Genomic DNA, 140,176 nt, shown 5'->3' with positions numbered 1-140,176 from the left:
CATGGCTCAAATGTTCTTCCTGATGACGTTCGCAGGATCCGAATGCGCCCTTTTGGCTGTTATGGCCTTTGACCGCTACGCCGCCATTTGCCAACCCCTGCACTACAACACTTTGATGAGCAGCCAGGTGTGTGTTCCTCTGGCCGCCGCTTCTTGGATCTGGGGCTTCCTTGATTCATCACTCCACACCACCCTGGCCACCAATTTGGACTTCTGTGGGGCCCACCACATCGACCACATCTTCTGTGACGTCCCACCCCTCCTGAAAATCGCCTGCAGCGACACCTACGTCAACGAGCTCAGTCTTCACTTGGCCAGCATCTTCATGGGCTTGAGTCCTTTCCTCTTCATTCTCTTCTCTTACATGTATATCGTCTCAGCCATCCTGAAGATCCGCTCTAATACTGGCAGGAGCAAAGCTTTCTCCACCTGCGCTGCCCACTTGGTTGTGGTCACTATCTACTTTGGCATGGCCAACGTCAACTACAACCGTCCCAGTGCGGGCTACTCCTTAGGGGTGGACACCTTAATCTCCACCCTCTATTGTATCCTCACCCCTATGCTGAACCCCTTAATCTACAGCCTCCGAAATCAGGAGGTCAAGGACGCCCTGCAGAAGCTTCTGAGTGACCTGAAGACCTATTACACCTCTAACCCCTTCAAATGGCTAGGGTGAATTTGATAGGACAGCTTCTCTGTCTTCTGTCCTTGCCAGGAAGAGAATGCAGAAGCCCAGGGGGGCTCCCAGGACGTCTACTCAGTGAGAGCTTTCCAACTGCTCCTCCAACAACATCAAGAGCGGCCAACTTAGGGCAACAACGGAAGGAGGGAGAAAGAGGAGGGGAAAGAAGAAAGGGTAAAGCAGAGGAAGAAAGGGAGGGGAAGTAAAAGTAGGAGAGAGGAGAAGAAGAGGAGAGGGGGAGAGGGGGGAAGAAGAAAAGAGGAAAGAGAGGAGGAAAGAAGAAGGTAGAGAAGGGAGGGTGGGTAGAAAGAAGGAGTAGGGATGTTGCAAAATAAGATGGATATAAGGGGTAAAAAAGAAAAAAAACCAATAGTGCTTTTTATATATTTAAACATTGCGATAAATGCTAGAAGATAACAGATAAATATTAAGAGTACTCGTGAAAATCCATATTTGTGAATGCATATGGAAAGAAAAAAAATAAAATGTTTTATAAAAAAAAAAGTTCCATCTTCTGACAAATGAGCTCAGGAATCCCCCAGGTGGTTTTTCCAAAAGACAACTCGGCTTTCTGGGTGTTTTTCCCTTGAAAACGTTTCATTTATCCTCCAAGAAATTTCTCCTCTGCTGTTCTTTAGAACTGAAGACCCTTCCTCTGGGAAGTCGGGGGGTGGGGGAAGGGAGGGGGGGTCTTAGGGGGGAGGGGGGAGGGGGGATATATAGCATGTGCTAGATTTTAAAGCAACACGATTGCACTTGTATACTGTTGCTCTTTAATTCCACTGTAAAAATAGGACAAGCTGAATATATTAATAGTAGAAATACACCGAAGGGAGGAGTAGAGGGATAGAAGAAAGAGGGGTAGAGAGGGTGGGAGAGAGGATTGGAGGGAGGGTGAGAAGGAAGGGAGGGAGTGTATTGGGAGAGAGGTGTGGTAGAGGGGGAGGGGAAGTAGGGTAGAGGGGAATGTTGGAGGGAAGACGGAAAGTTGGAGGGGGGCGAAAGAAAGGGTGTATGGAGGGTTGAAGAGGTACATTGGGTTTCTATTTTGGGGGGTATTATTGACAAGAGGAATGGCTGTGTTTATTGTTTAATGTTATATGGCCCCGGTTCTGTACAGTATATGGGTGACTGTACGAAAATGAAAATGGAAAATAAAAACACATTTACTCTAAAAGAACTGAAGACCCTTCTTGGATGAGAAGAGAAATGCTTTCAAGGGGACCCCCCCCCCCAAAAAAAAATCCAGTTGTCTTTTGGAAAAGCCCCTTTGGGACAACCATGACACTGGATGATGGAGACTCCCCGTAGACGTTGAGCTCAGGGATTTATGTTCAGAAAGAAGCTCAGAGAAAAAAATGTCGAGCAGAGCTGAGCCTGGTTAAAAAAAAACAACAACCTTGTGGTGGTGGAATGTAGCCTGGAGGGTCTCTTTCCCAGAGGGCAAGAAGACACGGGAGCCTGGAATGTCTGGTGGGCAGGAAGAGAGCAAGTCGGACCCTCCCTGGCAGTTCACAGGCTATTTCTATAGTTATGGCAGGTATTCACTTTAGCCTGGCAAGAGTCTGTCTACAGGGAAATCACAGCAAAAGAACGGCCGTATTTTTCGGAGTATAAGATGCACTCCCCACCCCTAAAAGAGCGTGGAAATGTTGGTGTGTCTTATATACCAAATACAGACATTTTTGGCCTCCTAAAGTCCCATCCCCACATCCCATTTTTGTGAAAAATGGGCAAAAACCAGGCCATTTTTCACAAAAAACAGAGGCATTTTTGCATTCCCCCAGCCCCCAGAAGCACTCTGGACTGGGGGAAGGCAAAAACACCTCAATTTTTTGTTAAAAACAGCCCATTTCCAGTTTATTTTTCACAAAAAACAGGGGGAGGGGTGTTTGCCTCCCCCCCCCAAGCCCTGCTGAAGCCTGCAGAGTGTTCCTGGGGGCCGGGGAGGACAAAAACTTTTTTTCTTACTTACCTCTTCAAAATCTTGGTGTATCTTATATGCCGGTGCATCCTATAGTCTGCAAAATATGGTACTCACTAGTAATGCCATGTGTTTTTGATTCTTTGGGCCCACACTTTTATTCCAATGAAACCCTAACCTTAACTTTGACCACAAGGATTGGGAAGAGGAAGGAAAGTATTGGGGGCCTTCCAGGAAAAGTCCTCCTTGTCCAACGTGGGTTAAGAAATAGCAAGTCTCTGAAATTTAAAATTGGCTGCAGGACTTTCAATAGCAACAGCAATAGCAGTTAGACTTATATACCGCTTCATAGGGCTTTCAGCCCTCTCTAAGCGGTTTACAGAGTCAGCATATCGCCCCCAACAACAATCCGGGTCCTCATTTCACCCAACTCAGAAGGATGGAAGGCTGAGTCAACCCTGAGCTGGTGAGATTTGAACAGCCGAACTGCAGAACTGCAGTCAGCTGAAGTAGCCTGCAGTGCTGCATTTAACCACTGCGCCACCTCGGCTCTTTCAAGTATTCCTAAAACACGGGCACCAGGATGAACGATAGGGTGGGACATAGGGGGGAGAGCAAAGTAGAACTTTCTGGTTGTAAAACCAAAAAGAGAGATTCCTTAAGAAAAAAGGGTTCATGTGGAATTTGGTCCCCACCACCCAAAAGGCCTGGGGAGAACTGGAGAAAAGTAACGAGTAGAGGAAAAAGTAGAACGATGGGTACCTTCGTTTCTGTTCAGTGCTGACTGGTCTGTTTCCGGATGAATTTGTATCTACTCGGATTCTCTGCATTTTAGCTCGGAGCCTTTCCTGATTCCTGAGTGCTGCAGATCATGGCTCAACACGGCCTCTTGTGAAGGTTAAAGGAGGCTCCCAATCCCTTTCCTGGTTGTGCTGTGAAAATAAAAACCCTTTTAAAAGCAAATCTCTACAGTGTCGGCTTTGCAATCTACAACACCCTCCAGAACTCCATAAATCAGACAGAGCCTGGTGGAAAAGGTCAAAGCAAACTTATTTGTCCGTCCATACGTCCGTCCATACGTCCGTCTGTCTGTCTGTCTGTATCTATCTATCTATCATCTGTTTATAATCTTATAATGTATCTATCTATATCCTTCTCTATCATTTAGCTCTGTCTATTTTATCTGTCTGTCTGTCTATCTATCTATCATTACATCTATATCTATATCTATATCTATATCTATATCTATATCTATATCTATATCTATATCTATATCTATATCTATATCTATATCTATATCTATATCTATATCTATATCTATATCTATATCTATATCTATATCTATATCCATATCTATCTATCTATCTATATCTATATATCTCTATATCTATATCTATCTATCATCTCTATCTCTATCTCTATCTCTATCTCTATCTCTATCTCTATCTCTATCTCTATCTCTATCTCTATCTCTATCTCTATCTCTATCTCTATCTCTATCTCTATCTCTATCTCTATCTATCTCTATCTATCTCTATCTCTATCTCTATCTCTATCTCTATCTCTATCTCTATCTCTATCTCTATATCTATATATCCACATCCACATCCACATCCACATCCACATCCACATCCACATATACATATACATATACATATACATATACATATACATATACATATACACATCCACATCCACATCCACATCCACATCCACATCCACATCCACATCCACATCCACATCCACATCCACATCCACATCCACATCCACATATACATATACATATACATATACATATACATATACATATACATATACATATACATATACATATACATACATACATACATACATACATACATACATACATACATACATACATACATACATATATATATATATATATATATATATATATATATATATATGTCAGTGTTCCAAATATCATCCAGAATTAAATCAGAGTTCAAGGCAGAGCTTTCATCAAAGTTCCAATTTAATAAGAGAGCCATTTTGGCACGTCTGGGAAAACCCGAATCTGAAAACTTCCTGGGTTTTCCACCCAGTTGAAAGTTCAAGATCTTTCCCCCACACCCACAAGTCCATCCCATGGTCCAATCTCCCCCTGCCATGCTGGCATCTCCACCCATCCAATTCCAGTCAGGTGCAGACGTGCAGAGACAAAGGATGACCTTGGGCTTCTAGAAAGAAATGTTTTATTTTGACAACAGCACATTCCACTCCTTACTATTTTCCCTCCCAATTACCCCACTAATGAAACAGCATAGTAAAATAAGAGAGTGTGTGGCAGGCCAAAGATATATATATATATCTGCCTGTCTGTCTGTCTATCTCTCATATATTCTATATATGTTCTTCATATATTTTAGCCTCCAGTCCCCTAATCATCTTTGTTGCTCCTTTCTGCACTCTTTGTAGAATCCCAGAATAAGTCCTTCTGACAGTGGCCCCTCTGGCCTCTTGCTTTGACACTGGCCAGGAACCAGTTTTGTGGTCTTTGAAGGCCCCGGTTGAGGTCACCTGAAAAGAGAAGGAACGGGAGTGGGTTTGGGGGACATGTCAACCTTGGCTAAAATGGGCACATTGTGGACCAGGCTACCATGGAAAGCAAATCAGGCTCCACCTGCCAACTTTGGTCTTCACACGGTCTCTTAGTGGGACAGAACACGGTATCTTAACACAACATCATTACTTTATGCTTGTGGGTTTAAGGATTGCACGTTCCCTCTGGAGTAATTGTCCCCAGTTACTTTTGTCTCCCTCATGCACAACCACAGCCTTCTCCCTCCCTCCGCCTGGCTCTCTCCATAAAGAATCCCACTCTTGGGCCAAAGCAGTTGGGTGATGCCTTAAAGACACTGGAGAACAAACGCCTTCCATTCATTTGTCCTCTGTGCAGGAGATGCTGGAGAAGACTCAAGTGAAGCCAGTACTTCTTCCCTCCCCTCAAAAAAAGTGGACAGAGAGCAATGCAGAGGTGAGCTTCATCACCACATCTGGAGCAAGACACCAGCATCCCACCCACCCCCAGGTCAGTAGCTTCTCAGTATGCCTCCCCCAAAATATTCATGTTAGACTTGTCCCCTCACCTTCCTTCAGGTAATATCCTATCTCCCAAGCTGTAAAGGGACAGCCTTACTATGCGTCTCCCTAAATAAAGAAGGCAGACCATTAATTATTCCTTTGTTTACTTTTTTTTTAGTCTAGCACTCTATTTATTTATTTTTATTTATTTAGTTTGTCACTCACGTACAAGATAACAGGAATCAGAATAAACAGGAATAAGAACACAGGAAATGGGTACAAATAGATAGGGACAGTACGACAGGGATGGAAGGCATGTTGATGCGCTGATGCATGCCCCCCTTGACCTCTTAGGAATGGGGTGAGGTCAACAGGTTACTTCCAGGTAAAAGACAAACATTTCTTCAACCAGCTGTCTCAAGGGCTCACGTGTCTGATGTGAGTTCGGACAACCCTCTTTTAAAAAGATGCAAGTTAGATGCCTTCACCCTGATTTGTGGCTAAGCTTGGGCTGTGTGAAGAAATATTTTCTTTGGTGTCTTCTAAATCTCTTTCCAAGGCTGGGATTTGAGCTCATTTACCATTTCACTTGTCCTCTCGTGTTCTTTTTCCATTTCTGAGATGCCATGTTTTAAATGTGGAGGCCATAATGTCATTCTGAGCATGGATTTATCATAGTTTTCTAGGAAGACATTAGCATTCATAACTTTATTCTTCCTCCTACCATATTATTTTCTTTATTTGTGTCAGAAGGTAACTTCTAACTCACCTTCCAGGGCAGTTTGTTGTTACGAGGGGATGGAGATTTTGAGGAAGCTGTTCTCAAGTCTCGATCTAAAATGTTCTAATATGGAACCTGTTTCCCAGATCAACCTCTCTACCAAGTTCTCTGGTACATTGTTCTGCCTTAGCCTTCTGCTGAGATCATCCTTGACTTTCTTTGGAATGTCCAAGGTTGCTCCATGCTAATCTAGCCATACATTCTGAAATTGTCCAAGGTCACTTGAATCCTACCCTGTTAAGATTCAAGTCAGTCCCCAACTGCAGATGGAAACCATGGCTTAAATTCTTCATTTTTCTCCATATCAGAAAGAGGTTCTCCTTAGTTGTTCTCCAGAAGTTGTGAATGCCCCAACACTGGAAGTCTTTAAGAAGATGCTGTATAGCCATTTGTCTGAAACGGTATAAGGTTTCCTGCCTAGGCAGGGGGGTTGGACTAGAACAGTGTTTCTCAACCTTGGCAACTTGAAGATGTCTGGACTTCAACTTCCAGAATTCCCCAGCCAGCATTCGCTGGCTGGGGAATTCTGGGAGTTGAAGTCCAGACATCTTCAAGTTGCCAAGGTTGAGAAACACTGGACTAGAAGACCTCCAAGGTCCCTTCTAAATCTGCTATTGTATTATTGCATTGTATAGTTGGCTGGATGAAGATGGTGCTTTCAGGAAGAGCAGGACGAGAAAAACTCCACTGAAGACATTGAATGAACATGTTGAGAAGAAGTCCCTGAGATGAACAAAAAAAGAGAAATTAATCAATAGAAGTACAATATGACACCGTGAAATGTAAGCAATCCAGTAAACTAGAGTAATATGGACATGAAGTGTTCTAGAGTAGAGAAACTCTTCGAGTGACACTGCAAGACAATTGAAGCAGATTCTTGAGCCCTCCTGCGTAGAAAGCCATGTTTGCAGTCTCTTCAGTTGCATAGTTATGACTGGTCATCATTATCTGAGATCTGAAAGGTTCTTCATTTACTCCTCATCAACCAAGACTTGAGTGTGGAATTATCACATGTTCTCTACACCCAAGAAGGGTCTTTGAGATTTAAAGGGCTGGGAGAATGACTTGCCTCCAGAAGTCGTAGGTGCTCTGATACTGGAGGTTCTTAAGAAGAGATTAGACAGCCTTTTGTCCACAATGGTCTAGAGTCTCCTGCTTGAGGAGGGGGTTGGACCCCAAGGCCCCTTCCAATTTTGTTATTCTGTTTGATGGTCCTTGTAGAGTTGACAATGGATAATCTAGTAGCAAAGGTGGGTATGGTTTGATCTTTCCTGAAGGACTGTGAGATGCTTTCCTAAACACTGACATTAATGTTGTTGTGTTTCCTTCCTTCCTATTTGATGACAGGACTTCAACTTTTTGTTGTTGTGACTTTTTTTTAATTATTCAGAAGGGTCAGTCAGTCCAAAATTGAAAAGTTCCAAAGTTGGAACTTAAAACAAGTGTCCACTCTGAGCCAGAACAACAATAGATTCCTTGAAAGATTTCAATTGATAGGAGCAAAAAATTAATATCTTAGTATCTCTGTCAGCTTTGGTTAACTGCACGATTTCCATTTTGTATACTGTTTAATCCACTACAAAACCTGAGGAGACAAGTCAAAATATTTGCTTTATAAAATTGGAGTTATAAAATTTATAACTCATTCAGTTATCTTTTTGCTCTCCTTCAGGACCTTCACTACCCAGGATTCCTGACTTCCCATGGATTTCAGCAACCATACTCTTGTTAATGAATTTACTTTTCTGGGTTTCTCCAACATCACAGATGGCCAGGTCTATCTCATCCTGCTGTTCCTCACCATCTATTTGATCACCATTCTGGGTAACTTCATGATCATCACTCTCATCCTGGTGGACTCCCACCTTCACAGTCCCATGTATTTTTTCCTCAGCCACTTATCCTGCTTGGATGTCTGCTACTCAACAGTCACAGTCCCCAAGATCCTAGCAAACCTCCTTCTCCAAAGGCACACCATATCCTACAACCATTGCTTTGCTCAGATGTTCTTCCTGATGGCCTTCTCTGGCTCAGAATGCTGGTTGCTGGCCATCATGGCTTACGACCGCTACGCTGCCATCTGTCAGCCTCTGCGCTACTCACACCTCATGAGTTCACATGTTTGCATGCAAGCAGCTGTGATCATCTGGATCTGGGGCTTCCTGGATTCAGCAGTTCACACAGCCTTGGCTTCCAAGTTACATTTCTGTGGACATAATCAGATTCACCACATCTTCTGTGACCCCCCACCACTGCTGAAGATTGCCTGTGGTGACATACACCTGAGCCAGATGACCCAACACATAGCCACTATATTTGCAGGAATGACCCCTTTCTTTTTGGTGGTCATCTCCTACTTCTACATCCTTGCATCCATCCTGCGTATCCGTTCCAACACAGGTAGACAGAAAGCGTTTTCCACCTGCTCTTCTCACTTGCTGGTGGTCATCCTTTATTTTGGGAATGGATTGATAAACTACAACCAGCCCAGCGCTGGCTACTCCCTGGAGACCGATACCCTGATTTCTACCATGTATTGCATTGTCACCCCCATGCTGAATCCCCTGATCTACAGCCTACGCAACAAGGAGGTGAAGGGGGCCCTGAGGAAGATCCTGGAAAGGAGAATATAGGATTCTTCTCAGATGTTGGAAAGACAACTTTGAAGACCTTCCTGTCACATCAAGAGGTCAGCTCTTGTTTTTCCTGAGTTTGGTCAGGGCAGAGAAGGCACATGAAAGACTTGGCCAGGGCTGTTGCTCTGCCACATTAGCTCTGCTTCGTCAAATGCCAGTCTTCCCTATCCAATTTTGGGGGTGGTTGGGAGCTATGGGGTGGCAAAGGGGTGGCTTGGATAAGGGGCATCAAAACTACTCTTTGTACTGTCTCATGAGAGCTGCCGGCCACTCCAAGGTCCTACAACACCCTCTAGCCCCACAACCAGGAGCAACTACCACAATAATCGATTTGAATGTTACCAGACAATAAAAGATAATCAAGGGGGAAGGAGGGAAAGGGGAAAAGTTAACCCAATGCTTTCGGCATGAAAGTTCAGATCCGGCTTTGCTCTACTGCAACCACTTGGCTTTACTAAAGTCTACTTTCTTTAATAATGGATTCAAGAATCTTTCTTTCCTGATGGACCAAGTTGGGCTGGCTGGCAGACACTAAATGTTTGGTTGATTCCCATAATCTGTAACTTTCACCTTCCTCAAGGTCTTCACCAGGGAGAAATGAAGTGTCCTCTGCAACATGCTTATCCAGTTAAAAGTTAGCAGAAATATGGAACATACGTAGCTCCTGAAACAACACAGGAGAATTAGGATGTTTCTTAGACATGCAGCTTTGGAAATACGTTCTGACACTCAAAGAGAGTGGTTCTTGCTCTGTCTGGTGAAGCTCTGGAGAAAAGTGGCACATGGTTTCTGGGTGGACGTGAGAGAGGATGACTGCCTTTCTTTTTTCAAATATTAATTTTATTTCTTTAAAAAACACACACACACAAATATTTCATCATTCGTCAATCATTAAGACATTGAAGTACAATTTTTTGTGTGTGCCCCTCCCTCCACCCCCCCAACCCCCCTCCTACTTCCCCCCCCCGACTTCCCAGAACCTGTACACGGTATGGATTTTTAACTAACCCAGTCTAAAATCTATTGAGAAAAAAGAAATAAAGAAATTAATGACATTCTACATTGACCTTAGCTTCTTCTTACTGAACTAACTTTAAACAGTTTAAATCATTTCTGATCTTAAGCATAGGCTAACTGGAATTTCTTGGTCCCGTATTTATTTTGTATATAGTCAATCCATTTTTTCCAGTCTCGTTTATATCTCTCATTTGAGTGATCTTTAAGGTATGCCGATATTTTAGCCATCTCGGCTAAGTTTGTGACTTTCAATGTCCATTCTTGGTTTGTAGGCAAGTCTTCCTTCTTCCAATATTGCGCCACCAACAGTCTTGCTGCAGTTATTAGGTGCAGAATCAAATTAGTCTCTACCACTGTAAAGTCAGTACATATACCTAGTAAAAATAACTGAGGAATAAACTTCCCAGGAAGTCCTCGATGACTGCCTTTCTTAAAGGCTTTCTCCAGAAAGAGGTTGCTTTCTTACAATATGTTGTTGAGAAAGATATTATAGAAAGGGATGGATGGATGGATGGATGGATGGATGGATGGATTAAATGTCATCTTATTAGGTGAGCCTGGAGTGCTGGGTGGTTTAACAGAATATTGTCATGGAAGGAAGCCGGGCAATGTTATACAGCCTCTTTTTCTCCGGTGCATGATAGCTAGAACTTTGAAGGGAATATTTATTTGCCATATGTATTTTCGTTCATATTGCTACATTATTTAGCAAATTTATCTGGAACACTTTGAGGGGATTTTCCTATTTCCTTTCCCCTTCCAATGTTTTGTTTATAATTTTGTCATTTAAATTGCAAAATTCATAAATTTTTGTTTATGGGATTTATTCTTCTCTGAATATAATAAATTAAGAATTGCAAGCTTGGCCTGTTTTCTTTCCAAACATTGGTTATCTATTCTAGCCATTGCACCCACTTGGCCAAACACCTGAATTTTGTTCCTGTGACTGTGACTGGCTGGGACTTCAGGGACAGGTTGTAAATCCCAACACCATAATAGTTTCAAAGGGTCACTAAAATAATCATTGTAACTTGAAGACCACCTCCCAGAAGAGGGAGTCAGACAGTAAGCAGCAATAGCCCTTAGACTTATATTCCGCTTCACAGAGATTTCACAGCCCTCTCTAAGCAGTTTACAGAGTCAGCCTCTCTCCCCACCCCAACAATCTGGTCCTCGTTTGATCCAACTCAGAAGGACAGAAGGCTGAGTCAACTTTGAGCCAGTGAGAATCGAACTGCTGACAGCCGGCAGAATTAGCCTGCAATACTGCATTCTAACCACTGTGGCACCAGGAGGGAGGGAGGGAGGGCAATAGCAATAGCCCTTAGACTTATATACCGCTTCACAGAGCTTTCACAGGCCTCTCTAAGCAGTCATCCTCTTGCCCCCCAACCATCTGGGTCCTCATAGGATGCAACTTGAAAGGACGGAAGGCTGAGTTAACCTTGAGTCAACCTTGAGCCAGTCAGGATTGAACTCCTGGCTGTGGGCAGAGTCAGCCTGCCATGCTGCATTCTAACCACTTTGCCACCACAGCTCTTGGATTTATTTCTAGATCACCAGCTGAAAGCAAATGAGAAAACTGATTTCAGGTTCAAATCTGGAAATGATTCTTCTACATTTCCTCCCTGTTTCTCACCATCCCCTTAATCCTTCACAAGAAAACTCTCCTGGGCCTGCTAAGAAGTCCCAGAGAAGTCAACTTTGCCCCCAAGGATCTCTGCTGTCTGCCCCCCCCTCAGCTCTACTCCCTGCAGGGTCCCAGGCAGGAATGCTGCCAGGCCCTCATGCCAAGGGACAATTTCCCCCATGAGCACCACTTGCCATGGATAATGTAAACAACTAGGAGACTTGTTCTGTTGTAAGGATGAACTTCAAACACCTCCTTTCCTGCTCTCTTGTGGAGTGTTGACTCTCCATTCATTGCAGTGGAGTCCAACTCTGGGAGAACCTGGGGAGAAGATGATTCTGCTTCAACCGCAGCCAGTCTTCTGCAGGTGGGATAACCAGCAAAGGTGAGTTGCTTTGTGGTCCATCAAGGATTCTCCTTCCATTTGGGATGGGGTGGCTTTGTAAGGAGATTTGAGGCTTTATGAAGGAGGGATCAGGAATGGAAGATTCAACCCTGGAATCTCCTTTTAGGGAATCTCAGAGGTGGCCAAGTTCTTCTGCTTGAGACTCACAATAGACCACAATTTGTAATCAACACCAATCCAGCATCTGCCTTCCTTCTTAGCTTTATCTGCTGCTCCAAATATGGACTTTGATTTGACAAAACAGCTTCTTGGTTGAAAGTTAGGAGCCAGAAACTTACAGGTAGACATTCCAGCTTCTTTTGTTATGGGCAGACAAGGAAACTACTGAGGAGGCTCCAGATTCAAGATAGTCAACCCACATAGTCTGCAGGCAATCTAAGTCAACGAATGATTACATATTGATATTCATTGTAGCAAGGTGGAACCTCAATGTTCAGAGGTAATGTAGATTAAGACCACCTGAAGAGGAAGGGGTTGCTTTTGAGTTTGGAAGCAGTATCTTCAAAGAGGTGCCTTCACCCCAAGATGTCCCTCTACTTGGAAAGCATGGTCTCCTGAACGACTTCTACAAAACAAAGCACCACCACATTGCCTTTCTGATTTTGAAGTCTCCTGGTCCATTTCCCACATATTAATCATTTCCAGGAAGAAAAGAGGAAAGTGTTATATTGCTAAATCTGTTCCTAGGAAAATCACTTTCTTTGATAATCTCTGCAAAGATCATATCTTGACATGGTTCAGAATTCAAATAGACCTTTATTTACAGGAGATAGATTAGTGTTCTACCAAGACCTTGAGGTCTGGCGAGAACAAGAGAGGGCAGTCTTCTTCTCCATTTAAGCTAAGAGTAATACAAGCATTTTGGAGGAGGAGATTCAGAGAATATTCAAAGGTGTAAGTTGGGTGGGGTTGAACCCTGAATTAGTGAGAGAATTGAAGGTCCTTACTGAAGGGCAAAGATAGAATAACAGAATAAGTTGAAAGAGGGACCTTGGAGGTCTTCTAGTCCAACCCTCTGCTCAAGCAGGAGACCTCATACCATTCCAGAAAATGGCTGTCCAGTCACTTCTTAAAAACCTGCAGTGTTGGAGCACCTACAACTTCTGGTGGCAAGCTGTTCCACTGGTTGACAGGTCCTCACTGTTAGGAAATTTCTCCTTAATCCCAGGCTGCTTCTCTCTTTGGTCAGTTTCCATCCATTGTTTCTTGTCCTGCCTCCCAGTGCTTTGGAAAATAGATTGAGCTCCCCATTTTTTGTGGCAGCCTCTCTAATATCCTGTTACCCCAGAGTCCTTCTTTTCACAGGTACGTCTAATCTGTGAATGGTCACAGATTAGACGTACCCAATTCCTGCGACCATTCTTCATACGTTTTAGCCTCTAGTCCTCTAATCCTCTTTGTTGCTCCTTTCTGCACTCTTTCCGGAGTCTCAACATCCTTTCTATAATGTAGTGACCAAAATGGGATGCAGTATTCCAAGTGTGGCCTTACCAGGGTGTTATAAAGCAGTGCTAACACTTTATGTGATTTTGATTCCGTCCGTCTATAAATGCAACCTAGAACTGTGTTGACTTTTTTGGCAGCTGCAGCCCACAGCTGGCTCATGTTTAAGTGACTGTCCACTAATATCCCTCTCACAGTTACTACTATTGGGCCAGGTACCACCTATACCATACCTGTGCATTTGGGGTTTTTGTTTTTGTCTAAATATAAAAACCTTATTTTTCTCACCACTGAATTTCATTTTGTTAGATGAGGATCTTCATGGATTCACTCAACCAAACACAGAGGACAGAATTTATCTTCCTGCCATTCTCCAGCCTTCGGAGCCACCAGGTCCACCTTTTCTTGGTGTTCCTTGCTGCCTATTTGGTCACCCTGCTGGGCAACGTCATGATCATAATCTTGATTCTCCTGGATTCCCGTCTCCACACCCCCATGTACTTCTTCCTCAGCCAGCTCTCCTGCTTGGACATCTGCCTTTCTTCTGTGGTGGTACCAAAGATCCTGGTGAACTTCCTACGCCAGCAATACACCATCTCCTACAACCAGTGCCTGGCACAAGCTTTCTTCCTGATTGGCTTTGCGGGATGTGAGCCGGCACTGCTGGCCATCATGGCCTATGACCGCTATGCCGCCATCTGCCAACCTTTACACTATGCCCACCTGATGAGGGACAAGGTCTGTGTGCAGATGTCTGTGGCCATCTGGCTCTGGGGCTTCCTGGACTCAGCCATCCACATTGCTCTGGCCTCCAGGTTGGAGTTTTGTGGAAACAACAATGTTCCTCACATCTTTTGTGATGTTCCCCCATTACTGAAAATCACCTGCAGTGATACCTGGGCCAACGAATTGGCCAATCACATCACCAGCATCTTTGTAGGCCTCGGTCCCTTCCTCTTCATCATCCTGTCCTATTTTTTAATTTTGGTCTCTATTTTGAAGATTCGTTCTAGCACCGGCAGGCACAAAGCCTTCTCCACTTGTGCATCACACATTGTTGTGGTAACCCTCTGCGTTGGAAATGGATACTTGAACTACAACCAGCCCAGTGCTGGCTACTCCATAGAAACTGACACTCTGATCTCCACATCATTTTGCATCGTCACCCCCATGCTGAACCCCTTAATCTACAGCCTTCGCAACAAGGAGGTGAAGGGGGCCCTGAGGAAGCTTCTCAGCTGCTGGAAGACAGCATGGCATTGATTTTTAAGAGGGAAGAGCAGAGGAGGATTGCTCCTCATTTGACCCGGTTCAGCCAAACTGGTAGTGGTGGCGGTGGGATGCTTTTGCTCATGAGCGCACAACCACGAGCGAACCAGTAGTAAACTGGTTAGCAAACCACCACTGGGGCAGAGAAGATGCTAAACTTCATGTCTCTGACTTTAGGAAGGATAAAAGAGAAAAATAGAAAGAAGAAGGGGATGGAGACTAGGAAGGAAGGAAGTAGAGAAGGAAGGGAGGGAGAAAGGAAAGAGAAAACAAGGTGTTGTCTTAGCAGGTGCGAAGGATGGTAAACAAAGCATTCTAAACTATACCTTATAACCTTCCAAATGGGATAATAACAATATAAGAATGGCAAAGAAAAAGAATAATTATGTGAATGTATATCTATAATCTGTATGTAAGAGAACAAATGATAGTAAAAATATTTAGCATAATATAGGTAAATAGGTAGAAGCTTGAACATTAAATGTTGCTTTTAAAAATTATTTATTTATACACTTTCTCTTTACATACGTAAGTGCTTTGTGAACAGCCTGTTGTCTGGGTTAATTTGCTTATAAAATATTATTTTCCAGGTCCTAGTTTCTACCTCTGTTGCCTAACCATTTGAATTGAATTGAATTGAATTTATTATATTTCTATGCCACCCTATTCCCAGAAGGGACTTGTAAAACAAGTCCCATCTTCTAAAATAGGCAGTCTTTTTTTTCTTTTTATCTTCAATGTCAGTTTGCCTATCCCTGCACTCTGATATTTTTTGGATTATTGCTTCTTCTGTAGGCGTTTCCTCATTTTTCCAGTGCTGTGCAAATGAACATTAAATGTTTGAAATGCAATGTAACACACGATCCATTGCACCTGGCATTAATCTAGATGACCAAATTGGCACCAGTTAATGGTCAGTGGAATTCAAGGCAGTTGGACTGGGAACCTTTGTGGCAACATAATGACTCTAAGCTGATGACACGCTTAACCCCACCCTTAGTTCTGCCTCCTCTTCTACTACAATACATTGTTTTATCTTTTGATAAAGACCATGCGAGGGCTGGAACTTACAAGCAATAAATCCATTCATTCAGCACCGTGGTAACTTCAGGCGGTTACTGAATAAATGTAATACGAGGACAGAAGTGCCATTCAGCAGGTTCTGACCAGTTCTGGAGAACCGGTAGTGAAAATTTTGAGTATTTCGGAGAACTGGCAAATACCACCTCTGGCTGGCCCCGCCCCTATCTCTGCCTCCCGAGTCTCAGCTGATTCAGAGGAAACGGGGATTTTGCAGTATCCTTCCCTTGCCATGGCCACCAAGCCATGCCCACAGAACCAGTAGTAAAAATTTTTGAATCCCACCATTCTGAGGACTACAATCTCCTAGGAGAGGGTGGGGGATTTTAAAAAGCCTTGCTTTTTGTTTTTTAAATGCTTTTGGAATCAGTTTATGTTTATGGTTATTTAATTTGTATGCTGCCCCACTCCCGAGGGACTCGGGGCGGCTCACAACCAAAAAGGGGAAATGGGTACAAAATAGGACAAGACAAACAAACTAAAAGAACAACAATCGTAACATTTCAAATGGGGCTGGAAATTCATCAGCCCCAGGCCTGCCAGAAAAAACAGGTCTTCGTGGCTTTGCAGAAAGCCTGGAGGGTGATGAGGGTCCGGATCTCCATGGGGAGATCATTCCAGAGGGCTGTAGCAGCCACAGAGAAGGCCTTCCTCCGGGGATTTGCCAGCCGGCACTGGCTGGCGGATGGAATTCGGAAGAGGCCCACTCTGTGGGATCTAATCGGTCATAGGGAGGTAATTGGCAGGAGGCGGTCTCTCAAGTACCCAGGTCTGATACCATGCAGGGCTTTAAAAGTATCAACTAGCACCTTGAAGTGTGTCTGGAGACTGATAGGCAGCCAATACAGCTCGCGGAGGATAGGTGTAACGTGGGTGTACCGAGGTGCACCCACAATCACTCGCACGGCTGCATTCTGGACAAGTTGAAGTCTCCGAATACTCTTCAAGGGCAGCCCCATGTAGAGCGCATTACAGTAGTCCAGTCTTGAGGTCACAAGGGCGTGAGAGACCATTTGGAGGGCCTCCCTGTCCAGGTAGGGTCGCAATCGGTGCACCAGACGAACCTGGGCAAATGCCCCCCTGGTCACAGCCAACTGATGGTGTTCTAAAGTCAGCTGTGGGTCCAGGAGGACTCCCAAATTGCGAAGTTCTAGATCACCAGCTGAAAGCAAATTAGAAAACTGATTTCAGGTTCAAATCTGGAAATGATTCTTCTACTTTTTCCTCCCTGTTTCTCGCCATCCCCTGAATCTTGCACAAGAAAACTCTCCTGGGCCTGCTAAGAAGTCCCAGAGAAGTCAACTTTGCCCCCAAGGATCTCTGCTGTCTGCCCTCCCAGCTCTACTCCCTGCAGGGTCCCAGGCAGGAAATCTGCCAGGCTGTTCTGTTCTAAGGATGAACGTCCAAACGCCTCCCTCCCTGCTCTCTTGGCAGATCGTTGGCTGCCAGTTCATTGCATCCAAGCCCAACTCTGGGAGAACTTGGGGAGAAGATGATTCTGCTTCATCCACAGCCGGTCTTTGCAGGTGGGATAAACAGCAAAGGTGAGCTGCTTGGTGATCCATCAAGGATTCTCCTTCCGTTCATGATGGGGTGGCTTTGCAAGGAGATTTGGAGCTTTAGAGGGGAGATATCAGGAATGGAATATTCAACCCTGGGATCTCCTTTTAGGGAATCTCAGAGGTGGCCAAGTCCTTCTGCATTTTTTTTTGCATAATTTTTATTTATTTTTGTTGCTACTTCAAAGCCTCTTTACAAACAGATTGTTGACATCTGTTTGACTCTTTCCATTTCCTTTTATACATAGTTAATTTTACATCATATCATTTCTAATTTCGCCCCCACATTTTCTTTCCAAGTTGCCATCTTATATTTTAATTTTTTTTAACAAATAAACATAAACATTTTTCACCCTTCCATCAATAATAGATCAACTTTGTCATTTCATTTTACAGTTGTTGTTTCTAGTTTTATATGTAGCCTATATCATCAAATTTCATTTTAATATAACAAGCATTTCACTTAATTGGTTGTCCACACTTAACTAAGTTCTTCTGCTTGAGACTCACAATAGACCACAATTTGTAATCAACACCAATCCAGCATCTGCCCTCTTTCTTAACTTTATCTGCTGCTGCAAACATGGACTTCAATTTGACAAAACAGCTTCTTGGTTGAAAGTTAGGAGCCAGAAACTTACAGGTAGACATTCCAGCTTCTTTTGATATGGGCAGACAAGGAAACTACTGAGAAGGTTCCAGATTCAAGATAGTCAACCCACATAATCTGCATGCAATCTAAGTCAACTGATGGTTGGATATTGTTATTGCAGGCAAAGGGAAATATTTGTTTGCTCAGGGTTGAAATGAAAGGTTCTCAATGATCTTGAGCTTCGTTGTTTCTTGCAGATGTTTTATGACGCAAATGATATTAGCTAGTTTGGGTTCAAGCAAGCCATGAAAGACCAGAAGATGTGGAGAGACCTGGCCCATAGAATGCCCAAAAGTCAGACACAACTGAGTGAATAACATCAACACCAGTTTGGGTAATGAAACATCTCCAAGAAAACAAACAAGCTCACAGGAAAAGTAGCAGGCTTGAAAATAAACAAAGACAAAACAAAGATTTTGACAAAGAACATACCAGCAAGACAAAAGGAAGAGTTGTCAGAAGCTTTGCAGATTCAAATCACAAGTAAGGTTAAATATTTGGGGATATATTTATCACCTAGATGCATCTATACATGAGTACCAATTCATTTCTATTCCTTCTTGTTTCAACTCTTGGATGGATTTGAGTTCACCCACTATCCTTAATATATAATAAACTCAACTTAAGGAGGATAACTATACTAGACTAAAACAACAAATTGCGACTGATTTGATGAAATGGGAAAAACCTACAACTATTAATGATAGGCAGAATCTCTAGAATTAAAATGAATATCTTATCTAGAATTTTATACCTGTTCCAGACAATCCCAATCAGATAGTAAGGACTTTTTTCAAGATCTAAATAAAATAGTCTTGAAGTTTATTTGGCAAGGGAAAAAAGCTAGAATAAAACTCAAATTGTTACAAGATGCTAGAACTAGAGGAGAATTGGGCTTACCTGATTGGGAGTTATATTACCAAGCAACAAACTTGATGTGGATTAAGGAGTGGATAACACGAAAAAAAACTCTAGATTATTGAATGTAGAAGGTCATGATTTACTGTTAGGATGACATGCTTTTTATGGTGCTAGGGAACTAAAGCACATGGTTATTTTAGAAGACATTATATAAGGGAGGCCTTGTTATTAAATTGGGAAAAGATTAAAAGATTACACTACTTAAAAATTCCAGTCTGGATATCAATGATTGAAGCATTTTCACATCCAATAATATATTAAAAAGGAACAAACAGTTAGATATGTTGAAATATTGAATGCAGAGGGTGAACTCAAATCTATCCAAGAGTTGAAACAAGAAGGGATAGAAATGAATTGGTACTCATATGTACAGATACAATCTAGATATAATGAAGATAGAAAATCAAAAGATTTTTAGAACAAAATGACTGAGTTAGATAAAATTCTAACAGGTACTGATGAAAAAGTAATTAAAAAATTATATGGATATTTATTAGAGGTTAAATTACAAGAAGAACAAGTTAAAGAAACCATGATAGCTGGGGGGGGGGAACTTTAGGTATGGGATTGATTTAGAGAAATGGCAGAAATTGTGGTCTCAAAATTATGAAATGACAATGTCTACTGTGTATAGAGAAAATTTGTATAAGATGTTTTACAAGTGGCATTTACCCCCAACGAGAATTACAAGAATGTCCAAGAATAAATCAGAAAAGTGCTGGAAATGTCATCAGATACCGGGCTCATATTACCACATGTGGTGGACTTGTATTGAAGCCAAAAGATACTGGACTAAAATCCACATGTGGTTGGAGAAAATGATACACAAACACATAGATCTTAAACCAGAGATTTTTTTATTGGGAATTATACCAGAAATCTATAACAAAGGCTTAAAATATCTGATTGTAAACGTGTTAACAGCAGCCAGAATCGTATTTGCAAAAAAACTGGAAAAATGAAACAATACCAAAACAGGAAGAAGTTATTCGAAAAATAATGGAGTGTGCTGAAATGAGTAAATTGACATTTGAAATTAGAGAACAAGAAGATGAGCAATTTTATAAGATATGGGACTAGTTTTATCAGTGGCTGGGGGGGAAAAACTGGAAATGAAAAATGTTTACTTATGTTTTAATTGAAGGAGTTAAGTGATAATATAATTATGCTGTGAAGTAGATTAACAACGATATAATGAAAGGCTGATATATATATGAATTGAATACTTTAGAACTTTTTGTTTTAAAATGTATAAGGATAACAATGAATTTATGTATACTTGATATAGGATTGGTGATATAATGTATAACTCTAAGTATATATTATAAAGATATCTTGTTTATAAATAATTTTAATAAGGAAGTAATTAAAAATTGGTATATATATGAAGTGATTATTTAGAATACCTTGTTGAAAAATGAAGGAATAACATCTTTGTTCGAATATATGATGTACAAGGACAATAATGAACGTAAGCATACCCGATAGATGATTGGTGGGATTATACATAATTGAAAACAAAACCAAATATAAATGGTTGGTAAACTTTTTTATATCGGGATATGTGGTTATATAAAAGTATATTGTTATTAAACAGACAATCAAGAATGTAAGGGAATTAGGTTTATTGAAAAGGAAAAAAAAATAATCGTAATGGAATATACGTTGTACAATGAAAGTGAGGCATTTAGTTAGATGAAAAATCTGTGGTTGTAAATGTAATTGAGAATATGGATGCAAAAACACTTGTAACCAAACGACATGCTGTATGTAATGGATGAGAATTTTTTTTATGTTGTTTTTTATGTTTAAAAATAAAAAAATTGTAAAAAAAAACAAGCTCAGGGAGCACAAATAGCAATAGCAATAGCAATAGCAGTTAGACTTATATACCGCTTCATAGGGCTTTTTTCAGCCCTCTCTAAGCGGTTTACAGAGTCAGCATATCGCCCCCACAGTCTGGGTCCTCATTTTACCCACCTCGGAAGGATGGAAGGCTGAGTCAACCCTGAGCTGGTGAGATTTGAACCGCCGAACTGCAGAACTGCAGTCAGCTGAAGTAGCCTGCAGTGCTGCATTTAACCATTGCGCCACCTCGGCTCTCAAAGGACCCTTCATGTTGATATTAGTTATCGTAACAAGATGGAATCTCCATATCCAGACAATTATTATTTATCAACCTAATATTTGATGAGGAACGTGAAAAGGAAGGCTTTGCTTTTGAGTTTGCAAGAGATAGTCTCTTCGAAGGCATCTCCATCTACAGTACTTGGAAAGCTCTCCTGAAGCACTTCTAGAAACCAAAGGCACCGCGTTGTCTTCCTGATCCCAAAATCTCTTGGTCTCTTTTCCATGTATCAATCATCTTCTGGAATGCAGGGAAAGGATCAGGTTCCACGTCTCAAATCTATTTCGTTATTTTCTTTTTTTTTCCAAATATATACAGCTTCCCAACTGACAGAATATATTAAAAATGCAATGTTAAAATTCACAGTTTAAATCACCACCCCAATGATGACCGAATCCAGAAAGCCACTTGATGGTCATTGAGTTGGAACCCCAGGCCCAATGGCAAAACCATTGTCTTCAAGATCTTCTGAAACCGTAATACGTTGAGAGTCAATCAGACCTTTGGGGAAATGAAATTCTGAAGGGTCATGATTTAACACATCTTACTCGGCTGTTAATTCTAATGTCTTCCTTTGCCCAATTTTATCTTCTCAGCTAACACTTCTTCTCCTCTCGTGGATTCCCACAACCAAACACAGAGGACAGAATTTATCTTCCTGGCATTCTCCAGACTTCAGGGGCACCAGGTCCAACTTTTCTTGGTGTTCCTGGCTGCCTATTTGGCCACGCTGATGGGCAACCTCATGTTCATAACCCTGGTTCTCCTGGATTCTCGTCTTCACACCCCCATGTACTTCTTCCTCAGCCAGCTCTCCTGCTTGGACATCTGCCTTTCTTCTGTGGTGGTACCAAAGATCTTGGTGAACTTCCTACGCCAGCAGCACACCATCTCCTACAACCAGTGCCTGGCACAAGCCTTCTTCCTGATTGGCTTTGCCGGATGTGAGCCAACTTTGCTGGCCGTCATGGCCTATGACCGCTATGCCGCCATCTGCCAACCTTTGTACTATGCCCATCTGATGAGGGGCAAGTTGTGTGTCCAGCTATCTGTGGCCATCTGGCTCTGGGGCTTCCTGGACTCAGCCATCCACATTGCTCTGGCCTCTAGGTTAGAGTTTTGTGGAAACAACAATGTTCCTCACATCTTTTGTGATGTTCCCCCATTACTGAAAATCACCTGCACTGATACCTGGGCCAACGAATTGGCCAATCACATCACCAGCCTCTTTGTAGGCCTCGGTCCCTTCCTCTTCATCATCCTGTCCTATTTTTTAATTTTGGTCTCTATTCTGAAGATTCGTTCTAACACGGGCAGACACAAAGCCTTCTCCACTTGTGCATCACACCTTGCTGTTGTTTTGGTCTCTCTTGGAAACGCCTTTGTGAACTACAACCAGCCCAGTGCTGGCTACTCTCTAAAGGTGGACACCTTGATCTCCACATCATTTTGCATCGTCACCCCCATGCTGAACCCCTTGATCTACAGCCTCCGCAACAAGGAGGTGAAGGGGGCCCTGAGGAAGGTTCTCAGCTCCTGGAAGATTGCATAGCATTCGTTTGAGGGGGGGTATTGCTGAACCCCATGTGTTTTTGGCTTCAATAATTATAAATATTGTGCATGAACTGTGGGGTAGAAGGGCTTTCTCAAAAGGCACCTGCGATGCATTTCCATACGTAAAAAACTTTGGCAGTTGTTGTAAGAACATGAGAAATTGGACTTTGCAATTTAATGAAAATTCTGGGCCTCCAGCATTTTGTGTCCTATGCAGCCAATGCAGTTTGTCAAGCAACCTGCAATTAAATGCAACACCTCCTACCTAGCCTACATTCTCCTGCCCCAGAGTAAAGACGGGCTCTAAAATAGCATTCAGACGAAGACTAAGACATTTGGATAGTCAAAGGGCCAATGTGGGAAATAAAATATGGACATGGTAGAAGCCAAGAATAACAGAACCCTAAACCTTAGGTGTGAACAGAACAGGATAGCAGAGTTGGAAGGGGCCTTTGAGGTCTTCCAATCCAACCCTCTTCTCAGGCAGGAAATCCCCTCCCATCCCAGACAAATGGTTGTCCGATCTCTTCTTTAAAAACATCCAATGTTGGAGCATTCATAACTTCTGGAGGCAACTTCTGTTCCACTGATTAATTGCTGTAACTGTCAGGAAATTCCTCCTCAGCTCTAAATTTCTTCTCTCCTTGATTAGTATCCATCCATTGCTTCTTGCCCGTCTTCAAATGCCTTGGAGAATAGGTTGGTCCCCGCCCCCATTCTTTGTAGCAGCCCCTCAAATATTGGAAGACTACTATCATGTCACCTTCTTTTCATTAAACCAGACATACCAAATTCCGGGAAGCATTCTTCATATGTTTTTAACCTGTTCATATGTTTGAGAATGTGTATATATTCTACCCGGCTGGCTCATATTTAAGGGATTGTCCACCAGGAGTCCAAGATCACTCTCACAGTTACTACAGTTTTCCCTTAATCCAGTGTTTCTCAACCTTGGCGACTTTAAGTCCTGTAGATTTCAACTCCCAGAATCCCCCAGCCAGCTATGCTGGCTGGGGGATTCTGGGAGTTGAAGTCCACAGGACTTAAAGTCGCCAAGGTTGAGAAACACTGCCCTAATCTGTATCCGCACATCTGGTTTTTCTTGCTTTAAGTAGAAACTTTAGTTTTCTCTAAAACGAATTTCATTTTATAGAGCTTGGAAGCCCTGGATTTCTCTCCAAGCTCCAGGTCCCTGAGATGTTCAATCTTCCATAATGCTTTGAAGACATTTTCCCAGAAGAGCTGAGACAAAATTGGATAATTGAGCATCAGATGTTTGACCGGGCACCAAGTCTTGTTGCCTTTACATTTTTAATGTGTTTAGTTTTATAGTTTTAATGCAGTTTAGTGTATTTTTCAAACTTTTGATTGGCAGCTGTCCAGAGTTGGTTAGAAGATGGGGGGGGGGTTATGTAAATGTTTCAAATAAATAATAAGACATAAATAGTGTACAAGTATGCCTGTAATATTGAAATCCCCGTGTGATGATTTCCTGTGTTCCCTTCACAATCTTTGCTCAGCCTGAAGACTTCCCAGGGGCTGCACGAGGTCTCCATGCTGGGTAGAAGAAGAGGAATCTTCCCAGGAAATGCATTTCACAAAACTCGCCTTATTCTTGGGTACATGAATAAGCAGACATGAAGTCTGGTTATCACACAGCTCCACCTAGGCATCATTAAATCTCATCATAATAGCAATAGCGCTTAGATTCATATACCGCTTCACAGTGCTTTGCAGCCCTCTCCAAATAGTTTACAGAGTCAGCATCTTGTCCACAATAATCTGGGTCCTCATTTTACTGACCTCGGAAGGATGGAAGACTTAATCAACCTTGAGCCATTCAGGATCGAACTGCTGGCAGTTGGCAGAGCCAGCCTGCAATGCTGCATTCTAACCTACGGAGTCCTACGGGATTGGGCGGCATATAAATGTTATTAAACTCTATTAAACTCTAACCACTGTGCCATCACGACTTCCTTCCTTCCTTCCTTCCTTCCTTCCTTCCTTCCTTCCTTCCTTCCTTCCTTCCTTCCTTCCTTCCTTCCTTCTATTCCCACTTAGCAATAGCACTTAGATTTATATACTGCTTCACAGTGCTTTGCAGCCCTCTCCAAGTAGTTTACAGAGTCAGCATCTTGTCCTCAATAATCTGGGACCTCGGAAGGATGGAGCCAGGTGGGGGATTCTGGGAGTTGAAGTCCACAGGATTTCAAGTCTCCAAGGTTGAGAAACACTGAGCTAGAGTCTTGGTAGAAACAAAATGTCTTAAGAGATTCTTTTTGTGTCTAACCTTGTGGGATGGTTGACAGTCTGTCTGCAAGGGAGATGGGCAGTTCTCAAATATAATCAATCAATCAATCAATCAGCACCACTGTCAGATTCGGGTGAGTGTCAGGGTTCCAAATAGCATCCAAAAGTAAATCAGAATCCAAGGCAAAGTATTGCTCAAAGTTCCAATTGATGAAGAAAGCCACGTTGGCACATCTGGGAAACCCCGAATCTGAAGGCTTCCCGGATTTCCCCACCCAGTTGAAAGTTCAAGATCTCCCCCCCCAACACACACAACCCCACCCCATGGTCCAATCTCCCACTGCCATGCTGGCAGTTCCACCCATCCAGTTCCGGTCAGGTGCAGAGACAAAGGATGACCTTGGCTTTCTAGAAAGAATTTTGTTATGGCTTCTTATTACCAAACTCCGTATAATCCCCCCTCCCCTTTTCCCACAATGGAAAATGCATAGTGGAATAATAAAAAGTGTGGCAGGCCAAAGATCCAAAATAAAAAAACTGGCTGCAGGCCTGACAGCCGCTGTAACTTCAAAGACTGACTGAACAAATAATTATCATACTTGAGAGGGAGGAAGACTTTAAAATGCCTTGCCTAAAAAAAATATATCTTCTGAAGTCATTTCTAGAGCACCAGCTAAAAGCAAATGAGACAATTGATTTCAATTCAGATCTGGAAATGTTTCTTCTGCCTTTTTTCATCTCCGTTTCTCCCCATCTCTTGAATCTGACACAAGAAAACTGAGCTGCATCCTCTAACACAGTGTTTCTCAACCTTGGCAACTTGAAGATGACTGGACTTCAACTCCCAGAATTCCCCAGCCAGCATTCGCTGGCTGGGGAATTCTGGGAGTTGAAGTCCAGTCATCTTCAAGTTGCCAAGGTTGAGAAACACTGCTCTAACAAGTCCCAGAGAAGTCAGCTCTGCCCCAGAGGGGCGTCTGCTGTCTTCCCTCCCAGGTCTACTCCCTGCAGGATCCCAGGCAGGAATATTTGGAGATCCATATGCCAAGACGTAATTTCCCCCAAGAGCATCACATGCCATGGATAATGCAAGGAAGTACCAGACTAGCTCTGTTCTAAGGATGAACTTCCAAACATCTTCCTTCCTGCTCTCTGGGCAGAGTGTTGGCTCTCACTTCATTGCATTGGAGCCCAACTCTGGGAGAACCTGGGGAGAGGATGCACCTGTTTCAGCTCCATGTGGTCTTCTGCAGGTGGGATAACCAGCAAAGGTGAGCTGCTTTGTGGTCCATGAAGGATTCTCCTTCAAATGTATGGTGGGGTGGCATTGTAAGGAGATTTTGACCCTTAAGAGGGAGGAAGCAGGAATATTCATCTATGGGATTGTAGAGGTGGCCAAGTCCTTCTGCTTAAGACTCACGTTTGACCACAGTTTGGAATTGCTACCAATCCAGCCACTCCCATCCTTCGTAGGTTGAATTGCTGCTCCAAATGTGGACAATGAGTGAACAAAACAGCTCCCTGGGTAAGAGCTAGGAACTCTCCTTTTGTTATAGGAGAGGCAAGGGAACTTGAGGGGTTCTAGATTCGAGATAATTAAACCAACATCTTCATGGAATACAAATCAACATATGGATCATATGTTGATATTAGTCATGGTAGCAAGGTAGAATCCCCACCTTAGACACGATGTACATCAACATAATTTTGATGAGGAACATAAAGAAGAAGATGTTGCTTTAGGTGTCTCTTTACTCTAACATCTCCATCTACTTGGAAAGCTCTCCTGAAGCACCTCTAGAAACCAAAGGGACCACGTGGTCTTCCTGATCCCACAATCTTTGGGTCAAATTTCAACGTATCAATCACTTTCTGGGTTCCAGCAGGACAGTAGAAATGTGTTACAGTATTCAATCTGTTTCTAGCAAGACCACTTTGTTTGATAATCTCAACACATATCATATGTTGACGGGATTCCAAATTTAAAAAGGCTTTCATTTAGAGGAGGGTGAACATCCTACCAAGACTTTAATGGCTTTAAGATGGCAAGCAAGTTCTGTGTCAGGGACAGAGGCATCATTTGGGCTGGGTTGAACCCTGAATGAATTAGAGAATTGACATGAGATAGAAAATATGGAAGGGCAAAGACCACTGAAGTATGACAGCCATTCAATGTGCCTTTTTCAGATGCTCTTTGTTCATGCTGTCCTCAGCTTCAGCAACATGGTTTAAGGAACAAGGAATGGTGCAGCATAGGGAAAAGATAGTCAGATCTTTAACTTGGTGGATCTTCACAGCTTTCTCAAAAGCATTTTTCTTTGGTTGTTGGTGCCCTTTGAAGGTGGATGATTAACCAGGAAGTGAGTAGATCCCATTCGAAAATCAAAGCTATCCCATTAACAGGATCTTCTTTCCCCAATAAGTCATTTTGTCTAGAATATGGTTCTGATATCAAACTTGGAAGAGATGTTTGTTATAGTTTGCATACCAAATTCTTCCGAACTGAAGGGGGAGAATTAAGCTCTGCTCCTCTGGGTCTGGACACCCAAATTTTCTTGCATCTAATTCTAATCCAAATATCTTGAGGAATCAGGTCTTCCCTGAATGGAGGAGATCCCTAAAATTCCATCCTCCACTGTCCCATGGAGACCTCAAATAATGACTTTGTAATTTTACTTCTGAAGGAGCTCAGGGTTGACATGAGGGGTCCTTGGTGCTCGCTGAACTTGGTTGTTTCCTTGCAGACGTTTCATGACCCAAATGAGGTAACACCATCATTGCTAGTGATGTGATATGATCAGCACTGATGATGTTACCTAGCTTGGGTCATGACACATCCTGCAAGAAAACAACCGAGCTCAGAGATGTCCCAAAGGTGGTCTTTTTTCTCCAACTGGACTTTGCTTTTCCTTGAAGATGTTTCGCTGAAGTGAAAGATTCCTCAGGCTCAGAGGGCACCAAAGACCCTCTACTCTTACTTCTTCCATGCATTTTCCAAGGACCATTGACTCACTTTGTGTCTTCATATTCTTTTCTCTCTCTCTTCTCAGCTGCACAATTTTGGTCTTCATGAATGCACCAAACCAAACACGAGTGACGGAATTCCTCTTCTTGGGTTTCTCCAACCTGATGAGCTACAAAGCCCATCTTTTCCTGGTGCTGCTTGCTGCCTATTTAGCCACCCTGATGAGCAACTTCATGATCCTAATCTTAATTCTCCTGGATTCTGGTCTTCACACCCCCATGTACTTCTTCCTCAGCCAGCTCTCCTGCTTGGACATCTGCCTTTCTTCTGTGGTGGTACCAAAGATCTTGGTGAACTTCCTACGCCAGCAATACACCATCTCCTACAACCAGTGCCTGGCACAAGCCTTCTTCCTGATTGGCTTTGCGGGATGTGAGTTGGCCCTGCTGGCCGTCATGGCCTATGACCGCTACGCCGCCATCTGCCAACCTTTGCACTATGCCCACCTGATGAGGAGAAAGGTTTGTATCCAGCTGTCTGTGGCCATTTGGCTCTGGGGCTTCCTACACTCGACCATCCACATTGCCTTCGCCTCTAGGTTGGACTTTTGTGGAAACAACAATATTCCTCACATCTTTTGTGATGTTCCCCCATTACTGAAAATTGCCTGCAGTGATACCTGGGCCAACGAATTGGCCAATCACATCACCAGCCTCTTTGTAGGCCTCAGCCCCTTCCTCTTCATCATCCTGTCCTATGTCTGTATTCTGACCTCCATTCTGCGAATTCGCTCCAACACTGGCAGGCGCAAAGCCTTCTCCACTTGTGCATCACACATAAGTGTGGTAACTCTGTTTGTTGGTAATGGAAGTATGAATTACAACCAGCCCAGTGCTGGATACTCTCTGGAGGTTGATGCTCTGATCTCCACCATGTTTTGCATCGTCACCCCCATGCTGAACCCTTTGATCTACACCCTCCATAACAGAGAGGTGAAGGGGGCCCTCAGGAAGATCTTCAACTGCATGAAGAAAGCATAGCCCTCAACATTTGGGAGGAAGGTTTTTTAAAACATAACTTTACTACCGTTTTATAGAACATAAAGATAAAACCTAACAAACAGAAATGGCCAGAAAGAGGGATGGCTAGAAAGAATAGAGAGAAAGATATTTATTTATTTAGTTTGTCACTCATGTACAAGATAACAGGAATAAGAATAAACATGAATAAGATCACAGGAAATGGGTACAGATAAATGGGGACAGTAGGACAAGGACGTTAGGCCCCCTGATGTCCTACTGACCTCTTAGGAATGGGGTGAGGTCAACAGTAGACAGTCTAAGATTAAAGTCATGGGGGATTGAGGATGTAACAACGGAGTCAAGTAGTGCATTCCAGATATTGACCACTTTGTTGCTGAAGTCCTATTTTCTGCAATTGACTTTGGTACAGTTTACCTTGAATTTGTATCTATTGTGTTCTCGTGTGTTATTGCGGTTGAAACTGAAGTAGTCATTGACAGGTAGGATATTGTAGCAGATAATTTTCTGTACTACGCTTAAGTCAAACCGGCATACTTCTAGGTTGTCCAAGCCCAAAATTTCGAATCTCGTGGCATAAGGGATCCTATTGTGAGCAGAGGAGTGGAGGACTCCTCTCGTGAAATAACTCTGGACTCGCTCAATTGTGTTAATGTCTGATATACAGTGCGGATTCCAGACAGACGAGCTGTATTCGAGGATTGGTCTAGCAAAGGTTTTGAATGCCCTAGTTAGCAGTACGGTGTTACTGGAAAAGAAGCTTCTCAAGATTAGGTTCACAACTCTGAATGCCTTTTTGGCAATGCTGTTACAGGGAGCTCTAGCATTAAATCGTTTGATATGAGTCCTCCAAGGTCCTTGACAGAATGGGGGTCATTTATGAGGTTGTATCCATCTAGCTCAGTGTTTCTCAACCTTGGCAACTTGAAGATGTCCGGACTTCAACTCTCAGAATTCCCCAGCCAGCATTCGCTGGCTGGGGAATTCTGGGAGTTGAAGTCCGGACATCTTCAAGTTGCCAAGGTTGAGAAACACTGGTCTAGCTTGTATTTGGTGTTCTGATATTTTTTTTGGCCAATGTGTAAGACAGAGCATTTTTTGGCTTGAGACTTGGAGTTGCCAATTGTTTGACCATTCAAACCCATAGTCAAGGTCTTTTTGAAGGACAACAGCATTGTAGCTGGTGTTGAATAGTTTTACGTCATCAGCGAGGAGGACCCAGCTGCTTTTAAAGGCCATTTATGTAAAGAAGAAGAGAGAGGTACAGAAAACAACAGGATAAAAACAGCAATATGAAAAGAAACTGACTTCCAACTTCTTTTACAAAGTTTATTTATTCAGCCCCTTCATTGAGGACAATGGAGATAGTTCTCGACTTAGGACCACAACTGAGCTCAAAATTTCTGTGGCTAAGAAATAAGACAGTTGTTAGGTGAGTTTTGCCCCACTGTATGAGCTTTCTTGCCACAATTGTTAAGTGAATCACTGAAGTTGTTAAATTAGTAACACGGTTATTAACTGGCCTCCCCACTGGTTTTGCTTCTCAGAAAGCCATAAAAGGGGATCACGTGACCCCTGGCCACTGCAATGGTCATAAATGTGAGTCAGTTACCAAGTGTCCAAATTTTGATCACATGATGGTGCAAGGCTAACACACACACCCCCAAGTCACTTTTTCAAGTGCTGCTGTATCCTCAAAACAGTCGCTAAATGGATTGTTGTAAATAAAGGACTACATGTAATATAGTATTCAAAATGGTCAATAGTTTTTACTAATTATCAAATCCATATGTCATATTTTTTTTACTTCTTACAGAAAGCTCACCAGTGACTTCCATTTAGTAGTAAATATTGCCAATGTCTTTGCTCTAACGAGAACTATTAATTTTGTCATCTCTTCCAGTCCCATCCCTTTCACTAATCACCCGTCCATTGCCAGCATAGTAAAATCTTTCCAATGTTAAGTATATAGGAATTTTACTGCCGTAACCAAATATAAGATTAATGTACCATATTTTTTCCCCAAAATTTTGTCAATCAACCCCAATAAAAAATCTCTGGTCTGAATTGTTTTTGAATTAATGTATATGTTTCTCAAGGAAGTTGTTCTGTTGGCACTCCTAAGAAAAATGAAAGCTGCACCCATGAACTGTGGTGGAAGGATTTTCTAAAGGTGCTTGCAAAACCATCTCCACGATAAAAGGAGGAGATTAATTGTAAGAACATGAGTAGCTAGCCCTTGCATCTTTTTATAGAGCAATTTTATTTAAAGTTAAAATAGCAATAGAAATTCATGAAAAATAAAAGGTAAGAAGAGAAAGAAAAATTAGAAAGTGCAGAAAAGAGAACAAGGAAAAATAGAGATGGTGGCCTTATGTTCTCTTCATGAGGAGCTGGACTGCAAATCCGGAGTGGATGTGGGCTATCTCAAATCCTCTCTTAATCCAGGGAGGAAATATTGAAGAGCCGATCTATTTACCAGCTCTTCATTCTGCCAAAATTATCAACTTCACTTTTCATGTACCAATCTTCAGTCCACCATTTCTTCCCGAAAGCTTTTGTAGTTTTTGTGGGATGGGGTCAAATTCTACTCCTCCCAGAATTTATTTTCCTCATATGGGACTTTTCGCCTGAATGGCTCATGGACTCCAACATTCCATGTTTATCAAGATCCATTACGTGTCTCAAAAAACCTGCAAGCAAAGGCCCTACGATTCTTCTAGAAGCCAGAAGCTGGTCTAGATATGTTGGAAGACAAGATAGTTTGCCAAGAATGAAAGATATGGAAATGTATAACGGATGTGAAAGTTGTAAATTGCTCTGCCTTTCTCTTTGTCTTAGCTACTCCCTTCAATACCTTCTTTGTCTCTTTCTCGCGGATTCTCTGCAAATTAGGGATGGAAAGGGGACTGGGTGAAATGAGGAGTCAGCCTAGAATAGCTATAAATGAACTAAGTCCAACTCTCCCCTCCCTTCACTGTTGACCCTTATCTAACTCAACTGGGTGTTGACCACTAGCAATAGCAACAGCAATAGCAATTAGACTTATATAGCGCTTCATAGGGCTTTCAGCCCTCTCTAAGCGGTTTACAGAGTCAGCATATTGCCCCCACAGTCTGGGTCCTCATTTTACCCACCTCGGAAGGATGGAAGGCTGAGTCAACCTTTGAGCCGGTGAGATTTGAACCGCCGAACTGCAGCTTAGCAGTCAGCTGAAGTGGCTGAAGTGCTGCACCCTAACCACTGCGCCACCTCGGCTCTTCCTATTTGAGAAGATTCCTATGCATAGACTTTTAGCAATAAATCTGTCAAATTGAACCTTCATGTGTGGACCTGGCATAATGCACCGAAGCCTTTTCGGCTTCAGGAGTGGCTGGGAGGAACACAGACAATTGGATATGTTTTCTTTTGTCTTTTCCTCCTTGTTTGCTTCTGCCAGGGCTTCTTGATCCTTCTTTTCTTCCCCATTTTGGCTCCCTCTGAGGGGAATTCCCTTGAGGAATTTTCATTCAGCCTTTTCCTGAGGTGATCTATATCAGTAGCGCTCTTGGTGGCCATATTGCCTCCCATCTCAAACTTTCTATTTGATTGGCAACTGGACCATTTATTTATTTTTTAATCTTTTATCCTTGTGTGTTCCTTGCTGGATTTCTTTATCCTCCATTTTGTCTTCCTCTGAGGGGAATCTCAGAGAGTTTTCATTCAGCTTCTTCCTGAGGAGGCCTGTGAGGGAAGCGGCCCAGGCAGCCATCTTGTCTTTCCTGCTTTTTTTCCTAACATCTCAACCCTTCCATTTCATTGCAAGCTGAACCATTTATTTTCTTAATCTTTTCTCCATGTTTATTCCCGGGTGGGCTTCTTGACTCTTCTCTTCTTTCGACTCTTGCCTTCATCTGAGGGAAAATTTTCCCTCATGGCGATTCTGAGGGAAGGAAACTTGGCTATTTATTATTTATTTGTTTATTTGAGTATCAAATTTATATGCCACCCATCTCATCCCATGCCATGTGCCCAGGCCTGGATGTGTTGGAGCCCCATTTTTTGGCTGTACTAATATTAATTACGATGATTTTCTCAGCTGCTGCATATATTCATTATTATACTGTTTTTAACCATTTTAATAGTTTTACAATTGTTCAGTGACCAGAGTCACTGGGTTGAGATGGGCAGTTATAGAAATGAATTGATTAATTTCTGGTTAATTCATTAATTTTATATAGATTTCAAGTGTTTTGTTTTAGCACAATAATTAATTAATCAGTTTTGATCAATTAATTTCTAAATAAATAAATAGATAAATGAATACATAAATAAATAAATAAACTTCATTTACAGATCCAATATCTTCAGCCACCATTGTATTAGGGATGTATTTCGAGGCAATATTTTTAGCCTTTTAGCTACTTTATACAAATATAATTGTGCGAAAACTATTTACGGAAATTCTATTTATATAACCCACTATTTTCCCCAAGACATGGTAAGCATTGCAGAGACATATCAAAGGATGTCCTTCTTAGAGCACTTTCCTTTCCAATTGTGTTTGGCTTCTCCTGTCCCCAAGCAATTCACAGATTGAGAGAGTTTGGTCCCAGTGGATCCCTGCTGCTTTTACTCCCTGCAGGATCCTGAGCAGGAATATTCTCAACACACCAAGAGACGTTTTCCCCCATGAGCTTCACCTTCCATGGATATTGCAGGTGCTGTGAGTGTTTACTCCTGTTGTGAGAATGAGCTTCTAAACACCTTTCTTTCTGCTCTGTGGGTAGTTTTTGCTCAGCTCTCACCATTCTCATTGTATCTGAATCCAACGGTGGGAAAACCTGGGGAGAGGTTGACTTTGCTTCAAGCACAGCTGGCTTTCTGCAGGTGTGACAACCAGCCGACGTGAGCTGCTATGTGGTCCATCCAGCATCTTCTTTTGAGGAGAGATTGACATTGGGAGAGAGAAGGAAGTGCTTGAGAAGGAATGCAAGATTCAACCCATTTAGGAGATCTCTGAAATCGCAAAGAACCTACCCTCGCTGAGGGGACAACAATTTTAACCATCAACAACCCGGACCTTTCTATTCTTCCTCTCCATCCTTCTCTAAAGATGATCTTTGACTAGCAAATTCAATCAAGTTGGCCCTTCAGAGCAGCACTCCAACTCAAAGCTGGGTGCAGAAGATACACATGAAGATAATATTTCTTTATTCTTTTTGTTACCTGGCAGGCAAGGGAGATGATGAGATTCAAGACAGGTCAACCCAAATGCATCTTCATACAATATAATTAAATTACGGATATATATTAAGCATTATTAGTTTCCGTGGTCTACTGTTGGCTCTTGACCAGGGTAGCAAGAAGCTCCAGAGATAATATACAGTATATAAGTATAAAAATCCAAGCTTGTCAGAGGAAATTTGGAAGATGACCCCTCTCCCTCACGCAATCTTTCAAGTAAATCCAGATGTACTAAAATATCTCTGAAAAGAACCCAGCTGAAAATCTAAGATGTCCCATTAGAATGTCCTTCTCTAAGCTGGTGACCTCCTGAAAGGTTGAAGGAAGATCTGCTCACCCAGCTTGGAGTTGTAAGAGTAAACGTTTGGAAGAGGCAGGTGTAATGGTACGTGGGAATGAATGTGGGTGATAGGAGGAAGAGACGCAGCCTAGGGAACAATCAGAGAAGAGATAGTAGAGCCTGCAACTCAATGGTGGGCAGGAAAAGAAACTCAGAAAGAATTTATCAGGCTGTAAAAAGAGGCAGTAGGAGATCTGTACTTTCAGGCTCGCAAGTTTATATTAATTTAGTAATAAAATTGAATTCGTTCACTTGGTCTTGTTTCCTATCTGATCTAGCAAGAAAGACTGACAGCAGGGCTGAAGGACTGCTACTTCCTCAGCAGAGTTCCTGGAACCAGTATTGTGGCTTCTTCTTCAAATAAGCCACTGGTCCTCTTGATGGAGTAGGCTTCTGATGCCAAGCTTTGGAAGAGGGCTTGTGTGCTGAATGCCCCAGAAATGCAGGGGGAGAATTAAGCTCTGCTCCTCCAGCTCTGCAACCCCCACCCACTTTAATTCATCTCACCCTGCAGGTAGTTCTCATTCAAAAGACCACCAGCAATAAGTTTGTCTTTATGTGGAAGAGCTCACTAAAATTTCAATTCCACAATTCCACCTCAAATAATTACTGTGTTATTCTTCCATCCATTTCTAGCAATAGCAATAGCAGTTAGACTTATCTACCGCTTCATAGGGCTTTCAGCCCTCTCTAAGCGGTTTACAGTCAGCATATCGCCCCCAACAACAATCCGGGTCCTCATTTTACACACCTCGGAAAGATGGAAGGCTGAGTCAACCCTGAGCCGGTGAGATTTGAACAGCCGACCTGCAGAACTGCAGTCAGATGAAGTAGCCTGCAGTGCTGCACTCTAACCACTGCGCCACCTCGGCTCATTTCTCAGGGTCCATTGACACTCACTGCTTTCTTCAGAAGCATTTTTCCCTCTTCCCATTTTTCCCCTTCATGGATTCCCACAACCAAACACAGGATATGGAGTTTGTCTTACAGGCATTCTCCATATTCGAGAGACACCACATCCATTTTTTCTTGGTGTTCCTGGCTGCCTATTTGGTCACCCTGCTGGGCAACCTCATGATCCTAACCCTGGTTCTCCTGGATTCCCGTCTCCACACCCCCATGTACGTCTTCCTCAGCCAGCTGTCCTGTATAGATATCTGCCTTTCTTCTGTGGTGGTACCAAAGATTTTGGTGAGCCTTCTACGCCAGCAATACACCATCTCCTTTGAACAATGCCTGGCACAAGCCTTCTTCATGATTGGGTTTGGGGGATGTGAGCCAGCACTGCTGGCCGTCATGGCCTATGACCGCTATGCTGCCATCTGCCAACCTTTGCACTATGCCCACCTGATGAGGGGCAAGGTCTGTGTCCAGATGTCCATGGCCATTTGGCTCTGGGGCTTCCTGGACTCAGCTATCTATGCTGCTCTGGCCTCCAGGTTGGATTTCTGTGGAAACCACCAGATTCTTCATATCTGGTGTGATATTCCTCCACTATTGAAAATTGCCTGCAGTGATATCCAGGTCAACAAATTGGCCAATCACATCACCAGCTTCTTGGTTGGCCTCGGTCCCTTCCTCTTCATCATCCTGTCCTATTTCTGCATTTTGGCCTCCATTCTCCGGATTCCTTCCAATACCGGCAGGCGCAAAGCCTTCTCCACTTGTGCCTCACACATTGCTGTAGTGACGCTTTATATTGGAAACGGGTTTCTGAACTACAACCAGCCAAGTTCTGGCTACTCCCTAGAAACCGACACCCTGATTTCCATAATGTTTTGCATTGTCACCCCCATGCTGAACCCCTTAATCTACAGCCTCCGCAACAAGGAAGTGAAGGAAGCCGGGAGGAAGGTTCTTAATGGCTGGAGAGCAGCATTCTCTTCATTTTGAGGTGACTTTCTCTTTGAACCTCATATTTGTGTGTTCCCCCAAGGAAAATAAAAGGGGTACACAGGAACCTGGGAGAAAAACATTTTACAGATGCCTGAAAAACTTTCCTTTGAGAAAAGAACATGGGAGTTTTGTAAGAACATGAGTACCTGGGCATTGAGACAATAGAAGCCATGGCTTTCATTACTCCAGGTTGTAATCATGATCAATCTAATACCTTGTGGAACCTGCAAAAAATATAATTCTCTAATCCTGGAATCCTCTTATAAGCAGGGACAAATGGCTTTGGATGTGTAAGTAAAACATCATGGCTTGTAAATATTTTGATAGTCACATTTGTATTGCCCCAGAAGCAATCTCTAAGGCATAGAATTGAAATAAGGAACAGACAAATAATAGCAATAGCAATAGCAATGGCAGTTAGACTTATATACTGCTTCATAGGGCTTTCAGCCCTCTCTAAGCAGTTTACAGAGTCAGCATATCGCCCCCCACAGCTTCGGTCCTCATTTCACCCACCTCGGAAGGATGGAAGGCTGAGTCAACCCTGAGCCAGTGAGATTTGAACAGCCGAACTGCAGAACTGCAGCCAGCTGAAGTAGCCTGCAGTGCTGCATTTAACCACTGCACCACCCCGGCTCTAATCAAACAACGAGTGACAATGTATGGAAGGGAGAGAAGCCAAGAAGGCTACCAAGATAGAAATATGTAAGAGATCTAATGAATGGTTGAGGTCTGATGGAGTTCAGTCTAATCTCATCTTATCTCCTCCTTTTAACTTGTATTCTATTGTGTCCTACTAGCCTGCATGTGTTTCTTTGAGTTGAATTTTTTTTTTGTTTAGTTTCACAAACTTTCACAGATCATTTAAACTGGAATTACTGCACAACCCAAGGATACAGGAAGCCAAGTAGAAGATAAACAGATGGTTTATAAATCAGGAGTACGAATATCATAGAAGAAATGTCAATGCCTTCTCCCCTTCCATCTATTTTCCCAGCTGTACGCACAACCTAAACAATTGTAATGTCCTTTGCACATTAATTGTAGAGATGGTTGTTAGCATCTAATTAGCCTTTTCTTCTATTGTTTTGACTGGCCCCTTAACTCTTTTCTTAAGAACTGATTTCTAATTCTTTGCATTCTCTGTGCTGTGCAACGTGTCCTGTAAAAGCCCTTCCTGCCTCAATTTTATTTATTTATTTATAAAATTTATATGCCGCCCAATCCCGAAGGACTCTGGGATTTTCTTAGCCTTCATTGTAAGTCTAAACAGTTCTTGAATTTTGGATGCCCAGTATTCTTCTCATCAGAACAAAGTCACCCGTCCAATCTTGTGCCAAATTCATTCCTCTGGCTATCAACATTAAATTGTGATACCTTTTATGTTTTCTGAGATCATTCCTAATAACAATATTCAGTTCAGTTTCTGTGTTGACAATGTTATGAAACTTTTGATGCATTTCTTCCCAATAATTTGAATTTTTTTTTTCATGACCCTCGGTTGTGATAAAACACCCTTTCTTTGCTGCAGCAAGTGGGGCCTTTCCAGATTCTCACATGCATGTATCCCAGATTTTCCTCCAGTCCCTTCCCTAGGAATCGGGTCGCTGGATGTGGCAGGCTGGACAGTCTGGGCCATTTCTTCATCCCACATCAATCAAGTGAGGCTGTCAGGCGTGCCTCATTCAAAGTCCAAGAAAGAAAATCCCCAACTCCATTTAATTAGAGAAAAGGTACTTTTACTGGACATGAAATGAAAACAGCAAAAGTGAAGCAATAGCAATAGCAGTTAGACTTATATACCACTTCGTAGGGCTTTCAGCCCTCTCTAAGCGGTTTACAGAGTCAGCATATATTGCCCCCACAGTCTGGGTCCTCATTTTACCCACCTCGGAAGGATGGAAGGCTGAGTCAACCCTGAGCCGGTGAGATTTGAACAGCCGAACTGCAGAGCTGCAGTCAGCTGAAGTAGCCTGCAGTGCTGCATTTAACCACTGCACCACCTCGGCAAGATCTGAAGCAAAAAAAGGCAAACTTGTACATATCAAATGTTTACCCAAAACCTTTCCCCCAGTTACCCCAACCCAATGTCCAATCTCCAGCTCTCAACGGTGTCATGTGGGACGCATTTTCAAGTGGCCTCATTCAGTTGGTATGCAGAGACAGTTGACCTTGATCAAACTCAAACACGAGCCATCGGCATGTGCAGAAGATGGTGAGAGCAAAACTCCCTTCCTGATAACTCCTCCAGTACCTATTTCCCCCAAATACCATGAGCCCCCACCCTCCCCGTTACTATGGCAGCCGATAGAAAGCATGCAAAGTAGAGGCTGACAGAGGTCCTCTCCAGCACCATAGAACATAGAACAATAGAGTTGCAAGGGCCTTGGGAGTCTTCTAGTCCAACCTCCTGCTCAAGCAGGAGACTCTATACCATCTCAGACAAAGGGTTGTCCAGTCTTTTTTTGAAAGCCTCCAGTGATGGAGCACCCACAACTTCTGGAGGCAAGCTATTGAACTCTCACTATCAGCAAATTTATTCTTAGTTCTAGGTTGCTTCTCTCCAAGACAGAAGAAATAATGGGTGGAAGACAAGGGTGGAATCCAGCAGGTTCTGACAGGTTCTGGAGAACCAGTAGTTGAAATTTTGGGTAGTTTGGAGAACCGGCAAATGCCACCTCTGGCTGGCCCTGCCCCTATCTCTGCCTCCCGAGTCCCAGCTGATATGGAGGAAACGGGGATTTTGCAGTATCCCTCCCTTGCCATGGCCACCAAGCCATGCCACACCCACCAAGCCATGCCCACAGAACCGGTAGTAAAAATTTTTGAATCCCACCATTATGAGGACTACAATCTCCTAGGAGAGGGTGGGGGATTTTTAAAAAGCCTTGCTTTTTGTTTTTTAAATGCTTTTGGAATCAGTTTATGTTTATTTAATTTGTATGCCGCCCCACTCCCGAGGGACTCGGGGCGGCTCACAACCAAAAAGGGGAAAGGGGTACAAAATAGGACAAGACAAACAAACTAAAACAACAACAATCATAACATTTCAAGTGGGGCTGGAAATTCTTCAGCCCCAGGCCTGCTGGAAAAACCAGGTCTTCGTGGCTTTGCGGAAAGCCTGGAGGGTGGTGAGGGTCCGGATCTCCATGGTGAGATCGTTCCAGAGGGCTGTAGCAGCCATAGAGAAGGCCTTCCTCCGGGGATTTGCCAGTCGGCACTGGCTGGCGGATGGAATTCGGAAGAGGCCCCAGAGTGGGGAGGGAATGGGGATTTTGCAGTATCCTTCCCTTCCCATGCTCACCAAGCCACACCCACAGAAGTGGTGGTAAAATATTTTGAATTTCACTACTGGTGGAAGATCGTCAAAGAGGGAGATCCAACCTGGAAGTCAGGAGGAATTTTCTGACAGGGAGAACCATTAACGGTCCCTGAGGTCCATTCCAGCCCTTTGATTCTGGGTCCTATACCATTTGACTATGCTGTGTGTAATGGGTATTTCATACAAGGGTTGTATCAATTTCATATAGATGTGACTGTATCCGTCCTAGATTGAAGCTGGGGGAGGTTGCTGGTTTTTTGTGCGTTTAAACTGTGCCTCTGCATGGAGTTTTTGTGTTCTTAATCTGCACTTATCTTTGCCCTTTTCTTAATCTTTATTTGTACCGCAGATCAGTATCAGTAAGCTATGATTATCAGGAACACTGATGAATGACGAATTGCCCAATAAATTAAGGAAATTGGCAAAATTTCCATCACCAACTAAATTGCCTGAATAAAAAACACATTAATTCAAAGCAAGATGGGGGAGACTTCAGGAAGAATATTTGTTTTTTTTTTAAAAAAAAATGTAGGCTGCCCTGGATTGCCCTGTGGGAGGATGGACAGCCAATCAAGTTGATTATTCTCTAAATGAATGAATAAATAAATCAAAATGAAAACACTTGAAACACCGTGAATGCAGCTCAGACCCTACCTGACCCAGCTTCAGATTTTCCTAGGAAAGGGGTCATCTTCCCCAAACCAACTTCTACTTGGTCAGTCCTAACAGAAGGCTCTAGAATGTGGGTCTGAGGAGATGTCCTTGGAGTGCCCCAGAACAGCTCTCCTTGCAGCTGATTGGGGGGGCATCTGTAATCTGCCCTCATGTTAACAGCTGCACCAACCCCCAGAGGAGGTGGGGTCTCCTCTCATCTGGAGGCCTTCAAGGGGTTGCTACCCAGCAGCCTTTCTGTGGTGCTTTCCTTGGTCTTCCTGCACCAGTCAAGAGCCACACTGGATGACCTTCAGCCCCCCCTTCTAATTGCAGGTCTCTCACCCTCTGACCCTGGTAGATGTGGAGATGCACTCTATAAAAGGGAGACAATACCATCATTTTGTCTGCGGGGGCCAAAAAATAAATTATGCAATCTCTAATGTCCACGTGCCGAAAGAGAGCCTCCAATGGGGATACATGAGAACGTACGAGGGAAGACAGTGTGGCTGGCCACTCCCAGGGAAGGGGGGCTTCGTCCCTAAGACCGATCCTGTGTCCTGGACCCTTTTCAGTTTGGCTTCACGCCAGTCCTTGGTCTGGATTGGTCACGCTTGTACCTCCATGGAGACCCCTCTGGGCCTTCTCTTTTGCCAGGAGTTTGAGCCAGTTGCACTCAAAGAAGTGGAGAGGGAGCTTTTGACTTGGAGCTTTTGACTTGGCCTCCTCTGTGCTGGACCTCTGTCCCTCCTTGCCTCGTGAAGGCCTTCTGGAAGGTGGCCTGTGGCTGGGTCCAAGAGGGGATGGAGGCCTCTTTGTGAGAGTTAGCAAAGGGTATTTGCTTCAGCTTCAGGGTTTTAAGCAGAACAGTGAACAGTAGAACAGTGTTTCTCAAACTTGGTGACTTTAAGTCACCAAGGTTGAGAAACACTGGACTAGAAGACCTCCAAGGTCCCTTCCAACTCTGTTATTCTATTCTATTCTATTCTATTCTATTCTATTCTATTCTATTCTATTCTATTCTATTCTATTCTATTCTATTCTAAGGCTTCAGTGGAAATGGTTCATATCTTGTTCTGTTCCATCACTTTGAGGCTGTGAGACTGCAAAGCAGAAATGATATGAATGGTCTTATGCTGACAGGTGCAGGATTGTAAACGTGTGTGTGTGTGTGTGTGTGTGTCTGTGCGCATAAAGATAATGGAGGTTTCTGTAAAACATTTTGCAATATTTGAGCAAAGGTTTGAAGGAATGGCATTTGTTGACTGAACCAATCCAGCCTCAGATGGCTTAAAGAATTCACTTCCTTCTTCCCCCTAATCTTCTTCTTCTTCTTCCTGGTTTCCTTTCCAAAAGGAAGAAGGAAACTTTGGCCTTGTGGCACTTTGCATCAATGCTTCTGTGGTGGTCTCTCTTTTGGAGGCTCCAAGGACTGGATTCAAACATCGGTCACTTTAAAAATGAAGGACATAAATGAATAGGATGAGCTGCTCCACATGAAAAGAGTTAAAACCCGAGAAACGGCCGTGCTGAGCCTCTCACACCAGCAAAACCTCTTCTAGATTCAGACAACGTCTTGATCAGCTCTGAGAAGTTCCCCTTCCTCTCTTTCACACAACCCACAATGGGTGGCTAGTGGGCCATGCAGAGGAAGCCGAGATGGTGGGCTTCATCTAGTGGCAGCTGTACAAATCCAGAAAGGGGGTTTCATTCTGCCCCAAATTCAAGGGGGGGAGGGGGGAACGTCCTGGGCTTCAGCTAAACACAAGAAGAACCTGGAGGGTTGAAGTCAAAGGGGCAGGAGGGACGTTGGGAAGCCCTGTTAGAAAGTTGGACTTCACAGAAAGAGCAGCCAAAAGTTGCAATCAGCACCCAGCACAGGGGATCATGGGCAAATCCTCAGTAACTGGGTTTGAACATGGCTGGGATAAAGACCTGTCCATCATCTGAAAAATATTAAGAAATAGAAGAACATCACATAAATTGTGATGGACCACAAGGTCTTTTTCAGATGTAGATTTTCTATGCTTCTGTGTTGTTGGGAGTTTGCAGGTGAGACTCAGTTGTGTGGTTTGTGGTTTGGCATTTCTTGGAAACCCAGCCAGTCATTCAGCAGATTGTGTGAATGAAGCAGCCCTTCCCTTTTCTTAACCCGGGTTGAGGTCTTGGCCTATTGTGGGAATGCAGGGAAGGCCTCCCTGGGGCGGAGGATGGGAGCTGTTCTTCCCTGCAGGTCCTGAAGGAAACTTAGAGGAATCTCACTCACCAAAAGAGAAAATCAAGCTGACAGCAACAGCCCCAAGACCCAGAGGCTGAGTGGGGGGAGTGTTAGCCGTGTGTCCCGGGTGCTGAGCAGGGGCTGGACTGGATGGCCTCAGGGACTATTACGAATTGCTGGATTTCTGTGTGAGATCTATCCTGGCAGAATGTAAATCCTGTCAGATTAAAAAGCTCTTTTGTGCTACTTCCTTGTGGTTCAATCAAAAATTCCCTTCTGAAGTAGTTTCCTTCTCCCTCCGCTCCCCCTCCCCAAGAAGTCCACCGCCACCGCTGCCTCTCCTTGCCTTTAAATGCCTCCATTCCCTTTGCTGGAGGAGAGCCTGGAGTTGCCACTGAGCAGACTTGCTACCTGTGGAGGCGAAGAGACAGGTGAGTGGGGCTCTTCCACTTGTGGGCACCTGACAGGTGAGGCCCCTGCAGCAGATCACCCCATGTCTCTCTCTCCATCTGAAGGGACCCCTTGCAGGGGGGCTGCAGGTGGAGTCCTGATTTCAGTAGGGAATCAGCAGGAGGGTCCCTCGTGCAAGGAGGAAGAGATATATTAAGGCTCCCTGGGGGGGGGGGAGAGAAACCAGTAGAGAGCCTTTCTAAGGGAGGCATCCTTCCCATTACACCGCAGTGGAGAATCCACTGGGTCCTACCAAGGTTGTTGTCTGAGCAAAGAGGGAGGTTTGGGGTTCAGCTGGGCAAGGGAAAAAGTGCAAACCAAAGTTTGGAACCCCCAGATTGGATGTCGGGTCTCCCTTCCTGAATAATCCCTCCCAGCATTCCCGCTCCCGCTTCTTCCCCCCCCTTTGCTCTTCTTCTGCAGGGAAGGAAGGAAGGAAGGAAGGAAGGAAGGAAGGAAGGAAGACCATGGGCCATTTCCCCATCCTCAGCCTGGGCTGGCTGGCTATCTTCCTCTCCCTGAGTGGTGAGTTCCAGCTGTCCGGAGGGACGGAAGCTCTTTCACTTGAGCCCTTCTTGCTTTGACCCTCTCTAGTATCCTCTGGCTGAAACTGCTGATTCCTGGGAAGGGAAAGGGTTTCATCACAGCAAGGCTGATTAAACAGAGCAACTTCTCCAGTCAAAGGGAACTTTTTTTGCAATCTGGAAGTGAAGATTAATCTGAGACGGTTCATGACCTTTGGCCCAGTTGCCTTGATTTACATACTTTCGGCCTGGATGGTGGAGTCTCCACTTACATGCGTCCACTTTGGTTTATTGTGCCATTTAGATCCCACCTTCTCTCTCTGCCCCAAAACGCAGGGCCTTTTCAACCATGGAAAACAAAGCAAAAAATAATACAATTGAAATTCAGAATTATTCATGAACAGTTAAAGGTTGGGCAAAAGAACAGTCCTTTTCTCCATTAAAAAGCTGCTTCGACAGGACATAAATTTATTACATGAATAAATAGAGTTGAAAGAAATAAAAGCCGAGTGGGGCTAGGATCCCTGTCCCTGGGACCCACACAAGAGCTGAGACCCTTTTCCAGGGACCTGAGAGATGAGGATCCAATGGGGGGAGGGGATTCTTCAGTAGGACCCCTCCTAGGCAGCGGGCAGCAGTGGGCCGTCCCACAAAAGATTGGCTACTTCAGCCATTCAGGACTTCAATGGTTACGAATCACCCAGGAGGCCAGTGCAGATCCTTCAGAAGAGACCCACTAGATCCCTGTCCTTTGCACCAGTCAACGGCTTGGTTCTGGAAGGAATCCATTTTCCAGCTCAGCACAGTTCAGTGAAGGAGAGACCAACAAAAGCCGAGGGGTTCACACAAGACTAGCAGCTTGAAGGGATTTAAGCAAGGCCAACCCTAACCAAGCTTTGGACTATCTGCAAATGCAGCCACTCTGTCCGAGGCCAAGTCAGTTTCAAAGATGTTGCTAGCTCAGGAGGTTAGGCATGTTCTGCAGACCCAGCTGTCTCCTCCTCCTCCTCTTCTCCTGGCCATCTTCTCATTGGCTTTCTCTCTTCCCCCACAGGAGCCAAAGGCTATCAGTGTCCTCTAGATTGGCTCCCCGGGAACGGGCTTTGCTATAAGGTCTTCCGTGAACTGAAGACTTGGAACGATGCAGAGGTTAGAAGGGCTTTTATCTTGGCCCAGGGGGAGGAGAAGACCCTCAATGTCCCCCCTGGCTGGGCTGAAGTGGAGGGCCACCAGGATGGGTGCATGAAAAGGGAGCAAAGGTCATGATTTTAGGACAGTCTGAAATTCAAGTATTCTACGGAGTGTATTATGGTTTGTCCAGTATCTGTTGGGCAGAGTAAGAGGCTGGGGGCTAAAACATACAAAGAACGGTTGCAGGAATTGGGTATGACGAGAAAAAGGATAACGCAAGACATGATAGCAACCTTCCAATATCTAAGGGGCTCCCACAAAGAAGAGGGATAGGAATAGCAAGAGCCCTTAGACTTACCATATATACTGCTCCACAGAGCTTTCACAGCCCTCTCTAAGTGGTTTACAGAGTCAACTTATGACCCCCAATAATCTCGGTCCTTGTTTCACCCACCTCGGAAGGATGGAAGGCTGAGTCAACCTTGGGCCTAGTGAGACTTGAACTGCTTAATTGCAGGCAGCCAGCAGTCAGCAGAAGTAGCCTGCAGTACTGCACTCTAACCACTGTGCCACCATGGCTCGTATGTGTGTGTGTGTCCCGTGTGCGTGCAACTATTCTCCAAAGCACCCAAAAGGACACCAAAAGCAATCGATGTAAACAAATCAAGAGACCATACCTAGAAATAAGGGAAAAATCTCCTGACAATGAGAACAATGAGCCAGTGGAATGGAACGGCTCCCCTCCAGAAGTCCTAGGTGCTATATACCAGTGTTTCTCAACCTTGGCAACTTGAAGATGTCCGGACTTCAACTCCCAGATTTCCCCAGCCAGCGAATGCTGGCTGGGGAATTCTGGGAGTTGAAGTCCGGATATCTTCAAGTTGCCAAGGTTGAGAAACACTGCTATATACTATACTATGCTATGTACTAGGTGCTCCATCACTGGAGGCTTTCAAGTAGAGGCAGCCATTTGTCTGAAATCATATAGGTTTTCCTTCTTGAGCAGGCTAGAAGTCCTCCAAGCAATGTTCCCTCTAATTTTTTTTCAGTGTGAGCGGAAAAGTATAGTGTTTGAGCTGCACAGTTTCATGCCTGAGCACCTAAGAGAGCCACAGTTTGAACTGCTGCCACGTCTGCTGGACATTTGCGCAACATTCCAAGCGCCAAGCGCCGATTGCGAGCGAGGTTTCAGCCCGATGAATGCCAGGCATGAAAATGTGCCGCTCAAAGACTATACTTTTCCGCTCACCCTGAAAAAAAAAAGGCTCTCTGCTCAGCTTTTAGATTGTTAGACTGCCCAGAGAGAGACATGGCACCAACAGGGTCCTGGGTCCTGGCATTTTGCAGGCAACCTGTCCTCTCACATTCCTTTGGAATGCAACCCTTCACATTTGAATTAGATCTTGCCAATTATCCTATTAAAAGATAATGCTATTATTTTAAAATATGACTAACTCAATATTAAAAACTGTAAATATTTAATGCTGATAAATAATAGCAGTAATTGTTATTTAGTATGATTAAAATCAGTATTGATTTATTAATATAATATCTACCAAAATTGACAATAAACACTAAAATAACAATACAAATATATAATGTGGAATATAAATGTAATAAATATAATATATAAATGCAACATAAATGTAATAAAATAATTTATCATGAAACTTTTCCCCTTTAAAGTAGTAAGATCAATTAAATAGTCTAACAAGTTTGGACTATATGCTATCTGTTATGTTACTTAAGAATATATATACCTCAGAATCAGATACAACATCCACACCATTTCCAACTGAGTCAATAAAATCATATGCCATGCCAAAACTATTTTAAATAAAGATATGAAATTAATCAAGTATTGCATTTATTTTTCAAAATGAATGTACAATTTTTTTTATTATTTAAGTTTTGTACCCTATCTTTTCTAACTAACGTTAACTTTAAAAAGATGTTACATCAGACTACAATACAAGTAATTAAATGAAGACTAAAATAAGTGTTTTGGCATATTGAGCTTTTTATATTTCTTTCTTATATTGCTTCCTTAGTTGAGAACTTGCTCCTCAGCTTACTTACGCATTAACTGTTTGTTGCTTTTATGGTTTATTCATTCACTGCTCCATCTTCAGTTTTTTTCACAGGGGGCAGGGCTTCCTTCCTTCCTTCCTTCCCTCCCTCCCTCCCTCCCTCCCTCCACTCCTTTGGCCACCAATTTTGATCCAATTCTCTCTCTCTCTCTCTCTCTCTCTCCCTCTCTCTCTCTCTCTCTCACACACACACACACATACACACACGTTCTTTGGGGGGGTTTGAATTACTCTTCCTCACTGCGCAAAGTCGGCGCAGCATGTGTTCGGCCCCCACTTACGCCGAATCAAATCCGCGGCCAGCGGGACCAGGGGGTTGCATTGCAAAGACGCCAGTCCTCTTGCTTCTTCTCCTTCTTTGCCGGTGAAGCCGGCAAAGCTCCCGCTGGCGCCCCCGCCCACGGCAGCAGCGGTGGTGCCTCCCCCTCCGCTCGGAGCACCTCAGCTGGGCTCTGGGTTATCCCTGCCATCGCCTCCACCTCCGCCGCTTTCCTACTAGCTCCCGTGGCCTCAAAAGCACGGCAGAGGAGGAAGGGGGAGGGATAACGCGGGGGCCAGCTCAGGTGCTCCGCGTGGAGGGAGAGGCACCACTGCCACGGGCGGCTCATCAAAACAAGTCTGGGGAGGTCCTTTGCGGGCGGCCAGTTCTAGCCGCCTGCAAAGGACTTCCCCACGTTTGCTTTGGTAGAAATCTCTGCGCGGCAGTTAGAAACTGCTGCGCGGGGGTTTCTTGCCACGTGCGCGGCTGCGCAGCCGCGCACCTTAGAGGGAACAGTGCCTCCAAGATCCCGTCTTTATTCTGTGTTGAGCTTTAGGGTTGAGTGACCACCTTGTAGTCAAGAGATTTCAAGATGTTTGAAGTGGCCAAGAGCTACAGATCCCAGTGAGGGAATCTGCAGGGTTCAAGATCATGGGTACAAACACGCAAACACATCTGTTTCTTCCCTGCTGAACCAACAGCCTTTCTTGTGGTTGCTCTTTCTCTCTCTCCCAGATGTTCTGCAGGAAATTCAAGCCAGGCTGCCACCTCGCCTCGATCCACAGCTATGCAGAGTCAGCTGACTTGGCCGAGTACCTCACTGACTATCTCTCGCTTCCATATCAGGTCTGGATTGGACTGAACAAGCCACAGAATGTAGGTCCCTTTCTCTTGGTGATATTGTTTCCATTCATTCGTTGTTGCTCCTAAGGGGATTTTCAAAGGATCTTCCAATGGGAGGCCAAGATCCCTCTGCTAAAAGTTCTTGCCTTGGACAAAACCAGGGGTGAAATCTAGCAGGTTCTGAGAGGTTCTGGAGAACCAGAAGCAGAAATTTTGAGTAGGTCGGAGAACCGTCAAATGCCACCTCTGGCTGGCCCCAGAGTGGGGGGGAGGGGAATGGAGACTTTGCAATATCCATCCCCTGCCACGCCCACCAAGCCACGCCCACAGATCCAGCAGTGTATTTTTTTTAATTTTCACCACTGGACAAAGGCATTGAGAAACGCCGAGACTCTTTCTCCTGCCCCCTCCCAAGCCTTCCTGCCCAGTTGAGGAACCGGCTGCTGCCTTTGAAGTCCCAAAGGGAGGAATTTCATCCCCAATTCATCTCGGGACAAAAGTGTTCTCTGCATTCAGGGCCTCCGTCAGTCTCCCTTCCTCTTTTTAGAGTGTCAAACGGCCTCTGGTCCTACTTGAAACTCTGATGGGACAGGAACTCAAGGACCACCTGGCCTGGCCTGGGACGACTCTTCTTCCCTTCCCTTCCCTTCATTTCATTTCATTTTATTTTATGCAGAAATGGCTCATTTCTGTTATTGGCAGGATTTCATCTTGTGCTCAGTTGCATTTTCAATGCCTGAAAAATGTTTGATGATCTACAAAGAAGGGAAGTTTCCCTGGAATTGAGATCAGTTCCTGGTGACTTTAAGAATAGAAATGTTAATTTATGGCAATAACACAGAAGTAGGATTCCCCCTTTCACATTCCCAGGATGCTTTTCAGTCTCCCCTACAGCTCTGGAGTTCTGCTGGGGGTCTCCCACCCAAGGACCCCTTGACTTTGACCCTATTTATCTTCCTGAGGTCAATCAGTGTTGACCTTCTGGACACTTCCAGGTAGTTTTCTTCTGGAACATCTTTTCTCTGGCTCTCCTGATTGTCGCCTATTCCAGATCAACTGAGATTGACTATATATATATATATATATATATATATATATATATATATATATATATATATATATATATGTATGTATGTGTGTGTGTGTGTGTGTGTGTGTGTGTGTGTGTGTGTGTGTGTGTGTGTGTGTGTGTGTGTGTGTGTGTGTGTGTGTGTGTGTGTGTGTGTGTGTGTATGTGTGTATGTGTGTATATATATACACACACACACGCACAGAGAGAGAGATGGGGGGAGGGAGGGAGGGACAGGGAGAGGGCGAGGAAGAGGAAGAGAGCATAACAGAGAGAAAGAGAGGCAGAGGCCTAGAAAAAGACAAAGAGAAAGTTTTCTCTGGATCTCCTGATTGTCCAAACATCCAAAATTAATCCTGGTGAGCTGTTCCAGGTCAACTGAGATTGAATATAGATAGATGATAAATAGATAGATAGACAGACAGACATGAGAGAGAGTGAAAGAGAGACAGAGAGAGTAAGAAAGAAAGAGAGAGAGAAAGAGGAAGAGGAAGGAGAGAGAGAGATATTCCCCCTTTTCCGTTGGCTAACGTGGCTTCCCTGTCATTCCAGAAACAGATCTGGGAGTGGTCAGACAGATCCTACGTTGACTACTACTCCTGGAATTCAGGACAGCCTGACAACAAAAGGAACAATGAGTTCTGTGTCCACATGTGGGCCCCAGCAGGTATGGCAAGATAGTGGGGAAGCAACTGAGGGTGGCTTCCACCAAAGAGGCCCCAGGTGATCCATCTTGGAATGCTCATCCCTTGACAACTGGTGATCTTTATTGATCCCTTGGTTTCTAAGCTCTCACAGCCTGACCCTCTATGGAGCCAATGGGACACAAGAAGAAGACCCTCAAAAAGACCCTTGCTAAGGGAAACCCTTGGATACCCCAGTGGCCAACCCTCTTTGCCTTAAAACCTGGGAAACAACACATAAGAGTTCACTCCCGACACCTTTGCCATTGGGAGGATCTGTTGGGTGTGCAGGGCAAACAGATTGGAAGGTTGGTCCAAACTGAAATTGAAACTTTCTGTTTTGCTGTCCAGGATTCCTCAAATGGAACGACACGCTCTGTGAAGCCTGGCATCCTTTCATCTGCCAGTGCAAATACTAGGGCCAATCGCTCCTTTTCTTGCTCTAGAGTGAGCGAAGCACCCGATGAAGCCTGGAGAAGCAACAAAGCTCATCTAAAAATCTCCACTCTGCACCCCTTCGCTTCATGGATGTTTTCTGTAGCTTGGATCTGATTTTGCTCCTCCTGATGGGCCAGGAGGTCCAATAAATTCTGCCTTAGCATAACTGGCCTTGTTTATTTTGGAAACTCCGGAGACGGTGGAGGTCCCAAACCCAAGACCCCCGGAGTCTTCTGCATGATGAACCTTGGCATGAAAGGGGTTTCTCTGGAAGGCCAAGTCCATTGAGGCTTCGATGTTTTCTGGCATGTCCACCTCATTTTAATTGGGGGTCTGGGTACCGGATGGGCCTCAGCACCACTTTCCTGCCGTGTGTCAGTGTTGGGGGGGGGAATCTCAGAGTTTCCCACTCTGTGAGCAAATCTAGACTGCAGACAATGGAATCACAAAACAACAACGCCTGGTAGCCAAACCAAAAGTGGCCAGTAACACTAACATTGCACAATAAGCTTACTGGCAGAAATATTCCTGTAGATTTGGGTTGAGGAAAATATCTGTTGTGCCTGAAAATACTCCAGCTTGTAAGATAGTACATTCAGCCACAAATTGCCCAACCCAGAAACATAGGGAATAAAAAGTCAAAGTAAAACTGGCTTCATCTCACTTGCCTTGTGGAAAGCAGTTGAGTTTCCTGCAAGATCTCCAAATTTTCTGCTCTGTACGAACTTCTACTGCGAAAGAAGCATCTTAGAACTCATTCTGCTGTTGCTAAAAAGCTGCTTCTACAGGAAACAACTCCTTGTTAGCAACGTCATAATTTCTTTCTGGGAATGTTAATGCTTTCGAGCAAAGCAGAGGGGAGTAACTGCGTCCTTCTTCTTGTAAGACTCATTGACTTTCACCCTATTTCTCTTCCTGAGATCAATCAGTGTCAACCATCTGGACCCCTCCAGGTCATTTTCTTCAGGATTTCCTGTTTGTCACCTATCCTAACATCCAAATTTAACCCTGGTGAGCTCTTCCAGATTAACTGAGATTGAAGATAGATAGATAGATAGATAGATAGGTAGGTAGGTAGGTAGGTAGGTAGGTAGGTAGGTAGGTAGGTAGGTAGGTAGATAGATAGGTAGATAGGTAGATAGGTAGATAGGTAGATAGGTAGATAGGTAGATAGGTAGATAGGTAGATAGGTAGATAGGTAGATAGGTAGATAGGTAGATAGGTAGATAGGTAGTATAGATAGTATAGATAGATAGATGATAGATAGAGATAGATAGATAGATAGATAGAAAGAGATAGATAGAGATAGATAGATAGATAGATAGATAGATAGATAGATAGATAGATAGATAGATAGATAGATAGATAGATAAGATAGATAAGATAGATAAGATAGATAAGATAGATAAGATAGATAGATGATAGATAGATAGAAAGAGATAGAAAGAGATAGATGTCGGCACCCAACACATCCGAAAGAGATAGAAAGAGATAGATAGAAAGAGATAGATAGAAAGAGATAGATAGATAGATAGATGATAGATAGAGATAGATAGAAAGAGATAGATAGATAGAGATAGATAGATATGATATATGTATAGAGAGATAGATATAGAGATAGATAAAATATATCTATCTTTATATTGAGAGCAAGAAAGCGAGAGAGAGATATTATATAGATATAGATAGGTAGGTAGGTAGGTAGGTAGGTAGGTAGGTAGGTAGGTAGGTAGGTAGGTAGGTAAATTATAAATTACTCTAGCAAATTCCTTTTAAAAGATCTTCTAGCTCAGTTGCTTATTGGAAAAGGTAAACTGAGGAAGAGCCTAAATCCAGATTTGGCCACCCAACTCCCTCGGCCAAAGGCTCCGTTCAACTCCATCTTTTGCTCCTTAATTTCTTCCAGCGCAAATTCATTTTCAACCCAACTCTGGGGCATAAACGGTTCTTTAGAATACACAGAGGCCTAGCAAATTTAAGATAACAGCAAACATTCCTGGTTACAATGCATATCTATTTGCTTTCACGTGGACACACACAAACACACACACACACACACACACACACACACACACAAACACACACACACTGAAGGGACTTGGAGTGGGACTTCCCAGCTGCTCAGTCTCAACTTCTTTTTTCCCCACTTCAGGTGACTTTGGTTTGTTTGTTTGTTTGTTTCCTTAACAACTTGGTTCCACAGAATCGCTTTGTTGATTAACTTTTCAAATATTTGTTTTTTAAGCATATTCATTTCCAGTCAAGCCTGTGCTGCCTTGGAAAGTGGAGTTTCTTCCTTGAGGGAGCTTGTTCTGTTTCTCAACTTGGGCAGATAGGCCTTAAGTCTTTGGCCCAGGGGGGACCTCACAGCTGGATGCTGATCTGTCACACGCATGAGTACGTCCCTCAGGAGTCTCCCCCAGTGGCAAAAGGTTCTCCACGCAAGAGATGAAGAGCAGTAGTAACCCAAACATTCAGGGGCACCGTGGACTTCTCCCCCAGCCCCTGATCCCTCACCTGGCATCACAGGCTCAGCCCATTATGGAATTGGTGGGGTTAATAGCATCCCAGAGAACAAAAATCGTTTGCTGTGCTTAATTGCTGGATTTCTTTGAAACCTCTGGATTCACTGACAAGGACTGAAATACAGGAAATATATGTTGCATTTCCCCCAACTTCAGCAGGTCTCCTTATTCTCCTTATGCAGGTCTTGGGGAAAGTATCCTCAAATCTTTGTGATGAAAAGTATATGTACGCTTGACCAAAACAGGGAGCAGAAAGAAAGAGAGAGAAGGAGAAGGAGGGAGGGATCTGACACAATCTGTTGCAATGTCCCAGTTGCAAAGCCGAGGGAATATGGGTGATGTCCACTCAAAAGCATTGGCCTGTCTTGAATTATAATTGATTGATTTGATTTTGGTGTTGTCTATTTCTAGAGCAACACTGAACATCATACAATATAACACAGGAAGAAAACAGAATGAGGAGAGGGAAGGAGGGAGTTTCTACATGCTTTCTGGTATCACCTGTTTTGGATCCCTTCGTCTTGCTGTGTAGGGTGTGATCTTATCTCCCAAGTATATAAGCTGGAAAAGAAGACCATTGGTGGCTCAGAGGATTTCTCCTTCAGATTAGATCCCCCTTTGAAGGTGAGAGCCATTATAGAATGAAGAGCAACATGATGGAGAGAGAGAGAGAGAGAGAGAGAGAGAGAGAGAGAGAGAGAGAGAGAGAGAGAGAGAGAGAGATTTAGTATTTTTTCCTTTCTATTTTTTCTTTAACTTTTTCCTTTTTTCCACTTTTTGTTTTTTTTTTCTTTTTTCTTCCTTACGTTATATGCATTATATGCATTAGTTTGTTCTTGGTTAAAGATTTTAATAAAAAATGTTATACAATAGCTTCAGGAGTACCTCGGTTCCTACTGCTTGTATCTTGTTCTGATCAAAAGGGGTTTCAACAAAACCAGGAAATATCCTGATGCAGCAGCACCCCCTCCCCTTTTTAAAAACGCCTGCAGGTTGAAATTCCTCGACCTCATTTGCAAGAATTCCAGAACTTGTGGAAATAATGATCCCCCTGGAGAGAAAAGGATCCACGCAGGGTGGGTAGCTGGACAATCACTGAACCAAACCAGACCAAAAACATTAAACAGCAAAGGCAGAAAGGGAGAAATGCATTCACGATGCCCATCTTCTCCTTCACTGGCACCTCCTGGAGGTTCTGGGGAGCCAAAAGCCGTGTCTCTTCCAGGGTCTTTGAGCTGAAAAGCAAGGAGGCCACTTTCCTGAAAAGGTTCCCTCGTCCCACTGGGGACATATGCACTCCACTCCCCAGAGGTAAAACATGCCACGTTGTCATGCTTCTGCCACAATTACTTTGCGATAAAACCATTAAGATATTGGTCTCCATGCTTAGGCTTTGATTCAGATGAGGTGAAGATCGTGGCCATCATCTGCCCAGGGAAAATCACCCAAAGCACAGGAAAGGAGCTGGGATGGCCAGTCCAGTGATGCCACAGTCTTTAGTCAGGGCTAGTTGTCCATCGGAGGAACTTCCCAGGCTCCTCAAAAGTCCAAGGAAAGACCAAGATTCCCTTGCCTCTTGATGTTCCTCTTGAATAACTGGGTTCCTTGGAGAAGAATTCAGATCTGGGGAGCAAAGCAGAGCTACATTGCATTTGTCAGGACGATAGTATCGGAGTGGAGGGAGATGGGCCTTTGAATGTGGTGGAGCACCTGGTAAGTCATATATAATATAACTCATTATATAACTCATTATATATATATATATAATAAATAAGAGCCTGGTTACAGTTCTCTGGAGTAATATTTGTCATAGTGATAATAGTAGTATTCTCTAAGGGTAGTTTCATAACAACAGTGCTTTTCCCTCATAACATCAATACTTATTAATTAGTAATACTAATGAAAATTAATAAGTTACAGTAAACAACCCTAATAGTGAGACTAATCTTTCTCTTGTAATCTTCCAGATTCTAAATCCTGTTTCTCTTACTCAACCATTGTTAGAACACCTTGTAACTCTTTGTGGTGTGAAAGTCATTTTCATTTTATTTCAACAAATCACCAGTGCTGAAGTAAATTAAATCAGATCTATAGAAGAGCACAAGGAGGTTGGGCTACGGCCAAAAAGAGCCGAGGTGGCACAGTGGTTAGAGTGCAGCACTGCAGGCCACTTCAGCTGACTGCTATCTGCAGTTCAACGGTTCAAATCTCACCGGCTCAGGGTTGACTCAGCCTTCCATCCTTCCGAGGTGGGTGAAATGAGGACCCAGACTGTGGGGGCGATTTGCTGACTCTGTAAACCGCTTAGAGAGGGCTGAAAGCCATGTGAAGCGGTATATAAGTCTAACTGCTATTGCTATCTTCTACATGAGGGACAAACTAACTAAGTAAATAAAATAAATAAAACAGGTATGGATGCACATCATGAAACACAACTTTGAGTAACTCACAACAACAATGAAGAACAGAGTAAAACCCAAAACGTGGCTCCTCAACCAACCATCTTCAATCCACCAAACCCTACAACCCATTTGATACATCCGCCTCTTGGCTTGAGCTCCAAGCTTGGCAGTTTGATTGCAAATCCTTCATCATCATTTAAGGAGATGACATCAGTGAGCTTTGAGTTGAATATCTGGAGATCCCCAGATCTGGTATGTCCAGAATATCGCCACATAAAAGCTACGAGACTCCCGGGAAGGTGTTTATGCGAGGCTCATATTTTAAATCAAAGCTTTGCTATGCTTCCCAATGGACATGGAAAAGTTGAGGTGTTAGAAGAAGATTCTGGTCTGATCTGAGCCAGGATCACCTAAGAATGACATTGGACATGCTACTCAAAGAGTAAAAAAAGTTTGTTCAAGAGCATAGAAACAGCACTTGCAGTAGCTACAATTTGATATACAGCAGTGTTTCTCAACCTTGGCAACTTGAAGATGTCTGGACTGGGGAATTCTGGGACTTGAAGTCCAGACATCTTCAAGTTGCCAAGGTTGAGAAACATTGATATACAGAGACTGGCAATATTTATATGAAAGGTTTATAAAGCTTTATAACACTAACAATAACCCTTAGACATTCACTGCACCGTATTGCTTTGCAGTCCCCCTCTAAGCAGTTTACAGGGCCACCATGTTGCCCCCAACAATCTGGGTCCTCATTTTACCATCGAATGACCAAAAGAATGGTTGAAGACAGTATAGGAATAAATCTAATTGTGAGCTAAAATTCCACAATTATGAAAATTCTTCCCACAGTATCATCTATGGAGATATTCAAGGATCCAATTCAAAGGTGCCCATTCCAAAAGGGAACTAGACTTTCTTAGATATTTTTGTTGAAAACATTTCTCGTCCAAGAAGCAGCAGCTTCTCCTCCTCCTCCTCCTGAAATGGGTCCCTTGGGAATCTGTCAAATTTGGAGGACAAGAGCTACTGGTGTTTCCCAGCAGCTGAGATTTCAAGCCCTTTGCTTTGGATTCAGAAACCCACATGTATATTTTTCAACTGTTAAGAACTTGACCTCTTGTAACATTGATAGCAAAGTTCACCCACTGTACTATTCAAACCGATGTCCTCCTATCCTAAATCTCTCTAAAAGTCATGTCTCCTTAGAGTTGACCTGCACGGAGGGTGGAAGGGGATTAAATTCAGGGAATGTGAACTGGAACCTTTCCCCAGTCGAGTTCTGGCCCCCTGCTAGAACTAAATATTTCTTGGCAGATAACAGAATAAAAGAATTGGAAGAGACCTTGGAGGTCTTCTAGTCCACCCCCCTGCTCAAGGAGGAGACCCTATACCATTCCAGACAAATGGTTGTCCAATCTCTTCTTAAAACCTCCAACTTCTGGAGGGAAGCCATTCCATTGACTGATTGTCCTTACTGTCAGGAAGTTTTTCTGTAGTTCTAGGTTGGTTCTCTCCTTGATTAGTCTCCATCCATTGCTTCTTCTGCCTTCAGGTGCTTTGGACAATAGGTTGACCCCCTCTTCTCTGTGACAGCCCCTCAAATATTGGAAGACTTCTATCATGTCACACCAGTCCTTCTTTTTACTAAACTAGACACACCCAAATCCTGCAACTTCACATGTTTGAGCCTCCAGTCCCCTAATCATCTTTGTTGCTCTTCTCTGCACTCTTTCTAGAATTGCATCATATAAATGCAATAAACCTTTCTAGAGTCTCAACATCTTTTTTTATATCATGGCAACCAAAACTGGGTGCAGAATTCCAAGTGGGGCCTTCTCAAGGCCTTATAAAGTGTTACCCAAGAAGATCCTGATGCCAGCTCAGGCCTAACATTTCTGCAGTCCACTTATGCTCATCAACCAGAGGTCTTAATGGGATAAAGTTGGAATGCCAATGCACGCACACATGTATACACAGAGAAAGACGCACGCCCATAAAACACCATAAGGAAATAAAAACACTGTAAACGGAACCTCCTGGTTGGATTTACCACTTTAGGGACTATTAATACTGAGAAGATTATATGGTTTTATTATTTTATGACATGCTGTTCTTGGTTGTTTGGCGCCAAACCAGGATATTATAGAATAGAATGGAATTCTATATGGTGCACCAATTGCGGCCCTACCTGGACCGGGAGGCCCTTCGGATAGTCACTCATGCCTTCGTCACTCAAGACTGGACTACTGTAACACGCTCTACATGGGGCTGCCCTGGAAGAGTGTTTGAAGACTTCAGCTTGTCCAGAACGCAGCCACACGAGCGATTGTGGGTGCACCCAGGTACACCGACATCACACCTATCCTCCGCGAGCTGCACTGGCTGCCCATTGGTCTCCGGACACGCTTCAAGGTGCTAGTCATTAGTTTTAAAGCCCTTCATGGCATCGGACCTGGTTACCTGAGAGACCGCCTCCTGCCAATTACCTCCCAAAGACCGATTCGATCGCACAGACTAGGCCTCCTCCGGATTCCATCTGCTGGCCAATGTCGGCTGGCGGCTCCTCGGGGGAGGGCCTTCTCTGTGGCTGCTCCGGCCCTCTGGAACGATCTCCCCGTGGAGATGCGGACCCTTACTACCCTTCCGGCCTTCCGCAAAGCAGTTAAGACCTGGCTGTTCCGGCAGGCCTGGGGCTGTTGAATTATCCAGCCCCATTCGAGGTTACGACTGTTGTTGAATTTTAAATTGCTGGTTTTTATTTTATTTTTGTATCCCCTCCCTTTTTATTGTGAGCCGCCCTGAGTCTCTCAGGAATAGAGCAGCATACAAACTTAATAAATGATAATGAATGAATGAATTCTTTATTGGCCAAGTGCGATCGGACACACAATGGATTTGTCTCTGGTGCAGAAGCTCACAGTGTATTTAGGAACAGCAAGTAATAAGTCATAATCGTAGTTATCATAAGAGGTCACACCAAGGTCCCATTATGAGGGACCATAATCAAAGGAGGAAATTCTAGGATCAATTCAGTCCCCAAAACAATCTAACACTTTGCAATTTCCTTTTTTTAAAAATTATTTTTTAAAAAGTTTATTCCGAAGTTAAAATACAAACTTCAACAGAAAAAAGGAAATAAAAACAAAGCAAAACCGGACAAGATAAAAAAAATATGAATGAGAAATAAATAATAATTAAAAACCTGAACATAACATAAATTGTCCGCCTTAGTTAAATACTGATAAATACATTTCAGTAATAATGATAATAATTCCCCTCCCTTGCAAAACAGGCCTACAGTTTATAAACTTCTTCAGCCCTCTTTGGCTGGCTAATTTGTCTTACTCTCTATTTGCTCTGTATAAACCCCATTAACAAGTAAAACCAACAACAAAATTAAAGTTTAAAGGACTCTGATGACAATCTGGTCTTGTAATTAACACACAGACAGTCCACAATGGCTTCTAATCTACCATAAAGCATTGCAATCCTTATCTCTGATCTGTCCAAGAGCAAACATCTTCAATGGATTCTTAATAATAAAATAATAGGAGGATGGAGAAAACAGCTGAGTGATAGGTTTCTCTGTCCTTTGCCGGAAGTGGACGACAGCTGCTTTCCAGAAACCCCCATCCTGTTCTGCATCTCCTTATCCTGCCCCGCAGGGTGTGAGTTCCTGTGAGTTCAGGTATATAAGCTGGAAAAGAGACCTTGGTCATCTAGAGGATTTCTCCTTCAGATTGGATCCCTCTTTGAAGGTGAGAGTCACAGATTATAGAAAGAAGAGTAACATTGTGTAATGAGAGAGAGAGAGAGAGAGAGAGAGAGAGAGAGAGAGAGAGAGAGAGAGAGAATGAGAGAGAGAGAGAGAGAGAGAGATTATAACGTATTTGTACATAATTGCATAATTGCTGTGAAGAATATCAGAAGCTACTAACATCTTTTTTTCTTTTCTATTTTTCTTTTGTCTTTCCCTCCCTTTTGATCTTTCGTCTTTTTTCTTCCTTACTTTGCATTTGTTTATATTGGTTTTCGATGTTCATGTTTAAAAGTTTTAATACTAATAGCAATATCTTCAGGGACACTTTGGATCTCACAACTCTGCATGTATGCCTCTTGCTCTGATTAAAAGGGTTTTCAACAAAATCGGGAAATTTTATTCAGATGCAAAACCTTCACCCCCTTTTTAAAAATGCCTGTCGTTTGAAATTCCTCAGCGTCTCTTGCAAGAATTCCAGGAGAAAAAGATAAAAGAGGTCATTTATTTGACGGATGAGGGATCATAGCATCTTGTGTGTTATAAGCAACTGAAAATCCCGTATCTCTCCTAAGAGGTGGATGTTTTGCATTGTCTGTGTTTATGTCTCTCTTTGTCCATTTCTGGCAGCCAATTCACAGGATTAAAAGGTGGGGGAGGGGCAGGGAGAATGGCTTTTCGTGTCCATAGAAGAGATGAAGAGAAGAGGAAAATCAAGAGGGGCGGGACTTGAAACATGGCTCCCTTCCATTTAGGCGTTGAGTTCATTGGGGCTGGGGGTTAGCAAAGGGTCCCTTCTCCAAATTCTTCTATGAGGTAGCCTGCTCTGACTTTACACCATCCAAACATCCTGGACCACACCAACGATGACCAGATCTTAATGGTCACAATGGGCAGAACCAACTGGGAGAGCCAGAAGCTCCGAATCAACATTTTGAGAATTACAGGCTGTGGTTCCTGGCAGTCCGGGGTCTCTTCCAGTTGCTCAGGGGGCTTCTGGGGAGGGGAGGGGGCTGCAATCCAGAGATGAACAGGTGGGTTTCATGGTTGAGATGAGTGCTCGGTTCTTCCTTCTGGGGAGGGGCACCTCAAAGGGGGTGACCTGGTGTGGCTGGAGGACATTCAAGGTTCTTCTCAACTTCTGTTTCCCTCCTCAGGTTTGGAGATGCTTCTCGTCACTTGCTTCATCTTTGGCCTTTTGGGCAGCCTTACCTGGGCAGGTAAGTTGTTGCCCGCAAAGCTGATATATCCCACCTCCATCCTGTTTCCCCCTTGGTTTGTTTTAATGTTTTATTCTTAATGGGGGAGCCTCTACTTCTAGCTATGATCCATTTAGGCCAATCCAGAAGGCCTCACTATATGGACACCAAAGACTGGTATCTGCAGGATGAGACTGGCATCTGTCCACTAAACAGGACCTGGGCATTTTACGTCCCCTGGGTCACCTCTGGCCCTTTGGCTCCCTCTGTCTGGCCCACCTGAGGTCAGTCGGAAATTAGAAACCAAGTGCAAATAAGTGCACATCATGCACGCAATACAACCGCACTGCGTTTATCCTGAAGGCCACTTTTTCTTTTCAGTTTGTGTCCGTGGGGTTCCTGGGTCCTACAGACCTTCACAGCCCCCATTGGTTCAGACCTCTGATGTGGCCCCTTGGGGAAATTAATTGCCCATTGAGCCCAAGAGCCATAATACAAGGAAAATAACACTAATTTATAATCCCACTTTACTTTTTTCCCCAATTAGAAATATCAGACCGATAATAATCCATCCTAATCCCAATGGACTCATTCAGTTTAAGTCGCTCCTTCCAGCCTTACAATACAATACAGTGCAGTACAATACAATATAATACAAGAGCAGAGTTGGAAGGGACCTTGCAGGTCTTCTAGTCCAACCCCCTGCCTAGGCAGGAAACCCTATACTGTTTCAGACAAATGGCTATCCAACCTTTTCTTAAAGACTTCCAGGATTGGGGCATTCACAACCTCCGAAGGCAAGTTGTTCTACTGATTAATTGTTCTCACTGTCAGGAAATTTCTCCTCAGTTCCAAGTTGCTTCTCTCCTTGATTAGTTTCCACCCTTTGCTTTACCCTCAGGTGCTTTGGAGAACAGGTTGACTCCCTTTTTCTTTGGGGCAACCCCTGAGATATTGGAAGACTGCTATCCTGTCTCCCCTGGTCCTTCTTTTCATTAAACTAGACATCCCCAGTTCCTGCAACCGTTCTTCATATGTTTTAGCCTCCAGTCCCCTAATTATCTTTCTTGCTCTTCTCTGCACTCTTTCTAGAGTCTCCGCAGCTTTCCTACATCGTGGCGACCTAAACTGAATGCCGTATTCCAAGTGTGGCCTTAGCAAGGCATTATAAAGCGGTATTAACCCTTCACATGATCTTGATTCTATGATCCCTCTGTTTAGGAAGCCTAGAACTGTGTTGGCTTTTTTGGCAGCTGCTGTCCATGGCTGGCTCCTATTTAAATGGCTTCCTTCCTTCATGGAATAAAATATTTTTCTTCTCTTGAATGTTTGTCGAATACTTATAACCATCTCTTTTGCTTAAGGATCTCTCAACCTTGTTAAGGTCCATGAAGAAAAAGTCCATTTTTATTCTGTTTTCCCAGCTGGTCCTCGTGGCCGGAGCGTCTGTCCTTCTGGCACTTTTGCCTTTAAAGATGGAAGCGAGTGGAGTTGCTACAAGTTCTATGAGGAAAAGGTCTCCTTTGAAGATGCTGAGGTAAGTCACCTGAACGGGAGGAATTCCCTTAATCTGGCCCAGAGGTTTTCCAAACTTCAGAAGGCCAAAGTTTATGTCATTTTTTAAAATAATTTATTTTTATTTTTTATTTAAAACAAACACAACATCCTTCTTTACATGCTTTAGAAAGTGTATCAGTTGGTTACAAAAAGACTTTTGTGCATCTCTTCCACAGTCAACAAACACAATTCATATTAACTCAAGTATTTTAACTCAGATATTTATACATGTCACCATCATTATATCTCCATTTTCATTTGACTATAATTGTTTAGGTATCCTTGATCATGGGTACCATTCAATATTCATATCCAATTATTATTTATCATAACACTACCCATTGTATACATTATTATCATTATCATTTTTTTATTTAATTATACCTCTTATTACTAAATTTCACTAAGTTTAACTAGTTTTAAGTTATATTCTTCCATCTATCAACCTGTATCTTTCCAATAAGAAAACAATCTCATATCTTCTGCCATTTGTGGTACCAATCCTCTAGTCACTTTCTTGATCAGCTTTATATGAACTTCTCTTAGCAACTCCTTGCTTATAAGATCTCTCATATAATCTTGATGCCCTCTTTCTGTTTCCTTATTCAGCTTGTCTTTGATTGTCACCAGTGTTATCAAAACTTTTGCTAGTAGAATTTCTTTAAGTCCATAGGTTCTTTAATTTTATCTTCTGCTATATCTTGACCTTTGAAATAGATTTCCTCTCCATTTAATTCCTCTTTCTGTATTCCATTCTTTCCATTTTCAGGAACAAACCAATTACCAGACTGAAAGGCGTCCAGATAATTGGCTTCATCCAAGGACCGTCGGAGTTGGGAGGCTACCACTTTCTCAACAACCTTCCCAATGAAGGGAAGGTTGGAGACTGGACGGTAGTTGTTCAAACTAGCTGGGTCCAATGATGGCTTCTTCAGGAAGGGTCTCACCACCGCTATCTTCAATGCTGGTGGGAAGAAGCCCTCCTGAAGAGAAGCATCCACCATCGCCTGGACCCAGCTCCGCGTCACCTCCCTGCTGTTCGTGACCAGCCAGGAGGGGACCAGCCAGTACACACGTGGCAGCACTCACCGCTCCCATGGCCTTGTCCACTTCATCAGGAGCAACAGGTTGAAAGTCAGTCCAGAGGTGGTGTTCAAGACCTTCCCCCAGTACCCCAGCTGGCTCTGTGCAATTGGAGTCCAGGTCCATCCGAAGCAGAGGAAATTTGTCCGTGAGGAACTGGACATATTCCTCGGGCCTACCTTGTAAAGGGTTATCCGCAACCCTTGTATTTAGGAGGGAGCGGGTCACCCTAAACAAGGCGGCAGGGCGAGACTCAGCAGATGCTATCTGAGCGGCAATGTGATTGTTCTTAGCTGTCCATATTGCCGATAGATATGCTCCGATGCAGGTTTTCAGAAGTGCTCGGTCTGACTCGGATTTACTGGCCCTCCAGCGGCGCTCTAGGCATCTCTTTTGGCACTTCATCTCCCGGAGGTCCTCGGTAAACCAAGGAGCCCTCCTGGATCCACTGCTGCGGATCGGCCGTAAAGGCGCAATTCTGTGGAGAGCCTCAGACGCTTCCAAGTTCCAAGTAGCAACTAAGGTCTCCACTGAACTGCGGGTGAAAGTATCAGGCATAACGCCAAGCGCCGTCTGGAAACCCTGAGGATCCATAAGACGCCTGGGGTGGAACCACCTAATCGGTTCCTCCTCCCTACAGCGGGGGATTGGTCTCCGAATGTCAAGCCTCAGTAGGAAGTGGTCTGATCATGAAAGGGTCCAATTGTGGTTCTTAAATGAGAGCCTTCAAAAGTTCAAGTCATTTTGTTTGAAAGTGGCCCCTTGTCTCTAAGAGTGTCTCTTTATTTCCACACACAAACACCCACCTCCTCCCCTCTTCTCTCTCTCTCCCACAACTCCTTTGTATGCCCCACTTTTTTATGGATATCCCACTGCTGACACCACTTTCATACCTCACTCATAAGTATGTGTATATATATATACACATACACACACACATACATATATATTATATTCTTTATTTTTCCTTGTTGGGCAAGAAAATCATGCTCACATTTGCAGCCCCTCTTAGGAGAACTTTCTGCTGGAGGAACGTAGCTGAGAGGGCCTTGTCTGACCCAACTGCAAAATTCCTGGGCTGGTAGACCGGGATAGTAGCAGACATGAGGGGGACAACATGGTTTGTGGGTGCTAAGATGTTTTCGCTTCTTCTCTCTCTGTAGCAAGAGTGTCAGTACAAATGGAAAGGCCATCTGGCATCTTTCACAAATAGCAGGCAGGCAGCAGCCATTGGTGCCTATGTCAGTAAGGAAAACATGGAGGGTATTGGTGTCTGGATTGGGCTCCGCCGAGATGAAGGGTCCTCTATGGTGAGTATTTGGCCCTCCTGTCTCTGAGCAACAAGCAGCTGTTTTCCATACAGATGTTTCTTGAATGATGATTTACGTCATCCTCGAAACGCCCAGCAACCCTGCTCCATCTCCATTCCCTGATGGTGGTCTTGTCCCAAGTTGATGAGTTAGACAATCCTGTTTATAGCTAATTGGGTTTATTTAAGCTAAACTGGCTGAGTGTTTTTCAATATGAAATCCATGTATTCTACTAGGGAGGTTGAAGAGCAGGAGGAAGGGGCAGGGTTGACAGCTGAAATGGGTGGAAACATGGTCAGGAAACACCTTCATCTGATGAAGGACTTCAAATCCTCAGGTTTTGAAGGAAATGGTTGATGGTTGGGATGAACGTTTGTGAATTTGAGAAATCCTGGAAACTGGTGGAAGTTCCAGCAGACTTGGAGGAGGAAGCACAGTGCAAAAATGCAGCTGCAGACAGTCTGATGTTGATACCTGGGGAGATTCTTGAGGAGATGATAAAGAGATCGATCACAATAAGCACTTTGAAGACAATGTCTGGACTCCCAGATACCTTTAGGCATTTGTCCGGAATAAACCCTGCCCAACTGTCTTCATCTCAGATAGCCTAGTAGATTAGGGTCACGCAGCAGGCGTAATATATCTTGATTTCAGTAAAGCATTTGAAAGCATACAGTACTCCAGTAATTGCCAATCAGCAAGCTAATTGTGTCTCACAGAGTCTTGAGAATTAATTGGAAGAGATTTGAATATCATTTTTTTCAGTCTCCTGCTCTGTCATATCTCACCACAACTTTCTCTTCTCCAAGGAAGACATGTCTCATGTTTCCAATTTAAAGTTCTCCCAAAGTTTTCTTTCTAAGTCCCTTATCATCTTGATAGCTCTGGAGACTCTTCGACTTGTCAAGGCCCTTCCTAAAATACAATCGCCAGAACTGGACACAATACCCTAGTTGCACAGCAGGCCAGGCCCCCCATCCCCATCCTCCACTCCTCCCAGACTTTGCCCCAAATGTAATGGCTTAGAGTGGTGTTTCTCAACCTCACCCCTTTTAAGAGCTACAGAGTTCAACTCTCAAATCCCCTAGAAGTTGGGAGTCGAAGTCCACACATCTCAAAATGAATAGAACTCAAATGATCTTGATGAGTCAGACAAACCGTCTGAATGCAACTGTTGGAAATGCAAAGTTCTTTTCTTAGGACCCAGATTGTTGGGGGCAATATGCTGACTCTCTGTAAACCGCTTAGAGAGGCCTGAAAGGCCTATGAAGCGGTATATAAGTCTACTGCTATTGCTATTGCTATTGCTATTAGGGAATAAAAGCTAAAAGCACCAGTGCCACATGAAGGGAGCCACTTGGCTATCTACAGCAACAAAATTCTCCTCCACCCCCCAAAAGGGAAGTAACTGTTCTGTGGGGTCCTTCATGCTCCCTCTCCTCCCTCTCCTCCCTCTCCTCCTTTTTTGAAAAAGTCTCATGACCCAACTAGGCAATAACTTCAGTGCTAGAAGGGAGAGGGGTTTGCTCTCTGTTTATGTACAAGTGGCTCCCTCTGCCAGTGTTGGTGGGAGTGGTGGTGGTTCCTTCATTAGGCTATTGGTGACTTTGCTTGTCTGAGTTCCTTGATTGGGGTCTTCTTTACTTCTTGACTGTAAAGTCAGCAAAACCCCTTCCCTTCGGGTGCTGATGATGTTCCCTAGTTGGGTCATGAAAGGCTGCAAGAAAACCACCAAGCCTAGAAAGCACCAATGACCCCACAGCCCTCCTCCTCCTCCTCCTCCTCCTCCTCTTCTTCCTCCCCCTCCTCCTCTTCTTCTTCTTCCTCCTCCTCCTCCTCCCACACTCCCTTCTAGCGCTGATGATGTTTCCTAGTTTGGGTCATGGCTCAAAGCAGGGGTGGGTTTCAACCGGTTCACGGCGGTCCCCGCGAACCGGTTGGTCGGCAAACCCGGAAGTAAGTAACTTCCGGGAACGGCAAAGGGCCCACCCACCCGCCCGCGTTCCTTACCCGGTTTTGATGAGTTCTGCGCTTCCACGCATGCGCAGGACGCATACAGCGCCTGTGCGATCCTCCAGGAGCAGCTGGAGCATCGCCCAGACGCTAGTACGCATGTGTGTGCTGCGCGCGTGCATGAGGACACCGCCGGCCCCGTTCCAACCCAACCGGTTGGAACGGGGCGAGAAACCCACTCCTGGCTCAAAGGTTCAAGTGTCCTTGTAGCCCCAGAGACCTTGGACTCTGGGCAGAGCCAGAGTGAGAGTGCTTGGACTTCCCCACTGCTTCATGCGCCCAAAGAGCCTAACGGAGTCTCCATAAGAGGCATGTGGCGCATGCTTCCACAAAGACCTAATCAACAGGACTTCCCTCTTTAACGTAAGCTAAATTCAGAACTAGAAAATACATTTTTCTATCTCCACACCTCCCCTCCCCTGTGTCCCCCACTCACCCACCTCAACATGCTTCATTCTACATGGCACAGACTACTGGATGGCGCTGGATTGATGGATCACGATCCAAGTACAGAAAGTGGAGCAAATCCGAACCCAACGGCGTCTATGAGTATTGCGTCGGTCTCCATCCATCTGGTCAGTATGAAAAGCTATCATTCCTTAGTATGGTTGGAGTTTGCATTTATAATTCCAGGAAAGGAGGGGAGGGGAGGCAGAGGGAGGGAAGACAAGGATGGGGAGGGAAAGGAAGGAAAAAAGGAAGGGAAGGAAAAAAAGGAAAAGGAAGGGAAAAGGGGAAGGGAGATTTCATTTCATTCATTTCATTTATTAAATTTATAGGCCGCCCAATCCCGGGGGACTCCGGGCGGCTTACAGTGAAAGAAGAAAAAAGAAAAGCAAAATAAATAAATAAATAAAATAAATTAAAATTCACAACACACATACGTTCTAATCGGGGCTGGACTTTAACACTAAGGTCAACAGCCCCAGGCCTGCTGGAACAGCCAGGTTTTAACGGCTTTCCTGAAGGCCATGAGAGTGGGTAAGGTCCGGACCTCTGGGGGTAGCTGATTCCACAGGGTCGGAGCAGCCACAGAGAAGGCTCTCCTCCGGGGGCCCGCCAGTGGACACTGTCCGGCTGATGGTATCCGAAGGAGGCCCACCCTGTGGGATCTTATCGGAAGTTGGGAGGTGTGTGGCAGTAGGCGGTCTCGCAGATTGGCTGGTCCTAAGCCATGTAGGGCTTTAAAGGTAATAACCAACACCTTGAATTGCGTTTGGAGACCAATTGGCAGCCAGTGCAGCTCGCGGAGGACAGGTGTAATATGGGTGTATCTCGGTACACCCTATATCGCTCGCGCGGCTGCATTCTGGACTAGCTGTAGTCTCCGAAAGCTTTTCAAGGGTAGCCCCATGTAGAGCACATTGCAATAATCAAGCCTTGAGGTGACAAGGGCCTGAGTGACCGTCTGAAGTGCCCCTCTGTCCCGGTAGGGCCGCAATTGGTGTACCCGGCAAACCTTGGCAATGCCCCCCCTGGTCACAGCTGACAGATGGTGTTCCAGTGTCAGCTGTGAATCCAGGAGGACCCCCAAATTGAGGGCCCTCTCTGAAGGGTGTAAATTTTCACACCCCAGGATCAAGGATGGACTGTCTGAACTGCCCTTCGGGGGCAACATCCAGAGCCACTCGGTCTTATCGGGATTGAGTACCAATTTGTTCATCCCCATCCAGATCCTGACAGCTTCCAGGCATCGGCACATCACGTCCGCCGCTACACTGAGCTGGCACGGGACAGATAGATACAATTGAGTATCATCTGCATATTGATGGTACTTTATCCCGTGCCGTCGTATGATCTCACCCAGCGGCTTCATGCAGATATTGAATAGGAGGGGGGACAGGACCAAACCCTGCAGCACCCCATATTTGAAGGGCCTAGAGGTCGACCTCTGTCCCCCGACCAACACTGACTGCGACCTACCAGAGAGGTAAGAGGAGAACCACCGTAAAACAGTGCCTCTCACTCCCACCTCCTCCAGACGTCGCAGAAGGATACCATGGTCGATGGTGTCGAAAGCTGCTGAGAGGTCAAGAAGCACCAGGATAGAGGAATGCCCTCTATCCCTAGCCCTCCAGAGGTCATTGATCAGTGCGACCAAAGCGGTTTCAGTGCTGTACCCAGGCCTGAAACCAGACTGAAAGGAATCCAGATAATCTGCTTCATTCAAGGTCCGTCAGAGTTGAAATGCCACCACCTTCTCAACAACCTTCCCCAGAAAAGGAAAGTTGGAGACAGGATGATAGTTTTTCAGGACGGCTGGATCCAGGCAAGGCTTCTTGAGGAGGGGTCTCACCACCGCTTCCTTTAGTGGTTGTGGGAAAGACCCCTGCTGCAAAGATCCGTTGGTAATCGCCTGGAGCCAGCCTATTGTCACCTCCCTGCTGGTCGAGACCAGCTAGGAGGGGCACGGGTCCAGTAAACAGGTGGAGGCGCTCATGGCTCCCATGGCCTTGTCCACTTCCTCAGGAGTGACAAATTCAAACTCATTCCAGGAAGTCCGACTTAGACCTACCCTCGGCATCTCGGCTGGTATTGCCCAAGCGGAGTCAAGGTCTGTCCAAAACTGAGTGATTTTATCCGACAGAAACTGAACAAATTCCTCAGCTCTTTCCTGCAGGGGTTCCCCCAACCCCTCACCTTTCAGGAGGGAGCGGGTCACCCTAAACAGGGTGGCTGGGCGGGATTCTGCGGAAGCAATAAGAGCGGAAAAATAGGTGCATTTTGCCGCCCGTATCGCCACTAGGTAAATCCTAATAAAGGCTCTTAGTAGTGTTTGATCAGATTCAGAGTTACTAGTCCTCCAACATCACTCTAGGCATCTCTTTTGGCGCTTCATCTCCCGGAGTTCCTCGGTAAACCAAGGTGCCCTCCTGGATTCACTGCCGCGGAGAGGCTTCAAAGGTCCAGTGCCTCAGTCGCCACAACATTCCAAGCAGCGACTAAGGATTTGGTCAGATTGTGGGCAAGGGAGTCAGGTATCTCTCCAAGCTCCCTCTGAAATCCCATAGGGGACCCCCAGGTGCCTGGGGCGGAACCACTTAATCAGTTCCACCTCCCTGTAGTGAGGGAGTAGTGTCCTGAAATCAAGCCTCAGTGAAGAGTGATCTGACCATGACAAGGGCGAGATCTCTATTCCCCTTAATTCCAGATCACGTCTCCACTGCCCCGAGAGAAATATGAGGTCGAGTGTGTGTCCTGCTCTATGAGTTGGGCCCTGAACTATTTGGGTGAAGTCCATGGTTGTCATGGAGACCATGAACTCCTGTGCTCCTTCAGAGTGTTCACAAAGAGACGGTAGATTAAAGTCCCCCAGCACCATTAGTCTGGGGAACTCCACTGCCAACCCGGCTACTAACTCCAGCAGTGCAGGCAGGGCTGTTGTGACGCAGCTGGGAGGTAGGTACGTCAGGAACAAGCCCACTTGAATTCCTAGGTCCAACTTCAAGAGAAGAGATTCACACCCCACAGTCTCCGGGGCAGGGATCCTGCGAGGGACTAATGACTCCCGGACAACCACTGCTCCTCCCCCACCCCTTTCTTGGTGTCGTGGTTGGTGGAGCACCTGGAACCCATCTGGGCACATTTCTGAGAGGGGGACTCCTCCCTCTTGGCCCAGCCAGGTTTCAGTTATACATGCCAGGTCTGCCCCCTCGTCTAATATTAAGTCCCGGACGAGGGGAGCCTTATTCACAACAGACCTGGCATTTAGCAGCAGCAACCTGAGACCAGGGCCCTGATCTCCTCTGCCACCAAGTTCTCGAGGTGAGCCTGAGGGGCCGGAACAAGGAATCACTGTAATGTAGCGAGTCCTTCTTCCCCGGTAATGGCTAGCCCTACAGCTCCCGTCATATCTGCCCCTCCCAGTCGTAACCGGAATGCTCCAACCCTCTCCCCTACCCGTAGACCCTCCCCCCTCCCATGGCCCCCATTCTTCCCAGCAGGCCACACATACCATTCACTCTAGGGTGAGGGGCGATATCCATATAGATCCTGGGAACAATGCTCAACATGAAGGAGACTTTTTTGAGGTGGGTGATTTAAAGTATTTATTGGGGAACCTTAACAGGCCAAAGTTAGCAATTCCTAAAGAAAAGGAAAATGCTAGTTCCTCATCTCAGCCCAGAGGCAACTGCTTCTTTCTGCTATTTCTCATTCACTGTCAAAGTGGAAGATTTCGACAGCAAACGTCAAATAAGAGATTACCTAAAAGATCCACTGTGTTTCATTTTAAGAAGGAAGCCAAAACTGCAATCTGAATAGAATAGATTAATGCAGTGTTTCTCAAGACGGGCAACTTTAAGAAGTGAGGCCTTCAGCTCCCAGAATCCCCCAAGCAGAGGCCCAAATGCTTGAGGGAAGACCGGGGTCTTGAGTGCCTTCATGAAGGAGTTGAGGCTGTTGTAGCTCAGCAGGAAGACTGTTCTAGAGCAGGGAGGCAGCCACCGAGAATGGGCCCTTCCTGCATCCCATCAGATGGCAATGCTTAGATGAGGGGAGCTGCAGCATGCCATCCCCCCAGCCCCCCCACCTGTAGAAGAGGAGCAGGTTGAGCTGGAAGGTGGAGTTAAACTTGTCCTCTGTGTGAAGTCTTTGTGTCGCCACCAGAGACCAAAGTCCTCTTGAGCTCTGTTGAGCCTTATCCAGAACCAATTTAGCTCTGACCTTTAGTTGGCTGGATTCTTGCGTATTGGAGCTACTTGTACTTGAAACCACCCATGAATGGACAGGCAGAAGAACCTGAGAAAAGATGGTCTGCAAGTAGCCAAATCCTATGCCATCTCAGGCTCTAAAGGTGATGACCACCCGTGTTCCTTTCTTTCAGGGCACTTGACCTGGGTTGATCTAATCTGTAGCCGCAAATTTCCTTTTCTCTGCAAATGGACTCCCAATTAACCTAAGTCTACAGATGGAGTCAGAGGGGCTTCCCATTGATTGGAAACCTGAGCTGAGATCTTTGGATTCCACCTTCTCCACGTGCAAAACCTCTTTTCCACAAAGACCATCTGGAGGTCAAGCAGTCGATTCCTCTAGTCTTGCTTCTCTTCCCCTCTTTCTGAAGAACGTGCCCCCCCTTGATAATAAAGTCTATTGCTCTGCCCTTGTCTTGAGTGTGGCTTTTCTCTCCCAGGGGCTCCAGGGCCCCTCCCTGAATAAGCCTCAGGGGGAAGAGGGTGTTGGGTCCGCAGATGAACTTCCTGGTCACCAAACACACAATGCCACCTTCTTCTGGGGTCCTGCTCTCCCCCCTTTTCTCTCAGAGGGAAATAGGAGATTAATGAGAGGAGAAATATGGACTTGTGGAAATAATGATCCCCCTGGAGAGAAAAGGATCCACGCCGGGTGGGTAGCTGGACAATCATTGAATCAAACCAGACCAAAAACACTAACCAGCAAAGGCGGAAAGGGAGAAATGCATTCACGATGCCCATCTTCTCCTTCACTGGCACCTCCTGGAGGTTCTGGGGAGACAGAAGTCGTGTCTCTTCCAGGGTCTTTGAGCTGCAAAGCAAGGAGGCCACTTTCCTGAAAAGGTTCCCTCTTCCCACTGGGGTCAGATCCACTCCAAGGGCTCCTAGATCAGAGGCCGAGGCACAAATGAAATCCCCAAGGCTGGTATTCATCACAGTGCTGTATGCAATAAGGAGTTGGGGTCCAGGGTCGAATGATTCTACTTTGTGGATATTATGCAAAATTCTACCTCTCCAGGCAAGTCTTCGATTCTGGGGAAGGTAGAAGCAGACAGACGATGAACAGCAGCCAAGTGGGTGGATTCAGTTATATTGGCACATATTGGAAGACCTGAAGGATCTGGTTGGGGACAGATGATCAAGGAGGAGATCTATCCCATTGCTAAGTGCTGAAGGCACACAATCAATCAATTGATCAATCAATCAACCCTCCTTTTAGGCTGTTCAATGACATATTTCTGGATCATGGCACCTAACACTGCATTATGCTTCTCTGCAAGCCACCTGATGGCTGATATATTGAGATGCCCTCAGATATGCCCAGAGATAAAAACATGCCATGCTTCTTCCACAAAGACTTTATCTATAAAATCATGAAGATGTTGGTCTCCATGCTTAGGCTTCATTTGAGGTGAAGATCATGGCCATAATGTGGCTAGGGATGATCAGGTCAACATCAGATGATTTTAAGCCCTGTTGTGGGCACTGTTCCCTCTAAGGTGCGTGCCTGCGCGGCTGCGCACGTCGCTAGAAACCCCCGCGCAGAGATTTCTAACTGCCGCGCAGAGCTTTCTACCAAAGCAAACGTGGGGAAGTCCTTTGCAGGCGGCTAGAACTGGCCGCCTGCAAAGGACCTCCCCAGACTTGTTTTGATGAGCCGCCCGTGGCAGTGGTGCCTCTCCCTCCACGCGGAGCACCTGAGCTGGCCCCCGCGTTATCCCTCCCCCTTCCTCCTCTGCCGTGCTTTTGAGGCCGCGGGAGCTAGTAGGAAAGCGGCGGAGGTGGAGGCGGCGGCAGGGGTAACCCAGAGCCCAGCTGAGGTGCTCCGAGCGGAGGGGGAGGCACCACCGCCGCTGCTTTGCCGGGAAGGAGAAGGAGCAAGAGGACTGGCGGCTTTGAAATGGTCCCACCGGCTGCAGATTTGATTCGGCGTAAGCAGGGGCCGAACACATGCTGAGCCAACTTTGCACAGTGAGGCGGAGTAATTCAATCCCCCCCAAAGAACGTGTGTGTGTGTGTGTGTGTGTGTGTGTGTGTGTGTGTGTGTGCGTGTGTGTGTGTGTGTGTGTGTGTGTGTGTGTGAGAGAGAGAGAGAGAGAGAATTTGATCAAAATTGGTGGCCAAAGGAGTGGAGGGAGGGAGGGAAGGAAGGAAGGAAGCAAGGGAGGGAGGAAGGAAGCCCTGCCCCCTGTGAAAAAAACTGAAGATGGAGCAGTGAATGAATAAACCATAAAAGCAACAAACTGTTAATGCGTAAGTAAGCTGAGGAGCAAGTTCTCAACTAAGGAAGAAATATAAGAAAGAAATATAAAAAGCTCAATATGCCAAAACACTTATTTTAGTCTTCATTTAATTACTTGTATTGTAGTCTGATGTAACATCTTTTTAAAGTTAACGTTAGTTAGAAAAGATAGGGTACAAAACTTAAATAATAAAAAAATTGTACATTCATTTTGAAAAATAAATGCAATACTTGATTAATTTCATATCTTTATTTAAAATAGTTTTGGCATGGCATATGATTTTATTGACTCAGTTGGAAATGATGTGGATGTTGTATCTGATTCTGAGGTATATATATTCTTAAGTAACATAACATATAGCATATTGTCCAAACTTGCTAGACTATTTAATTGATCTTACTACTTTAAAGGGGGAGAGTTTCATGATAAATTATTTTATTACATTTATGTTCCATTTATATATTATATTTATTACATTTATATTCCACATTATATATTTGTATTGTTATTTTAGTGTTTATTGTCAATTTTGGTAGATATTATATTGATATATCAATACTGATTTTAATCATACTAAATAACAATTACTGCTATTATTTATCAGCATTACATATTTACAGTTTTTAATATTGAGTTAGTCATATTTTAGAATAATAGTGTTATCTTTTAATAGGATAATTGGCAAAATCTAATTCAAATGTGATGGGTTGCATTCCAAAGGAATGTGAGAGGACAGGTTGCCTGCAAAATGCCAGGACCCAGGACCCTGTTGGTGCCATGTCTCTCTCTGGGCAGTCTAACAATCTAAAAGCTGAGCAGAGAGCCTTTTTTTTTCATGGTGAGCGGAAAAGTATAGTGTTTGAGTGGCACTTTTCATGCCTGGCATTCCTCAGGCTGAAACCTCGCTCGCAATCGGCGCTTGGCGCTTGGAATGTTGCGCAAATGTCCAGCAGACGAGACAGCAGTTCAAACTGTTGCTCTCTTAGGTGCTCAGGCATGAAACTGTGCAGCTCAAACACTGTACTTTTCCGCTCACCCTGAAAAAAAATTAGAGGGAACATTGGTTGTGGGGAACCTGACACAACATTGTGTGTTGTAGCACAGGGATGGCAACTGAAACACCAGTGAGGTGAATTGTGCACTTTTTAAACCTTGGGTTAAAAACTAAAATAAGGAAGCCACAAGGGCTTCCCCCAAAGTTTGCTCAGAGATGACAGGTGAGGCGAAGTTCAGTCCTTGCAGAAATTGATGTGCAAACAAAACAAAAAAACCTTCATTGCAGCCATTGTGCAGTTCAAACACAAGCAAAAATCAACAATAGCTGAAACTGTATGAAAGTACATCATCAAAAAGTGCAGAAAGAGCAACTGAGATGATCAAAGGCTTGGAGACTAAGCATATGACGAACAGCTGCGGGATTTGGGTATGGCCAGCCTGAAGAAACGAACAAGGCCGAGTGAGACATGAGAGCAATCGACCAATATCTAAGGGGGTTGCCACAAAGAAGAGGGGGACAATCTCTTTTCCAAAGCCCCTGAAGGCAGGACAAGAAGCAAAGAATGGAAATTAATCCAGGAGAGAACCAACGAGGAATTAAGGAGAAATTTCTTGACAATTAGAACAATTAACCAGTGGAACAGCTTGCCACCAGAAGTCATGAGTGCTCCATCACTGGAGTTTTCAAGAAGAGATTGGACAGCCACTGTCTGAAGTGGGATAGGGTCTCCTGCTTGAGCAAGAGGTTGGACTAGAAGACCTCCAATGTCCCTTCCAGTTCTATTGCGATTGATGGATCGTCCACCCTGAGATCTTTACCCTCTCTTCAAGCAGCAAACCCTAGACCATTTCAGACAAATTACAACTGAAAACACAATGGTCTTCACTTGTATTGTATTTATTTTAATAAAAACTTGGGACCTGTTAAGTATCCCCTAATTGTCATGGCATTTACGCCATGTTTAAACAGGCAAATTCCTTCCAAAGGACCCCCCATTGCTCCAGTCAGTCCACTGTTGGCAAGATAGGCTGCATAATTGCCTTCCCACAACATAAGACAGACTTGAACCCTGGGCTCTATCTAACAAAATGAAATTCAATGCAGAGAAAAGCGAAGTCTTCCACTTAGGCAAGGAAACCCAAAAGGACACATGTAGACTGGGGTGAAACCAGGCTTAATTGCAGTGACTGGGAGAAGGATCTTGGAGTCTTAGTGGACGACCTGCTAAATAGGAGCCACCCGTGTGAGGCGGCAGCCAAAAAAGCCAATGCATTCCTAAATTGCATTAACAGCGGGATACAATCAAGGTCAAGGGAGGGACGAATACCACTCTATAAAGATTTAGTAGAGACCACACCTCAAGCACTGTTAAGGTTTAAGGTTTAAGGTTTTAATGGATTTGTATGCCGCCCAATCCCGAAGGACTCCGGGCGGATTACATAAAAACAGTTTTAAAACACATATTTTAAAAAGTTAAAAAATAAAACAGCGGATTAAAAGGGGACACAACATACACTCGATGTTAATGGGGCTGAAGCTCAATCAGAGATCAGCAGCCCCAGGCCTGCCGGAACAGCCAGGTCTTAACAGACTTTCGGAAGGCCAAGAGAGTAGGGAGGGTCCGGATCTCAGGGGGTAGATCGTTCCATAGGGTCAGGGCAGCAACAGAGAAGGTTCTCCCCCAAGGAGCCGCCAGACAACATTGTGTAGTCGATGGCACCCGGAGAAGGCCCACCCTGTGAGAGCTTATTGGGCGCTGGGAGGTATGTGGCAGGAGGCGGTCCCGTAGGTATCCAGGTCCCAAGCCATGTAGGGCTTTAAAGGTGATAACCAGCACCTTGAAGCGTGTTCGGAGACCAATAGGGAGCCAGTGCAGCTCACAGAGGATAGGTGTAACATGGGTGTATCTAGGTACACCCAGAATTATTCTTGCGGCTGCATTCTGGACCAATTGTAGTCTCCGAACATTTTTCAAGGGCAGCCCCATGTAGAGCGCGTTACAGTAGTCGAGTCTGCATCCAGTTTTGGTCACCACACTGTAAAAAAGATGTTGAAAGAGTGCAGAGAAGAGCAACCAGGATGATGAGGGGCGGAGGTGGGCGTCACATACTGCAACAGCCAGAATGTGAAAATGTGAGCGTGCACAACCGCACATAACCCACCACACAATCCCTCCACTCTCCTCCTTCCTTTCCTTCCTCCTTCACTCATTTTGATGTGTGCCTTCTTCACAACAACTATTTCCAGCCGGGTCACAAAAGTCCACGTGGCAGCTGCAGCCACATATCCACTGAATTATGGCTTAACTGATATTTCGAAAGCTTATCGTGTTAAGTTCTGAAGAAGTCTGTTGGCTTCTTGCCAAGAATGGCCTGCCTAGAAAGACGGAAGGAGTTTGCGATAGTGGTGAATATCTGTAGCTTGGGTGGAGGATGAGGGCGGGGGTGCATTCTCCTAGCTCGTGGGTTGGTTTCCAAACATTTTATTAGCAGGCTGGGTAACATCTTCAGCAGAATTTCAGGGTTGGTGTTCTTCTCCTTATAAGGGCTCCGTGTGGTCAGTAGGTCTTGTGATGGGAGGGCCATGTCAGGTAAGGGCCTTGTGATGGGTCTTGTGATGTGATGGGTCAGGTGTGGATCATGTCATGGAAGGAGCTTCTTCCTTGGGTGAACGTGTCCCGTTTCTCAACTTAGCAATAGCAATAGCAGTTCGACTTATATACCGCTTCATAGGGCTTTCAGCCCTCTCTAACCGGTTTACAGAGTCAGCATATATTTCCCCCACAGTCTGGGTCCTCATTTCACCCACCTCGGAAGGATGGAAGGCTGAGTCAACCTTGAGCCGGTGAGATTTGAACAGCCAAACTGCCGAACTAGCAGTCAGCTGAAGTAGCCTGCAGCACTGCACTCTAACCACTGTGCCACCTCCGCTCTTGTTCATGTATGTGGTGGCCCTTGAGTCCTTCACTCAGTGGGACCCCCTAGCAAGAGCCCAGCTTCATTGGCCACTCTTGATTTATAATGTATTGGTTTGATTTGGGGGGTTGCCCGACACTGGAGCGATTCTGGGTATCTTACACTATGAAGCAGGATACACGCACAATAAGGGGAGGGAGTTTCTACCTGCTCTCCGGATATTAACACGTGTTTTTGTGTCATCTTAACTTGCATTGCAGGGTGTGACCATGTGAGCTCTCTGGTATATAAAACAGACCATTGGGGATTTAGAGGATTCTTCTCTCAGACTGGATCACCCTTTGAAGGTGAGACCTCTTATAGAAAGACAAGAAACTTGATGTATCTTTAGCAAGAGAGTTTACTGCATATTTGTATTTAAAACTGCTTTGAAGAATATCAGAAACTGCTAACTCCTATCTTCTTTTTTTTCTATTTTTCTTTAGCTTTTCCCCTCTTTTTGGTGTTTCTTAGATTTTTCTTTCTTTCTCTTCCTTTCTTTCTTTCTCTTCCTCTCTCTCTCTCTCTCTCTTTCTTTTTCTCTCTCTTACTTTATATTTGTTTATATTAGTTTTCCATGTTCCTATTTGAAAGTTTTAATAAAAACTATATGCAACAGCTTTAGGGATACTTCTGATCCCACCATCATGTCCTTATGTATCTTGCTCTGATCAAAAGGGGTTTCAACAAAATCAGTAAATATTCTGATGCAGCAGCAGCCTCTCCCCTTTTAAAAAATCCCCACAGCTCGAAATCTTTCAACCTCCTTTGCAAGAATTCCTGGGTGGGGGGGATGTGAAAGAGGTCATTTATTTGACGGATGAGGGATCATAGCATCTTGCGTGTTATAAGAAAATCCCGTATCTCTCCTAAGAGGTGGATGTTTTGCATTGTCTGTGTTTATGTCTCTCTTTGTCCATTTCTGGCAGCCAATTCACAGGATTAAAAGGTGGGGGGAGGGGCAGGGAGAATGGCTTTTCGTGTCCATAGAAGAGATGAAGAGAAGAGGAAAATCAAGAGGGGCGGGACTTGAAACGTGGCTCCCTTCCATTTAGGCGTTGAGTTCATTGGGGCTGGGGGTTAGCAAAGGGTCCCTTCTCCAAATTCTTCTATGAGGTAGCCTGCTCTGACTTTACACCATCCAAACATCCTGGACCAGACCAACGATGACCAGATCTTAATGGTCACAATGGGCAGAACCAACTAGGAGAGCCAGAAGCTCAGAATCAACGTTTTGAGAATTACAGGCTGTGATTCCTGGCAGTCCGGGGTCTCTTCCAGTTGCTCAGGGGGCTTCTGGGGAGGGGAGGGGGCTGCAATCCAGAGATGAACAGGTGGGTTTCATGGTTGAGATGAATGCTCGGTTCTTCCTTCTGGGGAGGGGCACCTGAAAGGGGGTGACCTGGTGTGGTTGGAGGACATTCAAGGTTCTTCTCAACTTCCGTTTCCCTCCTCAGGTTTGGAGATGCTTCTCGTCACTTGCTTCATCTTTGGCCTCTTGGGCAGCCTTACCTGGGCAGGTGAGTTGTTGCCAGCAAAGCTGATATATCCCACCTCCATCCTGTTTCTCTATGGAACCCCTTATTTATTCATTCGTTCGTTCGTTCGTTCATTCATTCATTCATTCATTCATTCATTCATTCATTCATTCATTCATTTAACTTGTATGCCACCCACTCTCAGAAGACTTGGGGCAGCTATATCTGTGGTTGTTTTAACCACATTCAATTCTTGGTGACTATAGGCATTAGCTTCCCATATATTTAGTCCTTGGTTAAATTTCAACCTGTTAATTCTTCATTTTTTTAAAAAAAATGTAATTTTTAGTGTTTTATTTTTTCCTCTACATTGGATTGGATTTTAACATTGTAAGCTGCTCAGAGACACCTCGTGATGGGATGGGTGGCAACCAAAGTGAATAAATAAATGGTGTTTTTTTTAATGTTCCTGTCATTTTAGATTATGTTTTTTATACGCGTGTAAGCTTGGCTGGCAGTGAGATGGGCAGCACATGAAATTAACAAATAAATATTCCCCTGCCAAGAGCATTTCATGAAATTGGGTCTGTGTCTCTGTATCTGTGCAACATGGGAATATCAAGCTGGAATCCTTGTCGGGTTGTGGGTGTTTTGGGGGCTATGAAGGGAAGACCTCTGTGCTTCTGAAGGACTTTCTGAATCTCCATCTACCAAATTCAGAGAGTACATAGTCCCTCCCCTCCGCCTCCTCCCCTCTCCTCTGCCTCCTCCCCTCCCCTCCTCCTCCTCCCCTCCCCTCCTCCTCCTCCCCACCACAAACCCCAGTCCCTTCTAGCACTGATGATGTTCCCTAGTAGGGTAATGAAACATCTTCAAGAAAAACACGAAGCTCAGAGAGCACCAAGGACCCCACAGTCTTCCTCCTCCTCCTCTTCCTCCTCCTCCTCCTCCTCTTCCTCCTCCTCCTCCTCCTCCTCCTCCTCCTCCTCCTCCTCCTCCTCCTCCTCCTCCTCCTCCTCCTCCGCCAGAGTTGGGTTCCTACCAGTTCGGCCCAGTTCAGCTGAAATAGAAATAGTATGGTGGCCTGGGTCACTAGAACTGGCAATGACCCAGGCTTGCCATGCCTCCGAACTGGTTCCCTGGTCATTGCTGTCACCGCCGCCATCTTGTTTTTGAGTTGTGCGCGTGTGCAGAACAATTTTAATTGAACTGTGCACACACACAAAGCACATGCACGAGCGAACCAGCAGTAAAGCTGCCCAAAACCTATCCCTGTCTTCTTCCTCCTCCTCCTCACCCCCACCTTCACCCCCACCACAAATCCCACCCCCTCCTAGCACTGACAATGTTCCTTTGTTGGGCCAAGAAAGCCACCAAGCTCAGGGAACACTCAAGACGCCACAGTTGAACCCTGAGCTACAGATATTCCCTTCTATCCAAACTTTTCATTATGGAAGAAGTCCAAAAGTCAAATTGTTCTTAATAACCAGTAAATACTTTTTAAGAGGAAATGACTCGCAAAGCAATCAAAGGATCACTTGGTATAATTTATTTATTTATTCAATTTTCTGTAGCCACCCAACTGAACCAATTGACTCTGGGCGGTTTGCAATTCTAAGATTATAAAATAATTAAAGCAGTAAAAACATCGACAGAATCAATAAGTACAGGCAGCAGCTGTGATGATTAATCATTAATTTCTAGAGGGACATGAAGATTCCAAGGGGTGAACAGCCTGGGGAATGTCAGTGGTCAGTTCAATGGGAGGGAGGTTGACAGTGGTGGGTTTCAAAAATTGTTCGAACCTACCCTGTGGGTGTGGCCTCCTTTGTGGGAGTGGCTTGCCACCCATGTGACTGGATGGGAGTGGCTTGCCGCCCATGTGACCAGATATGAAGATGCCGATGACACTTGTCAGAACCACCTTAAATTACCTCACACACAGCACTCGCATGCATAAGAATATGATGTCAACTTGTTTTTTAAAAGGCATCTTTGGTTTGCGTTAAAACAACTTCAACACATGCAATGTTCTGATTGCACCACAAATGCAGTAGTCATCCTTACCTTTCACAGAGGCACTGAGTTCTATAAATAGGAGCATGATAGTGTAGAATAATCATATCCAAGGACCAGTGGTGGGTTTCAAAAAATGTTTGGAACCTCTTCTGTAGGTGTGGCCTGCTTTCCGGGTCCACTGGTGGAACCTTTTCTAACCGGTTCGGTAGATTTGATGAACCGGTTCTACCGAATAGGTGCAAACTGGTAGGAACCCACCTCTGGAGGTTGATAATGTATTAGTCTGAGGATTCTCACTTAATGAAGAAGGCAAGAAATTTAAAGTGGTTCACAGTCTTCAGAGTAGCACAGAGATCTAGAGCAGTGGTTCCCAAACTTGGCAACTTTAAGACTTGTGGATTTCAACTCCCAGAATTCTCCAGCCAGCTCTGGCTGGAGAATTCTGGGAGTTGAAATCCACAAGTCTTAAAGTTGCCAAGTTTGGGTAGCACAGAGATCTAGAGCTACAACCTTCAATGCCTTAGACCGACTGAAGGACAAACAAGAAGAGCAGTGAACCACTGAGCTTAAGAGAAGGAAGTTAAAACATTGTCCTGCAAGATGAATTTGTGGAGCAAACATAAATAAACATTCTGCAGAGCAGCCTTACTTAAATTCTGGATCATTAGCAGAATAACAGAATAGCGGAATAACACAGTTGGAAGGGACCTTGGAGGTCTCCTAGTCCAACCTCCTACTCAAGCAGGACACCCTATACCATTCCAGACCAATGGCTGTCCAATCTCTTCTTAAAAACGTCCAGTGTTGGAGAATTCACAACTTCTGGAAGCAAATCATTCCACTGATTAATTGTTCTCACTGTCAGGAAATCTCTCCTCAGTTCTAAGTTGCTTCTCTCCTTGATTGCTTCTTGTTCTACTCTCAGGTGCCTTGGAGAATAAGTTGACCCTCTCTTCTTTGTGGCAACCCCTGAGATATTGGGATACTCTATCATGTCACCCCTAGCAAACGAAGTAAGAAAAGATGTTAGTTGCCTGCTGACTTGTCCATGAGAGAAACTGGTCATCTTCTTTAGAAGGAGCAGCAGATGAAGAGATTGGCACCCTTGAGTACACAATGTTCTTCTCTTCTTCTCTTCTGAGAGGACAGATAATTGGGGACCATTTTTAGATCTTTTCCGGAGCAACTTAGCAAATCAAAGGACATCAAAGCCAAACACCCTCACTTCCTGTCTTAGGAAGCCAACAGTGTCAGTTTTCCAGGAGGTTCCTTCCAAGAGGTTCACACGTTTCCCCTGGGGAAAATAGGAGACCAAAGAATTGGTCTCCTTGGAGTCATCTTGATGACTTTTAGGACACCTAGGGATTTTCTCAGTATCTTGTTCTGGGATGTAGGTGATTGGGTGCTTTTCAATGTCCCAGTTTAGCCTCCAGACATAGAATGCCCTGAGAGTCTCCTCTCCATGTATTGCCCAGACTGGATGTTCTTAACTTTGTATGTTAGGACTTCTTATGCCAACCAAGTGGCAGCCCCTAACCACTTAGGGTGATCTCCAAAAGAGAAACAGGGAATAGGGATTGATTTTTGATTCATTGCTAGAGAAATTAATGGACGTGCAAGAATTGAAGATCAACCCAAGCTTCTACTTCTAGCTGTGATCCAGTTTAGACCAATCTAGAAAAGTGCGGACTTCCAAAATGCTTCCGTGGCTCATGATATGGACACCAAATACTGGTATCTACAGAATGAGGCTGGCATCTGTCCACTAAACCAGACCTACCTGGGCATTTTACGCCCCTTGGACCACATCTGGCCCTTTGGCTCTATCTGCCTGACCCACATGAGGCCAATTGGAAGTTATAAATCAAATGCAAATAAGTGTACATCATACATGCAATACAACTGCACTGCTTTTATCTTGAAGGCAACTTTTTATTTTCAATTTACGTATGTGCGGGCATGCGTGCCTACAGACCTTCATAGCCCTGTTGGTTCGACCCTCCATAAAAGTCCCAGGTTCTTAACGTGGTCCCTTGGGAAAAATGATTGCCCACAAAACCCAAATGTCAGGGTTCCAAGTAATACTGTCAACTCATAAAGTTGCCATGGTGAGGAAAAGGGGGGAAACACATTCCATGCATACCTTCGGCTAGAGTCGGATCTCAGATTACCGCAGCAGGCTTGTGATGTGTGTACCTCATTGGTGAATTTGATTTATGACACAGACTGAGGGGAGGGAAGGGACAGGGATAAAGTTCAGCCATAATTCAAATGAAGTTTAGATCTGACTGCAAAGCGGTATTGCCGAAATGGTGGTCCTAATAAATGACTGGATTTCTTTTGAAACTTGGCTCAAGGCTAGTGAATTAATTAGGGCATCTTTGGGGAAACCTGACAAATACATTGCATGCAATAAGAACTCCGAAGCAGGCAATTTCCTCAAGGAACATTTTATTGGGACATATCAAATTGACAAGTTCCTGGTAAAGAACATGTTCCCACCAGTTTTACACCCAATTGAAAGTTAAACTTTGTCACGCTCCCCCCACATGGTCCAATCAGCATAGAGTCCAGTTGCTAGGGGACCTCAGTCTCCACCTTCCGAACACCTGCAGAATTGTCCTTGATTCCCAGGGGAAAGAATTTTATTTTGGCTACAGTACCCCAGCTATCTCTACATCCCCCTCCCTGCCCCTCAGCTCCAGGCCGTGTCAGCCCTGAAGCAGTGAGAAGACCAAACCCTCACCAGAAAGGCTTCAGAGCAGAAAATGGCCACAGCTGGGCCAACTTCTGGGTTGACATGAAGAGTAATTGCTGTGTCCCTCACGCTCATCCTCTTTGCTTTCTCGTTCTGTTTCTCCAGGAGATCCAAAGGGTCGGACTGTCTGTCCTTCTGGCACCTTCGCCAATAAAGAGCAAAGCCAGTGGTTTTGCTACAAGTTCTATGAGGAGCTGTTCACCTTTCAAGAGGCCGAGGTAACTGACTTGAGGTACCTCACCTGAGGTACCTCACCTGAATGGGAAGAATTCCCTTAATCTGGCCCAGAGTTTTTCCAAACTTCACAATGCCCAAAGGTTCATGTCATTTTCTTTTAATGAAGAGGGCCTGCTGTATGACTCTCTCCATTAAAATAAAAACAATAGAAATCTAAAAGAAATAAAATATGTTATTAATTATGTTGAATTCCCTTCAATTTAATAATTTGAAAGTAAATCTGAATGGGTTTAATGAGCTGGCTTCACTTCAATATCTGAGTGAAATTTGTTAAAGGAAGTAAAACTCCAATGAGGCATCTAACTGCTACATTTACATGGGAATCATGTGTGATTCTTATCCATGTTGTGGGACCAAGGCCAACAATGACAAGGTTAACAGGTATCCTCACTTAGTATTCACAATTATGACAGTGATGAAAAGGTATCCTTATGGCCAATCCTCACATTTATGACAGTTGCAATTTACTTAGCCATTGCTTCACTTAATGACTGAATTGCTAGTCCCAATTGTGGTTCTTAAACGAGAGCCTTCAAAAGTTCAAGTCATTTTGTTTGAAAGTGGCCCCTTGTCTCTAAGAGTCTCTCTTTATTTCCACACACAAATACTCACCTCCTCCCCTCTTCCCTCTCTCTACCACACCTCCTTTATATGCCCCACTTTTTTATGGATATCCCACTGCTAACACCACTGTCATACCCCACTCATATGCATGAGAGCCATCTTCCCATATATGTATGTATGTATGTGTGTGTATACATAGACAATACATATATACATACATACATACACACATACATACATATTTTATTTTTCCTTGTTGGGCAAGACAATCATGCTCATGTTTGCAGCCCCTCTTAGGAGAAGTCCTCCTTGAGAAATAGTAGCTGAAGGTCAAATATGGCTTTTTAGCTTTCTGCTTCGGCATGCATATCTTCCGATGAGATAAACCGAGAAAGGAAGATCATTTAATTATAATTTATTCAGAATAGACTGATAAAAGGGATTTCTCTCATTGAAAGAGGGAGCCCAGAGACCCATCTTATGTCCCCTTTTATACTGAAGGTGTCAAAGAAAATGCAAAAGGAGAAAAGTGATGTTTGCTTTGCATAGAAGATCAGTTACATGTAGTCCAGTGGTTCCCAAACTTGGCAACTTTAAGACTTGTGGACTTCAACTCCCAGAATTCTCCAGCCAGCTCAAACTTGGCAACTTTAAGACTTGTTGGACTTCAACTCCCAGAATTCTCCAGCCAGCTCTGCTGGCTGGAGAATTCTGGGAGTTGAAGTCCACAAGTCTTAAAGTTGCCAAGTTTGGGAACCACTGATGTAGTCAAACATGTTACAACATGTGTTCGTTAAAATGAAGTGTGGCAACAAAAAGGGGCGTAAAATTTAGCACGTTAATAAGGAAAAAAGGTTGTTTGGCATTCAAGAAGGGACAGACAGATGCCAATTAAGGCTAACCAAGCTTTCTCTTATCGGGAGACATTGTCCAAATATCCCCTCCTCTAACTTATCTTTTTCAGTTTAGGAATGTCAGGAGCAGTCAATCAATCCATACAGCCGTAGGATGTTTTTTTTCCCCCCTATATCCCAGGCTGTAATGTTCTGATAATCCCACGTCTCACCATTTTGAAAGAGAGAGAAAGAAATTGAAAAACAAAATGCAATATTGGATAACAGGCCTAACAATATTACAAAGTCCATATCGCTTGGCCCTCAGCTGGGGGGACTTTGTCTACCCAAACAGTTTGATAGGCCTGGATTGTAGCACCCCTGCGTTGGGCAACCTGGTTTGTTGGTGTTAAATAACCAGCCACTGTCAGGGAGCAAGTCTGAAGGCCTCTCGTTTCCCTTCAGAGGACTACTGCAATGCGCTCTACATGGGGCAGCCCTTGAAGAGTATTCGGAGACTTCAACTTGTCCAGAATGCAGCCACGCGAGCGATTGTGGGTGCACCTCGGTACACCCACGTTACACCTATCCTCCGCGAGCTGCACTGGTTACCGATCAGTCTCCGGATACGCTTCAAGGTGCTAGTCGTCACTTATAAAGCCCTTCATGGTATTGGACCTGGGTACTTGAGAGACCGCCTGCTGCCAATTACCTCCCACAGACCCGTTAGATCTCACAGGGTTGGTCTCCTCCGGGTGCCATCTACCAGCCAATGCCACCTGGCTATTACCCGGGGGAGGGCCTTCTCTGTGGCAGCTCCGGCCCTCTGGAATGAACTCCCTGCAGGGATTTGGACCCTCACCTCCCTCCAGGCCTTCCGAAAAGCCGTCAAAACCTGGCTGTGCCGGCAGGCCTGGGGGTGATGAGTTCCCTCCCCTCTCGACATGTATGGTTGTGCGACTGTTGTTTACTTTTATTATTTGTATTTTGTCTTTTTTTTTTAAATAAGATTTTATTGGTAAAACGAAAATACAACATCCATAACTTGTAAAAAACAATACAACTACATTTCGAGATATTCCCATACTATCAAATCATATAAACATCAAAGGTTAGGTATCTTATTCCTTCCCTCCCTCTTCTCTTCCCTCATTTCTTCTTTTCCATATCCTTTTCTTCCCTCCCCCTTTACTTCCTTCTCCCCTGCCTTCCCTCCTTTCTTTTCTCCTTTCCTCCTTTCCTTCCCCCTCCTTTCCCTCCCTCGATCCCCCCTCCTTCTCACATACCTTCCCTCCTTCCCTTCCTCTTTCCCTCCTCCTTCCTTTTCTCTTAATCTCCCTCCTTTCCTCCCTCCTTCCTTCCTTTCAACTCTCCTTCTCTCTTTCTTTCCCTCCCTCTTTCCCTCTTTACTACCCTCTCCTCTTCCCTCCCTCCTTCCTCCCCCAGTTTCTTCTCTTTCTTCTCTCCTTCTTTCTTCCCACCTTCTTTCCCTTCTCTTTTTTCTCTTCCTCCTCTTTATCCTTCCCCCCTTCTTCTGCCTTTCCTGTTCCTCTCCTTTCTCCTCTCCATCCTGACTTCCCTACTGTCCTCCTTCCCTCCCTTCTAACCTTTGTTACATTTACATATTTTCCTCTGCGGAGGACAACCTGGTTCTCTTTTCCTTTCCTTGCTTATTTTGTCTTTTATGTTCCCCTTTTTTTCCCCCTTGAATTGTTCGCTGCCCTGAGTCCTCCCGGAGAAGGGCGGCATACAAATAATAAAATACAAATACATTGTTGGTTCTTCTCTCTTTGCAGGAAGAGTGTCAGTTCAAATGCAAAGGTCATTTAGCATCCTTCATAAGTGACGCCCAGGCAAAACAGGTCAATTCCTACGTCTCTAAAGAAAACATAGAGAAGAAATCGGTCTGGATTGGGCTCCAACGACGTTCAACATCCGATATGGTGAGTATTTGGTCCTCCTGTCTCTGAGCAACTGTTTCCATACAGATGTTTTGTGATTTGCATAATCCTTGAAAAGCCCATCAACTTTGTTCCATTCCCTGATGCTGCTCTTGTCCCATGTTTAATGAGTTAGACAGACTGCATGGTGGCTGTATCTAAAAACCATCCCACCATTGGTGCTCCTGACACAAGTGGACACAAGGATCCCAATGTCAGCAGTTCACTCTCTCCAGAGCCCAAGTTCCTTTTAGATCACAAAGAACGGATCTACAGTCAGCAAGGGATTTCTCCCTGTGGGAATCCTTTTCATAACTAATAAGATTTTTAGTGAAGCTAAACTGGCTGAGCGTTTTTCAATATGGAATCCATGCATTCTACTGGGGAGGTTGAAGAGCAGGAGGAAGGGGCAGGGTTGACAGCTGAAATGGGTGGAAACATGGTCAGGAAACACCTTCATCTGATGAAGGACTTCAAGTCCTCAGGTTTTGCAGGAAATGGTTGATGGTTGGGATGAACGTTTGTGAATTTGAGAAATCCTGGAAACTGGTGGAAGTTTCAGCAGACTTGGAGCCAAGGTGGCGCAGTGGTTAAATGCAGCACTGCAGGCTACTGCTAGATCAGCAGGTCAGCGGTTCAAATCTCACCGGCTCAGGGTTGACTCAGCCTTCCATCCTTCCGAGGTGGGTAAAATGAGGACCCAGATTGTTGGGGGCAATATGCTGACTCTCTGTAAACCGCTTAGAGAGGCCTGAAAGGCCTATGAAGCGGTATATAAGTCTACTGCTATTGCTATTATTGCTATTGGAGGAGGAAAGAATGCGCCCTTGTCTTTAAAAGGGGGGGAAGCACAATGCAAAAATGCAGCTGCAGACAGTCTGATGTTGATACCTGGGGAGATTCTTGAGGAGATGATAAAGAGATCGATCACAATAAGCACTTTGAAGACAATGTCTGAACTCCCAGATACCTTTAGGCATTTGTCCGGAATAAACCCTGCCCAACTGTCTTCATCTCAGATAGCCTAGTAGATTAGGGTCACGCAGTAGACGTAATATATCTTGATTTCAGTAAAGCATTTGAAAGCATACAGTACTCCAGTAGATTGCCAATCAGCAATTTAATAGTATTTCACAGCATTCACAGTCTCCTGCTCTTTGAAGATACCTATCATATCTCACCACAACTTTCTCTTCTCCAAGATAAACATGTGTCATGTTTCCAACCTTAAGTTATCCCAAAGTTTTCCTCCCAAGTCCCTTATCATCTTGATTGCTCTCTCCTCTGGACCTTTGTCAATGCCCTTCTTGAAATACAATCGCCAGAACTGGACACAATATCTTAGCTGACACCACAAGAATTAATCCTGGATCTTTGACTTGTCAATATTTTTGTTGTTGCTTTGAATGAACGAGTGTTAAACTGGGATAGATAGCTGGCACAAACCCCACTCCCTTCGCGCACTGACGATGTTACCTAGTTGGGTCATGAAATGTCTGCAAGAAAACCACCAAGCTCAGAGAGGAGTAGGAGCACCACAGACCTCAACTTCTTTCTTTTCTCCTCTTGGCAAACTCCTTCCATTCTAGCACAGATGATATTGCCTAGTTGGGTCATAAAATGTCTGCAAGAAAACATTCAAGCTCAGAGACCACCAAGGATTCCAATCTGAGCTACAAATATTCTCTTCTACTGGTGATTGTTCTGCTTTATATTGTTTTGACTAGAACCTTCCCCCCCCCCCAAAAAAAATCAGTGCCCATTTGAGGCATCACACCTTAAGAATGATTTGATAGACACCAGGATGGTTTAGGAGAAGGGCAATGAGGGTCCTTGGAGGGCAGGGAAGAGATGTTGAAGGACCAGAACATGTTTTCCCAAAGATGCTTTTTTCAAGAGGCAACTGGACTTTCTGGTTTTTCTCTGAAGGTGTTTTTCTTCTCATCCAAGAAGCTTCTTCACTTCCAAACCTTTGGGACAACCATGACCTGGATGACTGAGAATGTTTAATTTTTTGGGGGGGAGGGAGGAACGGGATCAATAACGAAAACTCCCACTCACCCACTGCAATGTACTTTATTCTGTGTTGCACAGGTTACTGGATGGCGCTGGAACGACGGGACACGATCCAGGTATACCAGGTGGAGCTCTGGAGAACCCAACAATAAGTCCAAAGATGAGTTTTGTGTTTCTCTCTCTCCTCAAACTGGTCAGTATGAAAAGCCACCGTTCCTTAACAGGGCTGGAGTTTGCATCTGTGATTCCAGGAAAGCAGAAAGGGGGAAGGGAAGATGGAAAGGGAAGGGAAGACAGGGAATAGAAGAAAGGGAAAAAGGGGAAGGGGAGGGGGGGAAGGGAAGGGATGAGAAGACAAGGGAGGGAAGGGAAGGCACAGAACAGAAAAGAGGGGGAAAAGGGATAGGGAAGGGAAGGGGAAAGGGGGAAGGAGAGGAATGGGAAGACTAGGAAGGGAAGGGAAGGGAGATCCAGATCCAGGGAATAAAGCTCCTTTTGAAGGAGACTTTTTGGGGGTGGCTGATTTAAAGTACTTATTGGAGAACCTTAGCAGGCAAAATTTAGACATTTCCAGAGTCTCATAAAATGGTAGTTCCTCATCTCAGCATTTGTCGCAGAGGCAAGCTAGTCTAACTGCTTCTCTCGCCTATTTCTCATTCACTGTCAAAGCTGGAGAGGTTTTGTGAATGCCTGGTTTTATTTCAGACATTTCTATTTATATGGTCACCAGGCATGAAATCCTCTTACTTTTGCTACCTGTTTGGAAACGGGAGCATGTGTGTGCGTGCTCGTGCTTTGCTCGCGTGCATGATGACATCTGGGCAGATGGGCGGAGCCTCACGCCACCACTACTAATGGTTTCCCTGAACTGGGGTGAACCAGCAAAATACCACCTCTGGTGGCCACCCGGCTCAACCAAGGGGACTCTGAGTGGCACACAGTAACAAAAATAAACATACAACCTAAAAGATCCACTGTGTTTCATTTTAAGAAGGAAGCCAGATGTGCCAAATCTGCAATCTGAATAGAGTAGAGTAGATTAATGCAGTGTTTCTCAAGACGGGCAACTCTAAGAAGTGAGGCCTTCAGCTCCCAGAATCCCCCAAGCAGAGGCCCAAATGCTTGAGGGAAGACCGGGGTCTTGAGTGCCTTCATGAAGGAGTCGAGGCTGTTGTAGCTCAGCAGGAAGACTGTTCTAGAGCAGGGAGGCAGCCATCGAGAATGGGCCCTTCCTGCATCCCATCAGATGGCAATGCTTAGATGAGGGGAGCTGCAGCATGCCATCCCCCCCCCAGCCCCCACCTGTAGAAGAGGAGCAGGTTGAGCTGGAAGGTGGAGTTAAACTTGTCATCTGTGTGAAGTCTTTGTGTCGCCATCAGAGACCAAAGTCGTCTTGAGCTCTGTTGAGGCTTATCCAGAGCCAATTTAGCTTTGACCATTGGTTAGAACATAGAATGATAGAGTTGGCAGAGATCAACATCTAGTCCAACATCCTGCTTGAGCAGGAGACCCTATAATATTTTAGACAAATTGTTGTCCGGTCTCTTTTTGAAAGCCTCCAGTGATGGAGCTCCCACAACTTCTAAAGGCAAGCTGTTCCACTGGTTGATTGGTGTCACCATTAGGACATTTCTCCTTAGTTCTAGGTTGCTTCTCTCTGGTTCATTTCCTTCCCTTGGTCCTTGTCTTGCCTTTTGGTGCTTTGGAAAACAGTTTGACCCACCTCGTCTTTATAGGAGCCCCTCAAATATGGGAAAGCTGCTATCATGTCACCCCTAGTCCTTCTTCTCACTGAAGTAGACCTACCCAATTCCTGCAACCGTTCTTCGTATGTTTTAGCCTCCAGCCCTTTCATCCTCTTTGCCGCTCTTCTCTGCGCTCTTTCCAGAGTCTCTGCATCTTTTTATATTGGGGGTGACCAGAACTGGATGCAAGACTCATGACTGGATTCTTGTTTATGGGTGGTGATAATAAACTCTTCCGTGCTTCAAACCCAGTGAATATTCCTGGTTAGGGTTAGGGTTAGGGTTAGGGTTAGGGTTAGGGTTAGGGTTAGGATTAGGGTTAGGGTTAGGGTTAGGGTTAGGGTTAGGGTTAGGGTTAGGGTTAGGGTTAGGGTTAGGGTTAGGGTTAGGGTTAGGGTTAGGGTTAGGGTTAGGGTTAGGGTTAGGGTTAGGGTTAGGGTTAGGGTTAGGGTACCTGACACTCCCCATGGGAGAGCACCTGGGGCAGGCGGTTGCACTTGGAAAGAGATGCAAGTAGCCCAGTCTAACGGTGTCTAACCTCCCATGTTCCTTTCTTTCAGAGCACTTGAACTGGATTGATCTAGGCTGTAACGCCAAACTTCCTTTTCTCTGCAAATGGACTCCCACTTAACCTAAGTCTGCAGAGGGAGTTAGAGGGGCTGATCGGAAACCTGAGCTGAGATCTTTTGGTCCCACCTTCTCCGCGTGCAAAACTTCTTTTCCACAAAGACCATCTGGAGGTCAAGCAGTCGATTCCTCTAGTCTTTCTTCTCTTCCCCCCTTTCTGGAGAACGTGCCCCTCTCTTGATAATAAAGTCTATTGCTCTGCCTTTGTCTTGAGTGTGGCTTTTCTCTCCCAGGGGCTCCAGGGCCCCTCCCTGAATAAGCCTCAGGGGGAAGAGGGTGTTGGGTCTGCAGATGAACTTCCTGGTCACCAAACACACAATGCAACCTTCTCCTGGGGTCCTGCTCTCCCCCCTTTTCTCTCAGAGGGAAATAGGAGATTAATGAGAGGAGAAATGTGGACTTGTGGAAATAATGATTCCCCTGGAGAGAAAAGGGTCCACGCAGGATGAGTAGCTGGACAATCACTGAACCAAACCAGACCAAAAACATTAACCAGCAAAGGCAGAAAGGGAGAAATGCATTCACGATGCCCACCTTCTCCTTCACTGGCACCTCCTGGAGGTTCTGGGGAGCCAGAAGCCGTGTCTCTTCCAGGGTCTTTGAGCTGCAAAGCAAGGAGGCCACTTTCCTGAAAAGCTTCCCTCGTCCCTCTGGGGACAGATCCGCTCCAAGGGCTCCTAGATCAGAGGCCAAGACGCAAAGGAAACCCCCAACTGGCTCACTCTGACTGTTGAAGCTGCTTGGATGAGCAGCAAAATGTCTCAAACTAACAACAAAAAATTCATCCGCTTGCAATGACTCAACTTTCAAGCAAGGAAGCATCTCATTTTTTGGGGGGGAATCTAAAGCTGGCTCTGGTAAGAGCCTGAGGAAGTGTCTGCATTCACACTTCTTGCTCATTTTGCTTTTGAGTTAAGCTCCTTTTTTTAATGTGGGTGTAGCTGAGCTGGTGGTACAAACACTCCCAGTTTCCTTATTTTATTGCTCAGGCGTTTTTTGTTTTTATTTTTATTTTTTGCTGATTTTGAGACTCAGAAGCCTGCAGGCAACATATTTGCTGTGCAAATAAAGATAAAGATCACGGACAAATAGAGGTGCGGTTTATATACAGAAAAATCAGCATCCCCAGACAGGGAAAAAGTAAACAGAACCACTCCATCAATAGGCTCCAGCAGATACTTTATTGTTGGGCACCTGCATTACAAAAAAGTCGCCAGTGTTTGCATTCCCTGGGCAAAAGATAAATATAGATCTAGGGTTTGCCATGAAATATTATCTCCCCTGAATTGAATGGGGTTTTTTTTGCTCCCACTGGAGAGGCCCCGTTCCCTTCAGCCAGTGGTCCCACCACGTCTCCCTTGGCTTCGATCTAGGATCCAGGTGGAAAATAAGGAAGGACCAGAAATTCCCCACAAGGAGCAACATTATGTATGGCCTGGAAGAAATCAATATGCAAACAAGGAAAATATTATCACACACCTCCATTGAGCTTCAGTCTAATTCACAATTAGCAACATAAAGATCAATTCAAAAAATCTGTTTGGTAAGAAAGCCAAACAATCATTGTCAATAAAGGAGGATATTTGTAGCTCAGGGTTGAAATGTGGGCTCCTCGGTGCTCTCGGAGTTTCCTTGTTTTCTTGTAGACGTTTTCTTTGCTTTTTCTTCCAGTAATCCAACTAGTTTACATTTGGTGCAGGTGTAATTTGGTTCCTCTGTGGGCACAAATACTTGCTTGGCCCATTGTTTCCAAATTACTATGGTGCTAGTGTGTTTTTCCACAACTATGTTGTCCTTCATGCAATCGGAAGCAGGATGCTCCGTCCCATATTTGGGTAGACAGGTTGCCCTGATAGACTGGTCTCACTGGAAAAGACACTTAATCTCTCCCCTGACAGAGCGAGGAGAACCTGTGGCTTAGAGGTTAATACCTCTAAGGACCCAGATTGTTGGGGGCAACATGCTGACTCTCTGTAAACCGCTTAGAGAGGCCTGAAAGGCCTATGAAGCAGTATATAAGTCTACTGCTATTGCTATTGCTATTGCTATTGCTATTGCTATAATACATCTACCTAATATATAAGTAGCCCAGGTTTGAATCCCACAAGGGCTTGGTTAGCTGACGAGAGCTAAATAATGGGGTGCTGTCCAGGGTCCTGAGTCCCAACCAAAACCCGGGCGGCACAAAGACTCAGAAAACCACAGAGGGATCTGCAGGCGATGGTTCAGCGATTTATGTTGAGACCATCGACTTTGCTTCCCAAGCTGTGGTGGAAGCAGAAGAAGCTGCAGAGAGGGAGCGTCAGGTGGGTGCCCGGCCCAAAGAGCCAGCACTCGAGTGGGGTTTGCAGCCAGACCTGACATTGCAAAGCGAAGCCGCGGGAGTCTCCCCACTCCAGGAGATGCTGTTGGAACAACAAATGGGTTTGGGACAGGCCCCGACCCACGAGTGAAGAATGCCAAAGCAGGTGCACTGCAAGCGCTCCGGAGAATGGGGATTCCCGCCACGGTCATGCAGCCAGTCGCTGGCCAGGCTCCCAGAGCAGTTTGGCCAACTCAAAAAGAGGCCCAAAGTGAAGTCCTGTGACCATTGCCACTGTTGCCACCCTGTTCTTCTGTGGTGGCATCGAAGATCTTGATAGACTTCCTACGCCAGCAATACACCATCTCCTAGGTGTCTGGCTTTTAACAAACCGGTCAGCGGTATTGCCACTTTGGCATATGAAGGAATAAATTTGGTTTTGGTTTTGGTTTTATTAACATTTATAGGCCGCCCTTTTCCCTAAGGGGACTCAGGGCGGCTTACATTTCATAGGAAGGGGAGTGTGAGACAGGACACAAAAGAAATGTGAATAAAGAAAAAATAATCAGTAAAACACAACATTCATTCAACATTCGGGCGGGGCGAGATTGGGATCTTATCCCCAGGCCTGCCGGGATAGCCAGATCTTGAGGGCTTTGCGGAAGGTCTGGATGGTGGTGAGGGTGCGAATCTCCACGGGGAGATCGTTCCAAAGCGTCGGAGCTGCAACCGAGAAGGCTCTCCTCCGCGTAGTCGCCAGTCGGCACTGACTGGCGGATGGAATTCGAAGGAGGCCTACTCTATGCGATCTGATGGGATGAAGGGAGGTAATTGGCAGTAAAAGTTGCCAAACCCCAAGAAGCTTTGTAATTGCTTCCAAGTCTTGGGTGCCTGCCAATCAAATACCGCCTGTGTCTTTGCTGGATTCATTCCTATTTCCACCCAGGAAACCTGATAACCCAGATAATCCAACTGGGTCTTGTGGAATTCACATTTTCTTAATTTTACATACAGATTAGCTTTCAATTTGGTAAGGACCTCCCGTACCAATTTGACATGCTCATCCATGGTTTTAGTATAAATCAAAATGTCGTTCAGATAGAAAAGTACTCCGTTGTACAGGTGTTCATGCAGAACTTCGTTGATTAACTGCATAAACACCGCCAATGCTGCTTGCAACCCAAAAGGTATTACTCTATATTGGTGGCTCCCTAGGAGACCATTAAAAGCTGTGTCCCCCTCTCAAATTCTGACTCGATAATAGGCCTCTCTGAGGTCCAATTTGGTAAAGATAAAACCCTCCGCTAAACAGGCCAACATATCTTTCATGAGTGGCAGCGGATCCATGTGCTCCAGGCACACTCCATTGATGCCTCGAAAGTCTACACATAGACGCAGCCCTCCATCCTTTTTTCTCCATGAACAGCACAGGGGCAGCTGTATAAATCCTCTTGCCAGGTTCTTTTTTTTATGTATTGTTGCATTTCACCTAACTCCTGAGGAGTCATAGAGTACATCTTCGGTTTTGGAAGCTTAGCCTCTGGCAAAATCTCTGTAGCGTAGTCGGTTGGATGAGGAGGAGGGAGAACGTCACACTCCTTTTCGCTAAAAACTTTTCAGGCACAATAGATGTTTTGTCAACCCAAATGTACATATTTCTGCCAGTAAGCTTACTGTGCAATTTTGAAAGAGCGCAGCTCAACTGTTTATGTGGTGTTGTTGGCCGCTTTTGGTTTGGCTACCAGGTGTTGTTGTTTTGTGATTCTATTGTCTGCAGTCTAGATTTGCTCACAGAGTGGGAAACTCTGAGATTCCCCCCCCCACTGACACATGACAGGAAAGTGGTGCTGAGGCCCATCAGGTACCCAGACCTCCAATTAAAATGAGGTGGACATGCCAGAAAACATCGTAGCCTCAATGGAATTGGCCTTCTAAAGAAACACCTTTAATACCAAGGTTTGCCATGCAGAAGACTCCGGGGGTGTTGAGTTTGGGACCTCCACCATCTCCTGGGTCTCCAAAATAAACAAGGCCAGTCATGCTAAGGAAGAATTTATTTGACCTTCTGCCCCATCAGGAGGAGTAAAATCAGAAGCTCCAGAGAGCAAAAGGAAGCGAAGAGGTGTAGAGCGGAGATTTTTGGCAGAGCTGCATTGCTTCTCCAGAGTTCTTCAGGTGCTTCGTTCACTCTGGAGCAAGAAAAGAAGCGATTTGCACTAGTATTTGCACTGGCAGATGAAGGGATGCAGGGCATTGCAGGTCTGATCTCTCCATTTGAGGTATCCTGGACAGCAAAACAGAAAGTTTCAATTTCAGTTTGGACCAACCTTCCAATCTGTTTGCTCTGCACACCAGTGGTGAGTTTCAATTTTTTTAGAACCTATTCTGTGGGTGTGTCCTATTTTGTGGGCATGGCTTGGCAGTCATGTGACTGGGCAGATGCCAAGTTGGCATCACTCATGCACACTCAGTCACATGACCATTACCGCCAAGCCAGTGGTGGGTTTCAAAAACTTTTGGAACCTCTTCTGTAGGTGTGGCCTGTTTTCCGGGTCCACTGGTGGAACCTCTTCTGACCGGTTCGGTAGATTTGATGAACCGGTTCTACCAAATAGGTGCAAACTGGTAGGAATCCACCTCTGATTTCACACCCAACAGACCCCCCCCCCAACGGCAAGTGTGTTGGGCGTGAACTCTTACGCTTTGTTTCCCAGTTTTTAAGGCAAACAGGGTTGACCACTGGGGTATCCAAGGGTTTCCCTTAGCAAGGGTCTTTTTGAGGGTCTTCTTCTTGTGTCCCATTGGCTCTATAGAGGGTCAGGCTGTGAGAGCTTAGAAACCAAGGGATCAATAAAGATCATCAGTCGTCAAGTGGTGAGCATTCCAAGATGGATCAAATGGGGCCCCTTTGTTGGAAGCCACCCTCAGTTGCTTCCCCACCATCTTGCCATACCTGCTGGGGACCACATGTGGACACACAACTCATTGTTCCATTTGTTGTCAGGCTCTCCTGAATCCCAGGAGAAGTAGTCAACGGAGGATCTGTCTGACCACTCCCAGATGCGTCTCTGGAATGACAGGGAAGCCACGTTAGGCAACGGAGAACGGGGAACCCTCTACATGACCCAGGAGAGGAGATGAATCTCTCTCACCCCTCCTCTTCCTCTCTCTCTTTCTTTCTTACTCTCTCTATCTCTCTCTTTATCTATCTATCTATCTATCTATCTATCTATCTATCTATCTATCTATCTATCTATCTATCTATCTACCTACCTACCTACCTACCTACCTACCTACCTACCTACCTACCTACCTACCTACCTACCTATCTATCTATCTATCTATCTATCTATCTATCTATCTATCTATCTATCTATCTATAAGTATCTATCTTCTAACTGTATTCAATCTCAGTTGATCTGGAACAGCTCACCAGGGTTAAATTTGGATGTTTGGATAGGTGGCAATCAGGAGATCCAGGGAAAAGATGCCCCAGAAGAAAACTACCTGGAGGTGTCCAGACAGTCAACACTGATTGGTCTCAGGAATAGGGTCAAAGTCAAGGGGTCCTTGGGTGGGAGACCCCCAGCAGAACCCCAGAGCTGTAGGGAAGACTGAAAGGTATCTTGGGAGTTTGTAGGGGGAAACCAACTTCTGTGTTATTTCTATTTTTAAAGTCGCCAGGAATTGATCTCAATTCCAGGGAAACTTCCCTTCTTTGTAGATCATGAAGCATTTTGCAGGCATTGAAAATGCAACTGAGCACAAGATGAAATCCTGCCAATAACAGAAATGAGCCATTTCTGCATGAAATAAAATTAAGATGAAATAAAATGGGAAAAATAATAAAATAAATAAATAAATAAATAAAATAAAAAATAAAATAAATAATATAAAAAATAAAATAAATAATAAAATTAAATTAAATTTAAAAAATAATAAAATAAATAATAATAAAATAAAATAAAATAAAATAAATAATAATAAAATAAAATAAAATAATAATAAAATAAAATAAAATAAAATAAAAAATAATAATAAAATAAATAAATAAATAAATAAAATAAAATAATAAAATAATAAAATAATAAAATAATAAAATAATAAAATAAAATAAAATAAAATAAAATAAAATAAAATAAAATAAAATAAAATAAAATAAAATAAAATAAAATAAAATAAAATAAAATAAATAAAATAAAATAAATAAAATAAAATAAAATAAAATAAAATAAAATAATAAAATAAAATAAAATAAAATAATAAAATAAAATAAAATAAAATAAAATAAAATAAAATAAAATAAAATAAAATAAAATAAAATAAAATAAAATAAAATAAAATAAATAAAATAAAATAAAATAAAATAAAATAATAAAATAAAATAATAAATAAAATAATAAAATAAAATAAAATAAAATAAAATAAAATAATAAAATAAAATAAATAAAATAAATAAAATAAATAAAATAAATAAAATAAATAAAATAAATAAAATAAATAAAATAAATAAAATAATAAAATAATAAAATAATAAAATAAAATAAAATAAAATAAAATAAAATAAAATAAAATAAAATAAAATAAAATAAAATAAAATAAAATAAAATAAAATAAAATAATAAAATAAAATAAAATAAAATAAAATAAATAAAATAAAATAAAATAAAATAAAATAAAATAAAATAAAATAAAATAAAATAAAATAAAATAAAATAAAATAAAATAAAATAAAATAAAATAAAATAAAATAAAATAAAATAAAATAAAATAAAATAAAATAATAAAATAATAAAATAAAATAAAATAATAAAATAATAATAAAATGGGGGGAAGGAAGAAGAGCCCTCCCAGGCCAGGCCACGTGGTCTTTGAATTCTTGGCCCATCAGAGTTTCAAGGAGAATCAGAGCGCGTTTGATGCTCTGAAAAGGGGAAGGGAGACTGATGGAGGCCCTGAGTGCAGAGAACACCTTCATCCCAAGATGAATTGGGGATGAAATCCCTCCCTTTGGGACAGCAGCCAGTTCCTCAACTAGGCAGGAAGGGTTGGGGAGGGGGCAGGAGTCTCGGGGTTTCCAAATGCCTTTGTCCAGGGATGAAATTAAAAACATTTTGCTACCAGTTCTGTGGGCGTGGCTTGGTGGGCGTGGCAGGGGATGCATATTGCAAAATCTCCATTCCCCTCTCCCCACTCTGGGGCCAGCCAGAGGTGGCATTTGACGGTTCTCTGAGCGACTCAAAAGTTCCGCTTCTGGTTCTCCAGAACCGGTGAGAACCTGCTGGATTTCAACCCCTAGATTTGTTGAAGGCAAGAGCTTTTAGCAGAGGGATCCTTGCCTCCCATTGGAAGATCCTTTGAAAATCCCCTTAGGAGCAACAACGAATGAATGGAAACAATATCACCAAAAGAAAGGGACCTACCTTCTTTGGATCATTCAGTCCAATCCAGACCTGGCCTGAACGTGTGATATAGTGAGTGATGTACTCGGCCAAGTCAGCTGACTCTGCATAGCTGTGGATGGAGGCGAGGTGGCAGCCTGGCTTCAATTTCCTGCAGAACATCTAGGAGAGAGAGAGAGAGAGAGAGAGAGCAACCACAAGGAAGGGCGCTGGTTCAGCAGGGAAGAAACAGGTGTGTTTGCTTGTTTGTACTGTGCAAGGGAGACAAGAGCAGGGATCCGATTGCATGGCCCAACCCACGGTCTTGAACCCCACAGATTTCCTCACTTGGTCTGCAGCTCTTGACCAGTTCCTGGCTTAACTTCCCACTTCATTTATTGCCATCTGAGATGCCCTTCGGAGGCAAAACAGTCTCAAGATGCCAGCCGGAGTTGCCAGCGAAACATCTTGAAGTCTCTTGTCTGCAAGGCGGTCACTCAACCCTAACGCTCAACACGGAGTAAGGATTAAAAGAGTTGGAGGTCTTCTAGCCTGCTTTCTCCCTGGTTCGCTTTGACATCCAGGCTCTGTGATTTCCCACGGCCCCCGCTTTCCCTGGGGGGGTGTTTAGAGGTTGCACCTGGTTCTCCCCCCCCTTCTCCCTAGACAGGATTGGGTGAACTTTCCTCCCTCCCTCCCGCCCTGCTTGCACAGTCCAGGTTTTCTGCCTGTATTTTTCCTATCTCCCACCCTTCCCTTCCCGTTGCTCTCTCCCCTCCACCACTCGCCCACCGGATTTATAAAGACAGGCGTAGCCTCCATCCTACAAAGTTGGATGCTTCAATTCCTTCTAGGAAACTTATGGCTTTTCCTGGCTCCGCGCTCCGCAGCCCACCCGGGCCCTGCTTGGCTGGGCACCTCCTGTCACTACCACTCATCTCACCCATTGCGGGAATTTGATGAAGCCGAGTGGCTCCTTGGCAGGCCCCAGATCCAAACTAAACCCGGACATTTCCAGCAGGGAGCGAGTGGAGCGCAAGGGAAGCGTCTCTTCTGGTTTCTCACTCTGGGACTTGGCATGCCGCCCTCTCCTGCCACTTCTGCCCTCTCCAGCATGCTACCCCTGTTCCCTCTGGGGCTGCAATGGCAGCAGCTTTGGGAGACGCTGGCCAGTGGGGAGGGTGGGGGGCTAGGCTAGCGCAAATGCTTACGGATGTAGTCAGGAGGCAGCAGTTCTGTGGATGCACATGGCAAATGCGAGGCAGGACGAGTGTCGGAGAGGGACAGTTTGGGGGCATGGCCAGCCAGCCATCACTACCGGTTTGGCAACCCACAGCCAATTATCACTACCAGTTCGGCCAAAGCGGGAGCAACCCACTTCTTACATAGACACAAACACACTTTAGCCACGGTGGCACACTGGAGTGCAGGCTACTTCTGCTGACTGCTGTCTGTCTGCGATTTGACAGTTTAAATCTCCCAAGGCTCAAGGTTGACTCAGCCTTCTATCCTTCCGAGGTGGGTAAAAGGAGGACCCAGATTGTTGGGGGCAATATGCTGATTCTGTAAACCGCTTAGAGAGGACTGTGAAAGCTCTGTGGATCAGTATATATGGTAAGTCTAAGGGCTCTTGCTATTCCTATCCCTCTTCTTTGTGGGAGCCCCTTAGATATTGGAAGATGGCTGTCATGTCTCCCCTGGTCCTTCTTTTCACCACAATAGTCAAACCCAATTCCTGCAATCGTTCTTCATATGTTTTAGCCCCCAGCCTCTTACTCTGCCCGACAGATACTGGACAAACCATAATACACTCCATAGAATACTTGCATTTCAGACTGTTCTAAAATCATGATCTTTGCTCCCTTTTCATGCACCCATCCTGGTGGCCGTCCACTTCAGCCCAACCAGGGGTGACTTTGAGGGTCTTCAAGGCTCCACCTAGACTTCTCCTCCCCCTCGGCCAAGATAAAAGTCCTTCTAACCTCTGCTTCGTTCCAATTTTTCAGTTCACCGAAGACCTTATAGCAAAGCCCGTTCCCGGGGAACCAATCAACAGGACACTGATAGCCTTTGGCTCCTGTGGGGGAAGAGAGAAAGCCAATGAGAAGATGGCCAGGAGAAGAGGAGGAGGAGGAGACAGCTGGGTCTGCAGAACATGCCTAACCTCCTGAGCTACCAACATCTTTGAAACTGACTTGGCCTTGGACAGAGTGGCTGCATTTGCAGATAGTCCAAAGCTTGGTTAGGGTTGGCCTTGCTTAATTCCCTTCAAGCTGCTAGTCTTGTGTGAACCCCTCGGCTTTCATTGGTCTCTCCTTCACTGAACTGTGCTGAGCTGGAAAATGGATTCCTTCCAGAACCAGGCTGTTGACTGGAGCAAAGGACAGGGATCTAGTGGGTCTCTTCTGAAGGGTATGCACTGGCTTCCTGGGTGATCCGTAACCACTGAAGCCCTGAATGGCTGAGTGGCTAATTTTTGTGGGACTGCCCACTGGTGCCCACTGCCCAGGAGGGGTCCTTCTGAACAAGCCCCTCTCCACCATTGGATCCTCAGCTCTCAGGTCCCTGGAAAAGGGTCTCAGCTCTTGTGTGGGTCCCAGGGACAGGAATCCTAGCCCCACTCGGCTGTTCTTTCGTTCAACTCTATTTGTTCATGTAATAAATTTATGTCTTGCCGAAGCAGCTTTTTAATGGAGAAAAGGACTGTTCTTTTGCCAAACCTCTAACTGTTCATGAATGATTCTGAATTTCGATTGTATTTTGTTTTCCATGGTTGCAAATGGCCCTGAGTTTTGGGGCAGCGAGAGAAGGAGGGATCTAAATTGCAGAATAAGCCAAGCAGGAAGAAAAGCAACTTCAGAGTGAGGATTCTGGGGAGGTCAAACGAGGAAGGGGATGAAATACAAGAGCTCTCTCTGACCCCAGAGCAATGTTCCCTCTAAATTTTTTTCAGTGTGTGCGGAAAAGTATAGTATTTGAGCAGCATATTTTCATGCCTGAGCACCTGAATATTTTTCACAGGTGTTTCACAGAGCAATTGATTTATAGGATCCGAATTGGAATGGAGAAAAATGTGTGTGTGTGTGTTTGTGTGTGTTTGAGTGAGCGAGGGATCCAGTAAGGGAACTGCGCCTATTTAGGAAAGAAGGTAAATTATTGCAAACATGATCAATCGAAGATAAGTATGGGGACAGGTTGGGCAGTAGAGAGAAAGTGATAAAAGAGTGGGAGAGAGGAAGAAAAAAAGAGGAAAGAGAGACAGAAAGAGACAGAGAAGGACAGAGAAAGTGACAGAACAGTGGGAAAGAAGGAGAGAGAAAGAGAGACAAAGAGAAAGAGGGTGAAAGATACAGAAAGAGACAAAGAGGAGAGAGAAGGGAGAAGGAGAAAGTGACAGAAGAATGAAAAAGAGGGAGAGAGAAAGAGAAGAGAGACAAAGAGAAAGAGGATGAGAGAGACAGAGAGAGAAGAGAGGAAGAGGAAAGAGTAAGAGAGAACATCTCATTTCAACCCTGAGGTGCAAATATTCTCTTTGATTGGTAATTTTATTTGTCCATTTACTATCCAATACTCTCATTTCTCCTTAAATTCACCAAGAATTCCCTTCTTTTTATTGAATTTATCACAATACCATGAGAACAACTTTTTCAGCATAGCTTTACAGCTATTTAAAATATATAGTAATTTAGGTTTTCAGAACATTAGTCTATTTATAAGCCACAAAGTGCAAAGAAACAGATTCTTTTTTTTTTACACATTTTATTGAGATTTATAGGCCGCCCTTCTCCCTGAGGGGACTCAGGGCGGCTTACAATCACAAGTTCAGAAAGTTGGCTTCCCTTTTTGTAATTGCCTATTGCCTGCTTAATTTTCTACCTACATTTTTGATAACTGATATTTACTGTTGACCCAAGAAGCCCATCATAGAAAGAAACTCTCCCTATGAACTTTGTTGGGTTTCCATGGAATGAAGTTTGATCTTTTTCTCAACCATACAGTAGCATATTCTTTCTAAGGAGGATATAATCAAGATAGTCCATAATTGCCTATCAATCTAACAGTATGGCGATTGACAATCTCTTTATATTTCAACTCTAACTCTTTCAGTCTTAAAGGTTTGGTGAGGAGAAATCCAAAAATTCTTTTAAAGAGAAAAAAAAATGCTTGCACAATTGCACCCATTGAGACATGTATATATACACAACACACAGAGAAAGAAACTTAACAAAGTGCTAAGTCTGCCCACCAACTCACTCACTCTCTCTCTCTCTCTCTCTCTCTCTCTCTCTCTCTCTCTCTCTCTTAAAGAGAGAGAAGAGAGAGAAGAGAGAGAGAGAGGGAGAGGGGGGGGGAGAGAGAGAATCCCTCCTTCCTTCAGCCCAACACTCTTGCTGGCGGATGAGAGGGACTGCAGAGGGTCTCCTCGAGTCTAGGGCAGCGAGTCATTCGATGGGAAAGTTGCCTCTTGGAAGGAATGACCCCGATTGGCTCTCGCTTCATCTCTCCTGCTTTGCTTCTCCGTTCAGCCTTTGGGCAGCAGATCGAAAGCAGAAGCTAACGCTCTCCCTCACTCCCTCACTCCCCTCCGCCTCCTCCCTCCCTTCCTCTCTCTCTCTCAAATGGCAAATGCGAGCAGCCGCTGCTGGGAGCCCGTCCCATGCCTTCTCCCAACCCCCACACCCCTTCTCTCAGCTACTTCCTGCCATGATTGCTGTCTCCAGGCTGGCTCTCCCCTCCTATTATCGTGGAAAGCGTCTCACAAAAACCACTGGGTGGCAGTTGGAAACTGCTGCACGGTGTTTTGTTGCCACGTGTGCGGCCGCTCACCCGCGCACTTTAGAGGGAACAGCGCCCCAGAGACCCTCCTCAAACTTACCTCTTAGGGAGAGGGCCACGATGAGCAAGCTGAAGGTCACAAAAATGAATCTCCCCATGGTCTTCCTTCCTTCCCTGCAAAGAGAAGAGTAAAAGGGGGGAAGAGGAGGAAGGAAGGAGGAGGAGGAGGAGAAAAAAGAAGGAGAAGAAGAGGAAGAAAGAGGAGGAAGAAGGAGAAGAGGAATAGGAAGAGAAAGTAGGAGGAGGAGGAAGGAGAAGGAGGAGAAGAAGAAGAGGAAGAAAGGAAGAAGGAGAAGAAGGAGGAGGAGGAAGAAGGAGGAGGAGGAAGGAAGGAGGAGGAGGAGGAGGAGAAAAAAGAAGGAGGAGAAGAAGAGGAAGAAAGAGGAGGAAGAAGGAGAAGAGGAATAGGAAGAGAAAGTAGGAGGAGGAGGAAGGAGAAGGAGGAGAAGAAGAAGAGGAAGAAAGGAAGAAGGAGAAGGAGGAGGAGGAGGAAGAAGGAGGAGGAGGAAGAAGGAGGAGGAGGAGAGGAAGGAGGAGGAGGAAGGAGGAGAAGAAGGAAGAAAAAGGAAGGAAGAGAAGGAGGAAAAGAAGAAGAAGAGGAGGAAGAAGAAGAGGTGGAGAAGGAGGAGAGGAAGGAGGAGGAAGAAGGAGGGGGAGGAGGAGAGGAAAAGAAAGGAGGAGGAGCAAGAAGTAGAAGAAGAAGAAAAGAAGAAGAAATGAAGGAGGAGGAAGAGGAAGAGGAAAAAGAAGAGGAAGGAGGAGGGGAAGAAAAAGGAAGAGGAGGAGAGGAAGAAAAAGAAGGAGAGGAGGAGAAGAAGGAGAAGGAGAAGGAGGAAGAGGAGAAAGAGGAGGAGAAGGAGAAGATGAAGGAGGAGGAGGAGAATGAGAAGAAGAAGAAGAATGAGAAGAAGAACATGGTCTTTGGGAGGGACCTCTCAGGAAAGGGGGATCCACCTCCACCAGTGACCAAGCTGGGACTCCAAAATTTGGTTTGGCAGTTTTATACCTGCCCAGCTGGTGCCAATTTCTGCCTTCCTGGATATGCAGCAGCCTTGGTGGGTCACCCTGGATTCTGCCTTGCTTTTTAATGGGAAGTGGGACCTTCCTTAGAAAGGATCTCCTGTGGATCTCTCTCTCTCTCTTTCCCATTTGGATCCCCAATAGATCTCTTTTTTCCTGAGGGACCCTCCCGCAGACCCCCTGCTGCAAACAGGACATCCCCCGCAGCCCCCTGCAAGAGGTCCCTTCAGATGGAGAGAGAGACGCAGGGGCCTCACCTGCCAGGTGCCCACAGGTGGCAGAGCCCCACTCACCTGTCCCTTCGCCTCCACAGGTAGAAAGTCTGCTCAGTGGCAACTCCAGGCTCCCCTCCAGCAAAGGGAATGGAGGCATTTAAAGGCAAGGCCGGGGGTGGATCTATGTGGGGGGAGTGGAGGGAAGGAGGAAATACTCTTCTTGAGAAAGGTGTGTTGGTGTATCAAGCAGAATTAAGCTTTTTTTCCATTCTTTCCAAGGAAAAGGTAAATACCCCCTTGAATCCCTATGTAAGCATCAGGTTCATTTGTTCAAACCACTGGAACATCTTCCCATATCACATTAAACTCTGGCTGGCAACAATAATGACGACATTGATTATAAAACATCTATTCTCTATTACAAGATAAACATTAAAAGCCTGGCATCAAATGGAAGTTTCCTCATACCTCCTTAAATACGTGTGTGTGTGTGTGTGTGTGTGTGTGTGTGTGTGTGTGTGTGTGTAAATGTTTATACCCTGTATTTGCTCTGGGAGGTTGGGGGGGAAGGGTGGGAGGGGATGTGGGATGGGGGGAAGGGAGGGAAGGGGAAAGGTATATAATTGTAAAACTCATTAAAACATTTAATAAAAAAAATCCTCGGGAGGGGAGCCCCCTATTAAGACCCACATAGTAGTTGGTTTGGGGAGAGGACCCCTTAGTTTAGGACCAAAAAGCCCCCCCTTTCCTCGGAAAATCCAAACCTGATTCTCAGCAGCATCCGTGCTCTGCGTTCATTTTGCCTTACTGATTCATTGGTTTATAAAATTATCCAATTTATGCAAAACTATATAAATCCAAAATATGGCAGCTAAGCGATGGGGAGGGAAGGAGGAGGAAGGGAAGGGAGGGAGGTGGGAGGTGGGATAGAATCTATCAACCATCCCCAAAGTGAAACCCCTCCGTTGGAGCCCTGAGCCAAGTGGCCGACCAACGTCTTCGGCTCTTACAAGAGGTCAGGAGGGTTGGAACTGCCCTCCCCTCTGGGTGGGGGGACCACAATATTCCAGAAGACACCCCCTCCCCAACTTGCTTTGAGTTAACTTTACTTTTCATTTGGGTTTGTAAGGTCCCAGAAGTTTCCTGAAGCCCCTGAAATGCCCAAGAGAGATTGGAGACTCCAGACGAGGCTTGCAAAAAATATCAGCTTTTATTTATGGCCGTAGCAAAAGCAACAAAACTACACCCAAAACATACAAATAAATGCAAGCAGTGAGATAACATTTGCAGTCCAGTATTAAAGTTCCCGTTTTCTAGGCTAGAAAACAACTAATTTCTGAGTGTATACAATAATAAGCTAGAAGCCAATATTGATTCGTATTGATTCATATACTCCTTCAGCATATGAAATGCTGCCCGTTTCCTTAATTGATTGGGCAATTATTTACTCTTCCTGAGAATCGGAAGTTTATTGACATATTTGGTGTGCAAATAAAATTAAGGGCAAACACAGATTAAACAAACCAAAACAGACTGCAAGCCTGCACTCTGTTTAAATATGGGGAAACCAGCAAAGACTCTCATGTTCAATCAAGTATTAATTCAGTTGCATAAATCCTTTTGCCCTTGCTGATGCCACGCCAGCCGTCCCTCAGTTCAGCTCTGCTGCGCATGAGCATGCACCTCCCACCGGCCAGCTGCTCTTCAGGTTTCTGCCGGGCATGTGTAGGGGGTGGGAGCATGCGGGGGGGGGGTTCCACGTGCATATGCAGGGTAGAGTGCATGGGGGCAGGTCTGTGGGGATGCATGCACATGCAGGAGGGGCAGGGTGCGTGCACGGGGGCTGCACAAGCATTGCATTTTGGAGGTTCACACGATGCACGCATGCATTCATACACCTGGATGCGCTCTTTGGGCACTCGGTCTGGAGAAGGTTAGTCATCACTGGCCTAGGGTCTCCTGCTTGAGCAGGGGGTTGGACTAGAAGACCTCCGGGGTCCCTTTGCAGCTCTATTCTGATTGAGATTGACATGTTGCATATAACAAAGAAACTCTTTCTATACCCAACTAAGCTCTGTCCTGTCCTGAGCGTGAAGCTCTCGTTTCCACAGAAATAAACGCCTGAAAATCCACTTTCTGGAGCCAGCCTCGTGTTACCTCCCAGAAGCCACTTGCTGCCCCAGCGCCATCGCTGCTGCCACCGCCACTCTCACAACGCCACCGCCGCCATCATCACCACCCAGCCTGGGGGTGAAAAAACACAGGAATGTCTGAAACACCGTCCAGGGGCCGCCTGAAAGCGACCCCCTCCCGACAGACGCTCCCCCGGCGTTCCCGATATACAGCCTCTCGTGGGGGACTCCTCCCTTCCAACGCCTGGCAGCTCCGTCCCAAGAAATGTCCTATGTTTTACTCTTCACAAGCCCGAGCGTTCAGCTCGGGCAGCCATATTCCCTCTTGCACATGGGCATCGGTACAGGACAATAAAAACCAGGACAAATAGGCTGAAAAACAGCTTCTATCCCAGGGCAGGAACCATATTGAACTCTGTGGTATAATGCCATACCAATTCAATATCAGAGGTTTTCAGTTCAATTGTATAGAATGCGAAGGATGCCTTTTTGTGTTTGTGTTTACTTTTGTAGTTCTAATGTACACTGAAGAGGGCATTTAATTTCATTGTACAAGATGAAATGACAATAAACTAATCTAATCTAAACTAATGATGTTTCTAATGTCAGGTGTCCATTTCAAGTCCCGGGAGATTATAGACAATAGCAATAAGCAATAGCAGTAGACTTATATACCGCTTCATAGGCCTTTCAGGCCTCTCTAAGCGGTTTACAGAGAGTCAGCATATTGCCCCCAACAATCCGGGTCCTCATTTTACCCACCTCGGAAGGATGGAAGGCTGAGTCAACCCTGAGCCGGTGAGATTTGAACCGCTGACCTGCTGATCTAGCAGTAGCCTGCAGTGCTGCATTTAACCACTGCGCCACCTTGGCTCTTAGACCCCAGAAACATGAAGGTCTTTACTGTTGATAATGTTGATACTGTCTTTACTGTTGATAATGGGTTGTCTAATATTGTAAGAGGTGGGTAGAATAGGATGGCTTCTCCTAAAATCTATCATCTCTACAGTTCTCAGTTCCAGATTGTTCTGACTGCACAACAGGGCCAGTTCTACCTCCTGTCTGTATGAAGACTCATCATCATCATCATCATCATCATCATCATCATCATCATCATCATCATCTCGAATGAGTCGAAGGACTCTTGTGTGATCTGCAAACTCCATTCCTTTTAGAGTGGGATCCTCCGAGGTGCAGTCATTGGAGTACAGACAAAAGAGTAATGGAGAGAAGGTGGAGCCCCCGGGGACTCCTCTGCTCATTGAATGGGTATTTGATGTGATCTTCCCTACTTTCACCTGCTGCTTCCCGTCTGTTAGAAAGCTTACAGATTAACAGAGTCGGAAGGGACCTTGTAGGTCACCTAGTCCAAACCCCCTCCCAAGCAGGAGACCATTTCTGACAGATGGCAGTCCAGATTCTTCTTAAAATCCTCCAGTGACGAAGCTGCCACAACTTCTGAAGGCAACTTCTGTTCCATGGCTTAATTGTTCTCCCTGTGATAAAAAAAAAATTATCCTTATTTACAGGTTGAATCTCTCCTTGTCCAGTGTCCATCCATTGTTCCTTGTCTGGACTTTGGGTGCCTTGGAAAATAGCTTGGCCTCCTCCTCTCTGGGGCAGCCCCTCAAATATTGGAAGATGCTCCCCTGGTCCTTCTCTTCCCTGGACTCGCCATGCCCAGTTCCTGCAACCGTTTATCGTAAGGTGACCAGACGTCCCGCTTTTGGCGGGACACACCCGCCTTCCAACGCATTTTCCCACGTCCCGCCCGCCTTTTTAAAAGGCACGCTTTTTTTGGCGCTCACAGCTCCCGCCCATCAGCTGCTAGCTTGCTGGGCTGGCTCATCGTTTTGTTCTCTATCCTACCGATGAGCCAGCCCAGCAAGCTAGCAGCTGATGGGCGGGAGCTGCGAGCGCCAAAAAAAGTGTGCTTTTACCTACCTACAAATTTAAGCCAGCCCAGCCTGCCCGCTCACTGATTGGATTGGCCTGGATTCCAGCCAATCAGTGAGCTGGCTGGGATTGGAAATTTTCAGCACGTCTGCGCGAGTCTCCATTTCCTTTCACCAAAAGACGAAAGAGGTTGCAGCTGCGCTGACTGGTGAGTATTAAGAGCCGCGAGCGGATGGTGTGAGATCGCCGCCCGGTAGCCGCCAGAAGCCGCTCCCGGCCGCGGGCCCCTGCCCTGCCGCGTCCAGCGTGTCAGCAAGCGGGTTGCCCGCCCGCCTAGCTGCGTTGCCCACATGCACGTGGATTCAAGAAATCCGGCTGGATACTTTGAATCCCCGCGCGTGTGGTCAATGCAGTTTGCGGGGGAGGGGAGCTTCGCTTGAGATGACCATGCTATGCCCTCCATAGCCTGGTCCTCCCAAGCAGAGCCTGCCTAGCTGCCTTGCGCACACACGCGGGGATTCAAGAAATCCGGCTGGATACTTTGAATCCCCGCGCGTGTGGGCAATGCAGTTTGCGGAGGAGGGGAGCTTCGCTTGAGATGACCATGCTATGCCCTCCATAGCCTGGTCCTCCCAAGCAGAGCCTGCCTAGCTGCCTTGCGCACACACGCGGGGGATTCAAGAAATCCGGCTGGATACTTTGAATCCCCGCGCGTGTGGGCAATGCAGTTTGCGGGGGAGGGGAGCTTCGCTTGAGATGACCATGCTATGCCCTCCATAGCCTGGTCCTCCCAAGCAGAGCCTGCCTAGCTGCCTTGCGCACACACGCGGGGGATTCAAGAAATCCGGCTGGATACTAGTCTCCGTGGAGAGCTTGGCAGGCAGCTGGCTGGACTTCTAAGAGGTGGGGGGGAGGAGCGGCAGCTCCTTGAAATGGAAAAAGGCTTGCTTCCTCCCCCTCCCCCAAATGAGACCGGGCTCCCAGCAGCGATTTGCCATTTGAGAGAGAGAGAGAGAGAGAGAGAGGAAGGGGGAGAACACGAGTGTGTGTATCCCTCCTTCCTTCAGCCCAACACTCTAGCCCGGCTTGGCTCCCGCTTCGTCTGTCCTGCCTCTTCGCTTCTCTGTTTGATTGTTGAAAGTGGGAGCCAAACCGGGTCATTCCTTCCAAGAGGCAAGTTTCCCATTGATTGAATGGCTCGCTGCCCTAGACCCTCTGCAGTCCCTCTCGTCTGGCCAGAATGCCAGCAAGAGTGTTGGGCTGAAGGAAGGAGGGATACACACACTCATGTTCTCCCCCTCCCTCCCTCCCTCCCTCCTTCCCCAGCCAGTCCCATGCCTTCTCCCAACCCCCGCCCCGTTCTCTTAGCTGCCCCGTTCTCTTAGCTACGTTCTGCCTTGTGATTGCTGTCTCCAGGCTCTCCTCTCCTATTATCGTGGAAGGTATCTCATTTGGGGGAGGGGGGGGCAGGCCTTTCTCCATTCAACAGATGCAATATACAGAGTTTTATTTTTTGGCCCTAAAAATATTGTCACTGAGGATGAGAGAAATTTCTTCATCATTGCTATTGGCCTCAAGTAGCAAATAATTAAACATGGTTTTTAGTGTACTTAGTTAGTGATCTGCTTTTTAACATTACATGGTATCAGTTTCAAGAATGCATGCAATCCTGAAAATTTGTAACAAACTTGTTGAAGGGCCTATGAAATATTTTCTAGTTTAGTGTAGAATAAGTATTCTTAATAAAAGAAAAAGTCATTTTTATTTAATCAATTGCATTCCTGTTTATAATGGCATTAATTAACTAAACTGGAAATAAATCTATGTTTTGCTAGAGTTTTAAAATTAAAAAACCTTACATTTTGTTGCTATTATTTTAATCAGAGTTTTGCCAAGTGAAATTATATAATGGTTCCTCATGTCTCTGTAATTTTCTAAATCTCATCCAGAAGTACCACAGAATCTGGCATTTTCAGCAGAATGATGCTGATGCTAATAAAACATCCTGATTTTTGGTGAAAGGATGGAAAGAGGAAGGAAGGAGGAAGAGAGATCTAAAGTGCAGAAAGACAGAAGGCAGATAGGCAACAGGAAGGAAGGAAGGAGAAAGAATGGAAAGGAAGGAAGGCTAGAAGGAAGAAAGAGGGAGGGAGGGAGGGAGGGAAGGAAGGTGAAAGAAGGAAGGAAGGAAGGGTACGTCCACTTGTAGGCCTGGGACTGAATGCAGGAGGAGTCTCTCCATAGGATCAGCTGCTCCTCTGATCATGGTCTATGAAAATGTTACTGCCTGCCTGATGCAAATTTAGACAGATGGTGCTTTGGGCTGCCCCTCAAATCCCCCCTTTACTCCTCCCCCTGTAGAATTCAGCCCCCTGAGTTTTGCCTTTGAGGGGCATGTGTGGTTATGGCGGATGGCAGAGTCAGCTGGAGGTTGAGAGGGGATTGGGGCTTTTGTCCGCCTGTGGAGTTCTCCCCATGGACAGGATGGGATGTTGGCATGAAAGGGATCCGGGCACAATCTCACCTGTTCCAAGTAAAGTTGCCTTTTGCAATTGGCTACCGGTAATCCTCGACTTACGACCAGGATTGATCCCCCAATTTCTGTTGCTAAGGGAGACGTTTGTTAAATGATTTTTGCCTCATTTTGCGACCTTTTATTGCCACGTTAAGTGAATCATGGTGGTTGTTAAGTCAGGAACATGGCTGTTTAGTGACCAAAATTACAATGGCATTGAAAAAAGTGACTGATGACCATTTTTCACACTTAGCGACCATTTTCACACTTAGCGACCGTTGTGGCATCCTCATGGTTACGCGATCAAAATGTTGATGTTTGGCAACAGATTCGTATTTCTGATGATAGTTTGAAATGGTGACAGTATAAATTATTGCTGGTGTAATACTTAACAATGGTTTTTAAGGATTTCTTTTATTTATAGAATACCTTTTTTATTATTTTGGGGGGATTTTTACTTTTAAATTGTTTATAAAATGTATTTACTACAAGAAATGTTCCTTTTTGCAAATGTGATCTTTGCAAATCTTTGTGATGCAATATGTTCAGACCAGGTTTATGTGTCTCAAAGTGGCTGCTATTCTATGGGCAGGCCAGGTTGGTGCAAGGCAGCTTTGCCAGATTTGGTGTGTTTCACCCTCATTGAATTTTATATCGTATAAAGAATGGAAGGAGGAAGGAAGAGAAAAAAGGAGGAAGGGAGTGAGTGAGGAAAGAAGAGGATGGAAGGAGGGAGGAAGGAAGGAAGAGAGGGAAAGAGCAGAAGACAGATAAGGTGAAGGTAGATCAGCAAGAGGAATGAAGGAAGAAGTGAGGAGTCTCGAGGAGGGGGAAAACATTTAGTGACCAAAGTTACAATGGCATTGAAAAAAGTGACTGATGACCATTTTTCACACTTAGCGACCGTTGCGACCATTTTTCACACTTAGCGACCGTTGCAGCATCCTCATGATCACGTGATCAAAATTTTGTTTGGCAACAGATTCGTATTTATGCTGGTTTCAGTGTCCTGGGGTGACCTTTTGACAAAAAAAATTTTTTTAATCAAGCCCCCCCCCCCCCCCGGGTCAAGGGTGTCCCTCTTTTCCAATCTGAAAATCTGGTCACCTTATCCTAGGAGAATGCATGCACCTGCCTCCTTACAACTCGTTGAAAGGTGGCCTAGAGCAGTGTTTCTCAACCTTGTCAACTTGAAGATGTCTGGGCTTCAACTCCCAGAATTCCCCAGCCAGCGAATGCTGGCTGGGGAATTCTGGGACTTGAAGTCCAGACATCTTCAAGTTGCCAAGGTTGAGAAACACTGGCCTAGAGAGTGCTTCACATTTGAATTGCCCAGGTCACCCATCTGAAATGGGTTAAGAGCAAGATCAATCAGAACAGAGATGAAAGGGACCCCCAGAGGTCTTCTAGTCCAACCCCTTGCTCAATGCCATAGCGGATGGTGCCGTAGCCTCTTGCGCCCTGAGGTAATTCTAGCGGAGGCTTAGAGGTGGTGTGGGATGGGGCGCTAAGGAATAGCCTATTCTCGAGTAGTAAGGATAGCACCTATGGTAATTTTAATTCTTAAAAGTCCATTCATAGGAGTAAAAATACTCTTAGGAGTAAAATGCCAGGAATGGCTGAGGTAATATCTCTGCATCTTATTTAAAGGACTCCAAAGTACCACAGTTACCTCACTCGGTCCCAGGAAAAGTGCTTTTCCCTCAGGGAAATGAGGCAAACTTCTGGGTGCTGAATTCTTTTTTTTAGCCAAGTTTTTAAGGAGTCGAATAAAATATTTGGTGGAGCCTGAGGTAATTTCAGCTGTGCCTTGTTAAAAATTAGGACCAAATCATCCACAGGTGGGGAAGTGTAAAATAATTAGTTCAGGAGGCACAAAGCTGAGGCAGTTTTTCTAGGCAGTTAAAAAGGGCTAAACCACCGCAGGTGAATTCAGTGTTAAAATCAGCTTAAAAAGGCAAAATTGCTTCAGTCTCTGGAATAACAGCTCACTCTCTTGGGTAAAGTGAAGTTGTTGGTCCTTGAGGTAACTTTAGCCAAGGTTCAAGTTTCTTCTAACAGATTAGCAGAGTTGGAAGGGACCTTGCAGGTCATCTAGTCCAACCCCCTGCTCAAGCAGGAGACCCTACATCTGCCTCTACCTAGGGTTGAACTCACAGCCTCTTGATTGTGAGGTGAAAAAGAAGCAAAACATGCAGAGGACCAGCTATACTTCAAGTAACTAAAGGTAAAATTACTTTATGTCTATGAGTTGACCTTACTTTCTGGAAATAAAGTTAAAGGAGGGTAATTTTAGCCAAAGCTGAAGTTTTTAGAGTAAAATATTGATGGAACTGGGGTAATCACAAGCCATGTTCTCTTAAAAGGACCAAACTACCACTAGCAAGAATTAAAAATAACTTTTAAGGGTAAAAATCCCCCAGGAGGTGACCTTCCTCTCTGGAATTAATGAATTCTTGGGACTTGAGGTATAATTTTAGTCAAGGCTCAAGTTCTTAAACTCCTGGGCCAAATAAAGTATTCTATTCTAAAGAACTGCAATTAACTACTATTACTTCAGCTCCAGTTGATCTTGGTTTGTGGAATAAAGTCAATTCTTGGGAACTGAGGCAATTCTAAGCCAAGACTCAAGTCCTTAAAAAAGCAGAATATTTGGGAGACTAGCATCTTCAATGAACTAAAGGCAAAAGTTAACTAAAATTGCTTCAGGTCCAGGAACTGACCCACCTTTCGTGCAGGAAGGTAAATTCCCAGGGCTTGGGGCAATTTTGGGGATGTCTTCCTCTTCTTGGAGAGGAAGAGGATCTCCAGGGCTGGAGGCCATGTCTTTGGGAACAGGAGAAATATCTGCTCTGAGGTTTATTCTCAAGGGCCCAACATTCCTATTCTTTGTATCTTGGTTTCTTCACTGATAGGATAAAAGCTCCTTTGTGAAATTGTTGAATTACTTTTCTAGTCTTTGAGCACCAGGTGGACATTTGCTGATGTTGAGTTTTCATTTATTTCAGAGGGACTCACTGAGTAAAATCAGTCAAAACTGAAGACATCAAAGGTAGGACATTGGTTTCATGAATTATCCAGTGCTGCATTTAGCCAAGAAGCCTGGCAGGTACTATTGGCAACATGAGATTTGTTATGGCAAAAACCACCTATGAATAATGCGATAAATGTCTCTAAAACTTAGATTTCCAACTGACCCCCTGCCCTGACCCCCTGGAGGCCATTCGGTCCCTGAGTTTCCAGCGTCCGGCGTCCAGACTGAATGAGCCTGGTAGTGGGCCTCTGCCTGTCTCATTCAACCCCCCCTGCACACACACACTGGAGACTCACACTGAATGGCCTTCCGGGGGTCCCACTGGGTGACCCTTCCCAGTCCCTGAGCGAGCAGTGAGGGCGAATCAGCCTGGAGGAGTCAAGAGCGCTCAGCTGCATTGCCTCCTCCAGTCCCTGAGGACCCCCCAGTACTCCGACTGGAAGGGAATCCTTTCGGACCCCCTTCACTCCCTTAGGAAGAACGCCAGTACCAGCCAGACTTCTTAGCCCTGAAAGTAAACCTGGTGGTGCATTTTAATGCGATGCCGTATGCAATGCAGGACAGGATTTGTGGCTGAGGTTTGAAATGAGTTGTCTCTGGTGCTCTCTCAGCTTGGTCTCCTTGCAGATGTTTCATTGAAGGACAAGTGAAGTGCTAGGAGGGAAAGAGTTTGCTCTCCACTTGCATTTTAGTGGCTTGTTGTTTCAGTGTTGGTGGAAGGAGTCTTGGAGGTTCTTTGGTTGAGCTATTTATTTACTGCATGTTGATCTGTGAATCTTGGATCAATTTCTTTGCTTTTGTACTTGTTGATTGTCTCTTGTGGAAAGACTATAGAAAGTGTTGCGTGATGGCTAATTTGAAAGAGTTGCTGGACTTTTAGAATTTTCCTAATGTCTTGGCATGCTGGGAGTCTCCAGACTGAAACTCTGGTTAATTCTGTCAATATCTGGTGAAACTAGGGAGATTTCATGAGTTATTTGGATGGCTAGTTGCTCTTATCGCATATATCTTTCTACATTTCATCCTAGGTTTAATGTTATCCATGGTTCTTAGAACCAGAAAACAGCTCAACCGCCCATTTTAAGGCTAGGGAAGGCTGTTGACTGTTAATAGATTTTGGAGATTTCTTGCCTGGTGTAACTTTGGCCATGACATGGTTCTTAGAACCAGAAAACAGCTCAATGGCCCATTTTAAGGCTAGGCAAGGCTGTTGGCTGTTAATAGATTTTGGAGATTTCTTGCCTGGTGTAACTTTGGCCATGGCATTGTTCTTAGAACCAGAAAACAGCTCAATGGCCCATTTTAAGGCTAGGCAAGGCTGTTGGCTGTTAATAGATTTTGGAGATTTCTTGCCTGGTGTAACTTTGGCCATGGCATTGTTCTTAGAACCAGAAAACAGCTCAGTGGCCCATTTTAAGGCTAGGCGTAGCTGTTGGCTGTGAGTAGATTTTATAGTTTACTAGCCTGGTGTAACTTTGGCCATGGCATGGTTCGTAGAACCAGAAAACAGCTCAACAGCCCATTTTAAGGCTAGGTACAGCTGTTGGCTGTGAGTAGATTTTAGGATTTACTAGCCTGGCGAAATTTTGGCCATGGCATGGTTCTTAGAACCAGAAAACAGCTGAATGGCCCATTTTAAGGCTAGGCACAGCTGTTGGCTGTGAGTAGATTTTAGGATTTACTAGCCTGGCGTAACTTTGGCCATGGCATGGTTCTTAGAACCAGAAAACAGCTCAATGGCCCATTTTAAGGCTAGGCATGGCTGTTGGCTGTGAGTAGATTTTATAGTTTACTAGCCTGGCGTAATTTTGGCCATGGCATGGTTCTTAGAACCAGAAAACAGCTCAATGGCCCATTTTAAGGCTAGGCGTGGCTGTTGGCTGTGAGTAGATTTTATAGTTTACTTGCCTGGCGTAATTTTGGCCATGGCATGGTTCTTAGAACCAGAAAACAGCTCAACGGCCCATTTTAAGGCTAGGCACGGCTGTTGGCTGTGAGTAGATTTTAGGATTTACTAGCCTGGCGTAACTTTGGCCATGGCATGGTTCTTAGAACCAGAAAACAGCTCAATGGCCCATTTTAAGGCTAGGCATGGCTGTTGGCTGTGAGTAGATTTTATAGTTTACTAGCCTGGCGTAATTTTGGCCATGGCATGGTTCTTAGAACCAGAAAACAGCTCAATGGCCCATTTTAAGGCTAGGCGTAGCTGTTGGCTGTGAGTAGATTTTATAGTTTACTTGCCTGGCGTAATTTTGGCCATGGCATGGTTCTTGGAACCAGAAAACAGCTCAATGGCCCATTTTAAGGCTAGGCATGGCTGTTGGCTGTTAGTAGCTTTTAGAGTTTACTAGCCTGGCATAATTTTGGCCATGGCATGGTTCTTGGAACCAGAAAAAGCTCAACGGCCCATTTTAAGGCTATGCGTGGCTGTTGACTGTGAGTAGACTTTAGAATTTACTTGCCTGGCTTAATTTTGGCCATGGCATGGTTCTTAGAACCAGAAAACAGCTCAACCGCCCATTTTAAGGCTAGGCGTGGCTGTTGACTGTTAGTAGATTTTATAGTTTACTTGCCTGGCGTAACTTTGGCCATGGCATGTTTCTCAGAACCAGAAAACAGCTCAATGGCCCATTTTAAGGCTAGGCATGGCTGTTGGCTGTGAGTAGATTTTATAGTTTACTAGCCTGGCTTAATTTTGGCCATGGCATGGTTCTTAGAACCAGAAAACAGCTCAATGGCCCATTTTAAGGCTAGGCACAGCTGTTGGCTGTGAGTAGATTTTAGGATTTACTAGCCTGGCGTAATTTTGGCCATGGCATGGTTCTTAGAACCAGAAAACAGCTGAATGGCCCATTTTAAGGCTAGGCACAGCTGTTGGCTGTGAGTAGATTTTAGGATTTACTAGCCTGGCGTAATTTTGGCCATGGCATGGTTCTTAGAACCAGAAAACAGCTGAATGGCCCATTTTAAGGCTAGGCACAGCTGTTGGCTGTGAGTAGATTTTAGGATTTACTAGCCTGGCGTAATTTTGGCCATGGCATTGTTCTTAGAACCAGAAAACAGCTCAACGGCCCATTTTAAGGCTAGGCGTGGCTGTTGGCTGTGAGTAGATTTTAGGATTTACTAGCCTGGCGTAATTTTGGCCATGGCATGGTTCTTAGAACCAGAAAACAGCTCAATGGCCCATTCTAAGGCTAGGCGTGGCTGTTGGCTGTGACTAGATTTTATAGTTTACTAGCCTGGCGTAACTTTGGCCATGGCATGGTTCTTAGAACCAGAAAACAGCTCAATGGCCCATTTTAAGGCTAGGCGTGGCTGTTGGCTGTGAGTAGATTTTATAGTTTACTAGCCTGGCGTAATTTTGGCCATGGCATGGTTCTTAGAACCAGAAAACAGCTCAATGGCCCATTTTAAGGCTAGGCGTGGCTGTTGGCTGTGAGTAGATTTTAGGATTTACTAGCCTGGCGTAATTTTGGCCATGGCATGGTTCTTAGAACCAGAAAACAGCTAAATGGCCCATTTTAAGTCTAGGCCTGGCTGTTGGCTGTGAGTAGATTTTAGGATTTACTAGCCTGGCGTAATTTTGGCCATGGCATGGTTCTTAGAACCAGAAAACAGCTCAACGGCCCATTTTAAGGCTAGGCATGGCTGTTGGCTGTGAGTAGATTTTATAGTTTACTTGCCTGGCTTAATTTTGGCCATGGCATGGTTCTTAGAACCAGAAAACAGCTCAATGGCCCATTCTAAGGCTAGGCACGGCTGTTGGCTGTGAGTAGATTTTATAGTTTATTTGCCTGGCGTAACTTTGGTCATGGCATGGTTCTTAGAACCAGAAAACAGCTCAATGGCCCATTTTAAGGCTAGGCATGGCTGTTGGCTTTGAGTAGCTTTTAGAGTTTACTAGCCTGGCGTAACCTTGGCCATGGCATGGGACACAACCCTGACCTGGGTGACCGAGACTCTCCAGAGATGCTGCGTCTCTTGTGCCTTCGAAAGAGACGCCGCTGCAAGTGCGCAGGAGAGGGGGGAGAGCCCCTCTCCCATCTGCGCTTCCGCAGCTGAAGACTTCATTCCTTGACGCGACTGGCGGCCTCTCGCATCCTAAGGTAATTCTAGCGGTGACTTAGAAGTTCTGTGAAGTGGGGTGCTAATGAATACACTTATTCTAGGGTAGTAAGGATAGCATCGGTGGTAGTTTTGATTCTTAAATGTTTATTTTTAGGAGTAAAACTATGCTTAGGGGTAAAAAAAAAAGCAAAAAATGTGGGGGACTAGCATCTTCAATGAACTAAAGGCAAAAGTTAACTAAAATTGCCATGTCTTTGGGAACAGGAGAAAAATCTGCTCTGAAGTTTATTCTCAAGGGCCCAACATTCCTATTCTTTGTATCTTGCTTTTTTTCACTGATGGGATAAAAGCTCCTTTGTGAAATTGTTGAATTACTTTTCTAGTCTTTGAGCACCAGGTGGACATTTGGTGATGTTGAGTTTTTATTTATTTCAGAGGGACTCACTGAGTAAAATCAGTCAAAACTGAAGACATCAAAGGTAGGACATTGGTTTCATGAATTATCCAGTGCTGCATTTAGCCAAGAAGCCTGGCAGGTACTATTGGCAACATGAGATTTGTTATGGCAAAAACCACCTATGAATAATGCGATAAATGTCTCTAAAACTTAGATTTCCAACTGACCCCCTGCCCTGACCCCCTGGAGGCCATTCGGTCCCTGAGTTTCCAGCGTCCGGCGTCCAGACTGAATGAGCCTGGTAGTGGGCCTCTGCCTGTCTCATTCAACCCCCCCTGCACACACACACTGGAGACTCACACTGAATGGCCTTCCGGGGGTCCCACTGGGTGACCCTTCCCAGTCCCTGAGCGAGCAGTGAGGGCGAATCAGCCTGGAGGAGTCAAGAGCGCTCAGCTGCATTGCCTCCTCCAGTCCCTGAGGACCCCCCAGTACTCCGACTGGAAGGGAATCCTTTCGGACCCCCTTCACTCCCTTAGGAAGAACGCCAGTACCAGCCAGACTTCTTAGCCCTGAAAGTAAACCTGGTGGTGCATTTTAATGTGATGCCGTATGCAATGCAGGACAGGATTTGTGGCTGAGGTTTGAAATGAGTTGTCTCTGGTGCTCTCTCAGCTTGGTCGCCTTGCAGATGTTTCATTGAAGGACAAGTGAAGTGCTAGGAGGGAAAGAGTTTGCTCTCCACTTGCATTTTAGTGGCTTGTTGTTTCAGTGTTGGTGGAAGGAGTCTTGGAGATTCTTTGGTTGAGCTATTTATTTACTGCATTGATCTGTGAATCTTGGATCAATTTGTTTCCTTTTGGACTTGTTGATTGTCTCTTGTGGAAGGATTATAGACAGTGTTGCGTGATGGCTAATTGGAAAGAGTTGCTGGACTTTTAGAATTTTCCTAATCTCTTGGCATGCTGTGAGTCTCCAGACTGAAACTAGGGTTAAGTCTGTCAATATCTGGTGAAACTAGGGAGATTTCATGAGTTATTTGGATTGTTAGTTGCTTTTATGGCATATATCTTTCTACATTCCATCCTAGGTTTAATGTTATCCATGGTTCTTAGAACCAGAAAACAGCTCAATGGCCAATTTTAAGGCTAGGCATGGCTGTTGGCTGTGAGTAGATTTTATAGTTTACTTGCCTGGCTTAATTTTGACCATGGCATGGTTCTTAGAACCAGAAAACAGCTCAACCGCCCATTTTAAGGCTAGGCGTGACTGTTGGCTGTGAGTAGATTTTAGAGTTTACTAGCCTGGTGTAATTTTGGCCATGGCATCATTCTTAGAACCAGAAAACAGATCAATGGCCCATTTTAAGGCTAGGCGTGACTGTTGGCTGTGAGTAGATTTTAGAGTTTACTAGCCTGGTGTAATTTTGGCCATGGCATCGTTCTTAGAACCAGAAAACAGCTCAACCGCCCACTTTAAGGTTAGGCGTGGCTGTTGGCTGTGAGTAGATTTTATAGTTTACTTGCCTGGCGTAACTTTGGCCATGGCATGGTTGTTAGAACCAGAAAACAGCTCAATGGCCCATTTTAAGGCTAGGCGTGGCTGTTGGCTGTGAGTAGATTTTAGACTTTACTAGCCTGGTGTAACTTTGGCCATGGCATGGTTCTCAGAACCAGAAAACAGCTCAATGGCCCATTTTAAGGCTAGGCGTGGCTGTTGGCTGTGAGTAGATTTTAGGATTTACTAGCCTGGCGTAACTTTGGCCATGCCATGGTTCTTAGAACCAGGAAACAGCTCAATGGCCCATTCTAAGGCTAGGCATGGCTGTTGGCTGTGAGTAGATTTTATAGTTTACTAGCCTGGTGTAATTTTGGCCATGGCATGGTTCTTAGAACCAGAAAACAGCTCAACGGCCCATTTTAAGGCTAGGCATGGCTGTTGGCTGTGAGTAGATTTTATAGTTTACTTGCCTGGCTTAATTTGGGCCATGGCATGGTTCTTAGAACGAGAAAACAGCTCAACGGCCCATTTTAAGGCTAGGCATGGCTGTTGGCTGTGAGTAGATTTTATAGTTTACTTGCCTGGCTTAATTTTGGCCATGGCATGGTTCTTAGAACCAGAAAACAGCTCAATGGCCCATTTTAAGGCTAGGCATGGCTGTTGGCTGTGAGTAGATTTTATAGTTTACTTGCCTGGCTTAATTTTGGCCATGGCATGGTTCTTAGAACCAGAAAACAGCTCAACGGCCCATTTTAAGGCTAGGCATGGCTGTTGGCTGTGAGTAGATTTTATAGTTTACTTGCCTAGCTTAACTTTGGCTATGGCATGGTTCTTAGAACCAGAAAACAGCTCAACCACCCATTTTAAGGCTAGGCACAGCTGTTGGCTGTGAGTAGATTTTAGGATTTACTAGCCTGGCGTAATTTTGGCCATGGCATGGTTCTTAGAACCAGAAAACAGATCAACCGCCCATTTTAAGGCTAGGCGTGACTGTTGGCTGTGAGTAGATTTTAGAGTTTACTAGCCTGGTGTAATTTTGGCCATGGCATCGTTCTTAGAACCAGAAAACGGATCAATGGCCCATTTTAAGGCTAGGCGTGACTGTTGGCTGTGAGTAGATTTTAGAGTTTACTAGCCTGGCGTAATTTTGGCCATGGCATCGTTCTTAGAACCAGAAAACAGCTCAATGGCCCATTTTAAGGCTAGGCGTGGCTGTTGGCTGTGAGTAGATTTTAGACTTTACTAGCCTGGTGTAACTTTGGCCATGGCATGGTTCTCAGGACCAGAAAACAGCTCAGTGGCCCATTTTAAGGCTAGGCGTGGCTGTTGGCTGTGAGTAGATTTTAGGATTTACTAGGCTGGCGTAACTTTGGCCATGGCATGGTTCTTAGAACCAGGAAACAGCTCAATGGCCCATTTTAAGGCTAGGCATGGCTGTTGGCTGTGAGTAGATTTTATAGTTTACTTGCCTGGCATAATTTTGGCCACGGCATGGTTCTTGGAACCAGAAAACAGCTCAACGGCCCATTTTAAGGCTAGGCGTGGCTGTTGGCTGTGAGTAGATTTTAGGATTTACTAGCCTGGCGTAACTTTGGCCATGGCATGGTTCTTAGAACCAGAAAACAGCTCAATGGCCCATTTTAAGGCTAGGCATGGCTGTTGGCTGTGAGTAGATTTTATAGTTTACTAGCCTGGCGTAATTTTGGCCATGGCATGGTTCTTAGAACCAGAAAACAGCTCAACGGCCCATTTTAAGGCTAGGCGTGGCTGTTGGCTGTGAGTAGATTTTATAGTTTACTTGCCTGGCGTAATTTTGGCCATGGCATGGTTCTTAGAACCAGAAAACAGCTCAACGGCCCATTTTAAGGCTAGGCATGGCTGTTGGCTGTGAGTAGATTTTAGGATTTACTAGCCTGGCTTAATTTTGGCCATGGCATGGTTCTTAGAACCAGAAAACAGATCAACCGCCCATTTTAAGGCTAGGCGTGACTGTTGGCTGTGAGTAGATTTTAGAGTTTACTAGCCTGGTGTAATTTTGGCCATGGCATCGTTCTTAGAACCAGAAAACAGATCAATGGCCCATTTTAAGGCTAGGCGTGACTGTTGGCTGTGAGTAGATTTTAGAGTTTACTAGCCTGGCGTAATTTTGGCCATGGCATCGTTCTTAGAACCAGAAAACAGCTCAACCGCCCATTTTAAGGCTAGGCGTGGCTGTTGGCTGTGAGTAGATTTTATAGTTTACTTGCCTGGCGTAACTTTGGCCATGGCATGGTTCTTAGAACCAGAAAACAGCTCAATGGCCCATTTTAAGGCTAGGCGTGGCTGTTGGCTTTGAGTAGATTTTAGACTTTACTAGCCTGGTGTAACTTTGGCCATGGCATGGTTCTCAGAACCAGAAAACAGCTCAATGGCCCATTTTAAGGCTAGGCGTGGCTGTTGGCTGTGAGTAGATTTTAGACTTTACTAGCCTGGTGTAACTTTGGCCATGGCATGGTTCTCAGAACCAGAAAACAGCTCAATGGCCCATTTTAAGGCTAGGCGTGGCTGTTGGCTGTGAGTAGATTTAGACTTTACTAGCCTGGTGTAACTTTGGCCATGGCATGGTTCTCAGAACCAGAAAACAGCTCAACCGCCCATTTTAAGGCTAGGCGTGGCTGTTGGCTGTGAGTAGATTTTAGGATTTACTAGGCTGGCGTAACTTTGGCCATGGCATGGTTCTTAGAACCAGGAAACAGCTCAATGGTCCATTCTAAGGCTAGGCATGGCTGTTGGCTGTGAGTAGATTTTATAGTTTATTTACCTGGCGTAATTTTGGCCATGGCATGGTTCTTAGAACCAGAAAACAGCTCAACGGCCCATTTTAAGGCTAGGCGTGGCTGTTGGCTGTGAGTAGATTTTATAGTTTACTTGCCTGGCGTAATTTTGGCCATGGCATGGTTCTTAGAACCAGAAAACAGCTCAACGGCCCATTTTAAGGCTAGGCATGGCTGTTGGCTGTGAGTAGATTTTAGGATTTACTAGCCTGGCTTAATTTTGGCCATGGCATGGTTCTTAGAACCAGAAAACAGATCAACCGCCCATTTTAAGGCTAGGCGTGACTGTTGGCTGTGAGTAGATTTTAGAGTTTACTAGCCTGGTGTAATTTTGGCCATGGCATCGTTCTTAGAACCAGAAAACAGATCAATGGCCCATTTTAAGGCTAGGCGTGACTGTTGGCTGTGAGTAGATTTTAGAGTTTACTAGCCTGGCGTAATTTTGGCCATGGCATCGTTCTTAGAACCAGAAAACAGCTCAACCGCCCATTTTAAGGCTAGGCGTGGCTGTTGGCTGTGAGTAGATTTTATAGTTTACTTGCCTGGCGTAACTTTGGCCATGGCATGGTTTCTTAGAACCAGAAAACAGCTCAATGGCCCATTTTAAGGCTAGGCGTGGCTGTTGGCTGTGAGTAGATTTTAGACTTTACTAGCCTGGTGTAACTTTGGCCATGGCATGGTTCTCAGAACCAGAAAACAGCTCAATGGCCCATTTTAAGGCTAGGCGTGGCTGTTGGCTGTGAGTAGATTTTAGACTTTACTAGCCTGGTGTAACTTTGGCCATGGCATGGTTCTCAGAACCAGAAAACAGCTCAATGGCCCATTTTAAGGCTAGGCGTGGCTGTTGGCTGTGAGTAGATTTTAGACTTTACTAGCCTGGTGTAACTTTGGCCATGGCATGGTTCTCAGAACCAGAAAACAGCTCAACCGCCCATTTTAAGGCTAGGCGTGGCTGTTGGCTGTGAGTAGATTTTAGGATTTACTAGGCTGGTGTAACTTTGGCCATGGCATGGTTCTTAGAACCAGGAAACAGCTCAATGGTCCATTCTAAGGCTAGGCATGGCTGTTGGCTGTGAGTAGATTTTATAGTTTACTAGCCTGGTGTAATTTTGGCCATGGCATGGTACTTAGAACCAGAAAAACAGCTCAATGTCCCATTTTAAGGCTAGGCGTGGCTGTTGGCTGTGAGTAGATTTTTGTAGTTTACTAGCCTGGCGTAATTTTGGCCATGGCATGGTTCTTAGAACCAGAAAACAGCTCAATGGCCCATTTTAAGGCTAGGCGTGGCTGTTGGCTGTGAGTAGATTTTATAGTTTACTTGCCTGGCGTAATTTTGGCCATGGCATGGTTCTTAGAACCAGAAAACAGCTCAATGGCCCATTTTAAGGCTAGGCATGGCTGTTGGCTGTGAGTAGATTTTATAGTTTACTTGCCTGGCGTAATTTTGGCCACGGCATGGTTCTTGGAACCAGAAAACAGCTCAACGGCCCATTTTAAGGCTAGGCGTGGCTGTTGGCTGTGAGTAGATTTTAGGATTTACTAGCCTGGCGTAACTTTGGCCATGGCATGGTTCTTAGAACCAGAAAACAGCTCAATGGCCCATTTTAAGGCTAGGCATGGCTGTTGGCTGTGAGTAGATTTTATAGTTTACTAGCCTGGCGTAATTTTGGCCATGGCATGGTTCTTAGAACCAGAAAACAGCTCAATGGCCCATTTTAAGGCTAGGCGTGGCTGTTGGCTGTGAGTAGATTTTATAGTTTACTTGCCTGGCGTAATTTTGGCCATGGCATGGTTCTTAGAACCAGAAAACAGCTCAACGGCCCATTTTAAGGCTAGACGGTGGCTGTTGGCTGTGAGTAGACTTTATAGTTTACTAGCCTGGCTTAATTTTGGCCATGGCATGGTTCTTAGAACCAGAAAACAGCTCAACGGCCCATTTTAAGGCTAGGCATGGCTGTTGGCTGTGAGTAGATTTTATAGTTTACTTGCCTGGCTTAATTTGGGCCATGGCATGGTTCTTAGAGAAAACAGCTCAACGGCCCATTTTAAGGCTAGGCATGGCTGTTGGCTGTGAGTAGACTTTATAGTTTACTAGCCTGGCTTAATTTTGGCCATGGCATGGTTCTTAGAACCAGAAAACAGCTCAATGGCCCATTTTAAGGCTAGGCGTGGCTGTTGGCTGTGAGTAGATTTTATAGTTTACTTGCCTGGCTTAATTTGGGCCATGGCATGGTTCTTAGAACGAGAAAACAGCTCAATGGCCCATTTTAAGGCTAGGCGTGGCTGTTGGCTGTTGAGTAGACTTTATAGTTTACTAGCCTGGCTTAATTTTGGCCATGGCATGGTTCTTAGAACCAGAAAACAGCTCAACGGCCCACTTTAAGGCTAGGCACGGCTGTTGGCTGTGAGTAGATTTATAGTTTACTTGCCTGGCTTAATTTTGGTCATGGCATGGTTCTTAGAACCAGAAAACAGCTCAACGGCCCATTTTAAAGGCTAGGCATGGCTGTTGGCTGTGAGTAGATTTTATAGTTACCTTGCCTGGCGTAATTTTGGCCATGGCATGGTTCTTAGAACCAGAAAACAGCTCAACGGCCCATTTTAAGGCTAGGCGTGGCTGTTGGCTCTGAGTAGATTTTAGGATTTACTAGCCTGGCGTAACTTTGGCCATGGCATGGTTCTTAGAACCAGAAAACAGCTCAATGGCCCATTTAAGGCTAGGCATGGCTGTTGGCTGTGAGTAGATTTTATAGTTTACTTGCCTGGCGTAATTTTGGCCACGGCATGTTCTTGGAAACCAGAAAACAGCTCAACGGCCCATTTTAAGGCTAGGCGTGTCTGTTGGCTGTGAGTAGATTTTAGGATTTACTAGCCTGGCGTAACTTTGGCCATGGCATGGTTCTTAGAACCAGAAAAACAGCTCAATGGCCCATTTAAGGCTAGGCATGGCTGTTGGCTGTGAGTAGATTTTATAGTTTACTAGCCTGGCGTAATTTTGGCCATGGCATGGTTCTTAGAACCAGAAAACAGCTCAATGGCCCATTTTTAAGGCTAGGCGTGGCTGTTGGCTGTGAGTAGATTTTAGGATTTACTAGCCTGGCGTCATTTTGGCCATGGCATGGTTCTTAGAACCAGGAAACAGCTCAATGGCCCATTTTAAGGCTAGACATGGCTGTTGGCTGTGAGTAGATTTTAGGATTTACTAGCCTAGCGTAACTTTGGCCATGGCATGGTTCTTAGAACCAGGAAACAGCTCAATGGCCCATTTTAAGGCTAGACATGGCTGTTGGCTGTGAGTAGATTTTATAGTTTACTAGCCTGGTGTAATTTTGGCCATGGCATGGTTCTTAGAACCAGAAAACAGCTCAATGGCCCATTTTTAAGGCTAGGCGTGGCTGTTGGCTGTGAGTAGATTTTATAGTTTACTTGCCTGGCTTAATTTGGGCCATGGCATGGTTCTTAGAACCAGAAAACAGCTGAATGGCCCATTTTAAGGCTAGGCGTGGCTGTTGGCTGTGAGTAGACTTTATAGTTTACTAGCCTGGCTTAATTTTGGCCATGGCATGGTTCTTAGAACCAGAAAACAGCTCAACGGCCCATTTTAAGGCTAGGCATGGCTGTTGGCTGTGAGTAGATTTTATAGTTTACTTGCCTGGCGTAATTTTGGCCATGGCATGGTTCTTAGAACCAGAAAACAGCTCAACGGCCCATTTTAAGGCTAGGCGTGGCTGTTGGCTCTGAGTAGATTTTAGGATTTACTAGCCTGGCGTAACTTTGGCCATGGCATGGTTCTTAGAACCAGAAAACAGCTGAATGGCCCATTTTAAGGCTAGGCGTGGCTGTTGGCTGTGAGTAGCTTTTAGAGTTTACTAGCCTGGCGTAACCTTGGCCATGGCATGGGACACAACCCTGACCTGGGTGTTCCGAGACTCTCCAGAGATGCTGCGTCTCTTGTGCCTTCGAAAGAGACGCCGCTGCAAGTGCGCAGGAGAGGGGGGGGAGCCCCTCTCCCATCTGCGCTTCCGCAGCTGAAGACTTCATTCCTTGACGCGACTGGCGGCCTCTCGCATCCTAAGGTAATTCTAGCGGTGACTTAGAAGTTCTGTGAAGTGGGGTGCTAATGAATACACTTATTCTAGGGTAGTAAGGATAGCACCGGTGGTAGTTTTGATTCTTAAATGTTTATTTTAGGAGTAAAACTATGCTTAGGGGTAAAAAAAAAAAGCAAAAAATGTGGGGACTAGCATCTTCAATGAACTAAAGGCAAAAGTTAACTAAAATTGCCATGTCTTTGGGAACAGGAGAAAAATCTGCTCTGAAGTTTATTCTCAAGGGCCCAACATTCCTATTCTTTGTATCTTGCTTTTTTTCACTGATGGGATAAAATGCTCCTTTGTGAAATTGTTGAATTACTTTTCTAGTCTTTGAGCACCAGGTGGACATTTGGTGATGTTGAGTTTTTATTTATTTCAGAGGGACTCACTGAGTAAAATCAGTCAAAACTGAAGACATCAAAGGTAGGACATTGGTTTCATGAATTATCCAGTGCTGCATTTAGCCAAGAAGCCTGGCAGGTACTATTGGCAACATGAATTTGTTATGGCAAAAACCACCTATGAATAATGCGATAAATGTCTCTAAAACTTAGAATTTCCAACTGACCCCCTGCCCTGACCCCCTGGAGGCCATTCGGTCCCTGAGTTTCCAGCGTCCGGCGTCCAGACTGAATGAGCCTGGTAGTGGGCCTCTGCCTGTCTCATTCAACCCCCCCTGCACACACACACTGGAGACTCACACTGAATGGCCTTCCGGGGGTCCCACTGGGTGACCCTTCCCAGTCCCTGAGCGAGCAGTTGAGGGCGAATCAGCCTGGAGGAGTCAAGAGCGCTCAGCTGCATTGCCTCCCCAGTCCCTGAGGACCCCCAGTACTCCTGACTGGAAGGGAATCCTTTCGGACCCCCTTCACTCCCTTAGGAAGAACGCCAGTACCAGCCAGACTTCTTAGCCCTGAAAGTAAACCTGGTGGTGCATTTTAATGCGATGCCGTATGCAATGCAGGACAGGATTTGTGGCTGAGGTTTGAAATGAGTTGTCTCTGGTGCTCTCTCAGCTTGGTCTCCTTGCAGATGTTTCATTGAAGGACAAGTGAAGTGCTAGGAGGGAAAGAGTTTGCTCTCCACTTGCATTTTAGTGGCTTGTTGTTTCAGTGTTGGTGGAAGGAGTCTTGGAGGTTCTTTGGTTGAGCTATTTATTTACTGCATGTTGATCTGTGAATCTTGGATCAATTTCTTTGCTTTTGTACTTGTTGATTGTCTCTTGTGGAAAGACTATAGAAAGTGTTGCGTGATGGCTAATTTGAAAGAGTTGCTGGACTTTTAGAATTTTCCTAATGTCTTGGCATGCTGGGAGTCTCCAGACTGAAACTCTGGTTAATTCTGTCAATATCTGGTGAAACTAGAGGAGATTTCATGAGTTATTTGGATGGCTAGTTGCTCTTATCGCATATATCTTTCTACATTTCATCCTAGGTTTAATGTTATCCATGGTTCTTAGAACCAGAAAACAGCTCAACCGCCCATTTTAAGGCTAGGGAAGGCTGTTGACTGTTAATAGATTTTGGAGATTTCTTGCCTGGTGTAACTTTGGCCATGACATGGTTCTTAGAACCAGAAAACAGCTCAATGGCCCATTTTAAGGCTAGGCAAGGCTGTTGGCTGTTAATAGATTTTGGAGATTTCTTGCCTGGTGTAACTTTGGCCATGGCATTGTTCTTAGAACCAGAAAACAGCTCAATGGCCCATTTTAAGGCTAGGCAAGGCTGTTGGCTGTTAATAGATTTTGGAGATTTCTTGCCTGGTGTAACTTTGGCCATGGCATTGTTCTTAGAACCAGAAAACAGCTCAGTGGCCCATTTTAAGGCTAGGCGTAGCTGTTGGCTGTGAGTAGATTTTATAGTTTACTAGCCTGGTGTAACTTTGGCCATGGCATGGTTCGTAGAACCAGAAAACAGCTCAACAGCCCATTTTAAGGCTAGGTACAGCTGTTGGCTGTGAGTAGATTTTAGGATTTACTAGCCTGGCGAAATTTTGGCCATGGCATGGTTCTTAGAACCAGAAAACAGCTGAATGGCCCATTTTAAGGCTAGGCACAGCTGTTGGCTGTGAGTAGATTTTAGGATTTACTAGCCTGGCGTAACTTTGGCCATGGCATGGTTCTTAGAACCAGAAAACAGCTCAATGGCCCATTTTAAGGCTAGGCATGGCTGTTGGCTATGAGTAGATTTTATAGTTTACTAGCCTGGCGTAATTTTGGCCATGGCATGGTTCTTAGAACCAGAAAACAGCTCAATGGCCCATTTTAAGGCTAGGCGTGGCTGTTGGCTGTGAGTAGATTTTATAGTTTACTTGCCTGGCGTAATTTTGGCCATGGCATGGTTCTTAGAACCAGAAAACAGCTCAACGGCCCATTTTAAGGCTAGGCACGGCTGTTGGCTGTGAGTAGATTTTAGGATTTACTAGCCTGGCGTAACTTTGGCCATGGCATGGTTCTTAGAACCAGAAAACAGCTCAATGGCCCATTTTAAGGCTAGGCATGGCTGTTGGCTGTGAGTAGATTTTATAGTTTACTAGCCTGGCGTAATTTTGGCCATGGCATGGTTCTTAGAACCAGAAAACAGCTCAATGGCCCATTTTAAGGCTAGGCGTAGCTGTTGGCTGTGAGTAGATTTTATAGTTTACTTGCCTGGCGTAATTTTGGCCATGGCATGGTTCTTGGAACCAGAAAACAGCTCAATGGCCCATTTTAAGGCTAGGCATGGCTGTTGGCTGTTAGTAGCTTTTAGAGTTTACTAGCCTGGCATAATTTTGGCCATGGCATGGTTCTTGGAACCAGAAAAAGCTCAACGGCCCATTTTAAGGCTATGCGTGGCTGTTGACTGTGAGTAGACTTTAGAATTTACTTGCCTGGCTTAATTTTGGCCATGGCATGGTTCTTAGAACCAGAAAACAGCTCAACCGCCCATTTTAAGGCTAGGCGTGGCTGTTGACTGTTAGTAGATTTTATAGTTTACTTGCCTGGCGTAACTTTGGCCATGGCATGTTTCTCAGAACCAGAAAACAGCTCAATGGCCCATTTTAAGGCTAGGCATGGCTGTTGGCTGTGAGTAGATTTTATAGTTTACTAGCCTGGCTTAATTTTGGCCATGGCATGGTTCTTAGAACCAGAAAACAGCTCAATGGCCCATTTTAAGGCTAGGCACAGCTGTTGGCTGTGAGTAGATTTTAGGATTTACTAGCCTGGCGTAATTTTGGCCATGGCATGGTTCTTAGAACCAGAAAACAGCTGAATGGCCCATTTTAAGGCTAGGCACAGCTGTTGGCTGTGAGTAGATTTTAGGATTTACTAGCCTGGCGTAATTTTGGCCATGGCATGGTTCTTAGAACCAGAAAACAGCTGAATGGCCCATTTTAAGGCTAGGCACAGCTGTTGGCTGTGAGTAGATTTTAGGATTTACTAGCCTGGCGTAATTTTGGCCATGGCATTGTTCTTAGAACCAGAAAACAGCTCAACGGCCCATTTTAAGGCTAGGCGTGGCTGTTGGCTGTGAGTAGATTTTAGGATTTACTAGCCTGGCGTAATTTTGGCCATGGCATGGTTCTTAGAACCAGAAAACAGCTCAATGGCCCATTCTAAGGCTAGGCGTGGCTGTTGGCTGTGACTAGATTTTATAGTTTACTAGCCTGGCGTAACTTTGGCCATGGCATGGTTCTTAGAACCAGAAAACAGCTCAATGGCCCATTTTAAGGCTAGGCGTGGCTGTTGGCTGTGAGTAGATTTTATAGTTTACTAGCCTGGCGTAATTTTGGCCATGGCATGGTTCTTAGAACCAGAAAACAGCTCAATGGCCCATTTTAAGGCTAGGCGTGGCTGTTGGCTGTGAGTAGATTTTAGGATTTACTAGCCTGGCGTAACCTTGGCCATGGCATGGGACACAACCCTGACCTGGGTGACCGAGACTCTCCAGAGATGCTGCGTCTCTTGTGCCTTCGAAAGAGACGCCGCTGCAAGTGCGCAGGAGAGGGGGGAGAGCCCCTCTCCCATCTGCGCTTCCGCAGCTGAAGACTTCATTCCTTGACGCGACTGGCGGCCTCTCGCATCCTAAGGTAATTCTAGCGGTGACTTAGAAGTTCTGTGAAGTGGGGTGCTAATGAATACACTTATTCTAGGGTAGTAAGGATAGCATCGGTGGTAGTTTTGATTCTTAAATGTTTATTTTTAGGAGTAAAACTATGCTTAGGGGTAAAAAAAAAAGCAAAAAATGTGGGGGACTAGCATCTTCAATGAACTAAAGGCAAAAGTTAACTAAAATTGCCATGTCTTTGGGAACAGGAGAAAAATCTGCTCTGAAGTTTATTCTCAAGGGCCCAACATTCCTATTCTTTGTATCTTGCTTTTTTTCACTGATGGGATAAAAGCTCCTTTGTGAAATTGTTGAATTACTTTTCTAGTCTTTGAGCACCAGGTGGACATTTGGTGATGTTGAGTTTTTATTTATTTCAGAGGGACTCACTGAGTAAAATCAGTCAAAACTGAAGACATCAAAGGTAGGACATTGGTTTCATGAATTATCCAGTGCTGCATTTAGCCAAGAAGCCTGGCAGGTACTATTGGCAACATGAGATTTGTTATGGCAAAAACCACCTATGAATAATGCGATAAATGTCTCTAAAACTTAGATTTCCAACTGACCCCCTGCCCTGACCCCCTGGAGGCCATTCGGTCCCTGAGTTTCCAGCGTCCGGCGTCCAGACTGAATGAGCCTGGTAGTGGGCCTCTGCCTGTCTCATTCAACCCCCCCTGCACACACACACTGGAGACTCACACTGAATGGCCTTCCGGGGGTCCCACTGGGTGACCCTTCCCAGTCCCTGAGCGAGCAGTGAGGGCGAATCAGCCTGGAGGAGTCAAGAGCGCTCAGCTGCATTGCCTCCTCCAGTCCCTGAGGACCCCCCAGTACTCCGACTGGAAGGGAATCCTTTCGGACCCCCTTCACTCCCTTAGGAAGAACGCCAGTACCAGCCAGACTTCTTAGCCCTGAAAGTAAACCTGGTGGTGCATTTTAATGTGATGCCGTATGCAATGCAGGACAGGATTTGTGGCTGAGGTTTGAAATGAGTTGTCTCTGGTGCTCTCTCAGCTTGGTCGCCTTGCAGATGTTTCATTGAAGGACAAGTGAAGTGCTAGGAGGGAAAGAGTTTGCTCTCCACTTGCATTTTAGTGGCTTGTTGTTTCAGTGTTGGTGGAAGGAGTCTTGGAGATTCTTTGGTTGAGCTATTTATTTACTGCATTGATCTGTGAATCTTGGATCAATTTGTTTCCTTTTGGACTTGTTGATTGTCTCTTGTGGAAGGATTATAGACAGTGTTGCGTGATGGCTAATTGGAAAGAGTTGCTGGACTTTTAGAATTTTCCTAATCTCTTGGCATGCTGTGAGTCTCCAGACTGAAACTAGGGTTAAGTCTGTCAATATCTGGTGAAACTAGGGAGATTTCATGAGTTATTTGGATTGTTAGTTGCTTTTATGGCATATATCTTTCTACATTCCATCCTAGGTTTAATGTTATCCATGGTTCTTAGAACCAGAAAACAGCTCAATGGCCAATTTTAAGGCTAGGCATGGCTGTTGGCTGTGAGTAGATTTTATAGTTTACTTGCCTGGCTTAATTTTGACCATGGCATGGTTCTTAGAACCAGAAAACAGCTCAACCGCCCATTTTAAGGCTAGGCGTGACTGTTGGCTGTGAGTAGATTTTAGAGTTTACTAGCCTGGTGTAATTTTGGCCATGGCATCATTCTTAGAACCAGAAAACAGATCAATGGCCCATTTTAAGGCTAGGCGTGACTGTTGGCTGTGAGTAGATTTTAGAGTTTACTAGCCTGGTGTAATTTTGGCCATGGCATCGTTCTTAGAACCAGAAAACAGCTCAACCGCCCACTTTAAGGTTAGGCGTGGCTGTTGGCTGTGAGTAGATTTTATAGTTTACTTGCCTGGCGTAACTTTGGCCATGGCATGGGACACAACCCTGACCTGGGTGACCGAGACTCTCCAGAGATGCTGCGTCTCTTGTGCCTTCGAAAGAGACGCCGCTGCAAGTGCGCAGGAGAGGGGGGAGAGCCCCTCTCCCATCTGCGCTTCCGCAGCTGAAGACTTCATTCCTTGACGCGACTGGCGGCCTCTCGCATCCTAAGGTAATTCTAGCGGTGACTTAGAAGTTCTGTGAAGTGGGGTGCTAATGAATACACTTATTCTAGGGTAGTAAGGATAGCATCGGTGGTAGTTTTGATTCTTAAATGTTTATTTTTAGGAGTAAAACTATGCTTAGGGGTAAAAAAAAAAGCAAAAAATGTGGGGGACTAGCATCTTCAATGAACTAAAGGCAAAAGTTAACTAAAATTGCCATGTCTTTGGGAACAGGAGAAAAATCTGCTCTGAAGTTTATTCTCAAGGGCCCAACATTCCTATTCTTTGTATCTTGCTTTTTTTCACTGATGGGATAAAAGCTCCTTTGTGAAATTGTTGAATTACTTTTCTAGTCTTTGAGCACCAGGTGGACATTTGGTGATGTTGAGTTTTTATTTATTTCAGAGGGACTCACTGAGTAAAATCAGTCAAAACTGAAGACATCAAAGGTAGGACATTGGTTTCATGAATTATCCAGTGCTGCATTTAGCCAAGAAGCCTGGCAGGTACTATTGGCAACATGAGATTTGTTATGGCAAAAACCACCTATGAATAATGCGATAAATGTCTCTAAAACTTAGATTTCCAACTGACCCCCTGCCCTGACCCCCTGGAGGCCATTCGGTCCCTGAGTTTCCAGCGTCCGGCGTCCAGACTGAATGAGCCTGGTAGTGGGCCTCTGCCTGTCTCATTCAACCCCCCCTGCACACACACACTGGAGACTCACACTGAATGGCCTTCCGGGGGTCCCACTGGGTGACCCTTCCCAGTCCCTGAGCGAGCAGTGAGGGCGAATCAGCCTGGAGGAGTCAAGAGCGCTCAGCTGCATTGCCTCCTCCAGTCCCTGAGGACCCCCCAGTACTCCGACTGGAAGGGAATCCTTTCGGACCCCCTTCACTCCCTTAGGAAGAACGCCAGTACCAGCCAGACTTCTTAGCCCTGAAAGTAAACCTGGTGGTGCATTTTAATGTGATGCCGTATGCAATGCAGGACAGGATTTGTGGCTGAGGTTTGAAATGAGTTGTCTCTGGTGCTCTCTCAGCTTGGTCGCCTTGCAGATGTTTCATTGAAGGACAAGTGAAGTGCTAGGAGGGAAAGAGTTTGCTCTCCACTTGCATTTTAGTGGCTTGTTGTTTCAGTGTTGGTGGAAGGAGTCTTGGAGATTCTTTGGTTGAGCTATTTATTTACTGCATTGATCTGTGAATCTTGGATCAATTTGTTTCCTTTTGGACTTGTTGATTGTCTCTTGTGGAAGGATTATAGACAGTGTTGCGTGATGGCTAATTGGAAAGAGTTGCTGGACTTTTAGAATTTTCCTAATCTCTTGGCATGCTGTGAGTCTCCAGACTGAAACTAGGGTTAAGTCTGTCAATATCTGGTGAAACTAGGGAGATTTCATGAGTTATTTGGATTGTTAGTTGCTTTTATGGCATATATCTTTCTACATTCCATCCTAGGTTTAATGTTATCCATGGTTCTTAGAACCAGAAAACAGCTCAATGGCCAATTTTAAGGCTAGGCATGGCTGTTGGCTGTGAGTAGATTTTATAGTTTACTTGCCTGGCTTAATTTTGACCATGGCATGGTTCTTAGAACCAGAAAACAGCTCAACCGCCCATTTTAAGGCTAGGCGTGACTGTTGGCTGTGAGTAGATTTTAGAGTTTACTAGCCTGGTGTAATTTTGGCCATGGCATCATTCTTAGAACCAGAAAACAGATCAATGGCCCATTTTAAGGCTAGGCGTGACTGTTGGCTGTGAGTAGATTTTAGAGTTTACTAGCCTGGTGTAATTTTGGCCATGGCATCGTTCTTAGAACCAGAAAACAGCTCAACCGCCCACTTTAAGGTTAGGCGTGGCTGTTGGCTGTGAGTAGATTTTATAGTTTACTTGCCTGGCGTAACTTTGGCCATGGCATGGTTGTTAGAACCAGAAAACAGCTCAATGGCCCATTTTAAGGCTAGGCGTGGCTGTTGGCTGTGAGTAGATTTTAGACTTTACTAGCCTGGTGTAACTTTGGCCATGGCATGGTTCTCAGAACCAGAAAACAGCTCAATGGCCCATTTTAAGGCTAGGCGTGGCTGTTGGCTGTGAGTAGATTTTAGGATTTACTAGCCTGGCGTAACTTTGGCCATGCCATGGTTCTTAGAACCAGGAAACAGCTCAATGGCCCATTCTAAGGCTAGGCATGGCTGTTGGCTGTGAGTAGATTTTATAGTTTACTAGCCTGGTGTAATTTTGGCCATGGCATGGTTCTTAGAACCAGAAAACAGCTCAACGGCCCATTTTAAGGCTAGGCATGGCTGTTGGCTGTGAGTAGATTTTATAGTTTACTTGCCTGGCTTAATTTGGGCCATGGCATGGTTCTTAGAACGAGAAAACAGCTCAACGGCCCATTTTAAGGCTAGGCATGGCTGTTGGCTGTGAGTAGATTTTATAGTTTACTTGCCTGGCTTAATTTTGGCCATGGCATGGTTCTTAGAACCAGAAAACAGCTCAATGGCCCATTTTAAGGCTAGGCATGGCTGTTGGCTGTGAGTAGATTTTATAGTTTACTTGCCTGGCTTAATTTTGGCCATGGCATGGTTCTTAGAACCAGAAAACAGCTCAACGGCCCATTTTAAGGCTAGGCATGGCTGTTGGCTGTGAGTAGATTTTATAGTTTACTTGCCTAGCTTAACTTTGGCTATGGCATGGTTCTTAGAACCAGAAAACAGCTCAACCACCCATTTTAAGGCTAGGCACAGCTGTTGGCTGTGAGTAGATTTTAGGATTTACTAGCCTGGCGTAATTTTGGCCATGGCATGGTTCTTAGAACCAGAAAACGGATCAATGGCCCATTTTAAGGCTAGGCGTGACTGTTGGCTGTGAGTAGATTTTAGAGTTTACTAGCCTGGCGTAATTTTGGCCATGGCATCGTTCTTAGAACCAGAAAACGGATCAATGGCCCATTTTAAGGCTAGGCGTGACTGTTGGCTGTGAGTAGATTTTAGAGTTTACTAGCCTGGCGTAATTTTGGCCATGGCATCGTTCTTAGAACCAGAAAACAGCTCAATGGCCCATTTTAAGGCTAGGCGTGGCTGTTGGCTGTGAGTAGATTTTAGACTTTACTAGCCTGGTGTAACTTTGGCCATGGCATGGTTCTCAGGACCAGAAAACAGCTCAGCGGCCCATTTTAAGGCTAGGCGTGGCTGTTGGCTGTGAGTAGATTTTAGGATTTACTAGGCTGGCGTAACTTTGGCCATGGCATGGTTCTTAGAACCAGGAAACAGCTCAATGGCCCATTTTAAGGCTAGGCATGGCTGTTGGCTGTGAGTAGATTTTATAGTTTACTTGCCTGGCGTAATTTTGGCCACGGCATGGTTCTTGGAACCAGAAAACAGCTCAACGGCCCATTTTAAGGCTAGGCGTGGCTGTTGGCTGTGAGTAGATTTTAGGATTTACTAGCCTGGCGTAACTTTGGCCATGGCATGGTTCTTAGAACCAGAAAACAGCTCAATGGCCCATTTTAAGGCTAGGCATGGCTGTTGGCTGTGAGTAGATTTTATAGTTTACTAGCCTGGCGTAATTTTGGCCATGGCATGGTTCTTAGAACCAGAAAACAGCTCAACGGCCCATTTTAAGGCTAGGCGTGGCTGTTGGCTGTGAGTAGATTTTATAGTTTACTTGCCTGGCGTAATTTTGGCCATGGCATGGTTCTTAGAACCAGAAAACAGCTCAACGGCCCATTTTAAGGCTAGGCATGGCTGTTGGCTGTGAGTAGATTTTAGGATTTACTAGCCTGGCTTAATTTTGGCCATGGCATGGTTCTTAGAACCAGAAAACAGATCAACCGCCCATTTTAAGGCTAGGCGTGACTGTTGGCTGTGAGTAGATTTTAGAGTTTACTAGCCTGGTGTAATTTTGGCCATGGCATCGTTCTTAGAACCAGAAAACAGATCAATGGCCCATTTTAAGGCTAGGCGTGACTGTTGGCTGTGAGTAGATTTTAGAGTTTACTAGCGTGGCGTAATTTTGGCCATGGCATCGTTCTTAGAACCAGAAAACAGCTCAACCGCCCATTTTAAGGCTAGGCGTGGCTGTTGGCTGTGAGTAGATTTTATAGTTTACTTGCCTGGCGTAACTTTGGCCATGGCATGGTTCTTAGAACCAGAAAACAGCTCAATGGCCCATTTTAAGGCTAGGCGTGGCTGTTGGCTGTGAGTAGATTTTAGACTTTACTAGCCTGGTGTAACTTTGGCCATGGCATGGTTCTCAGAACCAGAAAACAGCTCAATGGCCCATTTTAAGGCTAGGCGTGGCTGTTGGCTGTGAGTAGATTTTAGACTTTACTAGCCTGGTGTAACTTTGGCCATGGCATGGTTCTCAGAACCAGAAAACAGCTCAATGGCCCATTTTAAGGCTAGGCGTGGCTGTTGGCTGTGAGTAGATTTTAGACTTTACTAGCCTGGTGTAACTTTGGCCATGGCATGGTTCTCAGAACCAGAAAACAGCTCAACCGCCCATTTTAAGGCTAGGCGTGGCTGTTGGCTGTGAGTAGATTTTAGGATTTACTAGGCTGGCGTAACTTTGGCCATGGCATGGTTCTTAGAACCAGGAAACAGCTCAATGGTCCATTCTAAGGCTAGGCATGGCTGTTGGCTGTGAGTAGATTTTATAGTTTATTTACCTGGCGTAATTTTGGCCATGGCATGGTTCTTAGAACCAGAAAACAGCTCAACGGCCCATTTTAAGGCTAGGCGTGGCTGTTGGCTGTGAGTAGATTTTATAGTTTACTTGCCTGGCGTAATTTTGGCCATGGCATGGTTCTTAGAACCAGAAAACAGCTCAACGGCCCATTTTAAGGCTAGGCATGGCTGTTGGCTGTGAGTAGATTTTAGGATTTACTAGCCTGGCTTAATTTTGGCCATGGCATGGTTCTTAGAACCAGAAAACAGATCAACCGCCCATTTTAAGGCTAGGCGTGACTGTTGGCTGTGAGTAGATTTTAGAGTTTACTAGCCTGGTGTAATTTTGGCCATGGCATCGTTCTTAGAACCAGAAAACAGATCAATGGCCCATTTTAAGGCTAGGCGTGACTGTTGGCTGTGAGTAGATTTTAGAGTTTACTAGCCTGGCGTAATTTTGGCCATGGCATCGTTCTTAGAACCAGAAAACAGCTCAACCGCCCATTTTAAGGCTAGGCGTGGCTGTTGGCTGTGAGTAGATTTTATAGTTTACTTGCCTGGCGTAACTTTGGCCATGGCATGGTTCTTAGAACCAGAAAACAGCTCAATGGCCCATTTTAAGGCTAGGCGTGGCTGTTGGCTGTGAGTAGATTTTAGACTTTACTAGCCTGGTGTAACTTTGGCCATGGCATGGTTCTCAGAACCAGAAAACAGCTCAATGGCCCATTTTAAGGCTAGGCGTGGCTGTTGGCTGTGAGTAGATTTTAGACTTTACTAGCCTGGTGTAACTTTGGCCATGGCATGGTTCTCAGAACCAGAAAACAGCTCAATGGCCCATTTTAAGGCTAGGCGTGGCTGTTGGCTGTGAGTAGATTTTAGACTTTACTAGCCTGGTGTAACTTTGGCCATGGCATGGTTCTCAGAACCAGAAAACAGCTCAACCGCCCATTTTAAGGCTAGGCGTGGCTGTTGGCTGTGAGTAGATTTTAGGATTTACTAGCCTGGCGTCATTTTGGCCATGGCATGGTTCTTAGAACCAGGAAACAGCTCAATGGCCCATTTTAAGGCTAGACATGGCTGTTGGCTGTGAGTAGATTTTAGGATTTACTAGCCTAGCGTAACTTTGGCCATGGCATGGTTCTTAGAACCAGGAAACAGCTCAATGGTCCATTCTAAGGCTAGGCATGGCTGTTGGCTGTGAGTAGATTTTATAGTTTACTAGCCTGGTGTAATTTTGGCCATGGCATGGTACTTAGAACCAGAAAACAGCTCAATGTCCCATTTTAAGGCTAGGCGTGGCTGTTGGCTGTGAGTAGATTTTGTAGTTTACTAGCCTGGCGTAATTTTGGCCATGGCATGGTTCTTAGAACCAGAAAACAGCTCAATGGCCCATTTTAAGGCTAGGCGTGGCTGTTGGCTGTGAGTAGATTTTATAGTTTACTTGCCTGGCGTAATTTTGGCCATGGCATGGTTCTTAGAACCAGAAAACAGCTCAATGGCCCATTTTAAGGCTAGGCATGGCTGTTGGCTGTGAGTAGATTTTATAGTTTACTTGCCTGGCGTAATTTTGGCCACGGCATGGTTCTTGGAACCAGAAAACAGCTCAACGGCCCATTTTAAGGCTAGGCGTGGCTGTTGGCTGTGAGTAGATTTTAGGATTTACTAGCCTGGCGTAACTTTGGCCATGGCATGGTTCTTAGAACCAGAAAACAGCTCAATGGCCCATTTTAAGGCTAGGCATGGCTGTTGGCTGTGAGTAGATTTTATAGTTTACTAGCCTGGCGTAATTTTGGCCATGGCATGGTTCTTAGAACCAGAAAACAGCTCAATGGCCCATTTTAAGGCTAGGCGTGGCTGTTGGCTGTGAGTAGATTTTATAGTTTACTTGCCTGGCGTAATTTTGGCCATGGCATGGTTCTTAGAACCAGAAAACAGCTCAACGGCCCATTTTAAGGCTAGACGTGGCTGTTGGCTGTGAGTAGATTTTAGGATTTACTAGCCTAGCGTATCTTTGGCCATGGCATGGTTCTTAGAACCAGGAAACAGCTCAATGGCCCATTTTAAGGCTAGACATGGCTGTTGGCT

The 140,176-nt window shown here is 44.8% G+C and overlaps 11 protein-coding genes across 14 annotated transcripts in view; 9 read left to right on the top strand and 2 right to left on the bottom strand.

Moving 5' to 3' along the window:
* The window catches only part of LOC148043960 (olfactory receptor 5AR1-like), a 999-nt gene extending 323 nt beyond the window's left edge, over nt 1-676 (top strand). The window contains exon 1 of the mRNA XM_087722498.1: nt 1-676. This exon is cut by the window's left edge and continues 323 nt beyond it. Within this exon, the coding sequence (XP_087578624.1) occupies nt 1-676 (676 nt within the window).
* A 7,459-nt stretch (nt 677-8,135) lies between these two features.
* On the top strand, nt 8,136-9,065 carry LOC106553073 (olfactory receptor 5V1-like). Its single transcript, XM_014071502.2, has one exon. It carries the CDS (start codon nt 8,136-8,138, stop codon nt 9,063-9,065), a length of 930 nt encoding a protein of 309 aa, XP_013926977.2.
* Nucleotides 9,066-13,885: 4,820 nt separating this feature from the next.
* On the top strand, nt 13,886-14,827 carry LOC148043959 (olfactory receptor 5V1-like). Its single transcript, XM_087722497.1, has one exon. The coding sequence runs from the start codon at nt 13,886-13,888 to the stop codon at nt 14,825-14,827; it is 942 nt and encodes a 313-aa protein (XP_087578623.1).
* A 5,664-nt stretch (nt 14,828-20,491) lies between these two features.
* Nucleotides 20,492-22,725, top strand: LOC148043958 (olfactory receptor 5V1-like). Its single transcript, XM_087722496.1, has 2 exons — nt 20,492-20,516; nt 21,770-22,725. Exons 1-2 carry the CDS (start codon nt 20,492-20,494, stop codon nt 22,723-22,725), a joined length of 981 nt encoding a protein of 326 aa, XP_087578622.1.
* Nucleotides 22,726-28,046: 5,321 nt separating this feature from the next.
* Nucleotides 28,047-28,982, top strand: LOC148043957 (olfactory receptor 5V1-like). Its single transcript, XM_087722495.1, has one exon. The coding sequence runs from the start codon at nt 28,047-28,049 to the stop codon at nt 28,980-28,982; it is 936 nt and encodes a 311-aa protein (XP_087578621.1).
* A 6,511-nt stretch (nt 28,983-35,493) lies between these two features.
* On the top strand, nt 35,494-36,441 carry LOC148043956 (olfactory receptor 5V1-like). Its single transcript, XM_087722494.1, has one exon. It carries the CDS (start codon nt 35,494-35,496, stop codon nt 36,439-36,441), a length of 948 nt encoding a protein of 315 aa, XP_087578620.1.
* A 7,073-nt stretch (nt 36,442-43,514) lies between these two features.
* On the top strand, nt 43,515-50,168 carry LOC106557231 (C-type lectin BfL-2-like). The gene is made up of 5 exons (XM_087722438.1): nt 43,515-43,610; nt 44,664-44,758; nt 47,825-47,965; nt 49,554-49,668; nt 50,036-50,168. The coding sequence occupies exons 1-5, from the start codon at nt 43,553-43,555 to the stop codon at nt 50,101-50,103; spliced, it is 477 nt and encodes a 158-aa protein (XP_087578564.1). The 5' UTR covers nt 43,515-43,552; the 3' UTR covers nt 50,104-50,168.
* A 3,062-nt stretch (nt 50,169-53,230) lies between these two features.
* Nucleotides 53,231-71,074, top strand: LOC148043954 (regenerating islet-derived protein 4-like). 2 transcript variants are annotated; one of them, XM_087722614.1, is made up of 6 exons: nt 53,231-53,271; nt 59,970-60,032; nt 61,436-61,548; nt 63,815-63,961; nt 66,444-66,549; nt 70,800-71,074. In XM_087722614.1, the coding sequence occupies exons 2-6, from the start codon at nt 59,978-59,980 to the stop codon at nt 70,868-70,870; spliced, it is 492 nt and encodes a 163-aa protein (XP_087578740.1). In that variant the 5' UTR covers nt 53,231-53,271; nt 59,970-59,977; the 3' UTR covers nt 70,871-71,074. The 2 variants fall into 2 exon arrangements, with proteins under 2 accessions (XP_087578740.1, XP_087578739.1); XM_087722613.1 differs by lacking the exon at nt 53,231-53,271 and adding an exon at nt 58,683-58,813.
* LOC148043953 (C-type lectin lectoxin-Phi1-like) lies at nt 58,763-91,278 on the top strand. 2 transcript variants are annotated; one of them, XM_087722612.1, is made up of 6 exons: nt 58,763-58,813; nt 78,317-78,379; nt 83,220-83,332; nt 86,545-86,691; nt 88,783-88,897; nt 91,010-91,278. In XM_087722612.1, exons 2-6 carry the CDS (start codon nt 78,325-78,327, stop codon nt 91,078-91,080), a joined length of 501 nt encoding a protein of 166 aa, XP_087578738.1. In that variant the 5' UTR covers nt 58,763-58,813; nt 78,317-78,324; the 3' UTR covers nt 91,081-91,278. The 2 variants fall into 2 exon arrangements, with proteins under 2 accessions (XP_087578738.1, XP_087578737.1); XM_087722611.1 differs by lacking the exon at nt 58,763-58,813 and adding an exon at nt 77,068-77,167.
* LOC148043955 (uncharacterized) lies at nt 68,949-70,336 on the bottom strand. The gene has a single exon (XM_087722436.1). It carries the CDS (start codon nt 69,930-69,932, stop codon nt 68,949-68,951), a length of 984 nt encoding a protein of 327 aa, XP_087578562.1. The 5' UTR covers nt 69,933-70,336.
* Nucleotides 91,279-95,414: 4,136 nt separating the features above from the next.
* On the bottom strand, nt 95,415-105,012 carry LOC106554605 (C-type lectin BfL-2). 2 transcript variants are annotated; one of them, XM_087722604.1, is made up of 6 exons: nt 104,909-105,012; nt 103,636-103,709; nt 100,742-100,836; nt 98,802-98,942; nt 96,332-96,446; nt 95,415-95,662 (listed from the first exon to the last, which is right to left on the bottom strand). In XM_087722604.1, exons 2-6 carry the CDS (start codon nt 103,691-103,693, stop codon nt 95,595-95,597), a joined length of 477 nt encoding a protein of 158 aa, XP_087578730.1. In that variant the 5' UTR covers nt 103,694-103,709; nt 104,909-105,012; the 3' UTR covers nt 95,415-95,594. The 2 variants fall into 2 exon arrangements, with proteins under 2 accessions (XP_087578730.1, XP_087578731.1); XM_087722605.1 differs by lacking the exon at nt 104,909-105,012 and adding an exon at nt 104,873-104,896.
* Between the last annotated feature and the right edge of the window lie 35,164 nt (nt 105,013-140,176).

Source organism: Thamnophis sirtalis, unplaced genomic scaffold, assembly GCF_051295495.1.
Source record: "Thamnophis sirtalis isolate CommonGarterSnake01/CBP01778 unplaced genomic scaffold, rThaSir2_p1.2 scaffold_9, whole genome shotgun sequence".
NCBI lineage: Eukaryota > Metazoa > Chordata > Lepidosauria > Squamata > Natricidae > Thamnophis > Thamnophis sirtalis.
Note: the sequence above shows the minus strand (reverse complement) of the source record. Positions and strands in the feature narration are given on the sequence as shown.

Bases quoted from the DNA above. Each gene is read 5' to 3' on its own strand.
- LOC106553073 (XM_014071502.2), top strand. From the start codon at position 8,136: ATGGATTTCAGCAACCATACTCTTGTTAATGAATTTACTTTTCTGGGT.
- LOC148043959 (XM_087722497.1), top strand. From the start codon at position 13,886: ATGGATTCACTCAACCAAACACAGAGGACAGAATTTATCTTCCTGCCA.
- LOC148043958 (XM_087722496.1), top strand. From the start codon at position 20,492: ATGATGTACAAGGACAATAATGAAC. The intron at 20,517-21,769 runs GTAAGCATACCC...TTATCTTCTCAG, and splicing joins GTACAAGGACAATAATGAAC to CTAACACTTCTTCTCCTCTC.
- LOC148043957 (XM_087722495.1), top strand. From the start codon at position 28,047: ATGAATGCACCAAACCAAACACGAGTGACGGAATTCCTCTTCTTGGGT.
- LOC148043956 (XM_087722494.1), top strand. From the start codon at position 35,494: ATGGATTCCCACAACCAAACACAGGATATGGAGTTTGTCTTACAGGCA.
- LOC106557231 (XM_087722438.1), top strand. From the start codon at position 43,553: ATGGGCCATTTCCCCATCCTCAGCCTGGGCTGGCTGGCTATCTTCCTC. The intron at 43,611-44,663 runs GTGAGTTCCAGC...CTTCCCCCACAG, and splicing joins TATCTTCCTCTCCCTGAGTG to GAGCCAAAGGCTATCAGTGT. The intron at 44,759-47,824 runs GTTAGAAGGGCT...TCTCTCTCCCAG, and splicing joins AGACTTGGAACGATGCAGAG to ATGTTCTGCAGGAAATTCAA.
- LOC148043954 (XM_087722614.1), top strand. From the start codon at position 59,978: ATGCTTCTCGTCACTTGCTTCATCTTTGGCCTTTTGGGCAGCCTTACC. The intron at 60,033-61,435 runs GTAAGTTGTTGC...CTGTTTTCCCAG, and splicing joins GGGCAGCCTTACCTGGGCAG to CTGGTCCTCGTGGCCGGAGC. The intron at 63,962-66,443 runs GTGAGTATTTGG...TACATGGCACAG, and splicing joins GAGATGAAGGGTCCTCTATG to ACTACTGGATGGCGCTGGAT.
- LOC148043955 (XM_087722436.1), bottom strand. From the start codon at position 69,932: ATGGTATGTGTGGCCTGCTGGGAAGAATGGGGGCCATGGGAGGGGGGA.
- LOC148043953 (XM_087722612.1), top strand. From the start codon at position 78,325: ATGCTTCTCGTCACTTGCTTCATCTTTGGCCTCTTGGGCAGCCTTACC. The intron at 86,692-88,782 runs GTGAGTATTTGG...TGTGTTGCACAG, and splicing joins GACGTTCAACATCCGATATG to GTTACTGGATGGCGCTGGAA. The intron at 88,898-91,009 runs GTCAGTATGAAA...CCTTTCTTTCAG, and splicing joins TTCTCTCTCTCCTCAAACTG to AGCACTTGAACTGGATTGAT.
- LOC106554605 (XM_087722604.1), bottom strand. From the start codon at position 103,693: ATGGGGAGATTCATTTTTGTGACCTTCAGCTTGCTCATCGTGGCCCTC. The intron at 98,943-100,741 runs GTTAGAAGGACT...TCTCTCTCCTAG, and splicing joins AAAATTGGAACGAAGCAGAG to ATGTTCTGCAGGAAATTGAA. The intron at 96,447-98,801 runs GTAGGTCCCTTT...CTGTCATTCCAG, and splicing joins GACTGAATGATCCAAAGAAG to AGACGCATCTGGGAGTGGTC.